General features: G+C 39.2%; 3 protein-coding genes and 1 long non-coding RNA gene across 6 annotated transcripts; 1 reads left to right on the top strand and 3 right to left on the bottom strand.

Annotated features, from left to right (window-relative positions):
* Window positions 1-72,870: 72,870 nt before the first annotated feature.
* On the top strand, window positions 72,871-78,367 carry LOC107814077 (sister chromatid cohesion 1 protein 1-like). Its single transcript, XM_016639407.2, has 20 exons — window positions 72,871-73,021; window positions 73,567-73,635; window positions 73,729-73,787; window positions 73,858-73,902; window positions 74,015-74,034; window positions 74,173-74,252; window positions 74,435-74,555; window positions 74,938-75,007; window positions 75,130-75,208; window positions 75,361-75,470; window positions 75,865-75,935; window positions 76,022-76,183; window positions 76,403-76,568; window positions 76,647-76,729; window positions 76,809-77,007; window positions 77,097-77,175; window positions 77,379-77,530; window positions 77,626-77,710; window positions 77,803-77,915; window positions 78,027-78,367. Exons 1-20 carry the CDS (start codon window positions 72,969-72,971, stop codon window positions 78,107-78,109), a joined length of 1,899 nt encoding a protein of 632 aa, XP_016494893.2. The 5' UTR covers window positions 72,871-72,968; the 3' UTR covers window positions 78,110-78,367.
* A 997-nt stretch (window positions 78,368-79,364) lies between these two features.
* LOC107814078 (T-complex protein 1 subunit beta-like) lies at window positions 79,365-87,923 on the bottom strand. 2 transcript variants are annotated; one of them, XM_016639408.2, is made up of 12 exons: window positions 87,766-87,923; window positions 87,073-87,126; window positions 86,937-86,993; window positions 86,354-86,419; window positions 86,148-86,259; window positions 85,276-85,404; window positions 84,299-84,370; window positions 83,963-84,078; window positions 82,079-82,155; window positions 80,615-81,100; window positions 79,913-80,228; window positions 79,365-79,694 (listed from the first exon to the last, which is right to left on the bottom strand). In XM_016639408.2, exons 2-12 carry the CDS (start codon window positions 87,076-87,078, stop codon window positions 79,551-79,553), a joined length of 1,581 nt encoding a protein of 526 aa, XP_016494894.1. In that variant the 5' UTR covers window positions 87,079-87,126; window positions 87,766-87,923; the 3' UTR covers window positions 79,365-79,550. The 2 variants fall into 2 exon arrangements, with proteins under 2 accessions (XP_016494894.1, XP_075075631.1); XM_075219530.1 differs by having other exon boundaries at window positions 87,073-87,145; window positions 87,767-87,904.
* A 32,535-nt stretch (window positions 87,924-120,458) lies between these two features.
* LOC107782613 (tonoplast dicarboxylate transporter) lies at window positions 120,459-125,992 on the bottom strand. The gene is made up of 3 exons (XM_016603511.2): window positions 125,738-125,992; window positions 123,611-124,115; window positions 120,459-120,932 (listed from the first exon to the last, which is right to left on the bottom strand). The coding sequence occupies exons 1-3, from the start codon at window positions 125,990-125,992 to the stop codon at window positions 120,868-120,870; spliced, it is 825 nt and encodes a 274-aa protein (XP_016458997.2). The 3' UTR covers window positions 120,459-120,867.
* Window positions 125,993-137,717: 11,725 nt separating this feature from the next.
* LOC107782614 (uncharacterized) lies at window positions 137,718-142,508 on the bottom strand. Of its 2 annotated transcripts, none has more exons than XR_012694167.1 (4): window positions 142,212-142,508; window positions 139,000-141,712; window positions 138,458-138,563; window positions 137,718-138,033 (listed from the first exon to the last, which is right to left on the bottom strand). It is a non-coding gene; the product is annotated as an uncharacterized LOC107782614 (long non-coding RNA). The 2 variants fall into 2 exon arrangements; XR_001647272.2 differs by having other exon boundaries at window positions 139,000-139,331; window positions 142,212-142,384.
* Between the last annotated feature and the right edge of the window lie 1,671 nt (window positions 142,509-144,179).

The following is a 144,179-nucleotide window of genomic DNA, read 5'->3' as shown; positions in this document are numbered from 1 at the left end:
GTTCAATACCCCAGAGTAACTAGGATTAATTTAATCACGCCTGAACTTGAGACGAGTTATTCCTGCCGGGCATCATATATAGGGGCATGCAGCACATTCTTAAGTTATCAAAATCCAAGTTAATTAGCATGTCGGCCTGTGATGGGATCTATAAAAGAAAAAGTAAGTTTCTACTAATTTAATTAGATGTGAAAATTTGTCTACATTTTACAACCATTGGTAGGATCATGGTCAGCTCTAAGAATGTTCTGGGGAAAAGAAATTAAAATATAAATATGGGGAAAAACGAAGAGAACTGTTTTATGTGGCTCAAGCATTACAAATTAGACACAGAACCAGTGCTCATTAGACTCTGCTTGCAGTAAATTTTCCAATTACGGGAAATATTTTGTCTCATTAAGCTACTATATTTGCTATTTGGTTCTTTTTACTGCAGACACATTTTGCCTTAAACATAGATTACTCGCAATATCTAGAGATAGAACTAGATGGAGATAGCTTACCAGCAAAATTTCCAGCTACTACAAAAGACAGATTATATTTTAAAAATTACAGTATACGCCAAGAAGAAACTTAAGCATGATAAAAGGTTGGAGACTTTCAATATCTCTCCAGTCAGTCGGAAAATCGAAGTCTTTAACAGTTTGAACCAGCATGACACCCTTAATTAAGAGTGATCTGAAATTGATATTATATTCTTGAACTAGTTCTTTTGACGGATTAATTTTATATACGTCGTTCGACTTTCATTTTAATATAATAAACAAACAACAACAACCCAGTAAAATCTCATCAGTAGGGTCCGGGGAGGGTAGAGTGAACGCAGATCTTACCCCTACCCCGGAGGGGGTAGAGAGGCTGTTTCCGGGAGACCCTCGACTCAGAGATAATAGATCTGTGACAACAAAACCCGAAAAATAATAACAGCAACGTGAGAGACAGCAAATAAATGGAAAAGCAGTAACACAAATATTATGCAAAAGTATAAACCACAACATAAATCGCTAACAGGGCTAGACAAAACCCGATCATACTCGTCGGTACAAAGAGGGAAACCGGAACAAAGAGGAAAATCGCTCGACTACCCCTTAACCTACAACCCTAATGCTCGACCTCCATACCTACCTATCAAGAGTCATGTCCTCGGAAATCTGGAGCCGCGCCATGTCCTGTCTGATCACCTCGACCCAGTACTTCTTAGGCCACCCTCTACCTCTTCTCGTACCTGCCAAAGTTAACCACTGAGACCTCCTAACCGGGGCATCTAAGCTTCTCCTCTGAACGTGTCCGAAACATCTAATACGCGCTTCTCGCATCTTGTCGTCCACTGGAGTCACACCCACCCTTTCCCGAATATCTTCATTCCTAATCTTATTCAGTCTAGTGTGCCCACACATCCATCTCAACATCCTCATTTCTGCTACTTTCATCTTCTGGATATGTGAATTCTTGACTGGCCAGCACTCAGCCCCATACAACATGGTCGGTTTAACCACCGCTCTATAGAACTTACCTTTGAGTTTAGGTGGCACATTCTTGTCACACAGGACTCCAACCGCTAACCTCCATTTCATCCACCCCACCCCACCCCAATACGGTACGCAACATCCCCGTCGGTCTCCCTATCTCCCTAGATAATTGACCCTAAGTACTTAAAACTTTCTCTCTTGAGGATGACCTGTGAGTCAAGCCTGACTTCCACATCCGATTTCCCCGTCACGTCTCTGAACTTACATTCCACATATTCCGTCTTAGTCCTACTTAACTTGAAACCTTTAGACTCCAGGGCCTGCCTCCACACCTCCAGTCTCCCATTAACGTTGCATCACATCTCATTAATTAGAACATATCATCAGTGAATAACATATATCACGGCACCTCTCCTTGGATATGGTGTGTCAGTGCGTCCATCGCCGGGGCAAATAAGAACGGGCTGAGCGCAGATCCTTGGTGTAACACCTAACCACCGAAAAAGGCTCTGAGTCACCTCACTCAGTCCTAACCTGAGTCATAGCTCCATCATACATATCCTTTATCGCCCTAATGTAAGCCACTGGCACACATTTCACCTCTAGACATCTCCAAAGGACGTCCCTAGGTACCTTATCATACGCCTTCTCTAGGTCAATAAACACCATATGCAAATCTCTCTTCCTATCCCTATATTATTCTGCCAAAATCCTGATAAGGTAGATAGCTTCCGTAGTAGAACGACCCGGCATGAACCCGATCTGGTTTTCCGATATAGATACCGCCCTCCTTATCCTCCCCTCCATCATCCTCTCCCAAACTTTCATGGTATGACTTAGTAACTTGATACCCCTATAGTTGTTACAATTCTGGATATCACTTTTGTTCTTGTACACCAGAACCATTGTACTCCACCGCCACTCATCAGGCATCCGCTTCATCCTGAAGATAACATTAAACAACCTAGTCAACCACTTCAAGCCTGTTCTACTCGCATATCTCCAAAACTCTACTGGAATCTCATCTGGTTCGGTCATTTGTCCCCGACACTCTTACCCATTTCACCCACGACCTCCTCAACCTTAATGCGCCTACAATACCTAAAGTCACGGTAGCTATCGAAGTGCCCCAATTGCTTTAACACGATGTTTCCATCTCCCTCTTCATTTAGAAGTTTATGAAAGTACGACTTCCATCTTTGCCTAATCTGGGCCTCTTCCACCAATACTCGATAGTTCTCGTCTTTGATGCACCTCACTTGATCCAGGTCGCGAGCCTTCTTCTCTCTCGCTTTGGCCAATTGAGATAACTTCTTGTCCCCACCTCTGCCCCCAAGTTCCTCATACAGCTGACCAAATGCAGCAGTCTTAGCCTCTGTGACCGCTAATTTAGCCTCCTTCCTTGCCTCCTTATATCTTTCTTTGTTCGCTCTCCCCTGATCCTCGTTGGTGCTCTCTACTTACTTAATGTAAGCCGCTTTCTTGGCTTTCGCTTTGGACCACATCATTCCACCACCAGTCGCTAAAATAGTTAAATGACTTTAATATAGTAATACATAAATAAAGTTGAGCGACTTTTTCGCTACAAAAATAGTTTAATGACTTTAATATAGTAATAAAACAAATTTGAATGACTATCCATATAATTTAGTGACTTTAATATATAATGTCGAATGACTTTTTTTCTTAACCTACTCAAGATGCATAAAGTTTGACGAGTTGGACCAGCGTTAGAATTAGGGATGAGTTAAAACTCAAACTGGACAAAACCCGCTAGGGATCCACAAAATAATAGGACTAGTAGATAAAAGGGAAAATACCTTAAAATTCCCCTAAACTTGACACGGATTATTAGTTACAACCTTAAACTATTTGTGGTCTTAATTCCCCCCCCCCAACTTTGTTAGCTTCAAGGTTTCACGTATTAATTTTGATGATAACAAACCAATATAATTATTAATCAAAGAATATTTACTTGTGGTAATCTTATTTTTGTATAGGTTTATTCAAGAAAGAAGATGCTGGTAAAGATCCGAACAAATATGGAAAAGAGAATATCATGTGAAGAATTTGTCAAGGAAGATTATTTTTAGAGATTTAATCTTCAAGCGTCATAGAAGGAATAATACAATATCAGAAGAAGAATCTACGGAAATTATGGATGGAAAGTCTTTTAACATCTTGAAAGGAAAGTTACTAATACCGTGGAGAAGATCTATTATTTTGTGTAAGGAGATACTATATGGAAGAGATACTACAAGACCAAGGAAGAATATATTTTTTATGGAAAGAAAATATATTAGGGGTATAGTATATTCTATTTTATGGAAAGAGCTTTGGACAACTAAAGAGAATATTAGTTTGTAAGGAAAGTAAATTCAAAAAGGATCATCTACTACATATTCACTGAAGTGCTAAGAAGCAAGGAAAGTGTTCAAGAATGAAAAAGGAAACAAATTGTCACAATCCTAAACCCGAACCCGGTCGTGATGGTGCCTCTCGTGAAGACAAGGCTAGTCGACACTTCCCATTTTCGTTTTAAGTAATCAAACAATACGAATTTAAGTCTAAAACATGATAATCCAAAAGTGAACAGTTAACAGTACAGTTGCGGAAGATAAACCCAACACAGCCCGATACCGGGGTGTCACTAGACATGAGCATCTATAAATCCTAATACAAGTCCAATAAGTCAATAAGTTATTACAAAATGTATGATAGAGATAGAATGATAAAGGGGGAGAAACACGGGACTACGGATGCAAAGCAACTACCTCGTGGACTCTGAAGTCTGTCGGGAGTTCTCAACTCGCACTGGCAGGATCAGCAACGCCTGAATCTACACACGAGGTGCAGGGAGTAAAGTGAGTACTCCAACTCAGTGAGTAATAATCATAAATAAAGACTGAAAGCAGGAGGTCACGTAAGGCACATTATAGGCTATAATGAAGCAGTAAAACAGGTAAGAACAGTGATTCAGTAAAGATATGTAAAATCATATAAGTTCAGTTTTAATCTTCGAGAAATGCATATTCAACAATTAAACAGGTAAATAACAGACAAATAAGACAGATAACCACGTAAAGGATTGCCCCTCGGGCACAATGTCAACAATACCAGCCCCTCGGGCTATATCTCACATCACAATGGGTACTCGCGCTCACTAGGGGTGTGCAGACTCCTGGAGGGGGCCCTTATGGCCCAAGCGCAATATCAAGCCATCTCGTGGCATCATCACTAGGCTCTTGGCCTCACATCAACAAGACACCTCGTGGCGCACATATCTCAGGCCCTCGGCCTCATTATCATAATCAGTGTTTCCTCACAACATAGGCCCTCGGCCTTACTCAGACAAATTCCTCACATGTCACTCGGGCAATAGCAAAACATGATTCTCAGCTCAACATATCATTTAAAAGATCATTTAAGTGTAAAAACAGAGTAAACATGGGTGAGTTATGAAAACAGTGGAATATAGCATGACTGAGTTCAAGTATAAAGTGAAAACGGTGAGGAAATATCAATAAAAATTCCCTAAAGGTTCAAATAGTTGGCACTAGGCCCAAATATGGCATTCAGCCCCAAACATGATGTTCACAAATAGATTTCAGTCAAATACGCGGTAAAATAGTCATTCGGGATGGAATAAGTCGCAATCCCCAACAGTGCATGACCCCACGCTCGTCATTAAGCGTGTACGTCACCTCAATATAGCACAACGATGTGCAAATCCGGGGTTTCATACCCTCAGGACATCATTTACAATCATTACTCACCTCAATCCGGTCCAAACTCTAGCCCACGACGCCTTTGCCCCTCGAATTTGCCTCCACTCGCGTCGAATCTATCCAAAATCAGAATCATGGTGTCAAAATATGCTAAGGGAACGAAGCCCGAGCGAAAATAATCAATTTACAACTTAAATCCCGAAATTACCAAAACCCGACTCCCAGGCCCACATCTCGAAATTCAATAAAATTCACATCAATAGATTTTTCATCTCCCCACAAGTTCATACATATCAAAAGTACCAAAATCCGACCACAAATGGTCCCTCAAATCCTCAAGTCTAGGTCTCAAATACCAAGCCCTAGTTTCCCCAATTTTTAACCTTTAATTCCATTAATTATAGCTCTAATCCGTGAAATAATATCATAGGAACGAGTTTTAGGTCCAAAATCCTTCTTCAAAATCTTCCAAAAAGCTCCAAAGCCGACTTAAAAATGGTGGAATAGCTTAAAAATCGCGAAGTAAACAATTTATACTTTCTGGCCCAGGTCAAGACCACCGCATCTGCGGTCCTCACTTAAGTCCCACTTGCCGCATCTGCGATGAATATTCTGCATCTGCGCCTTCGCAGGTGTGGTCCCACAACCGCATCTGCGATTCCTGCCTTCCCAGCCATTTTCCGCTTCTGCAGCCCCCTTCACGCATCTGCGGCATCGCACCTGCGGTCCCCAATCTGCAGGTGCGGAAATACCAGAAGCAGAAAATTTGCAACTCACCAAAATTTCCAAATTTCTCCGTCAACCATCCGAAATCACCCCGAGGCCCCCGGGACCTCAACCAAAAGTACAAACATATCCCATAAGCTTATTCAAACTTATACAAATCTTCAAAACACCTCAAACAACATCGAATCAATCAAAACACATAAGATTCAAACCTAAGTTTCCAAAATCTTCCGAATTCCACTTTTGATCAAAAACCCAACCAAACCACGTCCGAATGACCTGGAATTTTGCGCGCACATCCCAATTGACGCCACGGAACTACTGCAACTCTCGGAATTCCATTCCGACCCCTATATCAAAATCTCACCGACCAACCGGAAATCGCCAAAATATCAACTTCGCCAATTCAAGCCTAAATCTACTCCGAACCTCCAAAACTCATTCGGATCATGCTCCTAAATCCCAAATCACCTCCCGAAGCTATCCGAACCATCGGAACTCCCATCCGAGCTATCTAATACCTAAGTCAACATCCGGTTGACTTTTCCAACTTAAGCTTCCTCAAAAGAGACTAAGTGTCTCAAATCTTACCAAATCCTTTCCGAACCCGAGCCAACCAACCCGATCACATATAGAACCGATAGACAAAGCAATAACAAGCATCAATGGGGGAAACGGAGCGGTAATTCATGAGACGACTGGCTGCATCGTCACATCCTCCCCAACTTAAACAAACGTCCTCGAATGAGTCAAGAAACATACTTGAGCCTCAAATATTTGAGGATATCTGCTCCACATCTCCCGCTCGGTCTCCCAGGTAGCCTCCTCCACGGGCCGACCTCTCCACTGCACTTTTACTGAAGCTAATCCTTTGACCTCAACTTTCGAACCTAATGCTCCAAAATAGGTGATGCATCCACATCATAAGTCAAATCACCATCCAACTGAACCGGGCTGAAATCTAGAACATGGGATGAATCCCCAATATACTTCCGGAGCATAGAAACATGAATTACCAGATGCACACTCGACAATCTGGGTGGCAAAGCAAGCTCAAAAGGCACCTCCCCAATCCTCCAAAGCACCTCACAAGGCCAAATGAACCGAGGACTCAATTTACCTTTCTTCCCAAATCTCATAACACCCTTCATGGGCGAAACCTTCAACAGAACCTTCTCGCCAACCATGTAGGACACATCCCGAACCTTCATGTCTGCATAACTCTTCTGTCTCGACTGCGCTTTACGAAGCCTCTATTGAATCACTTTCACCTTTTCTAAATCATCCTGCACCAAGTCTGTCCCCTACAGCCTAGCCTCACCCGGCTCAAACCAACCAATTGGAGATCTACAGCGCCTCTTATACAAAGCCTTATATGAAGCCATCTGAATACTCGACTAGTAGTTGTTGTTATAATCAAACTCTGCAAGCAGTAGAAAATGATCGCATGACCCTCCGAAATCAATGACACAAGAACGCAACATGTCCTCCAATATCTAAATAGTGCACTCGGACTGCCCGTCCGTCTGAGGGTGAAAAGTTGTGCTCAACTCAACCTAAGAACCCAACTCTCGCTGCACAGACCTCCAAAACTGTAAAGTAAACTGAGTGCCCCTATCTAAAATGATGGAAATTGGGACACCATGCAAACGAACAATCTCCCAGATATAGATCTCTGCCAACTGCTCTGAAGAATAGGTAGTACACACAGGAAGGAAGTGTGCGGACTTGGTCAGCCGATCCACAATCATCCAAATAGCATCGAACTTCTTCAAAGTCCGTGGAAGTCCAACTACAAAGTCCATAGTGATTCGCTCCCACTTCCACTCTGGAATATCCATCCGCTAAAGCAAGCCACCCGATCTCTGATGCTCATATTTTACCTGCTAGAAATTGAGACACCGAGCTACAAATCCCACAATGTCTTCCTTCATTCTCCTCCACCAATAGTGCTACCTCAAATCCTGATATATCTTCGTGGCACCCGGATGAATGGAATACCGCGAGCTATGGACCTCCTCCAAAATCAACTCCCGAAGCCCATCTATATTGGGCACACATATCCTGCCATGCATCCTCAACACCCCATCATCACCAATAGTCACATCTCTGGCGCGTCGTGCTGAACCCTGTCCTTAAGGACAAACAAATGCGGATCACCATACTTGCACACTCTGATGCGATCATATAAGGAAGACCGAGAAAGCACACAAGCCAATACCCGACTGGGCTCCAAAATATCTAACCTCACGAACCGATTGGCCAAAGCCTAAACATCAACTACAAGAGGTCTCTCCCCAACTGGAATACATGCCAAACTCCCCACACTCACCGCCTTTCGGCTCAATGCATCGGCCACCACATTGGCCTTTCCCGAATGGTACAATATAGTGATATCATAATCCTTTATCAACTCCAACCATCTCCGATGCCTCAAATTAAGATCCTTATGCTTGAACAAGTGCTGGAGGCTATGAGGATCAGTAAACACCTCACAAGACACGCCATACAAGTAATGCCTCCAAATCTTCAACTCATGAACTATGGCAACCAACTCCAAATCATGAACGGGGTAGTTCTTCTCATGGGGCTTCAACTGACAAGAAGCATGAGCAATAACTCTGACCTGCTACATCAATACACAACCAATACCAACTCTCGAAGCATCACAATACACGGTATATGAACCTGAATCTGATGGCAAAACTAACACTGGAGCTGTGGTCAAGGCTGTCTTGAGCTTCTGAAAGCTCTCCTCACACTCATTCGACCATACAAATGAAGCACCCTTCTGAGTCAACTTGGTCAAGGGCGATGCGATAGACGAGAATACCTGAACAAACCGTCGATAATAACCCGCCAAACCAAGAAAGTTGCCAATCTATGTGGTTGAGGATGGTCTGGGCCAACTCTGAACCACCTCTATCTTCTTCAGATCAACCTGAATACCCTCGCTGGATGCCACGTGCCCCAAGAAAGCCACTGAACTGAGCCAAAACTCACACTTGGAGAATTTTGCATAAAGATTCTCCTCCCTCAATCTCTGCAACACAACTCTCAAATGCTCCGTGTTCTCCTCCTGACTACACGAATATACCAGAATATCATCAATGAATACTATGACAAACGAGTCGAGATAAGGCCGGAACATGTTGTTCATCAAATGCATGAATGTTGCTGGGGCATTAGTCATCCCAAAAGACATCACCAAGAACTCATAATGACCATATCGGGTCCTGAAAGCTAGCTTAAGAATATCCGAGTCCCTGATCTTCAACTAGTGATAACTTTAACGGAGATCAATCTTGGAGAATACCCTCGCTCCCTGAAGTTGGTCGAATAAATCATTAATACGAGGCAAAGGATACTTGTTCTTAACTGTTACTTTGTTCAATTGCATATAATCAATACACATCCTCATTGTGTCATCCTTCTTCTTCACAAAAAGAACCAGCGCACCTCAAGGTGACACACTAGGCCGAATGAACCCCTTATCAAGGAGTTCCTGAAGCTTCTCCTTTAACTCCTTCAACTCTGCAGGTGCCATACGATACGGTGGAAGAGAAATGGGCTGAGTGTCCGGCACCAGGTCAATACCAAAATCAATATCCCTGTCTGGCGGCATGCCCGGCAGGTCTGCAAGAAACACATCGGGAAATCCCTCACAACTGGACAAAATCAATATTGGGAGTCTCAACACCGACATCCCTCACAAAGGCTAGATACAAAAGACAACCCTTCCCAACCATATGTTGGGCCTTCAAGAATGAGATCACTCTACTAAAAACATAATCACTCACATCTCGCCACTCAATTCATGGCACACCTAGTATAGCCAATGTGACTGTCTTAACATGATAGTCTAGAATAGCACGACACGGAGATAGCCTATCTATGCCCAAAATGACACCAAAATCCACTATACATGACGAGCCAAATAGCATTCGGGACCTCCTAATCCTCTCTCTATCTATCGGAACATACCAAATAGCATGACGATCTAACTTGGAGAACCTCATCTAATACTGCGTCACAGTCATCTCTCCCTGACGCAACCACTCAAACTCCCTACGCAGCTCCTCTCTACGAGACTGCGACACATACTTCTCCAGAAAGAGAACGGAGAACTATTGCCAGAAGGGGTGCTGCACCAACAAGCCTATGCCTCTCAAAAGTCTCCCACCAAGTGAAGGCAGCTCTAGAAAACTAATATGTAGTGAAAGAGACCCCGTTAGTCTCCAAAATACCCGTTGTATGAAACATCCTCTAACACTTATTCAAGAAAGCCTGGGCATCCTCGCCTTCTGCACCACTAAAGATCGGAGGCTGAAGTCTACCAAACCTCTACAACCTACTATGCTCGTCCTATGGCATGGCAGGAACTACATAGTCTTGAGCAGCTACAATCGGCTGGGCTGGATGTGCCTCCAGCGTCTGAAGTCCCTGCACGACCTGCTAAGGTGTGCGAGCGGGGGGACTCTGATTGCCTCCCCCGGCCTAAGAAGTAGCTGCGACTGTAGTGTCTGAAACCGCCTGAGCTAGGACAGTGCAAACTGATAGAATCCGAGCCAAGGCCTCCTGAAGACCCGAAATCACAATAGGCAAAGCTAGTGCCTGAGTTGGTGCTGTAGGAGCGTCCATAACTAGGACCTGATCCTGAACTGGGGCGGCTGGTGGATCTATAAGTGCTGCCCTAGATACTGTACGGGCCATACCTCTGCCCCTATCGTGACCACGACCGCGTCCTCGGCCTCTAGTGACCACAGGTGGTGGCACTGGTGGTCGTCTATCCTGACCGGTAGTGTGTGTCCTCATCATCTGTGAAAGAATAGAATAACATAAGTTTAGTGCTCGGATCAACAAATTCGCACGACAAGAATCTCAAGAATATGAAGTTTTTCCTAAAGGTTCTGTAGCCTCTCGAGGATAAATACAAACATCTCCGTACCGATATGAGAGACTCTACTAAACCTGCTCATGACTCGTGAGACCTATGTAACCTAGGCTCTGATACCAACTTGTCATGACCCTAAACCCGAACCCAGTCGTGATGGCACCTCTCGTGAAGACAAAGCCAGCCGACACTTCCCATTTCCGTTTTAAGCAATCAAACAATACAAATTTAAGTTTAAAACATGATAATTAATCCAAAAGTGAACATTTAATAGTACAGTTGCAAAAGATAAACCCAACACAGCCCGATACCGGGGTGTCACTAGTCATGAGCATCTATCAATCCTAATACAAGTCTGATAAGTCTATAAGCTATTACAAAATGTTTGATAAAGAGATAGAATGATAAAGGGGGAGAAACACGGAACTGCAGATGCCAAGCAGCTACCTCATGGACTCCAAAGTCTGCCAGGAGCTCTCAACTCGTACTGGCAGGATCAGCAATGCCTGAATCTACACACGGGGTACAGGGAGTAAATTGAGTACTCCAACTCAGTGAGTAATAATCATAAATAAAGACTGAAAGCGGGAAATCACGTAAGGCACATTATAGGCTATAATGAAGTAGTAAAACAGGTAAGAACAATGATTCAATAAAGATATGTAAAATCATATAAGTTCAGTTTTAAACTTCAAGAAATGGCTATTCAACAATTAAACAGGTAAATGACAGACAAATAAGCCAGATAAGCACATAAAGGATTGCCCCTCGGGCACAATGTCAACAATACCAGCCCTTTGGGCTACATCTCATATCACAATGGGTACCCGCACTCACTAGGGGTGTGCAGACTCCTGGAGGGGCCCCTTACGGCCCCAGTGTAAAATCAAGCCATCTCGTGGCATCATTACAAGGCTCTCGAACTAACATCAACAAGCCAACTTGTGGCGCACATATCTCAGGACATCGGCCTCATAATCATAATCAGTGTTTCCTCAAAACATAGGCCCCTGGCCTTACTTAGTCAAAATCTTCACAAGCCACTCGGGCAATAGCAAAACATGATTCTCAACTCAACATATCATTTAAAAGATCATTTTAAGTGTTAAAACAGAGTAAACATGGCTGAGTTATGAAAATAGTGGAATATAACATGACTGAGTTCAAGTATAAAGTCAAAACGGTGAGGAAATATCAATAAAAATCCCCTAAGGGTTCAAATAGATGGCACTAGGCCCAAATATGACATTCAGCCCCAAACATGATGTTCACAAATAGATTTCAGTCAAATACACTGCAAAATAGTCATTCGGGACGGACTAAGTCACAATCCCCAACCGTGTACGACCCCACACTCGTCATCAAGTGTGTACATCACCTCAATATAGCACAACGATGTACAAATCTGGGGTTTTATACCCTCAGGATATCATTTACAACCATTACTCAACTCAATCCAGTCCAAACTCTAGCCGGCGATGCCTTTGCCCCTCGAATCGGCCTCCACTCATGTAGAATCTATCCAAAATCAGAATCACGATGTCAAAATATGCTAAGGGAACGAAGCCCAAGCGAAAATAATCAATTTACAACTTAAATCCCGAAATTACCAAAACCCGACCCCGGGCCCATACCTCGGAATTCGACAAAATTCATATCAATAGATTCCTCATCTCCCCATGAGTTTACACATATCAAAAGTACCAAAATCCGACCAAAAATGGTCCCTCAAATCCTCAAGCCTAGGTCTCCAATACCAAGCCCTAGTTTTCCCAATTTTTAACCCTTAATTCCATTAATTATAGCTCTAATCCGTAAAATAATACCATAAGAACGAGTTTTAGGTCCAAAATCCTTACCTCAATGAAGTTCCCTTGAAATCCTTCTTCAAAATCGTCCAAAAAGCTCCAAAACCGACTTAAAAAGGGTGGAATAGCTCAAAAAATCGCGAAGGAAACAATTTATACTTTCTGGCCCAGGAATTTCGCATGTGTGGCCCAATTCCCGCTTCTGCGGTATCGCATTTGCGGTCAAAACCACTGCATCTACGGTCCTTACTTAAGTCCCACTTTCCACATCTGCGATGAATATTCCACATCTGCGCCAATCGCAGGTGCGGAAATACCAGAAGCAGAAAATCTGCAACTCACCAAAATTTCCAAACTTCTCCGTCAACCATCTGAAATCACCCCGAGGCCCCCGGGACCTCAACCAAAAGTGCAAACATATCCCATAACCTTATTCAAACTTATACAAATCTTCAAAACACCTCAAACAACATCGAATCAACCAAAACACATCGGATTCAAGCCTAAGTTTCCAAAATCTTTCGAATTCCACTTTTGATCAAAAACCCAACCAAACCACGTTTGAATGACCTAAAATTTTGCACACGCATCCCAAATGACACCACGGAACTACTGCAACTCTTGGAATTCCATTCCAACCCCTATATCAAAATCTCACCTACCAACCAGAAATCACCAAAATATCAACTTCGCCAATTCAAGCCTAAATCTACTCTGAACCTCCAAAAAAAATTTTGATTACGTGCCTAAGTCCCAAATCACCTCCCGAAGCTATCCGAACCATCGGAACTCACATCCGATCCCTCTAACACCTAAGCTAACATCCGGTTGACTTTTCCAACTTAAGCTTCCTCAAAAGAGACTAAGTGTCTCAAACCTTACCAAATCCTTTCTGAACCTGAGCCAACTAACCAAATCACATATAGAACCAATAGACAAAGCAATAAGAAGTAGAAATAGGGGAAACAGAGCGGTAATTTATGAGATGACTGGCCGAGTCATCACATCTTCCCCAACTTAAACAAACGTTCGTCCTCGAATAAGTCAAGAAACATACCTGAAGCCTCAAATAGGTGAGGATATCTGCTCTGCATCTCCCGCTCGGTCTCCCAAGTAGCCTCCTCCACGGGCCGACCCTCCACTGCACTTTTACTGAAGCTATATCCTTTGACCTCAACTTTCGAACCTAACGCTCCAAAATAGTTGTTGGCTCCACATCATAAGTCATATCACCATCCAACTGAACCGTGCTGAAATCCAGAACATGAGACGGATCCCAATATACTTTCAGAGCATAGAAACATGAAATACTGGATGCACACTCGACAAGTTGGGTGGCAAAGCAAACTCATAATGTCACGACCCAAACCGAAGGGCCGCGACGGGCACCCGGTACCTTACTCAACCGAGTACCAACGTAACATATCTTTTTTATCATGTTATCATGAGTAAATGAGCTAGAAAACTCGTCCTGAGATAACAAGAATAAAACATAAGGGAATAGTCAACATATGAAGACCCAACATGATATACAAACTAATATATGTGACATACGGGCCTATAAGGCCGACATGACCATTAGTAAACTCGAAACATAGGCCGACAAGGCCATACAATTATCCATACACCTGACATATGTCTACAAGCCTCTAAGAGTACATAAAATCATAAAGGTCGGGACAGGGCCCCGCCATATCAATCAATACATATCCAAAGCATACTGACCAAATAGGCAACTCCGGAGCAAGTGGAGTGCACCAACACCTTCGCTGAGCTAATAGCCTACTAGGAGGACTGTCAACCTATCAATCGGGACCTGCGGGCATGAAATGCAGCATCCCCAGGCAAAAGGGACGTCAGTACAAATAAAGTACCGAGTATGTTAGGCAGGAAAGCATAAACAAGAACAGTAATGTAAAGAGAGAGATAAAGGAGATACAACCTGTAACATCAGAGTGCCTCTGGGGGTTACTGATATGAAATGCATAATACATATATATACATAAACTTTTTAAAACATTCGCCTCTGTGGGCATCATCATCATATCGTACCCGGCCTCAAAGAGGACTCGGTAAAAGCGTACCCGACCATCATAAGGTTCGGTAGAATCGTACCTGGCCACGTGGAGCTCGGTAAACCCAACTGATTAGTGGTTGCACAATAGGTGTCGTACTCGGCCGACTATAGCGCGGCTCGGTAGAGTAAAATAGATACTATATATAATGCATGCTAGACTCATGGAATCATCTTCTAAACCTTTTGGAGTGACTTAAGAACATTATGGACATCCCTACCATCAATATGAACCTTAGTAGGATTTAAGGATCATACACACTTGTTTAGAATAATTTTATAAGGAAAGAACAACATGGACAACCTTAGTTGCTAGGAGTAGAGTCATTATGAAATAGCGTATCGTTTATGTTCATTTCATTTTAGACCATGCCAAAAGAAAGAAGAAAGTGCCTTAACATACCTTAAACCCGTTGAGTCCTTAATCCCTTCCAAGCAACTCTTCAAACAAGTCAACTCAATCTATCATAGTATAAGGAGATTCAAAATCAGTGCTGAGCAAAGGCTAAGTCTATAACTTAAGCTAGTAGCTCGTTTACGTAAATTTGGGCAGCATCTCCATTGTAACAAGGGCCTCCTCCAATACCATATACCAACAACAATGACCAGAGCAATCCATCAATACATAATTATCAATATCAAGACACCATATAACCACAACAAGTCACAACTACATTACGACGAGCGGCAAACTCCGATTGGAATCCGTATACCCCTTATCAATCCTTATAGACTTCTTACTTCAACATAAAAGTATCATTAACTTGATAATGAAGTCATTAATCAATGATTCCAGCCTTATACCATATATTTATAACAACGAAAATAATCCACAACTTCAACTATCCCCAACTAGCAACTTTATTCACTAGTTCAGGTCTAGCCCATCCATTTCACTTAATCAATATCAAGATAACCTTAGGCACAAGCAAGAACATAATATACATACCTCCTACAGTAACTTCAAGTCAAAATCCAAGTTATATTCATTTTACAACAACCCTTAATAGCAATACAACACCATAGAAGTGACTTAAGCTAGTCCAAGTATTATCTTATAGTTTATCATCCTAACAACTTAACCAACATACAAGCAAGCTTAAGCACAATTAGTAGGTTGTTATAATCACCTTATAAAGCAGCAACAACTTGGAATTTCATCCAAATACAGCCCACAACAATCCTCAATGACAACACAACCTCAAAGAGGTGTTGTTCTTCACTAGAACTAAGTTTTGATGTTGAAATATGGTGTAATCACTTTGGAATCACTTCAAACCCTTGTGATATATGTTTAGGAGGGTTAGGAGAAGTTTGGAGACGAAATTTAGTTGAAAATGAGCAAAAATAGGCGTCCAAATCGTTTATAAATTGAAGTAGGTCAACCACCGCCTAAGTGGGTCCCATTGGGAGATGCTTGCGCGGTCTCGCGAAAATGCGAATATCTCTCTACTCCGATGTCGTATTGACAAACGGTTTAATGCGTTAGAAACTAGACTCGTAGACCTTCAATTTGGTAGGTAGAACACCCCATTAGGCCAAGTATATTTGGAGAAATTCTCAGATACATTTGACCTAAATTTCAGCAAATTTATGAATGTAACTTGTGATGACCTTTGCCAACTCTTGTTCCACAACTTGCTTGCCTTCAAAATGTAGAAAATGAATATCATACGACTAAAATAACTCATAGAATAACCTCCTTATCATGTTAATAACCCTAGTCTCACCCCAAAGTACATGTTATAACATTCGAAACTTGTCGACTTTCGACGAAACTTATTTTCTTCAATTGGTTTAGCTTCTAAGATTTCCAACCCTCTTGGTAATCGTTATTCATGATCTTAAATATTTGTAACCTCCAAGGTAACATTATTAACTTACTTTATTTGCTTCCAAATAGAATCTCATTTCTGAGCTTACATCAATGACTTACGATGTACTCTCACGTATGAAAACTTGGGGTGTAACATCATTCCCCCCTTTGGAACATTCGTCCTCGAATGTTGACTGATGCACTTATCAATTTCATAAACTATGGCTCTTACGAATACTTTAATGTTCATCTTGCCATCTAAGCAACAGTTTTGTGAATAAATCCAAACGCTTGGGCATTCCCCCTTTTAGGCCTCTTTGTCACGCCATGACATGTGGTCGGAATTTTTCCAACATCGTAACATTTGCTACCTTATATCATGCAGTATGTACGACTTTGTCCTTATATGAGTGCCTAGCGACTCGTCTTCCCTTTTTCCTCCATGTTTTAGCCAATCTATAAGCCTCACCGTATGAACATATACAGAATTATGAAAAGCTGTCCCTCTAGGCATCTATAGGTGTATTGATGTCTTTCGCTTGGTACTTTATCGAACTTAAGACTATTGCTATCTCTTGTTTCATAGCCTTGCATATCTATCCTTATGGATTTACTACATCTAGGCAGGTTATACTATACCATAAAACTTACTTCGTTTTATAATTACCGAGGCTTGCTACCCAACTCCAGGTTACTCTCTCGCTGCTTATCCTATATGTATAAATCTAAGTCCTTTAGTGCTTCCTCATTTTTATTCATCTTAAGAATAACAAACAAATCTCATCTCATACTTTGGAACTTGTACCCATCTATTGTTTATTCACCTTAATGTTGATCTATAATCTATCACTGATAACTTGTAACCTCTTACGTAATACACTGTCACTAGGGCTCACATCTTATTGGGGAACATCTGAAGTGATTTTCCTGATCCACCTAGGGATAATACTATACTTCAATAACCATATTTCATTGCATCCAAACGCGATTCATCTTATGGGGGTATTCTAATCCCGTGCAATTAATGAAATCCCTTTCTCGTTAAATCATTACTCAATCAAAGGCCTAAGAATCATCCTCTTATCTATCACAATTACACCCTTATTCTACCGCCAGGGCAACATTCCATCTCTTCTAAATGCACCTAGTCTTAGACTCCTCTGGGTTCATTCAGGCTGTATAGAGTTTTTTATTCATATGGAAATCATCAGCTCCCTTGTTTTGATGGGTTTAATCCCGAGGACATACATATTCTCGTCACCTTCTCACTCATCTTTTCATATCCTTACTCCTATCTACCTAAAACCTTGTTGCTCTACAATACTTTACCTTAGGACCTACACCGATCTATTTATACTACTCCCAACCTTCCTTTAACTTGATAGCACCATAAATTTCCTTTTGTGCCTTCTCAGTTGTCCTTAAATGTAAGCAATTACTTTTGATGGTCGTTCTATCACTTGTTGCATGAATACTTGGCTTGTCCTTTTTGCCCACGAATACTATAATTTCTTGTACCTTATATGATCTCAAACATCACCTTTGATAGCTTCTTTTTTACCATTCATTAGCCATGATAGGTGCCACTTTCTTATGGAGTGTATACAATATTGTAGTGAGACTGTTGTTACAGGATCATTTACTCTCTAGCTCACTATGCTTAGGTGGAAACCTTCTTCCTTATTTCCTCAACTAGTCTTTCATTGTAGTACTTAGGGAGACCTTCTGGCTCTTGTAAAGTTGCGAGCTTGATATATCGTACACCCGAAGGTAATTTTCGTTATTCTTACTTGCCTATAATAATCCTTAGTTACATAAATTTATGCCTTTGTGCTCGTAGGGTTACTTCTAAGCTCAAATTTTTATTGTCTCCTTAGTGACACTCTCTCTTATTTTCATAAACCTTTAAAAGTGGTACCTTTAATTGCCTCAACTCCTATCTGAATTTTTTTCAAATGATTGCGATCTTGTATCTGCGAGACTGAATTCATTATGCTGCAGTTCACTACATTTATCTTGCATGATCTATTGATTTATCCGTGACCTCTTGTCTAGCCATAACTGGGCTCTTCCTAAATCAACTACTAATTACTCGTTGGTCCATTCTCATATATATATATATATATATATATATATATATATATATATATATATATATATATATATTCTGCATAATCCCTCTTGGGATATATCCTTTGTCTTAACTTATCTCTCACCACTAGCTCCAGATGTATCAAATGTCCATTCATACTTATTTATCAATAACATCCTGGCCGGAAACTTTTACTGCCTCTCCCCAGTGTCGTGCTTGTATAATGTTCTGGATTCGCAACATATCTGCAGGAACTGAATAAATGCAACATCATCCCTTTCTCCTTTTTACCACATTCTTCCTTTACCATTCCATAGTTAACTGAACCGCTTAACTCCAACTTAATACCATATCACACCATATTCCCCCCTTCAGGGGAGTACTAAGATTTAGTACTACGACGATCTACCTATACTTGTTTTACCTTTTCATATTCGGCGTCTTTTCACATTATCAATGAACCTTAATCACCTTATGGTAACCTTCTGTACCAGGGATAACTAAATTTCTTACGCACGAAGGTGACACCTACGGTAACTGGCACATTTAGTCCCTTAAGATTAACTCTGCTCAGAGTGCTTGCTTTAGGTAAGCGACTTCCTAAATAACCTTTAAAGGTTATTCGTCTGTTGTCTATTCTATTATTGTTTGGAGCACGATCTTTGAAATTCTCACGATGTCGACCATTATCAAATCCTTCGGTCCCTAATTCATGTTCGGTTTTATCTTGTTCACCAGCCCATACTGATTTTTATTACTCTGGGGTCTAACCTTTCCTCCTGGTAATCACGTTGAAGTCACCAACTCATTTCTCGAAATAAAAATATGATTTTATGGCTTATACTCTTTTATTGCCTTAAGGCTTGTCACCTCTTGTATTTTCCTTCACTTTGACTATAGACTCTGTCATCGTGTCATATTTTGATTTACTGTTATCACCCCTATATCACATCTTACTCATGATGCTTCATTTATTTTCTTCTTATTCTCCGGATAATATTCTTTTTGTCTATCACTTTATTCTGAAAACTTCAACAAAAAGTTCTTTCCCTATAAGCTCCCCTAGCTTCATCTCATTAGAATGCCTAACATTCTTTTTTTTACTCAGGGCTAGAGTCATACTAAGGTAAATATTTGTCCCTTCTAGGATCCCACTGCCTATATTCTGAAATTTTTGAATATTCCAGTATTCGTATCTGATTGTACTACTCTAGAGTTCACCATCTGGGTGTCTTAGAAGGATATCTTTTACCACATTTGTACCATCTTTCGGAAACATTGGTTAATGATAACAACCTATCCACAATTTTTGGGTTACTCTAACTCCAACTGGATCCTGATATCCCATCTTTCTCTTAAATAATATCTGTTAGCTCCCATAGAACATAACTGAGATGGGTGTGGCCAATTGTACTTACCTCTGTCATTGATGAAGGTACCAAAATGCTTATATTTCTCTGCCTGATTTGAAAATATTGATAATCTTCATTATCTGGGTGCCTTGTACCCCTCTTCACCTTACTTCTTTTACTTGTTGAAACTTGTATCTAGCTTCTGAATCCCTCATAGATTTTCACCATATTCGTGAATAGATATCCTTGCCTTAAGGCTCCTTATTAAGAAGCATACACATCTTAGTACACACACGATCTGTTGAAGACCTCATATTTACTCATCATAAGTATGATGTGAAATCGAGTTCCTCTGACTCAACTCTTTCACATCCACATGTAATCTCTTACCAACTATCTTTGTGGAAGTAGGTATCGTTGTATTATGACTAAAGTCGAATTTAGGAGTTTGAATTCTTACAACTGAGCTCTACTGCACGATCTAGAGTAAGAAGAAAGAGTGACAAACCTAAATGCCCTGTAGCCTCCTGCTTATAAGTGTGGTGCACAACACACCCATAAACAAGACTCTACTAGACACGGCTTGTAGACTCCCTAGGACAGAACTGCTCTGATACCACTTCTGTCACGACCCAAACCGAAGGGCCGCGACGGGCACCCGGTGCCTTACTCAACCGAGTACCAACGTAACATATCTTTCTTATCATGTTATCATGAGTAAATGAGCTAGAAAACTCGTCCTGAGATAACAAGAATAAAACATAAGGGAATAGTCAACATATGAAGACCCAACATGATATACAAACTAATATATGTGACATACGGGCCTATAAGGCCGACATGACCATTAGTAAACTCGAAACATAGGCCGACAAGGCCATACAATTATCCATACACCTGACATATGTCTACAAGCCTCTAAGAGTACATAAAATCATAAAGGTCGGGACAGGGCCCCGCCATATCAATCAATACATATCCAAAGCATACTGACCAAATAGGCAACTCCGGAGCAAGTGGAGTGCACCAACACCTTCGCTGAGCTGATAGCCTACTAGGAGGACTGTCAACCTATCAATCGGGACCTGCGGGCATGAAATGCAGCGTCCCCAGGCAAAAGGGACGTCAGTACGAATAAAGTACCGAGTATGTTAGGCAGGAAAGCATAAACAAGAACAGTAATGTAAAGAGAGAGATAAAGGAGATACAACCTGTAACATCAGAGTGTCTCTGGGGGTTACTGATATGAAATTCATAATACATATATATACATAAACTTTTTAAAACATTCGCCTCTGTGGGCATCATCATCATATCGTACCCGGCCTCAAAGAGGACTCGGTAAAAGCGTACCCGACCATCATAAGGTTCGGTAGAATCGTACCCGGCCACGTGGAGCTCGGTAAACCCAACTGATCAGTGGTTGCACAATAGGTGCCGTACCCGGCCGACTATAGCGCGGCTCGGTAGAGTAAAATAGATACTATATATAATGCATGCTAGACTCATGGAATCATCTTCTAAACCTTTTGGAGTGACTTAAGAACATTATGGACATCCCTACCATCAATATGAACCTTAGTAGGATTTAAGGATCATACACACTTGTTTAGAATAATTTTATAAGGAAAGAACAACATGGACAACCTTAGTTGCTAGGAGTAGAGTCATTATGAAGTAGCGTATCGTTTATGTTCATTTCATTTTAGACCATGCCAAAAGAAAGAAGAAAGTGCCTTAACATACCTTAAACCCATTGAGTCCTTAATCCCTTCCAAGCAACTCTTCAAACAAGTCAACTCAATCTATCATAGTATAAGGAGATTCAAAATTAGTGCTGAGCAAAGGCTAAGTCTATAACTTAAGCTAGTAGCTCGTTTACGTAAATTTGGGCAGCATCTCCATTGTAACAAGGGCCTCCTCCAATACCATATACCAACAACAATGACCAGAGCAATCCATCAATACATAATTATCAATATCAAGACACCATATAACCACAACAAGTCACAACTACATTACGACGAGCGGCAAACTCCGATTGGAATCCGTATACCCCTTATCAATCCTTATAGACTTCTTACTTCAACATAAAAGTATCATTAACTTGATAATGAAGTCATTAATCAATGATTCCAGCCTTATACCATATATTTATAACAACGAAAATAATCCACAACTTCAACTATCCCCAACTAGCAACTTTATTCACTAGTTCAGGTCTAGCCCATCCATTTCACTTAATCAATATCAAGATAACCTTAGGCACAAGCAAGAACATAATATACATACCTCCTACAGTAACTTCAAGTCAAAATCCAAGTTATATTCATTTTACAACAACCCTTAATAGCAATACAACACCATAGAAGTGACTTAAGCTAGTCCAAGTATTATCTTATAGTTTATCATCCTAACAACTTAACCAACATACAAGCAAGCTTAAGCACAATTAGTAGGTTGTTATAATCACCCTATACAGCAGCAACAACTTGGAATTTCATCCAAATACAGCCCACAACAATCCTCAATGACAACACAACCTCAAAGAGGTGTGGTTCTTCACTAGAACTAAGTTTTGATGTTGAAATATGGTGTAATCACTTTGGAATCACTTCAAACCCTTGTGATATATGTTTAGGAGGGTTAGGAGAAGTTTGGAGACGAACTTTAGTTGAAAAATGAGCAAAAATAGGCGTCCAAATCGTTTATAAATTGAAGTAGGTCAACCACCGCCTAAGTGGGTCCCATTGGGAGCTGCTTGCGCGGTCTCGCGAAAATGCGAATATCTCTCTACTCCGATGTCGTATTGACAAACGGTTTAATGCGTTAGAAACTAGACTCGTAGACCTTCAATTTGGTAGGTAGAACACCCCATTATTCCAAGAATATTTGGAGAAATTCTCAGATACATTTGACCTAAATTTCAGCAAATTTATGAATGTAACTTGTGATGACCTTTGCCAACTCTTGTTCCACAACTTGCTTGCCTTCAAAATGTAGAAAATGAATATCATATGACTAAAATAACTCATAGAATAACCTCCTTATCATGTTAATAACCCTAGTCTCACCCCAAAGTACATGTTATAACATTCGAAACTTGTCGACTTTCGACGAAACTTATTTTCTTCAATTGGTTTAGCTTCTAAGATTTCCAACCCTCTTGGTAATCGTTATTCATGATCTTAAATATTTGTAACCTCCAAGGTAACATTATTAACTTACTTTATTTGCTTCCAAATAGAATCTCATTTCTGAGCTTACATCAATGACTTACGATGTACTCTCACGTATGAAAACTTGGGGTGTAACACATAAGCCACCTCCCCAATACTCCGAAGCCCCTCAAAAGGCCAAATGAACCGAGGACTCAATTTACCTTTCTTCCCAAATCTCATAACACCCTTCATGGGCGAAACCTTCAACAGAATCTTCTCGCCAACCATGTAGGACACATCCCGAATCTTCCTGTCAGCATAACTCTTCTATCTCGACTACACTGTACGAAGCCTCTCCTGAATCACCTTCACCTTTTATAAAGCATCCTGTGCCAAGTCTGTCCCCAATAGCCTAGCCTCACCCGACTCAAACCAACCAACTGGAGATCTACACCGCCTCCCATACAAAGCCTTATATGGAGCCATCTGTATACTCGATTGGTAGTTGTTGTTATAAGCAAACTCTGCAAGCAGTAGAAACTGAACCCATGACCCTCTAAAATCAATAACGCAAGCACGCAACATGTTCTCCAATATCTGAATAGTGCTCTCGGACTGCCTGTCCGATTGAGGGTGAAAAGTTGTGCTCAACTCAACCTAAGTACCCAACTCTCGCTGCACAGACCTCCAAAACTGCGAAGTAAACTGAGTGCCCCTATCTGAAAGGATGGAAACTGGGACACCATGCAAACGAACAATCCCCCGTATATAGATCTCCGCCAACCGCTCTGAAGAATAGGTAGTACACACAGGAAGGAACTGCGCGGACTTGGTCAGCCGATCCACAATCACCCAAATAGCATCGAACTTCTTCAAAGTCTGTGGAAGTCCAACTACAAAGTCCATAGTGATTTGTCTCCCACTTCCACTCTAGAATATCCATCCGTTGAAGCAAGCCACCCGGTCTCTGATGCTCATCTCATATTTCACCTGCTGGCAATTGAGACACAAAGCTACAAATCCCACAATGTTTTCCTTCATTCTCTGCCACCAATAGTGCTGCCTTAAATCCTGATACATCTTCGCGGCACCCGGATGAATGGAATACCGCGAGCTATGGGCCTCCTCCAAAATCAACTCCCGAAGCCCATCAACATTGGGCAAACATATCCAGCCCTACATTCTCAACACCCCATCATCTCCAATAATCACATCTCTGGCATCATCGTGTTGAACTCTATCCTTAAGGACAAGCAAATGCAAATCATCATACTGGCGCTCTCTGATGCGATCATATAAGGATAATCGAGAAACCACATAAGCCAATACCCGATTGGGCTCCGAAATATCTAACCTTACGAACCGATTGGCCAAGTCCTGAACATCAACTGCAAGAGGTCTCTCCCCAACTGGAATACATGCCAAACTCTCTATACTCACCGCCTTTTGGCTCAAAGCATCGGCCACCACATTGACCTTTCAAAGATGGTACAATATAGCAATATCATAATCCTTTAGCAACTCCAACCATCTCCGCTACCTCAAATTAAGATCCTTTTGCTTGAACAAGTGCTGGAGGCTATGATGATCAGTAAACACCTTACAAGACACACCATACAAGTAATGCCTCCAATTCTTCAACGCATGAACTATAGTAGCCATCTCCAAATCATGAACGGGGTATTTCTTCTCATGGGGCTTAACCTGACGAGAAGCATAAGCGATAACTCTACCCTCTTACATCAATACACAACCAATACCAACTCTCGAAGCATCACAATACATGATATATAAACCTGAAGCTGATGACAAAACTAACACTGGAGTTGTGGTCAAGGCTATCTTGAGCTTCTGAAAGCTCTCCTCACACTCATCCAACCATACAAATGAAGCACTCTTCTGAGTCAACTTGGACAAGGGTGATGGGATAAACGAGAATCCCTGAAAAAACTAGCGATAATAACCTGCCAAACCAAGAAAGTTGCAAATCTTTGTGGCTGAGGACGGTCTGGGCCAACTCTGAACCGCCAATATCTTCTTCGGATCAACCTGAATATCCTCGTTGGACACCACGTGCCCCAAGAAAGCCACTAAACTGAGCCAAAACTCACACTTGGAGAATTTTGCATAAAGATTCTCCTCCCTCAATCTCTGCAGCACAACTCGTAAATGCTCTGTGTGCTCCTCTTGACTACGTGAATATACCAGAATATCATCAATGAAGACTATGACAAACGAGTCAAGATAAGGCTGGAACATGATGTTCATCAAATTCATGAACGTTGTTGGGCCATTAGTCAGCCCAAAAGACATCACCAAGAACTCATAATGACCATATCGGATCCTAAAAGTTGTCTTAAGAATATTCGAGTCCCTAATCTTCAACTGGTGATAACCTGAATGGAGATCAATCTTGGAGAACACCCTCACTCCCTGAAGTTGGTCGAATAAATCATCAATGCGAGGCAAAGGATATTTGTTCTTAACTATTACTTTGTTCAATTGCCTATAATCAATGTACATCCTCATAGTGTCATCCTTCTTCTTCACAAATAGAACCGGCGCACCCCAAGTTGACTTACTAGGCCTAATGAACCCCTTATCAAGGAGTTCCTGAAGCTACTCCTTTAACTCCTTCAACTCCGCGGGTGCCATACAATACGGCGGAATAGAAATTGGCTGAGTGTCTGGCACCAGGTCAATACCAAAAACAATATCCCTGTCTGGTGGCATGCCCGACAGGTCTGCAGGAAACACATCGGGAAAATCCATCAAACCTGGAACAGAATCAATACTGGGAGTCTCAACACCAACATCCCTCACAAAGGCTAGATACGAAAGACAACCCTTCCCAACCATACGATGGGCCTTCAAGAATGTGATCACTCTACTGGGAACATAATCAGGCACACCTCGCCACTCAATCTGTGGCACAACCGGTATAGCCAATGTGACTATCTTAACATGACAGTCCAAAATAGCACGACACGGAAATAGACAATCCATGCCCAAAATGATATTGAAATCCACCATACACAATAATAAAAGATCCACTCGGGTTTCCAGACCTCCAATAGTCACCACACATGACCGATACACACGACCTACAACAACAATATTGCCTACTGGGGTGGATACATGAACAGGTGAAGCAAGAGACTCACGGGGCATACCCAAATAATGAGCAAAGTATGATAACACATAAGAAAAGGTGGAACCGGGATCAAATAATACAGAGGCATCTCTGTGGCAGACTGAAACAATACCTGTAATAACAGCATCTAAAGCAATAGCATCGGGTCTAACTGGAAGTGCATAGAAACAGGCCTGACCACCACCTAATCGACCTCCCCCTGGGGAGCGATCCCTAGCTGACTGACCTCTACCCCTAGCTTGTTACACGGATGGTGATGAAGTAACTATCGCTGAAGCCGATGACTTACCCCTCTGCTGAGATGAACTCGCAAGACAACGAGGGCACTACCTCCATATATGACCCATCTCTCCACACTCACAAAAACTCCCAGGTGCTGGAGAAGGGGACTAAAGGGAACCCCTCGCACCAGAGTTACTAGCTGATGCACCTAGCATAGAGGAGCCCTCAACTGATGGAGCACGGGACGAACTCTGAGTTGGAAGGGCACTAAGTGATGACTGGCCCTGATGAGAACTGTGAGAACCAAGACCCGATGACGTGCCACGATAACCTGGGCGAGCTAGCTAAGCATGCCTGAATGGACGGCCCTTGCCGTACTGAAACTGACCACTCGAAGAAACACCACTATAACTACCAGATCCTCGAGTCCTCTTGGCCTCCCTCTCCTCTCGCTCCTGGAGATGAACAGACTCAATCTCATGGGCGATATCCACAAGCTCCTCGAAAGTAGCACTAGTCACCCTCTCCCTGGTCATGAAAATACGAAGCTGATAAATGAGGCCATCAACAAACCTCCTAATCCTCTCTCTATCTGTCAGAACCAACCTAGCATGACGAGCTAACTCAGAGAACCTCATCTAATACAGCATCACAGTCATCTCTCCCTAACGCAACCACTCAAACTCCCTATGCAGCTCCTCTCTGCGAGACTGCGGCACATACTTCTCCAGAAAGAGAACGGAGAACTTCTGCTAGGTAAGGGGTGTTGCACCAACAAGTCTACACCTCTCAAAAGTCTCCCACCAAGTGAAGGCAGCTCCAAAAAATTGATATGTAGTGAAAGCGACCCCGCTGGTCTCCAGAATACCCGTTGTACGAAGCATCCTCTGACATCTATCCAAGAAACCCTGGGCATCCTTGCCCTCTACACAGCTGAAGGTCGGAGGCTGAAGTCTACCAAACCTCTCCAACCTACGATTCTCGTCCTCTAGCATGGTAGGAACTACATAGTCCTGAGCAGCTGAAACTGGCTGGGCTAGATGTGCCCCCAGCATCTGAAGTCCCTGCACAACCTGCTCAAGTGTGCGAGTAATGGGAGTCTGATTGCTCCCTTGACCTAAGAAGTAGCTCGACTGTAGTGACTGAAACTGCCCGAGCTAGGCCAGTACAAACTGATAGAATCTGAGCCAAGGCCTCCTGAAGACCCAAAATCACAATGGGCACAGCTGGTGTATGAGTTGGTGCTGCTGGAGCATCCATAACTGGGACCTGATCCAGAATTGGGGTGGCTAGTGGATCTGCAGGTGCTACCCTAGCTGCTGTGCAGGCCACACCTCTACGCCTATCGCGACCATGACCGTGTCCTCGGCCTCTAGTGGCCACAGCTAGAGGCACTGGTGGTCATCCATCCTAACCGGTAGCGCATGTCCTCACCATATGTGAGAGAATAGAACAACAGAAGTTTAGTGCTCGGATCAACAAATTCTCACGACAAGAATCTCAAGAATATGAAGTTTTTCCTAAAGGTTTTGCAGCCTCTCAAGGATAAATACAGACGTCTCTGTACCGATTCGCGAGACTCTACTAAACATGCTCATGACTCGTGAGACCTATGTAACCTAGGCTCTAATACCAACTTGTCACGACCCAAACCTGGAACTCGATGATGATGGCACCTCTCATGAAGACAAGGCCAGTCGACACTTCCTATTTCCATTTTAAGCAATCAAACAATATGAATTTAAGTCTAAAACATGATAGCTTATCCAAAAGTGAATAGTTAACAGTACAGTTGCGGAAGATAAACCCAATACTGCCCGATACCGGGGTGTCACTAGTCATGAGCATCTATCGATCTAATACAAGTCTAATAAGTCTAAAATCTATTACAAAATGTCAGATAAAGAGATAGAATGATAAAGGGGGAGAAACACAGGACTGCAGACGCCAAGCAGCTACCTCGTGGACTCTGAAGTCTGCCAGGAGCTCTCAACTCGTACTGGCAGGATCAACAACGCCTGAATCTGCACACGGGGTGCAGGGAGTAAAGTGAGTACTCCAACTCAGTGAGTAATAATCATAAATAAAGACTAAAAGAAGGAAATCACGTAAGGCACATTATAGGCCATAATGAAACAGTAAAACAGGTAAGAACAGTGATTCAGTAAAGATATGTAAAATCATATAAGTTCAGTTTTAAACTTTGAGAAATGCCTATTCAACAATTAAACTGGTAAATGACAGACAAATAAGACAGATAAGCACATAAAGGATTGCCCCTCGGGCACAATGTCAACAATACTATCCCCTCACGCTATATATCACATCACAATGGGTACCCGCGCTCACTGGAGGTGAGCAGACTCCTGGTGGGGCCCCTTACGGCCCAAGCGCAATATCAAGCCATCTCGTGGCATCATCACTAGGCTCTCGGCCTTACATCAACAAGACACCTCGTGGCGCACATATCTCAGGCCCTCGGCCTCATAATCATAATCAGTGTTTCCTCACAACATAGGCCCTCGGCCTTACTCAGTCAAAATCCTCACAAGCCACTTGGGCAATAGCAAAACATGATTCTCAGGTCAACATATCATTTAAAAGATCATTTAAGTGTTAAAATAGAGTAAACATGGCTGAGTTATGAAAACAGTGGAATATAACATGACTAAGTTCAAGTATAAAGTCAAAACGGTGAGGATATATCAATAAAAATCCCCTAAGGGTTCAAATAGTTGGTACTAGGCCCAAATATGGCATTCAGCCCCAAACATGATGTTCACAAATAGATTTCAGCCAAATACGCGGTAAAATAGTCATTCGGGACGGACTAAGTCACTATCCCCAACAGTGCATGACCCCACGCTCGTCATCAAGCATGTACGTCACCTCAATATAGCACAACGATGTGCAAATCCGGGGTTTCATACCCTCAGGATATCATTTACAATCATTACTCACCTCAATGCGGTCCAAACTCTAGGCCGCAATGCCTTTGCCCCTTGAATCAGCCTCCACTCGCGTCGAATCTATCCAAAATCATAATCACGATGTCAAAATATGCTAAGGGAATGAAGCCCGAGCCAAAATAATCAATTTACATCTTAAATCCCGAAATTACCAAAACCCGACCCCCGGGCCCACGTCTCGGAATTCGATAAAATTCACATTAATAGATTTCTCATCTCCCCACGAGTTCATACATATCAAAAGTACCAAAATCCGACCACAAATGGTCCTTAAAATCCTCAAATCTAGGTTTCCAATACCAAGCCCTAGTTTCCCCAATTTGTAACCCTTAATTCCATTAATTATAGCTCAAATCCGTGAAATAATATCATAGGAATGAGTTTTAGGTCCAAAATACTTACCTCAATGAAGTTCCCTTGAAATCCTTCTTCAAAATTATCCAAAAAGCTCCAAAGCCGACTTAAAAATGGTGGAATATCTCAAAAATCTCGAAGGAAACAATTTATACTTTCTGGCCCAGGGATTTCGCATCTGCGGCCCAAATCCCACTTCTGAGGTACCGCATTTGCGGTCAAGACCACCGCATCTGTTGTCTTCACTTAAGTCCCACTTTCCACATCTGCGATGAATATTCCGCATTTGCGCCTTCGCAGGTGCGGTCCCACAACCGCATCTGTGGTTCCTGCCTTCCCAGCCATTTTCTGCTTCTGCGGCCCCCTTCACGCGTCTATGGCATCGCACCTGTGGTCCTCAATCTGCAGGTGTGGAAATACCAGAAGTAGAAAATCTGCAACTTACCAAAATTTCCAAACTTCTCCGTCAACCATCCGAAATCACCCTAATTTCCCCGGGACCTCAACCAAAAGTACAAACATATCCAATAACCTTATTCAAACTTATACAAATCTTCAAAACACCTCAAACAACATTGAATCAACCAAAACACATTGGATTCAAGCCTAAGTTTCCAAAATCTTCTGAATTCTGCTTTTGATTAAAAAACCCAACCAAACCATGTCTGAATGACCTGAAATTTTGCACATACATCCCGAATGACACTACGGAACTATTGCAAATCTCGGAATTCCATTCCGACCGCTATATCAAAACCTCATCTACCAACCAAAAATCGCCAATATATCAACTTCGCCAATTCAAGCCTAAATCTACTCCGAACCTCCAAAAATCATTCCGATCACCTCCTAAGTCTCAAATCACCTCCCGAAGCTATCCGAACCATCGAAACTCACATCCGAGCTCTCTAATACCTAAGTCAACATTCGGTTGACTTTTCCAACTTAAGCTTCCTCAAAAGAGACTAAGTGTCTCAAACCTTACCAAATCCTTTCCGAACCCGAGCCAACCAACCCGATCATATATAGAACCGATAGACAAAGCAATAAGAAGCAGAAATGCGGGAAATAGAGTGGTAATTCATGAGACGACTGGCCGAGTCATCACACAAATCAAGGAATATCTATTTTCCATCTGTCAAGACACAAGGAGTGTGATTCTTATTCAAATCAAAGGTATCCATGATTAAGATATTATGATGAGTTGCTGGAATGTATTGGAAAATAGAATTAAGAAAGATTACCTATATAAGGTCCACGTAGAAGGTATACAAAGAAGACGCGATTCTCGATTTTACACAAGTAGCAGAATAAGATAAGCAATCAATTAGCCGTAAAGATTTAATATCTAATCAAGATTACAAGGAGCCTAGCCAAACTATCTAAGACTTTCAGAAGCTATTAAGGAAAGATTCTTACCTACAATTGTTAAGGAAAGTCTAGCAAAGCATAAAAGAATATCAATATTCAAGGACTTAGTGGCCATGTTTGGAAAGATCAGAAAGAAAAATTATCATGTCCTGCAATTAAGGAAAGACCCACAAGGAAAGGATTTCAAGCAAGACAAAGACTATATTCTGTCCAAGTTAATAAGAAGCAATTTAACCTTGGATAAAAAGCCACAAATCATATTTGTCCGAAGGAGGATCTCATGGCGTGACCAAATTTATATCAAGGCTAGATATGGAAACAAATATTTCTCCAAGCAAATATCAAGTGGCAGTCAATATCAATTGTAGAAGCAAATAATTTCAAGAAGAAATAAATCAAGGAGTTGACATTCAGTAATCAGAGAAGATTTACTCACAAGGGTCAAGAAAAAGATATTACTCCAAGATTCAAGGAAATAATGGATGCAACGAAGATTGAGAGAATATTCAAAATTCCCTTGGGTCAGGAAATAGCCAGAACAAGTTGAAAAGGATATAAATAGGCGCTTTTAATAAAGAAGAAAAGTACGCAACCTTCTATACAATTATCTATCCAACTACAAGTTCTTTATTCTACTCTTTACAAGCATTGTAATTCACTTTAGTAGATTTACTATGTACACAAAAGAGAGAAGAGAGACAGAAAAATATTGGAGAGGTAGTGTGTCCGGAGAGGTTGTGTCATTGTTCGTTTCTTTGGTGAGCGAGTGAAAACCAAAGGGTCGTTGTTGGTGAGCGAGTGAAAACCAACCCTGTAAACTTTGGTGGTGAACGTTGAAAATCACACAAGTTGTACTTAACACAAATTACAAAGAGCTCAAGAGATAACATCCTTGCAACTTAAGGAGACTGGATTAGGATACCACATTGGTTCCGAACCAGTATAAAATTTCTGGTATCATTTATTTTACTGCTCTCATATTTTATTATACACCTTATTATTTGTTGTGATTAGTATCTACTTAAATTGAAGTACTAACAGTTTTAGTGCAGGTTGTCTCCGCATAAGTCGACTAGGTCTGAAGAGTAGTCGACTAGAAAGTTAAAAAGGCTAGAATTCACCCCCCCCCCCCCCCTCTTGTACTTTCAATTGGTATCAGAGCAGGTCTCACATCTTTATTTTTTGCTTAACAACAAGTGAGAAAAGATCCATGGTAGGTCATCAAATTATTGGAACCGTACTTCAAGAGGGATACTCAACAAGAAGGCCATCGTACTTCAATAGTCAATACTATAGCCATTGGAAAGAAAGAATGAAGGTTTATGTCCAATCAATAGATTATCGAGCCTGGCTAGTTATTCAGAATGGACCAAGGCCTATTCCGAAGAACAGTGATGGAAAGAAGCTTGTAAAAAGGGAATCCATGTTTGACTACACAAAAGAACAGTTGGATATTATGCAAACAAATGCTAGAGCAATCAACATGCTCTATTGTGCGATTAGTGAAGAAGAATATAAAAGAATATCCACATGCGAGACTGCTAAAGATATATGGGACAGATTGGAAAATATCCACGGGGATGCCAACAAAGTTAAGGAAATTGAATCCACGTCAACTCTTGAAGAATCTGAAAATGGTGAAGATCGAGAAGACTTGGCCGTGATACCCAGGATGAGAAAAAGGAAGAGTAGAAAGAAACAGAATAGAAAATCTCAATCCATCTAGAATCATCAAAATAATTGGAAGAATGAGGTTCAACAACAAGAGAAAATATGCTGCTACAAATGTGGTAAACCTGGACATATTAAATTAGAATGTCCCAGCCTCAAGAAGAAAAATCATAGAATCTCAACTTGGAGCGATAAGGATGATCGAGAAGAAATGACAAACATATGTCTCAAGAAAAGAGGAGAAACTGATAAGGTGTGCTTTAATGCTATTCTAGATTGTGATCTCAAGAAAAAGAATCACAAATCTTGGAGCGACGAGGATGAATCTGAAGAAGAAAAAAATTACAAAAAAATAGAGAATCAATATTTCATGGCAATGGGAGAAATTAACAAGGTATGTCCCACTCCTATTATGTATTGCAATAAATGTTATGAATTGCAGGATGATATCGAATTGATTCGCAATGACCTTGAGAAAGTTTTAAATGAATATAATAAGTTGAGGAAGGAGAAGAAGAATTGGGAGATCCAACTTGAAGAATATAAGAAGTTGACACATGAGAAGAAAGATTGGGAGATCCAACTTGAAGAATATAACAAGTTGAGAAATAAAAAGAATGACTAGGATATTCAGCTTAAAGAATATCTGGTGGAGAACAACTTACTTCAAGAAGAAAATTTTGAGTTTCGCGAACAAATAAGCAGCTTGCACAAATCCCCCAGCCACTACTTTGATCGATCAAAGTCGTCTCCTTGGCTTAACAGCTATAAGTCGACTGAAAATGGATCTATTGGTAAATGTCCTACTTTGAACAAATTGACTGAGGAAAGTTCCAAGTCAACTAATAAGGTAGATGTAGGTAAACACTCTTCTTCTCATATTACATGTTATTATTGTGGCAATTCTGGACATAAAGTATTTGCATGCAATTATGTCAAAAGTTATGTTTGGAGACCTAAACAGTCACATACATCTCGAATTACACAATCCACTGACCATGAAGGACCCAACAAGATTTGGGTAACAAAAATACATTAATTTGTTTTGTAGGAATTCTAAATCCAGCCATAAAAAGGGATAAATGACATTTGCATAATGGTTGGTCAAGGCACATGTTTAAAGATGCTTCAAAGTTCATACATACTTTATAAATGACGAAGGAATTATTACACGTGATGGTAAAGCTTAAGTGATTGGTATCACTAAAGGTTATTCAAGTTCCTTCGGATGCTTTATAAGGTTATTCAAGTTCTTTGGTATCTAGTAATATTTTTTGGTTAAGTATAATATGATATGTACAACTACATATTGCCTGAGCCGACTAGCTGCAACATACTACTATTATGTTTGGTGTTAATCTTATCCTTGACTTAGAGATTTTGAATGAACGAATTTATATTTTGCATGAACCATACCTTTTGTATAAGCATTAGGATAAGCAAGCATTTATGCATGCATTCCTTTCATGTAGTTGTGAGCTTAAGATAATTTGTGAAGAGAATTACTTCTTATATCCATTCTCTTAGTGAAAGGTTCAATATTTCATTCAAATCTGAGAAGGGCGTGCATGCATGCATTCCTTTCATGTAGTTGTGAGCTAAAGATATTTTGTGAAGAGAATTACTTCTTATATCCATTCTCTTAGTGAAAGTTTCAATATTTCATTCAAATCTAAGAAAGTTGTTTAACCTTGAAAAGAAAGCATCATTTTTGCATAAATTGTCATCATTGGCTTATATGTGCTTTAATATTTTCATTGGATCTTATCTTGAATGAAATTCTGCCTGAGCTATGGATATCTTATTTCCTTTAGTTGCAACTATTTTGGTAAGACTCTTGACATATTCCTTATTCATTACTGCCTATGATTTTATTAAATTCAGAATATTAGTTGTAGAGAAATCTCAACATATACATTTTTCTTTACACTAATACTTTTCTAAGCAAAGTGTGAATAAATATGAAAACCTTGCAATGGATTGCTTGCAATAAATTGCTAGTGACACATTTATACTAGTTGAACTAGACAGAAATGAAGAAGCATTAAACGATGAATGCTGGATTCTAGCAATGCAAGATTTGCTGATGGAAGCTGAAAGAATCAAAAGTATGAAAATCCAGTACCAAGCAAAGGAGATGCAATCATGAATATCTAAAGCCTGATAAGATTGGTAAGGTTGTGAGAATTATGTGTAAACTTGTAGCCCAAGGTTTCACAACAAGAATGTTTATTTCTTCCTAGAGAGTTTTGTTAGAACATCTTTTTTCATCTGCATATTACAAGGTTTGTAAACTATTTTTGTATGGATATTGAAATATTTTTTAAATGGTTTGAAAACTGCATAATATTTTTCTCTAGTCTCTCTATGGAATTGAAGGTTTTTTTATCACATTCTCATGACCAAGACTATTTATCATTTGAAACAAATTCATGTTTATCATCTGACGATTATTCTTTTCAAAGAAGCATCTACAAGAGCATATTTTATTTGGTAATACTAACCAAAAGCATGTCAAGCATTTTTAAGCCTATCGAAGATGATTGGTTTGAAAATGAGTTTGATGGAGAATTAACCTTCATCTTCAATTAATGCGAAGCAAGAAGAATATTAGTAAGTCCAACGATCGAGTAAAGTACCAAGGTATGATCGACTCTCTATTGCATTTTTTATGACAAATATTTTGGTATACCTGATCCCATAATATCTCTTTATAGTGCCACAAAAGATCTTTGGTTGATTCTAAATTATGGATTATTGTATGGAAGAACTAATTGCTTTGATTTAGTAGGATATTTTTAGATGCAAACCTTGCAGGCAACAAAGTGGACTGAGATAAAAAATTGGGATAGATTTTTTTTAAAATTCTCATAAAAAAACAAAACTAGAGCACAAGGAATAATACATGTAATTAGACTGCTTGTGACATAAAGTATTTTGGAAATATGCATGGAGGACATTGACCATCATCTAACAAATATTTCCTCACATTTACGAAAGAAGCTGGTTTGGTAATGATGTCATCTCGTATCCTTTTGTGGCAGTAAGTTCGCAAGTCCTTGATCATATTTGAGTGAGTCACAAAAAATTCTAACAACTCAAAGTTTTTTTTCTGCTACTCTATATGTTTAGTAAGGCAAATAGTTTTCCTCTGTTGTTTAAAAACTTGTCTATTAGACCGTATAATTTCTTTAGCCTTAGGTTAATGCTTTTAATTTCATGATTGTTCATAACTCCCTGGATGATTATAAGTTATAGTTATACTTTTATTTGCACATTCCCTACAAGTTACTTCACCCTTTTGATGATGACAAAAGGGGGAGAAAATAATGTGTACAAAAGTTCGAAAAAGATAGAATATATGGAGACAGGGGGAGCAGAATTGAGGAATGCATAGAGTGAGGGGGAGTTCACACTTGATGTACTACATGCATTTCGAGAGGAAGACTTCAAGGAAGTAACCAGTTTATCTAGCTTATCACTGCCTGTAATTAAGTCTTTGATTAAAATTTATTATTTTGTACTCAATGGTTGGTAATCATCAAAAAGGGGGAGATTGTTAGCTTCAAGGTTTCACGTATAAATTTTTATGATAACAAACTAATATAATTATTAATCAAAGAATATTTACTTGTGCTAATCTTATTTTTGTACAGGTTTATTCAAGAAAAAAGATGTTGGTAAAGATCCAAACAAATATGGAAAAGAGAATATCATGTGAAGAATTTATCAAGGAAGATTATTTTCAGAAATTTAATCTTCAAGAGTCATAGAAGGAATAATACAATATCAGAAGAAGAATCTACGAAAATTATGGATGGAAAGTCTTTCAACCTCTTGAAAGGAAAGTTGCTAATTGTTACAACCCATATCCACAAACGTTAGTTCATGCCATATATTAGTTAACATAAATCCAAGAAGGAATTACCTTTGAGATGATAAGAAGTTAATCCTATTGGTCTTAAGTGATACAAGGGTGTATAAGGGTGATTAACAAGTATTAGAAGTTAAACGAATCAAGGATGTTGTAACTCGTATTTTCAGGTAAACATAGAGGTTCTTAATACACTCAAGAGGTCATGTATTAAGGTATTTGAATCATATAATATCCGTATCATAAGTCTTGAAGTCAACCGAGTTGTGAAACAAAAGTCGACAAATGTTGTCGCAACTTAGGTTCATACTTTTACTTAAACATTAGGTCAAATGTTTCTACGCTTTTCTCCCAATTTACAAGGAATTACGGGATGATCTACCCACCAAATTAAATATCTATGAGTCTAGTTTCCAACGCATTAAATCGTTTGTCAATACGATCTCGGAGTAAAGAGATATTCATATTTTTGCAAGTCTGCGCAGATTGGTAGATGACAAGTAGGTGCATCACCTACTTGCCAAAATGATAGGACAAAATTAAAAGACCTAAGTCGGCCAAGAGAGGACTTTTAAGGGGTTATGAACTCAATTATTTCATCCATATTTCAGACCCTCAAAACCAAAGTTAACCCCTGCAACTCCTCCCCAAAAATCCCACACAAACCCTAATCGGTTTTCCCTCTCTTTCAAGTTCTATTTGAAGGTAAAACCTAGAGTTTCAAGAACCAAGGGAAGGGCTAAGTTATCCAACAAGTAAGGTAATTTACTGCCATCTTTCATACATTTTTCTCTGCTGTGAATTCATGGTAATTCGTTCTATAAATGTAAGAACTCACGGGACGGTGATCGGAAGCCGTGAGTTCGAGTTATTCACTTGTAACGGACTGTTTTGTGGATTGTTTTGTGTTGCTGTTGGGATGCATGTTTTACTACTATTTTTTGGAGTTTTGGAGGTGGAAGGGTGTGGATAAACACCATATATATGTAGGGTTGTGGGCTGATAGTTATTCGTAACATTTCCGGGTCGTTTGACACGGCTACGGTGGTCGTCGTATGTATGAAGTGATTAGGTTGTGTGTAGACTATCTTGGGAGGCTCAATATGTTTATTATTGATGTTGTTTGGGATGTTTGGTGATTTTTTTGAATGGTGTGAAGTCATATATATAGGGGAGGTGCTATCCGTTTCAACGTAAAATAGGTTGTGATCGATACGTAATAGTTATGACGCTTAAATGATAACGATAGTATCGTTTCTCTTATTGTAGACTAAGGAGTTGTGACAATTGCATAGCTTGCGATTGGGGCAGTATATACAAGGTATGTGAGACTATCCCTTTTCTTCTTTTGCACGACTCCAATTGTACATAATGTAATGAACGAGCTTCCAAAGATACTCTACTCTTAGAAGCTAGCAGTACTTACATTGCTTTCCCTCTTATGGAACGATTGATGTTAATGTTGCTTCTCTTATTCTTATGTTATCAATGTTGTTGGTACTTCCTGATTCTTATAAGGTTCGTAATGAAGAGTTGGTCCTAATAACGTGTATAGAGGATACCGACCTTACGTCACTCCGAAAGGTTTAGAATGTGATTCCATGAGTCGAGCATGCATTATGTATATGTATCTATTTTACTCTACCGAGCCGCGCTATAGTCAGCCGGGTACGGAACATATTGTGCAACCACTAATCAGTTGGGTTTTACCGAGCTCCACGTGGCCGGGTACGATTCTACCGAGCCTTATGATGGCCGGGTACGTTTTTACCAAGCCTATTATAGCCGGGTACGATATGATGATGATGTTGCCCACAGAGGAGTATGTTTTAAAAGTTTATGTATACATACATATGTATCATGCATTGCATGTCAGTAGCCCTCAGAGGTACTCAGATGTTCCAGGTTCTATACTCGTTATCCCTGCTTACATTACTGTTCGTATTTATGGTTCCCTGCCTTACATACTCAGTACTTTATTCGTACTGACGTCCTTTTATTTGTGGACGCTGCATGTCGTGCTGCAGGTCCTGATAGACAGGCAGGTGCAACTCCCCCACCACAGTAGGTTGTCCAGTTCAGCGGTGATTGGCGAGATCCCTTCACCGGACTTGCCGCGGTCTTGGTATGCATTTTTTGTTATAGACATTATGGGTATGTCGGGGCCTTGTTCCGTCTATGTTGCAGCACTTATGTTCCTTTAGAGGTTCATAGACAGGTGTCGACTCATGTATAGTTTGGTATGCCTTGTCGGCTGGTTTTTGTTGTATAGTCTTTCATGGTAGCATGGTAGCTCGTACTATATATATATAGTTTATTGATTGTATGGTCATCCCATGTTATGTATGTTCATGCCATCATATTTTATGGTTGGTTGTCCATGATCCATGTCTACCATTTATATTAATCTCGTCATCCCTAAAAGATAATAAAGAAGGTTAGATGAAATGTATGTTGGTGCTCGTCAAGTATGGTCGGGTGCTAGTCATGGCCCTCCAGTTTGGGTCGTGACAAACTTGGTATCAGAGCAAGTCTGTCCTAGGGGTTGTCTATGAGCCGTGTCTAGTAGAGTCTTGATTATGGATGTGTAGCGTGCCACATTTATAATCAGGAGGCTACATGACATCTAGGGTTGTTACCTTCTTCCTGAATCTAGATCGTGCGTAGAGTTGAGTCGTAAGTGTTCGTCTCTAATATTCACCTTGTTTTCTTTCAGTGATGCCTTCGACTAGGAAGCAAATAATTAGTAGACGGCTTGATACAGCTGCGGGAGAGGGTACCAGTCAGGTGCCCCAAGCCAGAGCAGGCTAAAGTGAGGCTCAGAGTGAGATATCGTCTTATACCTCATCTACTCCGTCTCCTCCAGAGGATATTAGGAGGCACCCAGCACCTCCAGTTCCTCCGTCTGGCACTTCAGACCAGGATATACGGAGTGCTTTGCAGTTATTGACTAGCTTGGTAGCTGCTCAGGCTTAGAGGCAGAATACAGGTGCTGCTGATAAACCAGTTAGTATGAGAGTTTGTGATTTTATTAATTTAGACCCTCCAGTGTTTACCGGATCAAACCCCAAGGAGGACCCGCAGACTTTTATTGACCAGGTTCATCGTACACTACGGGTTATGCATGTTAGTGATACAGAGGCAGTAGAGTTGGCTTCTTATCGGCTACGGAATTTAGCGGTTCACTACTATGATAGTTGGGTAGAGATCCAGGGGTCTGAACGCTCCTCCAGCTATGTGGAAGGAATTTTCTAAGGCCTTTCTTCGTCACTACTTTCCAGTTGAGATACGACGAGCTAGAGCTGATAAGTTCTTGAACCTTAGATAAGGTAATATGAGTGTGCGAGAGTACATTCGTGAACGGATTGGGACCACATCTGATAAATGAGTGCATGACAGCCTCCTTGGTGGAGGGCATGGATATTTCCCGTATTCAGGCTTATGCCCAGACCCTAGAGGATCGTAAGCGCCAGCAAAGGGAAGATAGGGAGCAGGATAGGGGCCAGCATAAGAGGGCAAGATTTGCACAGTATTCTAATGACTTTAGAGGCAGCGTCAGGCCCCAATCTTCAAGGAGTTCGGCGCCACCTGTAGCTAGTGCTCCTCCACAGTTTCAGAGGCCTCGATATGATTGATTTACCTATTCTGGTCCAGGTCAGAGTTCGCAAGCATCAGGCTTGCAACATCACAGGGATACTAGTCAGACGAGACCCACAACACCACGTTGTGATCAGTGCGGCAAGGCCCACTTTGGACTGTATTCTTGCGGACAGCCTGGCCATATGATGCGGGATTGTCCTAACAGGGGAGGTGATGGTATGGCTTAGCCGACTGGATCTATGTCTGCTTCTTCCTCATCAGTTCGACCTCCAGCACGGGGTTTTCAGCAGTCGACAGGTCGTGGTAGAGGTAGAGGTGCAGTGCTGAGTTCGAGTGGTGGTCAAAATCGAACCTATGCTCTAGTAGGTCGATAGGATCTCGAGTCATCTCCAGATGTTGTTACAGGTATATTATCTGTGTTTTCTTATGATGTATATGCGCTGATTGATCCGAGATCTACATTATCATATGTTACACCCTTTGTGGCTAATAAGTTTGGCATTGAACCTGAATTAATAAGTAAACCCCTTGCGGTATCTACTCCGATAGGAGATTCTGTGATTGCTAGAAGGGTATATAGAGGTTGCAATGTGATGATTTGTAGTCGTCAAACCTCGGCAAATTTATTTGAGTTAGAAATGGTTGATTTTGATGTGATAATGGGAATGGACTGGTTGGCATCATGCTATGCAAATGTTGACTGTCGTACGAAGATGGTTAGGTTTAAATTTCCTGGTGAACCCATCATTGAATGGAAAGGGAACATTGCTACACCGAAAGGTAGGTTTATTTCCTATCTTAAGGCAAGGAAAATGATCTCAAAAGGTTACATTTATCATTTCGTTGGCGTTAGGGATGCGGAGGCGAAACCGCCTACTTTACAATTAATCCTCGTGGTCAACGAATTCCCAAATGTTTTCCCAGATGAACTCCCAGGCCTTCCTCCTGAAAGGGAGATTGAGTTTAGCATTGATGTGTTGCCTAACACTCAACCGATCTCTATCCATCCATACAGAATGGCCCTGGCACAGTTGCGAGAGTTGAAGGTGCAGTTGAAGGACTTGATGGATAAGGGTTTCATTAGACCTAGCACTTCACCTTGGGGTGCACCAGTCCTATTCGTGCGAAAGAAAGATGGGTCGTTATGGATGTGTATCGACTATCGACAGTTGAATAAGTTTACTATAAAGAACAAGTATCCACTTCCAAGAATTGATGACCTGTTTGACCAACACCAGGGTGCCAAGTATTTCTCCAAGATTGATTTACGTTCAGGGTATCATCAGGTGAGGGTTATGGAGAAGGATATTCCAAAGACGGCCTTCCGACAAGATACAGGCACTTTGAGTTCTTGGTAATGTCGTTCGGGCTAACAATGCCCCAGCAACTTTTATGGATCTCATGAATACTGTATTTAGGCCCTATCTTGATGTGTTCGTGATTGTATTCATTGATGACATTCTATTATATTCTCGTTCGAGGCGGAACATGCGGTCCACTTGCGGATAGTATTACAGACGCTTCAAGATCGTAAGTTATATGCTAAGCTCTCCAAATGTGAATTTTGGCTGAACTCAGTAGCATTCCTTGGCCATGTGATATTTGACGAGGGTATTAGTGTCGACACTCAGAAGATCGATGCAGTAAAGAATTGGCCGAGACCTACAACACCATCAGAAGTCCGCAGCTTCCTAGGGCTAGCAGGATATTATAGGCGGTTTGTAGAAGGGTTTTCCTCTATATCATCACCATTGACTAAGTTAACACAGAAAGCTACCAAGTTCCAGTGGTCTGACACTTGTGAATGTAGTTTTCAGGAGCTGAAGAATCGATTGACATCCGCACCAGTGCTCACTCTCCCTGAAGGAACAGAAGGTTATGTGGTATATTGTGATGCCTCAGGTATAGGTTTGGGGTGCGTATTGATGCAGCATGGGAAGGTGATTGCTTATGAATCAAGACAATTGAAGAAGCATGAAAAGAATTATCCAACCCATGATTTGGAATTGGCTGCAGTAATATATGCTTTGAAGATATGGCGGCACTACTTATACGGCGTCCATGTTGACATCTACACAGATCACAGGAGTTTACAATACATCTTCAAGCAGAAAGAGTTGAATTTGAGGCAGCGTAGGTGGCTTGAATTACTGAAAGACTACGACGTCGAGATATTGTATCATCCCGGTAAAGCCAATGTTGTGGCAGACGCTCTCAGCCGTAAATCAATGGGAAGCTTAGTACATATTGAGGCAGGTAGATGGGGTTGACTAAAGAGCTTTACTAGCTAGCCAATATGAGAATCAGATTGTTAGACTCTGATGACGGAGGTGTTACTGTACAGAATACATCAGAATCATATTTGGTAGCCGAGGTAAAAGCACGGCAATATGAAGATCCTATCTTAGTACGATTAAGAGAAAGTATTCAGCAGTGTAAAAGTATGGCTTTTGAGATCGGAAGAGATGGGGCACTGAGATACCAGGGCCGATTATGTGTGCCTAATGTGGCAGGGTTGCGAGAGAAGATTATGAATGAGATTCATCAATCCCGATATTCCATCCATCCCGGCTCGACAAAGATGTATCATGATGTCAAGGAGCAGTATTGGTGGGATAACATGAAGAAGTCTATTGCAGAATTTGTAGCCCAGTGTCCCAATTGTCAACAAGTAAAGATAGAACATCAGAAACCCGGTGGATTGCTTCAGAATATAGAGATTCCGACCTGGAAATGGGAGGTGATTAATATGGACTTCATTATTGGATTACCTCGCTCTTATCATAAGTTTGACTCCATCTGGGTGATAATTGATCGACTTACAAAATGTGCCCATTTTCTACCAGTTAAGACAACTTACACGGCTGAAGATTATGCGAAGTTGTATATCAAGGAGATTGTTAGGCTTTATGGTGTGCCGGTATCTATTATATCAGACCGAGGAGCTCAATTTATAGCTATCTTTTGGAGGTCTTTTTAGAAGGGTTTAGGCACACAAGTGAATCTCAGCACTGCATTTCATCCGCAGACTGACGGACAGGCTGAATGTACCATTCAGACACTGGAAGATATGCTACGAGCATGTGTTCTAGATTTTAAGGGAAATTGGGATAACCATCTTCAACTCATAGAATTCGCCTACAATAATAGCTACCATTCCAGTATTAAAATGGCCCCATATGAGGCACTATACGGGAGAAGATGTAGATCACCAGTTGGATGGTTCGAAATAGATGAAACGGAATTATATGGGCCAGATTTGATTCACCAAGCTATAGAGAAGGTGAAAGCGATACAGGAGCGATTGAGGACTGCACAAAGCAGGCAAAAATCTTATTCCGATGTCCGACGTCGTGATCTGGAGTTTGAGGTTGGTGATTGGGTTTTCCTAAGGATCTCACCAATGAAGGGTTTTGGGAATAAAGGTAAGCTGAGTCCAAGGTATATCAGGCCGTATAAAATTCTTCGACGGATTGGACAGGTTGCTTATGAGTTAGAATTGTCATCCGAATTGGAATTTGTCCACCCGGTATTCCATGTATCTATGTTGAGGAAATGTATTGGAGACCCTTCTCAAGTCGTCCTTATCAAAGATCTACAGGTTACAGAGGATCTATCATATGAAGAAGTTCCAGTTGCTATATTAGATCAACAAGTCTGCAAGCTGAGAACAAAAGATGTAGCTTCCATCAAAGTATTGTGGAGTAACAAGAATATGGAAGAAATAACATGGGAAGCAGAAGAGGAGATGAAGTCTAAATACCCGTACCTATTCCAGAATGAAGATAACAAGGATGCTGGTGGAACACATGATACATTGGAAGGTGAAATGACTCTATGAGGTAAGCAATAACTTGAGAATACTCTTCCTTAATACAAACTGGCGATATGCAGATAATGTACATGTCCATAAATCTTTGCATACTCTTGTAAGGCCATACGTTGAGTTAACCGCTTGCAAGTTTGTCCTCTATTTATGGGAGAAACTTGGCTGGAATCCACGATGATTTAAACTCCCCATGAGCCCTTACATTCGAGGACGAATGTTCCTAAGGGGGGAAGGGTGTTACAACCCATATCCACACGCGTTAGTTCATGCCATATATTAGTTAACATAAATCCAAGAAGGAATTACCTTTGAGATGATAAGAAGTTAATCCTATTGGTCTTAAGTGATACAAGGGTGTATAAGGGTGATTAACAAGTATTAGAAGTTAAACGAATCAAGTATGTTGTAACTAGTATTTTTAGGTAAACATAGAGGTTCTTAATACACTCAAGAGGTCATGTATTAAGGTATTTGAATCATATAATATCCGTATAATAAGTCTTGAAGTCAACCGAGTTGTGAAACAAAAGTCGACAAACGTTGTCGCAACTTAGGTTCATACTTTTACTTAAACATTAGGTCAAATGTTTCTACGCTTTTCTCCCAATTTACAAGGAATTACGGGGTGATCTACCCACCAAATTAAAGATCTATGAGTCTAGTTTCCAACTCATTAAATCATTTGTCAATACGATCTCAGAGTACAGAGATATTCATATTTACGCAAGCCTGCACAGATTGGTAGATGACAAGTAGGTGCATCACCTACTTGCCAAAATAATAGGACAAAATTAAAAGACCTAAGTCGGCCAAGAGAGGACTTTTAAGGGGTTATGAACTCAATTATTTCATCCATATTTCAGACCCTCAAAACCAAAGTTAACACCTGCAACTCCTCCCCAAAAATCCCACACAAACCCTAATCGATTTCCCCTCTCTTTCAAGTTCTATTTGAAGGTAAAACCTAGAGTTTCAAGAACCAAGGGAAGGGCTGAGTTATCCAACAAGTAAGGTAATTTACTGCCATCTTTCATACATTTTTCTCTGCTGTGAATTCATGGTAATTCGTTCTATAAATGTAAGAACTCACGGGACGGTGATCGGAAGCCGTGAGTTCGAGTTATTCACTTGTAACGGACTATTTTGTGGATTGTTTTGTGTTGCTGTTGGGCTGCGTGTTTTACTACTATTTTGTGAAGTTTTAGAGGTGGAAGGGTGTGGATAAACACCATATATATGTAGGGTTGTGGGCTGATAGTTATTCGTAACATTTCCGGGTCGTTTGACACGACTACGGTGGCCGTCGTATGTATGATATAATTAGGTTGTGCGTGGACTATTTTGGGAGGCTCAATATGTTTATTATTGATGTTGTTTGGGCTTTTTTGTGATTGTTTTGAATGGTGTGAAGTCATATATATAGGGGAGGTGCTATCCGTTTCAACATAAAATAGGTTGTGATCGATACGTAATAGTTATGACGCTTAAATGATAATGATAGTATCGTTTCTCTTATTGTAGACTATGGAGTTGTGACAATTGCATAGCTTGCGATTGGGGCAGTATATACAAGGTATGTGAGGCTATCCCTTTTCTTCTTTTGCACGACTCCGATTGTACATAATGTAATGAACGAGCTTCCAAAGATACTCTACTCTTAGAAGCTAGCAGTACTTACATTGCTTTCCCTCTTATGGAACGATTGATATTAATGTTGCTTCTCTTATTCTTATGTTATCAATGTTGTTGGTACTTCCTGATTCTTATAATGTTTGTAATGAAGAGTTGGTCCTAATAATGTGTATAGAGGATACCGACCTTACGTCACTCCGAAAGGTTTAGAATGTGATTCCATGAGTCGAGCATGCATTATGTATATGTATCTATTTTACTCTACCGAGCCGCGCTATAGTCGGCCGGGTATGGCACATATTGTGCAACCACTGATCAGTTGGGTTTTACTGAGCTCCACGTGGCCGGGTACGATTCTACCGAGCCTTATGATGGCCGGGTACGTTTTTACCAAGCCTATTATAGCCGGGTACGATATGATGATGATGATGCCCACAGAGGCATATGTTTTAAAAGTTTATGTATACATACATATGTATCATGCATTACATGTTAGTAGCCCTCAGAGGTACTCAGATGTTCCAGGTTGTATATTCTCTATCCTTGCTTACATTACTGTTCGTATTTATGGTTCCCTGCCTTACATACTCAGTACTTTATTCGTACTGACGTCATTTTGTTTGTGGACACTGCATGTCGTGTTGTAGGTCCTGATAGACAAGCAGGTGCAGCTCCCCCACCACAGTAGGTTGTCCAGATCAGCGGTGATTGGCGAGATCCCTTCATCGGACTTGCCGCGGTCTTGGGATGCATTTTTTGTTATAGACATTATGGGTATGTCGGGACCCTGTTCTGGCTATGTTGCAGCACTTATGTTCCTTTAGAGGCTCATAGACAGGTGTCGACTCATGTATAGTTTGGTATGCCTTGTCGGCTAGTTTTTGTTGTATAGTCTTTCATGGTAGCGTGGTAGCTCGTACCATATATATATAGTTTCTTGATTTTCTGGTCATCCCATGTTATGTATGTTCATGCCATTTTATTTTATGGTTGGTTGTCCATGATCCATATCTACCATTTATATTGATCTCGTCAGCCCTAAAATATAATAAAGAAGGTTAGATGAAATGTACGTTGGTGCTCGGCAAGTATGGTCGGGTGCTAGTCATGGCCCTCCAATTTGGGTCATGACACTAATATCGTGGAGAAGATCTATTATTTTGTGCAAGGAAGATACTATATGGAAAACATACTACAAGACCAAGAAAGAATATATTTTTTATGGAAAGAAAATATATTATGGGTAGAGTATATTCTATATTATGGAAAGAGCTTTGGACAACTAAAGAGAATATTACTTAGTAAGAAAAGTAAATTTAAAAAGGATCATCTACTACATATTTGCTGAAGTGCTAAGAAGCAAGGAAAGTGTTCAAGAATGAAAAAGGATATTCACCACAATTTGTAGAGGAAAACGAAGTCGTTGAAGATTTCAGAGAAGGAAACAAATCAAGGAATATCTATCTGCCACCTGTCAAGACACAAGGAGTGTGATTCATATTCAAATCAAAGGTATTCATGATTAAGATATTATGATGAGTTGCTGGAAAGTATTGGAAAATAGAATTAAGAAAGATTACTTATATAAGGTCCCCATAGAAGGTATACAAAGAAGCCGAGATTCTCGCTTTTACACAAGTAGCAGAACAAGATAAGAAATCAATTAGCCGTGAAGATTTGATATCTAATCGAGATTACAAGGAGCCTGGCCAAACTATCTAAGACTATCAAAAGCTATTCAAGAGATAACATCCTTGCAACCCAAGGAGACAGGATTAGGATATGTGACGACTCGGCCGGTCGTCTTAAGAATTAACGCCCCGGTCCCCTATTAACTGCTTTCCCCATATTTATTTCTGCTATTTTGATTTGCCAGGATGTTCGGTTTTGAGTTTTGGAGAGTTTTGGGACACTTAGTCCCTAAATTAGAGCTTAAGTTTTGAAAAATTAACCGTAGTCGGAACAGTGTGAAGATGGCTTTGGAATAGAATTCCGATGGTTCCGTTAGTTCCGTTGGGTGATTTCGGGCTTAGGGTGTGTTCGGATTGTGTTTGGAGGTACATAGCTAATTTAGGCTTGAAATGCCGAAAGTCGAATTTCGAAGTTTTCGGTTCGCTAGTGAGATTTTGATCCGAGGGTCAGAATGGAATTCTGGAAGTTGGAGTAGCTCTGTAGTGTTGAATGTGACGTGTGTGCAAAATTTCAGGTCATTCGGACGAGGTTTGATAGACTTTTTGATCGAAAGCGTAAATTTAGAGTTTTGGAAGTCCTTAGGCTAGAATCCGTGGTTGATTCGTTGTTTTGATGTTGTTTTAGGATTTCTAAGGATTGGTGTAAGTTTGGATAGTGGTATATGACTTGTTCATGCTTTTGGTTGAGATCTGGGGACCTCGGGATGATTTTGGATGTTTGACGGAAAGGTTTGGAGTTGAAAGTTGCAGCTGAAACTTTAAGTTTGTTGTCATAACCGCACCTATGGCTTGGGGACTGCAGGTGCGAGGCCGCAGAAATGGTCGAGCAACCACAGGAGTGGTTTAAGGCAAAAAGGGAGTTGACTGCGGATGCGGTCAGGGCACTACAGAAGCGACTCCGCATTTGCGGTAAGGTAGTCGCAGGTGCGGAAAGTCCTCCTTTAATGAAAAGTCACAGATGCGACCTTGGCTCCGTAGAAGCGGGGCTGCAGGTGCGGTCCCAGGACCACAGATGCGGTTTCACTGGTCAAAATATAGGGATTTCAAGGGTTTAGTTTCAAAACTTGGAAAAATCAAATTGGAGCTCGGGAGAGGGCGATTTTGGGAGGAAATTGAAGAGGAAATCATTGGGTAATAATTCTTTAACCCTTTCTAGTTACCATCAATCTATTGTTAGTTTTATCATTTAATTTCGGATTGGAGATGAAAATTTGGGAAAAGTTGGAAGAAAGTTCTTAGACCTAGAATTCGACTTTTGATTGGGAATCTGACCTTGGATTTTGGTACTTTTGGTATGACTGAACTTGTGGGAGTGTGAGGATTCTAAAAATGTAAATTTTACCTGATTCTGAGACGTGGGCCCGAGGGGCATTTTGGTCATTTTACCTAATTTTACGAGTTAGCTTAGAAATTTCTTGGTAGAATCAGTTACTTGAAGTGTTATTTACATTATGAAATTGAATTGAATATATTTGGGCCATTTAGAGTCGAGTACTCGTGGCAAGAGCGTGGTTTCGGATTGATTTGAGTTCGAGGTAAGTGGCTTACCTAACCTTGTTTGAGGGACATTCCCCTTAGGATTTGGTACTGTGGTAATTGAAATGTCTTGCACGTGAGGTAGCGAGTGCGTACTTGTGCTAATTGTTGAAAAACATGTTTTCACTAGAGTAGCTTTAATTGTGTTTTCCTTTCCTACTTACTCTACTTGAAATTTTAGCCTGCTGTTAACTTAGAGAAGCATGTTTAATTGACTTAATTGTTTTATTGCTTAAACTGCCTTAATTGTATTATGGGAAGCATGTTTAGGTTAGAATTACCTATTTTGCTTGGTACGAAATTGAGCTTAATTGAGTATTCCTTGTGTTGTTGCTATGTGTTTTTACTTTGGGACTACGGGACGGCATTCCGGAAGATCCCCTGCATGTATTTATGATTTGAGCTGAGGTGCGGGATACCAAGAGATCCCTAGCACTCATATTGAGGATACCAAGAGATCCTCAGGATACCAGGAGATCCCTAGAATATATTGAGGATACCAAGAGATCCTCGGGATGCCAAGAGATCCCTGGCACATATGGTACTAAGAGATCCTCGATCTACTAAGAGATCCCCGGTTATTATCTTTGTGAAGAGTAGTATTCCTTGTGATTGTTTATGCCTCTGTTTCAATTGTAGTTATCTTTATTATCATGTATTAATTCTTATCGTTATCTTTCAACTGTACTGCTTTATCTTAAACTGTCACACTATATATTTTATTTAATCTCAGTAGGGCCCTGACCTTCCTCATCACTACCCGACCGAGGTTAGGCTTGGCACTTACTGAGTACCGCTGTGGTGTACTCATGCCCTTTCTGTGCATGTTTTTCTTGTGCAGATCCAGGTACCTCTACCCAGACTTATCGCGCTTGAGACGAGGCGTACGTAGAGACTCTAAGGTATATTTGCCGCATCCGCAGACCAAAGAGTCCCTTTCTACTCTCCCTTTTAAGTATTAGCCCTAATGTATTTTCTTTCCTTGTTAGATATTCTAGAGTTAGATACTTGTATACATTTAAACGTTTGTGTTCATGAGATTCCAGGTTTTGGGAAATGTATTAGTTTTTGAGAGTTGATATTGTGTATGCCGAGTGGCATTTTTAAACCCTATTTTATTTCACTATTTTGGTTTTAATTGTTTCTTCCACAAATTGGTTTATTTTTCGCATTATTAGGCTTACCTAGTCGTATAGATTAGGTTCCGTCACGATGGTTCACGGAGGGTGAACCGGTGTCGTGACAAGTTGGTATCAGAGCTCTAGGTTCATAGGAGTCATGAATCACAAGCCGGTTTATTAGAGTCTCATGGATCAGTACGGAGACATCTGTACTTATCTGCGAGAGGCTATGTAACTGTTAGGAAAATTCCACTTCATTTGATTTCCTTGTCGTGCGAGTTTTGATGTCACAATTCTAAACTTCTGTCTTTTATTCTCTCATAGATGGAGTGGACATGCGCTACCCGAAATGATCAGGCACCCGCGCCCCTACTATAGTCGTCAGAGGCCGAGGCCGAGGTAGAGGCCGAGGACGTGCGTGTGGTGCAGCCAGAGCACCTGCGCAAGCTGCCACCGAGGTACCACCAGCAGTTCCAGCTGGAGTCCAGGCACCCAATAGGCCTACTGCTACTACTACTCCAGAACTTTAGGAGACTCTGGCACAGCTCATGAGCATGTACACCACTTTGGCTCAGGCAGGGTTGCTTCCCCTTGCTGCGGCTACATCTCAGGCCGGGGGAGGAGCACAGACTCCCGCCGCCCGCACTCTTGAGCAGCGAATGCATGTTGAGCAGGTTCCCGAGATTATTCCTATACCGCCTGCAGTCCGAGATCAGCCCAAGGATAGGGCAACAGTTTTCGAGGATGAGCAGCTGAGGCTTGAGAGGTTCAAGAAGTACAAGCCTCCTATATTCAGTGGTCTAGAATCGGATGATGCTCTGGGATTTCTAGATGAGTGCTACCGCATTCTCCGTACCATGGGTATATCAGGGTCGACTGGGGTTTCCTTCACTACCTTCCAGCTTCGAGGAGTCGCCTATGAGTGGTGGCGCACCTATGAGTTAGACAGTTCGGATGAGGCTGATTCACTGACTTGGACTCAGTTTTCAGATTTTTTCCTGAGATAGTATGTTCCTCATAGCCTCAAGGACGCATGGCGCGTAGAGTTTGAGCATTTGCGCCAGGGTGTTATGACTATCTCAGAGTATGTTGTCTGTTACACTAGTTTGGCTAGACATGAACCAGCCTTGGTTTCTACTGTTCGCGAGAGGGTTCGCCGGTTTATTGAGGGGCTTATTCCCAGCATCAGGTCTAGCATGGCTCATGAGTTGGAGATGGATATTTATTATCAGCAGGTGGTGAGCATTGCTAGGAGGATTGAGGGTATGCATGCTAGGGAGAGGGAGGCCAAGAGGTCTCGAGAGTCGAGCCATTATTCTGGTGCCCGTGCCCCAGTTGCAGGTCGTCATGGTAGGGGTTATATGAGTCGCTCTATTCATTCAGCTCTTCCAGCAGCCAGTGGTATTCCAGCTCCTTCTAGGCCTCAGGAGCCTTATTATGCACCTCTGGTATCTAGTGCGCCTCCTACGTGGGGTGCTTTCAGAGGTCATTCCAGCAGACCTGGCCCAAGCCAGTCATAGACGCCACGTCCTCTCAAATCTTGTTTTGAGTGTTGGGATACATGCCATGTAGGGAGGGATTGCCCTAGACTTGGGAGGAGTGCGCCTGTACAGACTTATCAGCCACAGCGCACCCCGTAGAGTTCTCAGTATATGGTTACAGCTCTAGTTGCTACCCCACCTGCTCAGCCAGCTAGAGGTGGAGGTCGGGGAGGTAGAGGTCACCCTAGAGGGGGAGGCCAGGCCCAATATTATGCCCTTCCTGCCCGTACCGAGGCTGTTGCCTCCAATTCTGTCATCACAGGTATTATACTGGTTTGTCACAGAGATACATCGGTTTTATTCGATCCAGGCTCCACTTACTCTTATGTGTCTTCTTATTTTGCTCCGCATTTGGGTGTACCTCAGGATTGTTTGAGTTCCCCTATTTATGTTTCTACTCCTGTGGGAGATTCTCTTGTTGTGGACCGTATTTATCAGTCGTGTTTGGTTGCTCTTAGTGGTTTTGAGACCAGAGCCGATTTATTGTTGCTCAGCATGATAGATTTTGATATTATCTTGGGCATGGACTGGTTGTCGCCCCATTATGTTATTCTTGATTATCACGCCAAAACTGTAATGCTGGCTATGCCAGGTGTATCGCGTGTTGAGTGGAGGGGTACTTTAGATCACACTCCCAGTAGAGTTATTTCTTTGCTTAAGGCTCCGTGAATGGTTGAGAAGGGGTGTGATGCGTATTTAGCTTATGTGAGAGATGTCAGTATTGGTACCCCTTCAGTTGATTTAGTCTCAGTAGTACGGGATTTTCCCGATGTGTTTCCAACTGATCTTCCGGGCATGCTGCCTGATAGAGATATTCATTTTGGCATTGATCTGTTGTCGGGCACTCAGCCCATTTATACTCCTTCGTATCGTATGGCTCCTTTTGAGTTGAAAGAGTTGAAGGATCAGCTACAAAAATTGCTTGATAAGGGTTTTATTCGGCCCAGTGTATCACCTTGGGGTGCTCCTATCTTGTTTGTGAAGAAAAAGAATGGTTCTATGCGTATGTGTATAGATTATCACTAGTTGAACAAAGTTACAGTGAAGAACCATTATCTTTTGCCTCATATTGATGATCTGTTTGACCAGCTTCAGGGTGCACGGGTGTTTTCTAAGATTGACTTGCGCTTAGGTTACCATCAGTTGAAGATTCGGGAGCTAGATATCCCAAACACTACTTTCAGGACTCGGTATGGTCATTACGAGTTCCTTGTTATGTCATTTGGGCTGACTAATGCCCCAGCAGCCTTTATGCATTTGATGCACAGGGTGTTCCGGTCATATCTTGACTTGTTCGTCATTGTCTTTATTGATGATATTCTGGTATATTCCCGGAGCCGGGAAGATCATGAGCAGCACCTGAGGACTGTGCTTCAGACTCTGAGAGAGAAGAAATTATATGCTAAGTTCTCGAAATGTGAGTTTTGGTTGGATTCCGTGGCATTCTTGGGTCACGTGGTTTCTAGTGAGGGGATAAAGGTGGATCCGAATAAAGTAGAAGCAGTGCAGAGTTGGCCTAGACTGTCCTCAGCTACAAAGATCCGTAGTTTTCTTGGCTTGGTAGGTTATTACCGTCATTTTATTGAGGGATTTTCATCGATTGCAGCCCCTATGACCAGACTGACCCAAAAGGGTGCTCCGTTCCAGTGGATGGAAAAGTGTGAGGCGAGCTTTCAGAAGCTCAAGACAGCTTTGACTACAGCCCCAATTTTGATACTACTTACAGGTTCGGGGTCTTACACTGTCTATTGTGATGCCTCGAGGATTGGCCTTAGAGCAGTTTTGATGCAAGATGGTATGGTTATTGCCTACGCGTCCAGACATTTGAAGGTTCACGAGAAGAATTATCTCGTCCACGACCTTGAGTTAGCTGCCATTGTTCACGCCCTGAAGATCTTGCGTCATTACTTGTACGGTGTCCCCTGTGAGATTTATACTGATCATCGAAGCTTGCAGCACCTGTTCAAGAAAAAGGATCTAAATTTGCGCCAAAGGAGATGGTTAGAGTTGCTAAAGGACTATGATATCACTATTTTGTATCATCCGGGCAAGGCCAATGTGGTGGTTGATGCCTTGAGTCACCGAGCAGAGAGTTTGGGAAGTTTGGCTTATTTACCAGCATTGGAGAGGCCTATGGCGATGGATGTTCAGGCCTTATCCAGCCAGTTTGTGAGATTGGATCTTTCGGAGCCCAATCGGGTTCTAACTTGCGTGGTTTCTCGGTCTTCCTTATTTGATCGTATCAGGGAGCGTCAATATGATGACCCTCATTTTCTCGTCCTCAAGGACAAAGTTCAGCATGGTGATGCTAGAGATATGACTATTGGTGATGATGGGGTGTTGAGGATGTAGGGCCGGATTTGTGTGCCCAATGTGGATGGGCTTCGGGAGTTGATTCTGGGGGAGGCTTATAGTTTGCGGTATTCCATTCATCCGGGTGCCACGAAGATGTATCAGGATTTGAGGCAGCACTATTGGTGGAGGCGGATGAAGAAAGATATAGTTGGATTTGTAGATCGGTGCCTCAACTGTCAGCAGGTGAAGTATGAGCACTAGAGACCGGGTAGGTTGCTTCAACAAATAGAGATTCCGTAGTGGAAGTGGGAGCGGATCACCATGGACTTTGAAGTTAGGCTCGCACGAACTTTGAGAAAGTTCGATGCTATTTGGGTGATTGTGGAACGGCTGACCAAGTTCGCGCACTTCATTCCTGTGTGTATGCCTATTTTTTGGAGCGTCTAGCAGAGATTTATATCCGGGAGATTGTTCGTCTGCATGGTATTCCAGTTTCCATCATTTCAGATAGAGGTACTCAGTTCACATCACGGTTCTGGAGGGCCATTGAGCATGAGGTGGGTACTCGTGTGGAGTTGAGTACAGCATTTCACCCTCAAACGGACGAATAGTCCGAGTGCACTATTCAGATTCTTGAGGATATGCTCTGTGCGTGTATGATTGAGTTTGGAGGGTCTTGGGATCAGTTCTTGCCATTGGCGGAGTTTTCCTACAACAACAGCTATCAGTCCAACATTCAGATGGCACCGTACAAAGCTTTATATGGTAGGCAGTGTAGATCCTCGGTGGATTGGTTTGAGCCGGGTGAGGCCAGATTATTGGGCACATACTTGGTTTAGGATGCTTTAGAGAAGGTTAAGGTGATTCAGGATAGACTCTGTATAGCCCAGTCCATACAGAAGAGTTACGCGGACCGGAAGGTTCGTGATATTTCCTATATGGTTGGATAGCGGGTTCTGCTTCGAGTATCGCCTATGAAAGGTGTTATGAGATTCGGGAAGAAAGGAAAGTTGAGTCCGAGGTTTATTGGCCCTTTTGAGATATTGAGGCATGTTGGGGAGGTTGCTTATGAGCTTGACCTACCTCCCAGCTTGGCAGGAGTTCATCTGGTATTTCATGTTTCGATGCTCCAAAGGTATCACGGTGATCCGTCGCACGTATTGGATTTCAGTTCAGTCCAGCTGGATAAGGATCTATCCTATGTTGAGGAGTCAGTGGCAATATTGGATAGGCAGGTTAGAAAGCTGAGGTAAAAGAACATTGCGTTAGAAAAGGTTCAGTGGCGGGGTCAGCCAATCGAGGAGGCAACCTGGGAGACCGAGCAAGATATGTGCAGCTGTTACCCTCATCTTTTCACTACTTCAGGTATGTCTCTATGCTTGTTCGAGGACGAATGAATGTTTAAGTGTAGGAGGATGTGATGACCCGGCCGGTCGTCTCAAGAATTAATGCCCCGATCCCCTATTAACTGCTTTCCCCATGTTTATTTCTACTATTTTCATTTGCTGGGATGTTCGGTTTTGAGTTTCGGAGAGTTTTGGGACACTTAGTCCCTAAATGAGAGCTTAAGTTTTGGAAAAATTGACCGTAGTCAGAATAGTGTGAAGACGGCCTCGGAAGGGAATTTTGATGATTCTGTTAGCTCCGTTGGGTGATTTCGGGCTTAGGGGCATGTTCGGATTGTGTATTGGAGGTCTGTAGCTAATTTAGGCTTGAAATGCCGAAAGTCGAATTTCCAAGTTTCCGGTTTGCTAGTGAGATTTTGATCCGAGGGTTGGAATAGAATTCCAGAAGTTGGAGTAGCTCCGTAGTGTTGAATGTGACGTGTGTGCAAAATTTCAGGTCATTCGGACGAGGTTTGATAGACTTTTTGACCAAAAGCGTAAATTTAGAGTTTTGGGAGTTCTTAGGCTTGAATCCGTGGTTGATTCATTGTTTTGATGTTGTTTTAGGAGTTCTAAGGATTGGTATAAGTTGTGATAGTGGTATATGACTTGTTCGTGCTTTTGGTTGAGGTCCTGGGATCCTCGGGATGATTTCGAATGTTTGACGAAAAGGTTTGGAGTTGAAAGTTGCAGCTGAAGCTTTAAGTCTGCTATCATAACCGCTCCCGCGGCATGGGGACTGCAGGTGCGAGGCCGCAGAAGTGGTCGAGCAACCGCAGAAACGGTTTAAGGCAAAAAGGGAGTTGACTGTAGATGCGGTCAGGGCATCGTAGAAGCGGCTCCGCATTTACGGTAAGCTAGTCGCAGGTGCGTAAAGTCCTCCTTTAACGAAAAGTCGCAGATGCGACCTTGGCTCCACAGAAGCGGGGCTGCAGGTGCAGTCCCAGGACCGTAGATGTGGTTTCACTGGTCAGAAAATAGGGATTTCGAGGATTTAGTTTCTAAACTTGGAAAAATCAAATTGGAGCTCGGGAGAGGGCGATTTTGGGAGGGAGTTGAAGAGAAAATCATTGGGTAACAATTCTTTAACCCTTTCTAGTTATATTCCATCAATCTATTGTTAGTTTTAACATTTAATTTCGGATTGGAGATGAAAATTGGGGGAAAGTTGGAAGAAAGTTCTTAGACTTAGAATTCGACTTTTGATTGGGAATCTGACCTTGGATTTTGGTACTTTTGGTATGACTGAACTCGTGGGAGTGTGAGGATTCTGAAAATGTAAATTTTACCCGATTCCAAGACGTGGGCCCGAGGGGCGTTTTGGTTATTTTACCTAATTTCGCGAGTTAGCTTAGAAATTTCTTTGTAGAATCAGCTACTTGAAGTGTTATTTACATTATGAAATTGAATTGAATAGATTTGGGCCATTTGGAGTCGAGTACTCGTGGCAAGAGCGTGGTTTCGGATTTATTTGAGCTAGTTCGAGGTAAGTGGCTTGCCTAACCTTGTGTGGGGGACATTCTACTTAGGATTTGGTATTATGGTAATTGAAATGTCTTGCACGTGAGATGACGAGTGCGTACTTGTGCTAATTGATGAAAAATATGTTTTCACTAAAGTAGCTTTAATTGTGTTTTCCTTTCCTGCTTACTCTACTTGAAATTTTAGCCGGTTGTTAGCTTAGAGAAGCATGTTTAATTGACTTAATTATTTTATTGCTTAAACTGTCTTAATTGTATTTTGTGAAGCATGTTAGGTTAGAATTACCTGTTTTACTTGGTACGAAATTGAGCTTAATTGAGTATTTCTTGTGTTGTTACTGTGTGTTTTTACTTTGGGACTACGTGACGGCATCCCAGGAGATCCCCTGTACGTATTTATGATTTGAGCTGAGGTGTGGGATATCGAGAGATCCCTAGCATGTATATTGAGGATACCAAGAGATCCTCGGGATACCAGGAGATCCCTAGCATATATTGAGGATACCAAGAGATCCTCGGGATACCAAGAGATCCCTGGCACATATTGAGGGTACTAAGAGATCCTTGGGATACTGAGAGATCCTGGTTATTATCTTTGTGAAGAGTAGTATTCTTTGTGATTGTTTTTGCCTCTGTTTCAATTGTAGTTATCTTTATTATCATGTATTAATTCTTATCGTTATCTTTCAACTGTACTGCTTTATCTTAAACTGTCACACTATATATTTTATTTAATCTCAGTAGGGCCCTGACCTTCCTCATCACTACCCGACCGAGGTTAGGCTTGGCACTTACTGAGTACCGCTGTGGTGTACTCATGCCCTTTCTGTGCATGTTTTTCTTGTGCAGATCCAGGTACCTCTACCCAGACTTATCGCGCTTGAGACGAGGCGTACGTAGAGACTCTAAGGTATATTTGCCGCATCCGCAGACCAAAGAGTCCCTTTCTACTCTCCCTTTTAAGTATTAGCCCTAATGTATTTTCTTTCCTTGTTAGATATTCTGGAGTTAGATACTTGTATACATTTAAACGTTTGTGTTCATGAGATTCCAGGTTTTGGGAAATGTATTAGTTTTTGAGAGTTGATATTGTGTATGCCGAGTGGCATTTTTAAATGTTGTTTTATTTTACTATTTCTGTTTTAATTGTTTCTTCCGCAAATTGGTTTATTTTTCGCATTGTTAGGCTTACCTAGTCGTAGAGACTAGGTTCCGTCACGATGGTTCACGGAGGGCGAATCGGGGTCGTGACAGGATACCACATTGGTTCCGAACTAGTATAAAATTTCTGGTATCATTTATTTTACTGCTCTCATATTTTATTATACACCTTATTATTTGTTGTGATTAGTATCTACTTAAATTGAAAGGACTAATAGTTCTGTGCAGACTGTCTCTGCATAAGTCGACTAGGTCTGAAGAGTAGTCGACTAGAAATTTAAAAAGGCTACAATTCACCCCCCCCTCCCCCTCCCCCTTTCTTGTACGTTCAAACTTGGTCTTTTGAGAACCATTACTCATGTGGACGCTGATGTGGCAAAGAGTGTGGGTGCACTCACCTACCACGTGGATTTTTCCTGTATATGTGGCATTTTATTGAAAAATAAATAGATTTTTACCTTTTTAAGTATGTTAATTTTTTAGATAATTTTTTTTCGAATACAATTTATAATAAAACTTGGATAGAACTACATTATTTAGGCCAAAAAATTTTATTTGGCTAAAAACTAATAAAGTTTTAGTTAATTTTTTTTTTTGAATTTGACCTAAAAATAAAGATTTATACATGTGAAATAAATAGTTAAGGCATCTAAAAAGTTATAAAAAATAAAACAACAACAACAACAACCCAGTAAAATCCGGGATGGTAGTGTGTACGCATATCTTAGCCCTACCCCGAAGGAGTAGAGAGGCTATTTTCGAAAGACTCTCGGCTCAAGAAAATAAAAAGACAAAAGAAGAGAGTATTAGTATCACCACAAAAATCATAGGAAAAATAGGAACAACATGAAATCCAGAAGAAAGATGCAAAGCAAAAGCGTTAGCTAGTAAATATGTCCTGCATTGCGAAATAGTAAGATACAACATTGTCACTAGCTATCTTACACAAAAATCCTACCAGACTAGTCTCACAAAGGTACGAAGCAAAGCAAGACTCGAATATCTCCTAACCTACAACCCTAATACTCGACCTCTACATCTTTTTATCAAGTGTCATGTCTTCGGAAATCTGAAGTCTCGCAATATCCTGCCTTATCACTTCTCCCCAATATTTCTTAGGCCGCCCTCTACCTCTTAGTGCCCTCCGCAACCAGCTTCTCACACCTCCTTACCGGAGCATCTGGGCTTCTCCGTTGAACATGCCCGAACCATCTAAGCCTCACTTCCCGCATCTTGTCATCAATGGGGGCCACGTACACCTTCTCCCAAATATTGTCATTCCTAATCTTATCAATCCTAGTGCACCTGCACATCCACCTTAATATCCTTATTTCTGCTACTTTCATCTTCTGGATATGTGAGTTCTTAATCGGCCAACACTCAGCCCCATACATCATGGTCGGTCTAACCACCGCTTTATAGAACTTACCTCTGAGTATCGGTGGCACTCTTTTGTCACACGGGACTCTAGATGCTAACATCCACTTCATCCATCCTACCCCAATACGGTATATGACATTCTCGTCGATCTCCCCTCCCCCCTGGATAACCGACCTAAGGTACTTGAAGCTGCCTCTGCTTGGGATAACCTGTGATTCAAGTCTTACGCCCACTTCCCCCGGCTTAGCGCTAAACTTACACTCCGGGTATTCCGTCTTCGTCCTGCTCAGTTTGAAACCCTTAGACTCAAGAGCATGTCTCCAATCCTCCAGCCTCTCTTTAACATCAGCTCGTGACTCATCATTCAGAACTATGTCATCGGCAAATAACATGTACCATGGCACCTCCCCTTGAATATGATGTGTTAACGCGTCTATCACCACGGCGAATAAGAACGGACTGAGCATAGAGCCTTGGTGTAACCCCATTACAACCGGAGAATGCTCAGAGTCGCCTCCTACTATCCTAACTCGAGTCTTATCCCCATCATACATGTCCTTAATCTCCATAATATAGGGAATCGGTACACATTTTGCTTCCAAGCATATCTAGAGAACTTCTCTAGGAACCTTGTCATACGTTTTCTCTAGGTCAATAAACACCATATGCAGATCCTTCTTCCTTTCTCTGTACAGTTCCACTAACCTCCTAACAAGGTGTATAGCTTCGGTAGTAGAACGACCCGGCATAAACCAGAATTGGTTGTCGGAACAGACACTGTCATCCTCACCCTCGCTTCAACCGCCCTCTCCCATACTTTCATGGTATAACTCAATAATTTGATACCCCTATAATTGTTACAACTCTGGATATCACCTTTGTTCTTATACAATGGAACCACTGTACTCCACCTCCACTCATCCGGCATCCTTTTCACCTTAAAAATAATATTAAACAACCCAGTCAACCACTCCAAACTTACTCTCTCCATACACTTCCAAAATTCTACCGGAATATCGTCTGGCCCGGTTGCTCTGCCCCTACTCATCTTACGCATAGCTCATATGACCTCCTCAACCTTGATACCCCTGTAGTACCCAAAGTCATGGTGGCTCTCGGACTACTCTAATTCGCCTAGCACAATATCCCGATCCCCTTCTTCATTCAGAATTTTATGAAAGTAAGTCTGCCATCTCCTCTTAATTTGTGCATCTTCCATCAATACTCTACCATCTTCGTCCTTGATGCATCTTACTTGGTCCAAATCCCGAGCCTTCCTCTCTCTCAACTTGGCCAGCCGAAATAACTTCTTTTCCCCGTATTTTCCCCCCAGTTCCTCATACATAGGACTATAGGTAGTAGTCTTAGCCTCAATGACCGCCAGCTTAGCTTCCTTCCTAGCTACCTTATACCTCTCCATGCACACTCGCCTCTCCTCCTCACCTATGCTCCCCTCTAACTTCAGGTACGCCGCCTTCTTCGCTTCCACTTTACCTTGGACCATTTGATTTCACCACCAGTTTCCTTTGTGCCCACCAGGGACGCCCGTCGAGACCCCTAACACCACTCTCACAGCCTCCCTCATATAGTCTATTATTGCTGACCACATAGTGCTCGCATCACCACTGCTCCTCAAAGCTCCCATAGCCGACAATCACCCTTCCAACTCTTTAGCTTTATCCTTAGTTAAGGCTCCCCACCTGATTCTCGGTCTTCCTCGAGCAGAACTTTTCCTCCTCTTTAACATAATACCAACGTCCATCACTAAGAGCTTATGCTGCATCCCGAGTATCTCACCCGGAATCACCTTGCAATCCTTGCACAACCCACAGTTTGAAATTAATTATTTTGGCTATAATTTTCTATATAGCTCTAAATTATGGTGCACTAAAAATATATTTTTTACAAATTTTACCTGAAAAGTAAAAATATATAGTTGAAATAAATAGTCATTGAATCAAAAAAAAAGAAATAAAAAGATTGTATAATGCAAGTGATTCATTTTATTTCTTGCAATTGTACACTCTTTTTATTTCTTCTTTTGATGTAATGACTATTTATTTTAACTGTGTATTTTTACTTTTTCAGGTAAAATCTGTAATATATATATATATATATTAGAGCACCATAATTATAAAAGATTATAGCCAAAAAATTCTATCCTAAATAATGTAGTTCTATCCAAGTTTTATTATAAATTGTATTCAAAAAAATTATCTAAAAAAGTAACATACTTAAAAAGGTAAAAATATATTATTTTTCAAGAAAATGCCACATATACAGGAAAAATCCACGTGGCAGACGAGTGCACCCACACTCTTTGCCACATCAGCATCCAGGGGTAATGGCTCTCAAAAGGTCATGTTGAGGGGGGTAATTAAGACCACGAATAGTTTAAGGCTGTAACTAATAATCTGAGTCAAGTTTAGGGGGGTTTTAAAGTATTTTGCCTAGATAAAATGGCTTGCTTATTGTCCTAACTTGGTAATCTGATGGGTATGTTTTTACCTACCTTGCTTACATCATTGTATGTGAGGTCACACATGTATTATTAACATCAAGGGAGGTAAAACAAATTCACTTGAACACTTAGAGATTTCACTAAAGCTCACTCACGTGACTGATCATCCAGCAAGCAACTCTCAAGTGCATCAAGAACAAAGAACCAAACAACTGCGGACCAGTGCCCACATCAAGTTATTGTTTGTCCTTAGTTGAGTTGTAACTTTATAATAGTTCTTCAAGTGTTTTCCTACTTAGCTTGTTTAGAAGTATTCTGTAGGAAACCCTTTTGTAAATCTTAAACCTTCGTGTTTGAGTCTTGGATAGAGTTAGTCGAGTTGTAAAGTCTTTATAATAGAGTTATTACAAAGTGGCTTGTAATAGAGTATTACAAGTTAGTGAGGGATTAAGAGGTTAATTCCTAGATTGCATAGGTTGTAATTTAAAAGTTTCTCAGTAGTGAAGTTGAAATCCTATAAGGGCCGGTCGTGGTTTTTAATCTCGTTGAGCTGGGAATTTTTTATGTAAAATTCCTCTTGTCATATACTTACTGCCGTGTGCATGTGTTATAGTAGAATTAATAGAGAACCCGGTTCTCTATAGAGTTTGGTAGACCCTTATATTCTATCAATTGGTATCAGAGCAGGTTCTTTCTATCAGGTTAACACCTAGAAAGGATCCTCATGGCTGCTCCTCCAAACTTTGAAGAAGGCCAGTCTACTTACAGACCTCCAAGGTTCAACGGTCAATACTATGGGTGGTGGAAAACTAGGATGCATGACTTCATCATAGCTGAAAATTCTAAGCTATGGGATGTCATATGTGATGGACCCTTTGTCCCTAACAAGAACCTTGGCGACCCATCTATAGCCATTCCCAAGACAAAGAAAGAATTTAATGATGCTAATAGAAAGGCCATAGAGAAGAATTTTCGTGCAAAGAAAATTCTAGTGTGTGGCATTGGTCCTGATGAATACAACAGGATATCAGCATGTCAGTCAGTTAAAGAAATCTAGGAAGCTCTTCAGACAGCTCATGAAGGAACAACGCAGGTTAAGCAATCCAAGATAGACATGCTCACAACTGAATACGAGCTCTTTAGGATGAAAGATGATGAATCTATTCAAAATATGCATACTCGGTTCACCTCCATCATTGATGAGCTCACTCTCTTGGTGAAATTATTCCAAGAAATAAGCTTGTCAGAAAAATCCTCAGTGTGTTGCCCAGCTTTTGGGAAAGCAAAGTGAAAGCCATTACAGAGGCTAAGGACTTGTAGGAGCTAACCATTGATGAGCTTGTCGGCAATCTGAAAATATATGAAATGAAGAAGAAGAAGGACAGTGAAAGAAGATAGCCCAAAAGAGAGAAGAACATGGTCCTCAAGACAGACAGCAATGGTACAAGTGATTAGGATAGTGATATGGCTTACTTGACAAGAAGATTCCAGAAGATAGTTCGCAGGAATAGAGGCATTCCAAAAAGGGGAAGTTCCAACAAGCCAAAACATTATGACATCTGTTATAAATGTGGTTAGCCAGAACACTTCATCAAGGATTGCCCTCTCCTAAAGCAAGATCAGTACAAAAATAACTTTGACTAAGCAGCCAAGAGGAACCCGGTTCCTAATAAATGCTTAAATAGGAAAAATCTCGTTGACAATATTTTAAAGCAAGCCCTTGCTGCATGGGGAGACTCTTCCAGCGAATCTAAAGAAGAGAATGATCATGGTGATAGTTCAATGATGGTAGTGGAAAGTGAAGCAACTGAGTATGATTCAATCTTTACCTTGATAGCTTAGTCTAATGATGATGAAGATAATGACGATGATAAGGTAAATTTTCTGGATGTTCAGAGAAATCTAAAATTTTATTCTCCAAAAAAACTCATATCATTAGCAAATGTATTAATTGATGCTTATCACAATCTTATAAATGATAAATATACTTTGACTATAGAGTTAGGAGAAACAGAATAGACCAGAGATGACCTAGTAGTTGTTGTAGTTGATCTAAAAGAAACAATTGAGAACCTGAAGAAAGATAAGGATGCCTTAGATGAAGAAATTACAAATATACAACAAAAAAGAGATGATCTAATGGTTGTTGTGGTAGACCTAAAAGAGACCGTTGAGAATGTAAGTAGGGAAAAAGATGTCTTAATCGAGAGAGTTGCTAGCATTGAGCATGAGAGATATGACCTACTAGTGGTGGTAATGGATTTGAAAGAAATAATTGGGGAACTTAAAATGGAGAGTAGGCATGAAAATTCTCAAAAAGGAAAGGAAGTTGCAGGCGAGTCACACATTAAGCTTAGAAGTGAGTTAAATTTAGTGAAGTCTAGTATGTGTGCTAAGCTTGAGAAAAACAAACAACTTCAGGAAGAACTAGTTAGAGTGAAGAGTGATCTTGAAAAATTACTCAAGTGGACCTGGTTCTCTGATGCTATCACTTCCATGTACACCAACAATGGGGTAACAGGCAGGGGATTGGGTTTTAAAGGGAAAAGATTCCCTACAATCCTCATCGCAAGTACGTTATTGTACCTGACAATTGGCTTTGCACTCACTGCGGTAACAATGGGCACCTTAAAGAAAACTGTAAGGCCAAATTTCAGTCACAGCAAAAAAACAAATCTTTTGCTGAAAAAGTAACTACCGGTAGAGAACCTGGTCCCTCATATAAAAAACACATGATGCCTGCATGGACCAAAAGATCCCTCATTCACCCTTTTCCTTATTACAAGGGACCCAAATTAGTTTGGGTTCCTAAAGCTAACTCCTGATTTTCTTATGCAGGGAATAGTGAAAGGAAGCAGCCTACAATGGTACATGGATAGTGGTTGCTCAAAGCATATGACTGGAAGTACAAATTATTTCCTTTCACTTAAGGCCTTGCAAGGAGGGAGTGTATCCTTTGGAAATGGCAAGAAAGGATACATTTTGGGAGTTGGAAGGATTGGGAAGTCTCTCTCTCACTCAATCGAAAATGTGTACTACGTGAATGGATTAAAGTACAGCTTGCTAAGTGTTTCCCAAATTTGTGACAAGGGAAACAAGGTGGAATTTGTGTCAAAAATATGTACAATCACAAACCTGGTGACTGCTAAGGTGGTGCTAGTGGCAAAAACATACAAGAATATCTATGTAGCTAATTTTGAGTCTCTGAAGAATGGTTATCTAAGTTGTCTAAGTGTTGTTGATGATGATGCTGAATTATGGCACAGGAGGCTGGGTCATGCAAGTTTCACGTTGCTGAACAAGTTAGTCAGGAAGGACCTGGTTCGTGGTTTGCCCAAGTCAAGCTTTAAGGATCACAAAGTATGTGATGCATGTTAAAAAGGGAAGCAAGGCAGATCCTCATTCAAGCCCAAAAAGGAAGTCAGTACCTCCAAGCCACTTGATCTTCTTCACATAGATCTATGTGGACCTATGAGGATGGCAAGCAGGGGAGGAAAGAAATACATCTTCGTTTTAGTAGACAACTACTCCAGATTCACCTGGACTCTGTTTCTCATAACCAAGGATGAAACCTTTGAAGTGTTTGTTGCCTTTGTCAAAATGATTCAAGTGAAGATGGGTAATAAAGTAGCCTGCATTAGATCTGATCATGGGACAGAGTTTGACAATGTCAAATTTGATGAGTTCTGCACTGAAAATGGAATCACTCACAACTTTTTATCTCCAAGAACACCTCAACAAAATGGTGTTGTGGAGAGGAAGAATACAACTCTTGAAGACATGGCAAGAACAATGCTAATTGACAGTGGGATCGCAAAGTATTTCTAGGCAGAAGCTGTCAATAGTGCTTGCTACTTGAACAGGTGCATGATCAGATCCCTTTTGAACAAAACACCATATAAATTGTTGAATGAAAGGAAGCCCAAGTTGACACACCTAAGGACTTTTGGGTGTAAATGCTTTATTCACAACAATGGAAAGGAAGCTCTTGGAAAATTCGATGCCAAAAGTGATGAAGGAATTTTTCTGGGATACTCATATCAAAGCAAAGCTTACAAAGTATACAACAAAATGACTCAATGTGTTGAGGAAAGTATACATGTGATCTTTGATGAAGCTCACCTCTCCGGTGAGAAGGACAGACATGTTGACCAAGATGGAGAGCCCTTATCTGTTCCAGGTGAAGTGATCGACATGACAAATGGAAAGGCAGATATGATGAGCCATATGAAGGAATCCAGTGAAGATGATGCAAATACATCTCCATCCATTAAAGAGGAACCTGGTCCCCCGATTACAACAATTAAAGCTGAAAATAAAATTGTTGATGCAGTCCAAGGTACTCCACTTGCTGAAGTAAGAAGCGCCCAAGAACCTCAGTCAGACATACCTGGGTCCTCTACCAATGAGATTCAGGTACCAAATTGGAATCACAAAAGCTCATATCCTCTTGACAACATAATCACCCCTCTCGACTTAGGAGTTCAAACCAGATCAAAAGTAATAAACTCACTTGCCATTTCAGCCTTTCTTTCCCAAATAGATCCCAAAAATATTAAAGAAGCATTGAAAGATATAGACTGGATCACAGTCATGCAAAACGATTTGCATCAATTTGAAAGAAACAATGTATGACACCTGGTTCCTCGACCTGCAGATAGAACTATCATCGGAACCAGGTGGGTATTCAGGAACAAACTTGATGAGCTTGGAAATACAACAATAAACAATGCAAGGCTTGTAGTTCAAGGCTACAATCAGGAAGAAGGGATCGATTGTGGTGAAACATTTGCTCCAGTAGCTCGAATAGAAGCCATTAGAATTCTTATTGCCTTTGCATCTCATATGAAGTTCACACTGTTCCAAATGGATGTCAAAAGTGAATTTCTAAATGGCTATCTGAAAGAAGAAGTCTATGTCAAGCAGCCTCCTGGTTTTGAGTATCACGGGCATCCTAAGCATGTGTTCAAATTGGAAAAGGCATTGTACGGGTTAAAGCAAGCTCTCAGGCTTGGTATGAAAGGTTTTCAAAGTTCCTTCTAGAAAACGGCTTTGCAAGAGGGAAAATTGAAAACACTCTTTTTCTGAAGAAATGAGGGAGGAACCTGTTCATTGTTCAGGCGTATGTTGATGATATCATCTTTGGAGCCACAGTTGACTCTCTTTGTGAAGAATGTGCAAAACTCATGGGAGTGAATTCGAGATGAGTATGATGGGAGAATTAAATTTCTTCTTAGGACTTCAAGTGAAACAATCTCAGAAGGGAACATTGATAAGTTAGCAGAAGTACATCAAAGGGCTGCTAAAAAGGTTCGACATGGAAGCATCAAAGGTTATCGACACCCCTATTTCCACAGCTACTCGTCTAGACATGGATAAACATGGTTCCCCTGTAAATCAGACCATGTATAGAGGGATCATAGGGTCACTCTTGTATCTCACCGCAAGCAAACCAGACATTGTTTTCAGCGTGGGTCTCTGTGCAAGGTTTCAATCCAATCCAAAGAAATCTCATCTGAAGGTTGCCAAGAGAATATTGAGATACCTAAAAGGAATGCAGGACCTGGTTCTCTACTATCTCGCAGGTTACCACTTTAATTTTATTGGGTATGCTGACGCTGATTATGCATGATATTTGGTGGATAGGAAAAACACGTCTAGAATGGCACATTTCATGGGTTCTTGCCTAGTCTCATGGGGTACAAGGAAGCAGAACTCAGTGGCACTCTCAATTGTAAAAGTAGAATATATAGCAGTTGCCTCTTGTTGTGCTCAACTACTGTGGATCAAGCAGCAGTTGGAAGACTTTAGAATGCTCTCAGATTGTGTGACTCTCTTATGTGATAACACAAGTGCACTCAACATGGCAAAAAATCCAGTTCAACATAATAGGACCAAGGACATTGATGTACGTCATCACTTCCTCAAAGACAATGTTGAAAAAGGGCTTATATGCATGAAATTCTGCAGCACTGAAGATCAAATTGTAGATATATTTAGCAAAGCCTTGAGCAGAGAACACTTTGAGAAAAATAGTCTAGCACTAGGGTTGATAAAATCCAACTGAGAACCTGGTCCCTCAATGATTGGCTATGAAAGAAATGTTCAGGAAATATTAGCTAAAAAGTGTTTTCTGACAAAGTCTAACTCATCTCTATATTGATACAGGTAGACACGCTTGATGAATACAAAGCAAATAAGCAGTTGAGGCGGTATACGCTGGTAAAAAGGGCAAAGCTTATAGATACAAGATTAGTCAAGGAACCTGGTTCTCCTGACACAGGTTAGTAGTTTCTCTGTTCTCTCATGCACAATTTTGAACGATTAAAACAAGTTCCATGTCATCAGTATGTCAGTTTTTAGCCTTGTGTCTTTTTGAACCCAAATGTCTCACCCGTTAATAATCGACCCAACTCCCTAAAAATTGGCGCCCTTTCCAACCAGTCTTTCATTCATCATAAATACATTTATCACTGTCATTATAGTCTTCACATCAACACTTCAAAAATTGTTTCCTTTTCTTTCTCTCTTTAGTCTACCAAATCATCCCTCTTCTTCTCACCATGGCTGAAAATCAAGTAACCTCTAGTGTTCCAAGAAACACCCCTACTGAGTCCTCACCAGTTGAAACACCAACACCAGACTCTCTTCTCCACACTACTGCTAGCCAAAAATCCTAGAACAGAGTCACCCCCACATTCTGTCTCCTCTCCTACCCAATCGTGTTTCGGTTCTCAAAGGAGTCGCAAAATATCGACTTACAAAAGATTTGTGTCCCAGAGCTCTTCTCCCACTTCACCGAAAAAAGGGGATGAAAAGAGTACTGCTGAGAATGATAAAAATCGGGAAATCTCAAGTTCTCCTATGGAAGTAAGGTCAAAGGTATATCAAACTGAGGGGTTTGAAATTGTTGACGCAACAAAGACTGCTCCTGATCTCGTGTCCACAGGTAACACTCCTACTTCTCTTGAGACTCCCACGAACTTACAAGAAAAGGAAGCTATAGAAAATATGTTGTCCATAGCTAATGAAAGGATTTTTGTCGAAGGAAGTTAAAACTCAGATAGAAGAGTCTGAGACTGTTGGAGAGGGTAATAAGGTTGTAGTTGTTGAACCATCGGCACAGGAAGGTGCTACTGAGGAACCTACTGGAGGACCTGATCCCCTTTCAGAGGATCTAACTCAGGGGTCCTCTCAGGAACCCCAGGACGGTACTGACCCTGCTCCCTCTCCTAATTTAGATGTTGAGCATCTGAATGTGGTTGTGCCTAAGATAAGACCTGTGTTTGAAGAACAAAGGGAGGATAGTGAAGGGGATTCAGATGATTTGCCAATTGCCAGTTTGCCTAGAATACATCAATTGTTGATGAAGGGCCAACTCCTAAGCGGCCCACTACAAGGTTGCAAACAAAGGAGGCTCTTGAGTCTGCGATTAAGAACAGTCAAGCTAAGTCAAGGAGAAAGAAATTAGTAAAAGATGGCAAAGTTGTGAATGAGAAGGTAGTGGGTGTTGTGAATGTGGATGAGGAAGAAGCTGAGGAACCTAGCTCCTTGACTAGAAAGCTCTCACAGAAGCAGGGTCTCCCCAAGCCTAAAAGGGGATATTCTGTGTCTGCTAAAAGTATGAATAAGTCCGATGATGCTACTACTAGTAAAAATGTGGTAACAGAATCTAGAAACAAATCTGTGGAAGTGTCTAATGCTATTGTGATGGAAGAATTGGGTGAAAAATCTGTGAAGTCAGGTGACAAAGGGAAGAATGTTCACAAGTCTGCTAAGAGAAAAGTTAATACTAATGAGGAACCTAGTTCCTCAAAGAAGGCCAGAGTTGATAATCCAAGGAGTGATGAGAAAGAGAGATTGAGAAGTCAAAAGGTGCTTTAGGGCCACACATTTGCCCCTGATATCTTGGAAGAGGCTGGTATGAGACAATTGGTTGATATCTGTGAGTTCCAACAGTGGACACACCTATTCACGAGTGATGCTACTAGGGTGTATGAGGATGAAGTTCAAAGTTTCTATGCCGACTTGTTCAAGGTTGAGGATGATCACAGTTGTGCCTTGGTGAATGGAGTTGACATGGTAATGGACTCTGCCTTGTTGGGGTCTATTCTTGGTGTGCTTGCTAAAGGGTTGTCTAGTGTTCCGGGCACATGTTCTCAAAACTTCAAAAATGCAATCTTGAAGGACAGAGCAGCTCAGCAGGGGGAACAGGTTCAGAAGAAGGTCATCCTTCCTGTATACAAACTGCTCCCAAAGTGAAGAGGTTGCTCGCCTGACAAAAGAGAATGATGATCTCAGGAAACAAGTGGAGGACCTAAAAGAGAGGTTGCTCAATGAATAAATGTCAGCAAATGCTCGAGTGATTTTAGTCCTCCAAACCCTTGCCTCTGCCTGGAATCCCTCTCCTTCCAATGCTCCCTAAATGGTGTTCCCTCAGTGTCAAGTTTATGATCTCATTTGTGGTCAAGTCCCTCTATGTCAGTTCTTATGATAATAATTTGTGGTACTTTTTTGTTGATTGTTCTAACTTGTGTATGTGGTAGTAACATTGACTCTGCTCCTGTTGAAAAATTTAAATTATGTTTCAAGTTTTTCCCTTTTTGCTATTTATACATTGTTTTTTATGCTCTGTTTTTAGTCATGGTTGTGTGCACATAAGTGGCACGAGATAACTTAAAGCTAGACTTCTTTATTGCTTAAAAGCCTGTTTCTGATCTTTTCATGATGCCAAAAGGGGGAAGATTTTTGCATAATTGTGCACTGATTAAGGGGAAATACAGATTCAGGGGGAACTCTCTGAAGTTCCTGGTGCACTATCTGGTCCTTTATGGTTCCTTGTACAATTTTCCATTATGAGTTTTTCATCATCAAAAAAGGGGGAATTGATAGGTTACAAGTAAGGGTGTTAAACGGGTAGGCCGGGCGGGGCTGGGTAGGGAAAAGTTGAAATCGTCCGGGTTTCAAACCGGGCCGATTACGGGTTAGGGGTTACCGGGCTTAACAGGTTCAGGTTCATCCGGGTAAAAAATGAATCGTAAGGGTTACGGGTACAAGGGGCCGGGCCGGGTTAGTGTAATTTTTAATTTTTTTTATATTTTGTATAACCATTGTAAGTTATATTAATATAAAGCAAAAATATAAAGAATACAATGAAGATGAAAAAAATTACCGCTTATAAATTGTAAGTGCTACATTTATTTCAAAATTCAAACTTACAAATTGAAAGGTTTACATTTAACAAGTAAATTAATGAAAAAAAAATAAATTCAAAGGTTTTGCATTGCCTTAAACTCTAAAATCTATTAAAAAATGAAATGTAGCCGTTAAACCGGGCCTGGCCGGTTAACCAGTTCTACAGGAATTTTGGTTGACCGGGTTTGACCGGTCCGATTAACCAGATGAATTAAAGTGAACGGACCAACCCCCATAACCCTAGAACCCAACCCACTCGGCCCCCTAAGTACCGGGCTGGGTTTCAACCGGTCTAGGCTGGGCCGGTCCCGGGTCAACCCGGCTCATTTGACACCTCTAGTTACAAGTATCCTGCTTTATGTTTTGATGATCTAACAAACTTACTATCAAGAACCAGATAAGGAACCTGTTACACATTATCAAGATCTCAAGATCGAAAGGTTACAGTTTGGGATATGGCTCAACTCTTCAGAATCGAAGGAACAGCTGAGGGAACAGGTCCCTACCAGTTCCCGAGGTGACTGTACCAAGTCAACTCTCCAGCTGGAAAAGTTGTTTCCTGCACACGCTACAGTACAGGAACAGTGCATTAACTTTCTGTGGAAGGCTTTTTACCTATCTTGCTTACATCATTGTATGTGAGGTCACACATGTATTATTAACATCAAGGGAGGTAAAACACATTCACTTAAACACTTAGAGATTTCACTAAAGCTCACTCACGTGACTGATCATCCAGCAAGCAATTCTCAAGTGCATCAAGAACAAAGAACAAAACAACTACGGACCAGTTCCCACATTAAGTTATTGTTTGTCCTTAGTTGAGTTGTAACTTTGTAATCGTTTTCAAGTGTCTTTCCTACTTAGCTTGTTTAGAATTATTCTGTAGGAAACCCTTTTATAAATCTTAAACCTTCGTATTTGAGTCTTGACAAGAGTTAGTCGAGTTGTAAAGTCTTTGTAATAGAGTTATTACAAAGTGTCTTGTAATAGAGTATTACAAGTTAGTGAGGGATTAAGAGGTTAATTCCTAGATTGCATAGGTTGTAATCTAAAAGTTGCTCAGTAGTGAAGCTGAAATCCTACAAGGGCAGGCCGTGGTTTTTAATCCCGTTGAGCTGGGAATTTTTTACGTAAAATTTCTCTTGTCATATACTTACTGCAGTGTGCGTGTGTTATAATAGAACTGATAGAGAACCTGATTCTCTATAGAGTTTGGTGGACCTTTATATTCTATCAATTTATGAAGGATGACTTTCTCATGCATCACTTTAACATTATTCATGGTAACGTTAAGTGAGTTATTGTATTCTCTTGTGGGGGGTTTTCTCAAAGATTCAGAGGTGGAGCTAGTATTTTAATTTTTTAAATTTTAGAGTAATGACTTCAAGTGTTAACAACTGAGTTCTAAATTTAATACTTATACCTTATAGCCCATTAGGTGAAGCACTTTATGCCAAAAGCTTCTTGATTTCAAGGCTCGGACATAAATCTCCCATAAAATGTGAAGCGATTCATCCATTAAAAATGATGTAAATACTGAGTAGGAATAAAAATTTAACCCGTTAAAGCGTTGAAGAAGAGGAGAGGAGCGCGTGGATAGGAATGATAGCACAGAAATTCCATCACTTGAGATGTGAGAGTGGAGTGGAGTCGAGTCGAGTCAATGAAAGAAACATTCATTCTTCTTCTGTAAGGGGGGACCACAAAGCGGTTCTGCAAAAAATGCAATCGAAATCGTAACAGATTATGGCGGGTATCCAGATAACCGCACAGGCACAAAACACACACACGCTTTCCCTTTCTCACTTTGCATGTGATCTCTTTCTCTCTCTCTCTCTCTCCGCCTATATATACAAAACCTTCTCACTTCAAATTCTCTCTGCAATTTCAGTGCCTGAACTCTCTTTCTCCACTACTACAATATGTTCTACTCTCACCAGCTCCTTGCTCGCAAAGCTCCGCTTGGCCAAATATGGTGATAATTTGTCAATTTATACTTCTCATTTCGATATTTTCTTTCTAATTTCGTTTAATTCACATACATAAGCGTCATGTTTTGAGTTTTTCTGTTTTCACTTTTCACTTCCATATATTGTAATTTCTGTAGCCTCTCATACGACTTTCATAATTTGAACTTCACTTTGATTTATATGTTAGCTGTCACAGTTTAAATTGGATCCGTTATTGTTTAACAAAATGCTTAAATTCGAGTTGTTTAAGAATTTAATAATCCAGCTTCTTACTCGCAAAGCTCCGCTTGGCCAAATATGATGAAAATCATTAGTTACTACTTGTCATTATGATGTTTCCTTTCTGAATTCGCTTCTCATACATAAGCTTTTTCATGTTTAGAGTTTCTGCGTATTTTACTTCCATATTTTGTAATTCTATGCTAGAATTCATTTCCTGTTTTAAGCTCCTTAATTCAATTTTTCATATATGTTTAAGTTATCACAATTAAAATTGGCTACGAAGAATGCTTAATTCGAATTGTTTATGAATTTTCTCTTTGCTGTGAAGGATGGCGGCCACTCTGCACTCAAAGATCAACCGGAAAAAGCTTAGTAAGCTCAACATTATTAAGATCTGGTCAGTCGTTTTTTATTTCTTCAATTACTACGTCAAACAACACTTTATTCCTCGTTGATTTCGAGAGTTCTTCTGTTTTTTCATTTAACGCAGTGAACAAATCTTAAATCCATCGGTCCCAATGGCTCTGCGACTTTCTGGAATTCTCATGGGTATGTTTTACGAATTGAGTAACTGAATTTTTCGTTTGAGAGATTTAATTGTCAGTTGTATATATCTCAGGTGGAGTCGTCATTGTTTACGAACGCAAAGTGAAACTCCTTTATGGTATGAATATCATCATCTTTATTTGAATTTCATGTTTGATTTTTTGGAAATTTACTCCTAATTTTCCTTCCTTGCTTCAACGTTTTTGTTTTCTGTTGTTTTTTTAATGCAGATGATGTGACTCGTCTCATGGTAGTAACACTGGTCTTCGATTCACCAATCAACTTAATCTCTCTCTTTGCTCTGTTTTTGTTAATTTCAGCATTTATTTGTCGTCCAATTGGTGATGATTTTTGTGATTACGTAATATGTGAGTTTGGTAATTTTCAGGTGCAAATCAATGAAGCTTGGAAGGTGAAATCAGCAGCTCCCGATCCTACGTTGCTTCCCAAGAGTAAAGTGCAAGCCAAGTGAGTACCTCATCTCCACTTCAACATCAGCGTATTTTTGCATCAGAAATTGAAATGGCGCATTTTAGCACCTAGCAGTTTTCATTTACCTTGATTAAATTTTGATTGCTAGCAAAACATTATGTTCTGCTTCGTTTTGTGGTTTTTCCCAGGGTTGATAGTTAACATTTCATCCCCCGCAGGTATGAAGCTGTTACTCTGCCGGAAAACCGGGAGGAAGAACTCCCGGAGATTGAACAGACAATGCGAAATTCGGACACTGTCACAATGATGGGTTTCGAACAGACCTCGTATTTCGCGATGGTAAATTAATGGAAAGCGCTATCACCTCCTCAGTCCCTGATATAACTTCACAACCAGAATTTTTTTAATAGGAAAAATAGGATGCAGATAAAAAATGGTATTTCAAATGTTTAGCAATATTGCAAGTTGAATCAGTAGAAAGTTAACATTAATGAAGCGATTTGATTTCCCTTCGTGTTCCTTCGTGTTCTTTGTTATTTCAACTCTTGAATTGCGTAAGCTTTTTGAGAGACTATCTAAAGTTATTTTGGATTTTGTCCTTGTTCATGACCTTGAAGAGCAAGCAATTGTCTGATGCCGAGTACATATAGCGAAAGCAACATAATCATTAGTAATTTCAACATAAAATTTGCAGCTAAACTCCTGGATATTGTATGTGCAGAGACTAGATAATGTAGACCTCTATGATAAACCCAATGCACAGGAAGAACCTGCCCAGGACTTTCATCAAGGTATACCTGTAGATCCCACTATCAGCCTACACTATGCTAACTATATCCTTGCATATACTATTATTTTCCAGTTTTCTCTTGTTGCTCCTATCTCTGAACACCCCTGAAAAACCTTGTTGCAGTTGATCTAGATAATATCACCCTGGCTGAACATTTTGATGCCCATCAGGCAGATTCAGATATGTTTAATCATTTTGAGAGGTATCCCGAGGAACAGTTAAAATGCTCTCTATTTAAAACTTTCACCATTTACCTTCTAAGTTTATTTTGTCAGTTAAAATAATGACTTCACGTGAAACCAAATTATACATTAACAAATCATGGGAGTTTATTGAGCATGAATTATTCCACAGGTTTGATATTGAAGGGGATGAAGAAACACAAATGAATTTTACCCAGCCAGAGGAAGCTCAAATCCCAAGTACTCTTGTGCCATCTCCACCCCGACAAGAAGCCCATCAACGTAAGAATGTGCTTATTAGACTTTCTTTTTAAAATAAAAATACTAGCTTCTACTTCAGATGGATGAAGTTTTTTGAGAAGTAAATAACAGATGGACCCAAGATGATTCACTTGGTGCTTTAAGAGAGGCTTTCAGATAGAAACATTATGGAAATAAACCTTGCTCTCCAATACGAATATGGATGCAAGTCGCACTTACCTACTATTAGATCAGCTAATATACTTGTGACTACCTGGTTGTTGAACCCTTAACTTTAAACTTACAGTTTACATGCATAGTTCATTCAAGCACAAAGCCAATTTGATTGAGTTGAGCTTGTAAAGTCCCTAGATTTCCTTATTAATGGAGTACTTAATTTAGCAAATAGATTGAATAGAGAGAAATTTTGTTGCAGCTGATGAGATCCCTGACAGACATCCAGAGGAGCAAGTGAAGCAACAATCTGAAGCTGAAGAAGTTTTTGAGGTAGAAATTCCACAAGCAACCGAGTTAGGAAATAATGTAATGGAATACCTTCAGTATTAATCCAACGTCTTAACATGATTCTGTAGAGACAGCAGGACCAACAAAGGCCAAAGCCAGCTCGACAAAGAGCAAGAAAATTAGCGCGTCTTGCAATTGACAATGAACAAACTATTATTCCTGGTCACATATATCATACCTGGCTTCAGGGTTCTTCAGATATTGTATCAAGAACAAGGAAAAAGAGAAAGGTGCAAATCTAGATCGTCCCCTCCTCAATTGCTTCCATTTTGTACACCTTGAGCAAGTAAAATTTGACTATGGGTCTTATCCTACGAACAAAGTATGTTTATCTCTGCCATCAATGGGTAGTGTTTGAATATCCTAAGAGTAACAAATGTCTCTCTCTTTTTAACTTCAGTAAGATGCAAAATCATTTATTAGTAACCTTAAGTTCTTGCTCTGCGCAGACTTTGAGTGCCTCATCTTCTATGAAGATAGGCAGACTCATGGAGGTGCCTCCTATTGCATTACTAGAAGGGTTGCTCACAAATGGAAATAGGGAAGTTCACTATCCAGCACCACTCTTAAAATTGTGGTTACGAAGTACCCAACCTCCCCATGATTCACCTTCTGGTCTGGTTTTTCATTCATGATTTTAGATTCTCTGTTCCAAAAACTACAAACAGATGGTAATTCCATTTTAACATGCAGGAAAGACCTCTCCGCCTTATCCTCCTGAACCATCCTACACATCTCCAGCTGAAAGGATGCACAATTTTGAACCTGTCAGATATGTAAGGAACTTCTGATTCTCAATTAGTTTTAAACGACAACTGGCTTCAAGTGTTTCTGATTGAGCATTTGAATGTGAAGCCTTTGGAAGAGTTCCAAACTGGTGTAGGTTCCCCATCAGTAGGGATCTCCATAGAGAAACAAAGGGCAAATGTCAATAATAACGTGATTCCACCTGATCTCATGGAGGACCTCAGGACCAATCTTACAAACCTCGGACTGCATCCAAAAGAGGTTAATGGAGTGAATGAGACCAATCACATGGCCACACCTGGCTCTGGTATGTAGAATTTACATGAATATTCCAATGCCCATCATATGTACGCAATTTGTAATGGTAGTATAGCTTTTATTTGTGTGAATCTATAGGTGATGAGCCTAGATCCATTCCAAGCTCAGGATCTGATCATGGTTACCTATCACAGAACTCCATAACCAATTCAAACCGGTTAGTACTACAAGTACATACTATATATTAAGCCGGTAATTGTTCAACGATAAACTACTCCAGTCATACTCACATTAACAGAAGGAAATAATGAATATCAAGGTCCCGGTTCCATAGGAAAGTTTAACCTTGAATTTTTTATTACCAAGGTTTCTCTGTATGTATAGCAGCTGGTTACACTGATCAAAATTGCAAACCTTCAGGTCCAACAAGAAAAGACCCCATTCTTCATCGAGGCACGGTGCAAGTGGCCTTGAACCAGTAGCAGAAGAGTACCAATGGCACCATCCTGATCCAACTTTCAAGATTGCTAGACTATCTGAACTATCAGAGAATGGTTATACACCAGACAATGGTTTGTGAACACTCAACAACTTCCCCATTTTAGTTCTGGTCATTTTCTTTAATGTGGTTTAGTTTGTCATAAACCTGCCTTTACTCCTTTTGCAGAGATGTTGATGGAAACTGGACCAACACAAACCCAACATCAATTCACTACTCAACCTCTTGACAAGATGACTGACACTATCAGGATGTAAATCCTTTTTCATTAGTTCCTAAAACTCCCTCCAGTTTCATCCTGAATCAGCTGATTTATTGACTTCTCACATGGTACATTGTCTACAGGCAGCTGAAGAGTCACTTTGACACTCCTGGATCAGCCAAAGCAGAATGTCTGAATGAACTAACTCTTGGGATGACAAAGAAACAAGCAGCGTGTCTCTTTTATCAGGCTTGTGGTATATATATTCCTTTCAATTCTTTTAGTCTGCATTGCAGCACAGAGAAATTTTTTGGTTTTCAGGTTTTGTTATTAAAGAGAGTTAAAGTTTGCTCCATTCTCTGTGCAGTTCTGGCCACTCGGGACTTTATAAAAGTCGAACAGGAGGCGCCATATGGGGACATTCTCATTTCAAGAGGTGCAAAGATGTGACAACTGATAAATTACGAAGATGCCAAGCTGTCTTATAGGTTTATCTTAGTGTTATAGCTGATGCAATTTTTTCTTTCGGTTAAGGTATTGGAGAGTCCAAGCACAGTTTTATAGCTCGTAGTATTAGGACAAATTATTCTTATTGCTAAGCTATTTAGTTGTTTAATGCTGTCCTTACCGTTATAATCATAGTAATCTCCAAGAATATAGAACTTATATGATTGGTGTATTTGGAGAACCACTAATTGCATACTCGTACTAGTATTTTGTGACAGTTATCGACTGTAAAAGTGAGAAAGTCTATTGTTAGTTCTCTTTATCGCGGCAAGGTTTAAAGTCCAACAACAACTCAGTAAATAGTGTGTACGGAGACCTTATCACTGCACTGGGTAGAGAGATTATTTCAGATAAATCCTTGGCAAGGTTTAAAGTCCAAGTATCAGAAAAAGTTCACCATTAGAAAAAATGAAATGGTCGCAGCGAGCTAGTCCGAAATTTATTTAATAAAATATGTATGAAGACGTCAATTTGAAGCTAAAATAAAAGAAAGAAAAATAACTTATATAAAGAATTCAAATTGTAAGACACTAGCTTTTCTTTTGGTTTGATGGAAGTGCCATGAACTTCCAGGGAAACAAAAATGTAATCAAAGAAATTTACTAAGTCATTGGATAACATTTCTGCAACGTATACAACGTTCCTTCCCGTTCTTTTGCTTTTCGTCGAACAGTGCAATCATGCAACAATGATAAATTGGATTAAGTCATAGTACATTGTCTCAGCTAGTTTTGAAGTGATATCTGAAATCTATTCATTAATAAAACCAATCATATAGGCCAACGATCCAATCCGTATGTATAACTATGAAATCTCTGTTCTACAGAGCGTAGTGCCCCTAACGGAAGTGATTTTATATGGATCTTGTATTTCTTCTCAACTTTGATATATTTTCATACTCCCAATAAATAGTGTATAGGTTCACACAAGATCCAAATTGTTATTCCATAGTTGCAAATGCATAATGATCACTGTGGTACAAGTAGGAAGCTTTCGCCTCATTTCATTACTTGGGAGTAGAAATTTAATCGGACACGTAAAATACAATTCTCATTAAATCTTTTAACACGCTCAAGAGTCTCTTGAAAACAATTCCATTTCAAGTTCGCCTCTGCTGACACAATGTCTGTTGACTACCACAGAAGCAGCGGCATAAAAGCTATCCGGTGCACAACATATTCGGTTATAGGCAAGTCTAGATCAAACCCATCAAAACTTAACAAAAACATAAACATAACAGTAACGTTTCTTCAAAACTTCTCAAGCAGTGTTTACACTGGCATGAAAGCGAACAACATTCGATAATTTGTACGCTAATCTACAGTTATACCTAAAATCTTAACCACAAGACCGAATACAAACACCTCAACAGATTAACCACATCTTAAATTCCTTCCCTCCTCCGTGGGGCACATGTGATGATTTCATCAACTCGTAGGATCATCTCAGCAGCCTCGGTTGCAGAGAGCAACACAGCCTGTTTGACTTTGAATGCCTCTGAAATTCCTAACTCTGCCATATCTCCAACCTGTCATAAATGCCAAAAAAATGATGGCTAAATCTAGCAAAGTACAAACTCCCAATAAGCAAGCAAGATTTGACCATTTGCATGGGATTTAACATCGCTTCTCAGAAAAACTGGAAAGGAAGAGAACAGAAAAATTTCAGAATTCTTCCTCCGGTTCTTTGAACTTATTGCAAAATAGCATAATTAATTAATCTGACATTCTGAGTGGGTTTACTCACATGTCCAGTGATGACATCTATCCCTGCATTGCTTTCCTCCTTGTGATGCTCTGCACGAAGCTGAGCGACCAGCTCAGCACTGTCCAGACCAGCATTGTCAGCAATGATGGTCGGAATTGCCAAAAGTGCCCGGGAAAAAGCCTCAATTGCGTGAGATCTTTTACCAGGTGTCTTTTTAGCCAGTTCATCCACTGCCTTCGCCATCACCATCTCAGGCCATCCACCTACAAGTAGAACTCTGCTGTCATTTACTGTCTGAGACAGTACACACAAGGCATCATGCAAAGACCTTTCAGCTTCATCCAGTACATGAGGGCTGCCGAAAAAATATGAGAAGGCGTTCACATGAAAAGATTGCACAAAATTAAACAGAATTCACTATCAAACCACAAAAGATTACTCTTTAATCAGCACATGCATGGGCCATGTCGCGACCAAAGAGATATTGATGTAAAACACGCCTTTATTGAATATTAACTTCCCAATGGACGGAAATCGCTTGAGGTGTTATAAATTTCAACAACAAAAGAGAAAAGATGCTGTGCAAGGACTTGTGAGCATCAAGTAGTTTACACTTCACCAAAATCAAACAGCTATTAAGCTGGAGACAAAATGACACCGTTCTTCCGACCCCTCCCTAACCCTCCTTCCTACAAAGAAATGGGAGTTAAAGACAGAAAGATTAAAGACGCTAAAACATACCTTGCACCTCTCAAGACAATCGTACACGCCTGACCCATTTCAACCCCAGAAAAGTGGATCAACTTATCCTCACCAATCATTATTTCTTCAATGAGTTTGCAGTGGCCAAGCTTGACAGACTCTGGGTTATCAAAGGTAGATGCAATCTCTCCACCAGTAACTAAAGCCAGGCGCTCAATACCATCAAAATCAGCATGCTCGATTGCAAGTATCCCTGCATCGGCAAATAGTTCCTCTGGGAAATTGTAAATCAGCTGTCTGTTAACAAAGCAGTTTATTCCATGAGAGATGATCTTTTGCACCTTCTCCCTCATTTTATCTTTTTCAGCAGCTTCTAGTTCAGCAACCTTGGCCATTGAGTCAACTCGGACACGTGCTCCATAGATTTTAACTTTATCAGTATCCATTGCAGTGTTGGACACCAAGATCTTAGCATTTTCAATACGTTTTGGTTGGCCAACCCCAATCTTTTTATCCAAAATAAACCTGCAGCAAAGAAATGATTTAGAGACAAGGGAACACAAGGAACTTATATTACAAGGAATTTAGTGGAATAAAAGGAAAAATGTGAAAAATCAAGAAGAGTCTGGCTTGAAGGTATTTGGACCAGCAATAGAAAGATTACAAGGAGGTTTATGAAAAGGACAACAAACAAAATATCCCCCATCAAGAATCCTACTAAAGAGTTGTATGGTTGATTTTGGGACAGAGGTAAACTGAGCATTGTTAACAGAAGGGTCCATCTTACCCTCTTTGTCCTTTTGCGTTTTTTGATTGAGTAATAAGTTATCGATGTTGTGGCCTTGTGGGGGAAAACCCTGTACACGAAAAGTAGAGAACCTAACCAACAATATGGTTCTCTATGAAAGACCTCCAGTCATATACTAACAGGAAGCTCAAGGGTGCACCAAAAGTTATTCACAAATAACGACATGCACCAAGCTGGCACAAAGTCGTAATCCACCCCTTCAAAAGCTCTCATATTCCTTTCCCTCCAAAGTAGCCACATAAGTTCCAACTGCCAAGAGAGCTACATTATAAGCTCTACATCTTGTTCTGAATGCCCAACTAGATCCAGCTAACCCCAAACACAGTCCTTATAACTATCAAGATGAGAAGCCTACAAGACAATAACTCTAGCCAACCATACACAAAAGGCTTGAAGAACACTCTTCAGAGATTTGCTCGATGCCGAGAAAAAATTTCCCAAGGAAGACATACGTTTCACCAGATGCGAAGCACACTCACAGTACACTGCACTAGGTAAACAGCCTACTTTCTCATTTCTTTTAACAAATAAGAGCACATACCCTCCGAATAGGTCCTAAAATAAAAGGATTTAAAAGCTTTGAGAATGAAAATCAAGTACAGCAACAAAAGAAAAGCTGGACATGCAAGAGGAATCCAATAATGTAACAGTAAAATGAAATTGGCCCAGAAAGACTTCACGAGTTTGTTACAAACCCTTCATCTAAAAATGAATCCTTCAGAGAACCTCCAGGCTTCTTAATAATTTGGATTGCCTCTAGATTGGTGCTGCCCTGTCATTCCAATTAGTTTAATCAACATTTTGAAAACACAGAAAAACAAACAACAGCGGAAAATTAATAGGTATGCATGGGAACAAATCAAAGATTCAACTGGCAACAGAATGAGAATGAGCACTGGAAGGGTTGCTTTTCTTTTCTCTTTCAAGAGTTTCTTCCCCGTGCTCTATATCCAGCTCCACGGATCATGTCCATCACAAGTTCTTCTACTGAGTATTGCTCTAATGTTCTCTCTTCTTCTGCATCTATCGTTATTTCTTCGTCTGCCCCTACCTCACTGCCAACTAGCACTACTTCCCTCCTACTTTTATGCTTTCTGCTCATTCAATATTGCATGCGCACTCAAAGTCTGGTATTTCTAAACCAAAACAAATATTTTCTTTGAACACTATGATTCAACAAATTGAACCCTCTTGTTTTTCTCAAGTAGTAAAAGGTATGAAGTGGCAGCAGACCATGTCAGATGAGTTTAATTCACTTTTAGCAAATAATATTTGGGTTCTGTTCCTTTTCAACTTCAAATGAACTTAGTTGGTTGTAAATGGGTTTATCGTATTAAATATAATTTGGATGGGTCAGTAGAGCGATACAAGGCATGACTTGTAGCACATGAATTTCATCAGCAGCCTGGCATTGATTATCATGACTTTTAGTCATGTTATCCGTGCTACCACTATTCATATTGTCCTCTCTCTTGCTATTTCTTTTTCTTGGCCTATTTGTCAACTTGATGTTAAAAATGCTTTTCTGTATGGTGCTTAATGAGGAAGTCTTTATGAAACAACCTCCAGGTTTTACTCATCCTGATTATCCTCGTCATGTTTGTAAGCTAACCAAAGCGCTCTATGGTTTGAAGCTGGCACCACGTGCTTGGTTTCATCGCTTTAGTTCATTTCTTCTGGCTCATAATTTTATTTACAGCAAGTCAGATACTTCCATGTTTATTCACCATTCATCATTTGATATTCTTATTTTATTACTTTATGTTGATGACATTATTCTTACTGGTAGTCATTCTTCTTCTTGTTGATCACTTCATTAGTCGTTCTCTAGATAATTTGCCATAAAAGAATTAGGTGATCTTCACTACTTTCTTGGTGTTAAGGCAGTTTGTACTTCTAATGGTCTTCATCTGTCACAACAAAAGTATATTTCTAATTTGCTTCTTATATTTCACATGTATACATGCAAACCGGTTCGCACCCCTATTGCTTCTCGCACTTCTCTTTCTATTACAGAGAGTGAGTTACTTTCAGATCCTAGTGAATATAGGAGTATGGTTGGCGCTCTTCAATACTTCATTTCTTTGTTAAACTCCGTGCCTAGTCAAAGAGGTTCACATAAATTGGAATGGAGGGAGTATATGAAGACACTTTTTTTAAAATTAAACCAAGATGGTGTCAAACATACGCATCAATTTGGATTTGAAACTGAACCACTATCTTCAAGGAATCCTCTATTTACACCCCCAAAAAGAAGGACTGATATCAGAAGGTCTACTTTTATCAAAAAACAAACTAAAAGTAAAGACAGATATCTTCAGGGGACACATCCCACATTAGCATTCATTTCAATGATCATGGCTACCATTTAATAAAATCATAGCTTATCCGGAACATGCTGTTTAAAACATCATCATCAAATTGTCAAGGCAGTCAACTACTGCAGTATAAGAGAAATAAAATAAAGAAAAAAGCAGATGCAGATAAACCTGAGATCAAAAGATTAAAATAGAACGAACCAAGAACAACCTAGATTATCCCCTAGTGATGGATAAGCTGTTAAATGTAAATGTACAGACCTTTAACCTCATAACTGCATCAACAGACAGTTTTGCAAAATGCTCCTTGTCCTGAGACAAGATTTTCGAGCTCAAAGTAGTCATCGCAATATTCATCAAGTCCGACCTAAACTTCTCTGCAGCATCACAAATTTATAAGAAACATGGACAAGGACCACATGGTTGTGAGTAAGAATTCTTGCCTCATCACGATTTATATTATCATTTACTGCTTTCCAGAGTTATTTACAGAGTGAGTTCTTTTAGATGACTCATACACCAGCATAAAGGAGAAGTTGTTGAAGATGTGAAATATCACTGCTCTGTTTCAAGTGAGACTAGCTCAAGCACAGATACCTGCATCCTGTTTATTATCAACAACCTTCTGCAGCAACACATTGCGTGCACATTCAGCTGCCATACGATAACCTGGTTTGGAGAAGCCATAAAATATACCAATTAAATGTACACTCAGTGCCAATACAAAATTAAAGTACCTCGAAAATTTTAACTATCATACATCAACAACTTGAAAGTAGCCATGATTCCCAGTTTCCCACAGATATACAGGCGAGATTTTAATGTCCTAAAGACTTCCCTGAGACTGATTCTTAGATACCCTACTACAGAAGCACATTGCCATGTGATATTTCTTTGGTTGCTGTCCCCCCACCCCCAAAGGATTATAAACAATGGTTAATAACCGAAAAGGACATTGGGGTTAAAGTAAACAAAGAAATGTCTTCATGAGCAGTATATGAAAGATGCAATGTCTCTAGACGACTTCCTTCACAGAAAGCTTGAGTTCCAAAATAAAACCATCCTTACAAGTCACAACACAGTTTAAATTACCAAATTCTTTTTTTGAAGGACAGCTCAATATCACCCAAGTGTTTTAATTTCAAGATACCCCATTGGAGGTCTCAATAATACCCAAGTGTTTCTTTCTTTAAAAAAAAGGATCACCCAAGCGTTAAAAAATATAAAAAAGTACGAAGATGAAATTCTAACTGATTATGTAAACCTTTCAGGTGAATACTGGCATCCAAAGATCAATACAAAGATAAAAAGAGCTTTGTTAAATTAGAAAGATCATCAAACGGTCATTTGACTACCAATAAACCACATAAAGCAGTCATTTACAGATTGAAAAAAGAGGAATGCCAATAAAAGATAAACTACCAACATGCACTTACGAACAGCATGCAAGCAGAGTACGCTGTTGAAGACACTAACATTCAAAGATTACAAACTTCAACAAAATTGAAGCAAAGCCCCAGAGATATACATCTCAATAAGCCAAAACTCGAGGGCATAAGATGAACAGAACAAACCTGAAATAATTGTCATTGGATGAATTTTCGAATTAACCAGCTTCTCTCCCTCCCTTAAAAGTTCTCCAGCCAAAACAACTACAGACGTTGTCCCATCACCAACTTCATCATCTTGTACTTTAGAGATGTCTAGTGAAAGGGTGAAGGTAGAACATTTATATGACACCGATCTTTTGCAGTTCTGTACCTTAGCTTTTCCCCGTAATAAAGTTTCCAGCAGAGTTTGAGGGTTCATTTTGCTCTCCGGAACACACTTACACAAGTCAATGCATCTATGATACCAAGTCTTACATGACCTTCCACAAAAGCCATGTCACCTCTAAGTAACCATTTTGTTGTTTCAAAATATTAAACAACAAATACCATCGCATACACTCAACACCTAACCAATTAAGTTCTACCCTCCGATATCCTGTTTGACAGCGATGAACTGCATCCTATCGAACCATCAACTGCTCCCAAAATCTGAATTGGAAAAACCTAAATCCCACCCCGGAGATACCTAGCATAGTTGCTAAACCATTGCATTATCTAATCTGCTGCATATCTTTCAGAAGCGTTCAATCAAAATGCCTTAACAGTTCCGTTTGTATCTATCTATTAATTGAAGTCCTTTTCAGCCAAGCAAAGACTTAGAATTTACTACAAAAAACTTATGTGCCCCGCTTCTACTAAAGTTCAATGATAATCTATGCTGTTGGAAATTGAAGACTTGTAAAAGTCTCAAGATTGACCTCTTCTTTTTCAGCAATCAATTAGTAACCTTTTCTAGGGAGAAAAAAAAACTAGATATTTTAGATGTCTACTGACCAAATCTCTTACACGACTATATACAATGGTCCACTGACCCCCAAAAAAGATAACAAGGATACCAACCAGGACCTTGGCAGCAGGATTGTCAATACGGAGGGACTTCAAAATTGTGGCGCCATCATTTGTAACTGTAACACTATGACCTCTGCCGGTTGATTGTAAAATTTTATCCTTAAAAACAACACATAAACAAGATATTATCAAACCACAATCTAACATTTTTTCAAACAAAGCTGCAAGCTACATACTCCAAGAATGAGCTTACCATTCCCTTAGGTCCTAATGTTGTCTTAACCAAGTCGGCAATTGCCATAGCCCCCACAAAGGATGCCTAAAATTAGAGACACTCATTTCTTTCAGTAAAAACGACAAATAATCGCCTCTAACAACATATTTCATTTTTCCTTCACAGAGAAGAAGATAGAAAGTCACAGTAACTTTATACACTACTATCTCCCTTCATATTACATGGCAGGTGTTTTACTGGACATGAGTTTAAAAAGTTGATCTGAACTATGTAATATTAGTGGTAGGTAAAAAATTAAATTTTTTTTATTTTGTTTTGAAAATACATGGTAGTTGAATAATATTAAAAAAGGATGAATATTCAGTTTGATAGAGAAAATAGCACATCAAACTTTATACTTGAGTAGTTTTGAATTCTTGAAAGTTGAGATACTATTTCGTTAAATTGCAACAAATATTTGTGACATCCACAATGGAAAGTGTTGTATAAATTGGGATAGAGAAATTACATACAAGATATCCTTCTTCATAAAAAAAAATACATACAAGATAGTCTTTTGTAAACTACCAGCTATATTTATTTCCAGATACATGAGACTTACCATTCTAGCTCGCTCTCCCTTTTCTTCCGTAGCTTCATCTTTAAGAATCCTGTCAATCTGGAAAACTAAAATATAAGTTCTGGAACCTACAAATTACAGGAAAAAAGAACGAAAACAAAAAATCCCACTAGCATACCGCCATTAGAAAGAAAACTGAGATGTGGAGCTGAACCCAATCGCTGAAGATTAACTAAAGAAATAAGCAGCACACTGTATCAGATAAAAGCAGAGACATTAAAGGGAAATGATGACAATTCTAAACCATAAAACTTCAAAAGCACCATTCATTAATGATAGAATATGAACGAAAGTAAATTTTTTCAGTGGGAAACAAGAGAGCACTAGTTTATTCACAAATTAAGTATCGGAAAATACTTGTGCGTTCCGATTTCTTAATTGAGAATACATATTATATAATCATGACAATGTAAAACAAATAGTCTATTTAAAAGATATATGTGATGCATTTATTGGTTTCGCAAATACAGGTAAGTTTATTTTCTCATATATCGAGTCATCAGCGGTGATCCATTACTACATCATCTCAGAAATGACTAAATCCTCAACAATTGAACCCTCACTTTTCTCCCTTATAAAAAGCCAATGCTAGGGCTTAACACAAATACAACTCAATCACTCCTCAGCTATACGAATTAATCATCTGTTTCATATACGTCATTTTCGTCATAATTTAATTAAGTTTTACATAGTTGTCCACCTAAGACGATCCTCCTCTTTTATTCGGGCTCGGGATCCAGTATACTTGTGAAACGCATGTAAACAGAGTTCATGAAAAGAGATAAGAGAGAAAATAGAGAGCAAGACGAACCTTCTAGAACTATGCTTTCCACGGCGGCGCCGGAGAAGTTACTGAGAGTAGTGGAGAGGTGTCAGTGGGAAAAGAAGAATCTGGAGGGAGGGGGAGGTTTGCGGTTTGCCACAATGGTGTTTTGGAGTTTGAAGTTTTAAATTGTTTCGACGGTATTTTATTAGTTTATTGAGGGAACTAGTGGGAAATGGCCCGGGCCCAAATTTCATAAGTTAGCAACTGATATCTTTTTGATGAAAATAATAAATAAATAACTTTACTATATTATAGTAAAATACAGATTTGAAAATCCCACTGACAACGTCTTCTTAGTTAGTAGAACTATTATCTAAGAACTTCAAAAGCAAGGATCTGGGTATAAAGACTATTGATGAATATGTAATCAATATTTATGCAGTAGAAGCAAGTAAAAATGAAATCCTTATGCACTTTTATTTGTATCATTTATCGCATTTTCTGGCAACGCATATTATCATTAATATAGTAGTAATATTGCAATCTCTTTTAAGTTATTGCGAATTAACTGCATTAAACTGATTGTTATCACTGTAAATTTTTTGTTTCTTATACCAGCGGGACAAATAACGACTCTGTTTCTATTTAGAAACTTAGATATATCATAAAAACGATGAAAACAAATTCAAGCCAAAAGGATCATATTTACTGGTGAGTCTTTAGCAAGCACTATTTACATAAGTTACAGGACCGTTATGTTTCACTGGCTAACCAAAAATGTAAATGTACATGCCAGTAAGTTGCGCAAAGTGAAGCGCATTGTCCATGTTTTCTGCAGTAGTGAAAAACAAAAGGATGTCAATAATGGCATGTGACAAAGTAATTAGGTAGATTAAAAAGGTAGTAGGTTGTATTTGCGGTACCTGTAGCACATAAGCTGGCGGGTTTGAAACACATATGTACATAGCTCAAAAAGACGTCTATACGCGCAGACTGTAAAGAAAAGGGTAAATGTAAGAGCGAAAGAAAAATATTTAAGTATTGGAATCTCATGGTAGAGAATGTTTTTACTGAAGTATACCAGTATTTTATATTGAAAAGCATATTGTGTAATAGGAGAAAATTCAGAACCTAATTGCCACATAGATTTTTTAGAATGGCATTATAAGCAACTGCTTGTTAAGTATAAAGGATGCAGCAGCAATTACTCTATATTAACTGAGCGGCTTAGCGAAGTCTTTTTCACGCATAATCAGTGGAATATTACTAGAACCTGCTGAAAGATGGTGTGCTCTAAATTTATCCAGAAGAGGGCCTTCCTTGGAAGAATCTTATAGTAAAATAATAATTTTACAGGCAGGTAAGCGAAAGTGTAGAGTCAAGTACTATCATTAAAACATATACACAACTTATGAGAGCTCTAACAACAAAATGAAATGCTAGAGATTCATAAAAAGTAATATCATTCCGATGAATTCTAATAGGAGAAAAAAAGAACTATGCCCCTTGCTTTTAGTGAGAAGAAAATAAAAGGATTGAGCTAATTGGACAACCATTTTCTGATTCTAAAGAGAACACAAAAGCCACATATCACGAAAAAAAGAAAACAGAAGAATCTGTCCTAGGTAACCAAGCGAGAAATTCACACAGTTCTGAATAGATAATATCATTATTTTAAAAAAGAAAAGAAAAGTTATACTATTTCAGACTCAAACTTTTCAACTTTCTTTAAGCCTATTTTACTTGACGAACACTAGGATGCTAAGTAATGGAGACAATGGAAGAATAAGCTGAGGTGACATGCTCTGTAATTGAATCTAAAGACGACTTATTTGATAAAATCTTAACTCATTTCCGCCAATTTGCATCCTCTTCTCACAACAGAAAGAAAAAAGGAAAAAACTAAGGCAATGATGAGAGAGGGATAATCAGACACTGTAGGGATATCAAGTTCCAAAATGTAAGAACTTTTTTGTTTATATTGACACTTGTTATTCCATGCATAGCCATACTTACCAACTTCACTCTGTTTCTTCTTACTATTCCCTTTATACTTTCAGTTTTCAGCTTGTAGATTTTCATTTGTCCTGTGCTATTGAGAACAGAAGTCGAGTAAATGGATGCAATTTTGAATTTTCAAACAGTACCGTTAGGAACTGCTGTTACAGTAGGTGGTCCAGCAGAGCAACTGCTGGGATTTCATTATGGTTCCTTAAAAAGTATGTTAATGATCAAAAGAGAAAATCTTCTAATTTTCCCTCACCTTTGCCAGGTGCTTCCATCATTGTTATGTCTATTTTTCTTTGAGTGTTGTTTGGGTTATTTATTCTGCATGTTAAAAGGAGTAATGAAAAAGTAGAGATAAAGTTTATTAACCTTCATTTTTTCTTGGGGAGGCTATCTAGTTCAGTTTGTTGCCTCTTGGTGGAAGAACTACCTTCTGTAGTTAACTCGTTCTTCAGCTCTTCTGTAGGTATAACTTCTTGCATATTCGACTGACTGTTTTCTCCTCTTTCTAACTTTTTCCCTATTGCAACATTTTCCAATTTAGTGTTACTGCTTTCTCCAATTTCTTTAGAGGCAACTGCTGCGGGCAACTGAAATAAATCTTCCTTGACAAAGTAGGACACAATGAACAACCGCATATCAGAAGTTCTAGAAAATGTTTTTCGCAGTTGTATCTTGAAGAGTCTATGAGTAAGACGTTGTCAAACATGTTCAAGAGGTAATGGTTATTTCTGCAAGAGAGAAAAACATGAATTTAACACATCAAGATGGTGGTCAAAAATAATATACTATTTTTTAGCCTATAAAGTACTTGGGATGCATAAGAAATTAAAAGACACCTTATACCCAAAGGCAGACATCAAGGAAGACATAATAGAAAGAACTAAGAGTACACTTGCTTTCACAGTATCCTAATTTTAACAAAGTTTCTCCAATTGCCATCAATAACATACCTTTACGGAGATTATTTCACAGATATACGCGGCGGTCATATCAAAAAATGTCTCTCCTAATTCACCTATTAATGTTGCTACAGCTGATCCATTGTTGTCTGTCATGACAACCTCAAAGCGTGCTCTAATAGCAACAAAAAAGAAAAAACACAATTACCACTAAGAACCCCACAGGAGAAAAAGTTGTTAGCAATAGTCGACTTGCCTGGTTTCTTAGAAAAGAATGTAAATGCTCTCCATAAACCCAAAAAAATGATGTTTTAGATACATGAAACTATTCAGTTCTCCCTTTTTTCTGTTCTGGAGTGTAACAAATCTTCAAAGGAATAAAGTTTTTTTTAACATGAAATAGCAAATCTAGCATATTGTTTCATGATGTACTGCCAACGCTAGTATATATATATAAGAGAATATGATTTAAGCATCAAGTAAATTAACTGATCTCTTTGATATACGTTATTTTATTTTCATGATGCCAATGACAAAAGATACTTTTTTTGTTTGAAGATGTCGGCTATAACCTTCTTTCAATTTGTACATGAAAATTCTAATTATTTATTTTCTTTCTACTCCACTATTTATTGACCAAAGAGTTATATGCTGATTCTCGTTTGAGTACAGAATTAGTGGTGATGGTTAATCCAGCGATAAGGTTTTAGGGTGACCGTCAGTTTGATATTGAAAGTAAAGCGAACTCCAACTTTCTAGAATAACTATTTGACTATCTTTGTACCTGGGTGTTAACATCGCACGTTATTTGCAGCTCGGACAATGAATAATTTTGGGAGAATGAGTTCTATACTGCTGCCCGCAGTGTGAACACAATAATTCATAAAAATCTTGGTTGTCATTTGGCAGTGATAATTTACCTTCCACTTCAAAACTTGTATCTGTTAACGAGGGAGATATAAGCAGATTTATTGAGTTGGGGTTAAAATACTAAAGTACTTTATATGTACACATATTAGCATGCATGAAATACACATACAGGAGATTGTGACAGGATATCAACAATTGGTACAATATCTGGCGCAAGCACACTTGACGAATCAGTTTGCTGACTGTATCTCATCAATGTGCGTCTGTTGTCTCTAACTTGTACGTGTATGGAGAATTTTAATGCCAACAAATGTCACGTAGATTTAAAATGATACAGAAAGGTTGTGGCAAGCTAAAAACGTAGAAAAAAGTAGGAATAGGTTGTTTCAATGAGAAATTATTGCGGCGGTTACACCAGTAACACGAAAAATTGACAGAAAAAATATATAAAAAATACATCATTCAGTTGACCACAATTGTAATGCAAATAAGATAATTTTTCAGTTGACTACTGCTCCAACATATAGCATATATGGTATTTAAACATATAGTGTAGACACTTTTTAAGAATACTGATAAGAAATTCTGGTTATTAGCAGAATAAGCTAATTTTTGCAGAAATTTCGCTAGCATTGAACAACAGTATCACCTTGTTTGTCAGATTGTAGAGCGATTGTCATAACAATCAACGTGGTGCAGTGCTATTTCATAGATGATCAATGGGATAACAGTACATACTGAAAGCTCATAGAAGTACTGCTTGGTCTTACCAATGTTACATATACCATACAAAAATGGTCAATGATTTACGGACAAAGTCACACATCCCCAAGAGTTGTTCAGTAAATTATTTTAATGAAAAAGTTTGCATATAAGCTTTAACATTTTAAACTCACAAAGCTATATTATAAAATGAGATGCAGTGTAGCTGAGGAGCATTTCAATAAAGATACATAGATACCAAATTGGTATAAACCTGTAATTGACTGAAAGAAATTTTTTTGATGTATAGCCCGCTAAGTATTTCCCTTTTTTTGGTAAGAAGGGAAACACGATGGTACGATAGAGAATTGTATATGCTGGATCATGTAGTTTTACCGCACATGTTTAGCTTGCATGAAATAAAGATCGAAGTATAAAATTTGGTTACATAAATATTTGTTTCATACCAGTTCAGAAGTCCCCCAACTTGAGGATATGGTAGATTTATCAGTATAACCGAGTTGTACCTTGTCGATAATAATAATCCTATATGATACATTATGTTAGTAAAGAATTCATAACAGACCCCTTGTAGTACCAAAAAAATGTAAGTTTTTCCATACCAGCATAGTTGGTTCGGGTAATTCGTTTTGCTAAAATTATTGGATATTCAGCAACATGTGCAGCTAGGATACTTCCATCAGTGTCGACAAATTCTTCCCACAGCGTAAGGATAGTAGGTCTCACACTACAATAGAAGGAATGGACAGTAAATGACACTATCCCCCCAAAAATACAATAGTAATAATGTCACCAAGAATAATAAAGAAGAGGATGTAAATTTAAAAATAACAGAGACAATTCGATAAGATCGTTATTCAAACAATGCGAAAAGAATTAAGTGAAATGTTCAGGCAGGAGAGTTAAGGTTGGCAAAAGGGTTTTATAAATGAGGCATCGTGGATGCCTAAGTAAACAAATGCAGCATGGCGTATACAGGTTTTCCAGTTTGGAATGAGTAATTGGATGTACTTATGATATTTTTTAGCTCTTTTCATGTTCTTCAGTTGATTTTATTTCAACTTTAGCTTATTAGGTATTAAGTATTTTCTATAGATTGTTTTGGTTTTAAACACTGGGTATGCTTGTGAGCTTCAAGAAATAATGTTTAGCTTTGATTTGTGTGTAGATTATTGGGTATTGAGTATTTTTTGTAAATTGTTATAATTATAAACACTTTATATTCTTTGAGCTTCAAGAAACAATTTTTAGCTTTGATTTTTGTGTTTAAATTATTTAGTATTAAGCATTTTATTAAAGTGTTATGGTTGCATTTTATAGCTTGAAGAAATAATTTTTAGCGTTGGTTTTTGTGGTTAGATCGGTCTGCTTATTGTCTTGTCCTTCTTGTACTAATTTCTTTGTCTTAAAATTGGTCACCAAATCAAAAAAAAATTAATAATCTTAAAGTTGGTCACATTTGCTAATTACTCAACTTTTGCTAATATTTATGTTGTTTGTCAGGATTCTGGCTATTGGAATGCAATTACAACATCCTTTTTTTGTATTTGGGTTATGTAGTATTCGTTAACATTGAAGCAACACCTGTGAATTTGGGTATTCAAAGCATAAAGCAAGTATTCTTGATATTTGGATATTTACAATGTATTTGATTTTACTGTGTTGATCCTCTTTGTAAACCAAATCATCTATTCGTCTTATAACCAATTTAGTGTGTCTAATAATATTGTGCTAAGAAAATCTTTCTCTGGGAAAATTTAGTTTTATGATGTAGCGAAAGTAGTAAGGTAAATAGAACGCCAACAGACTTACCTGGTATCCAGTACGGTGATTTCACGGCATTTGATATTGTTAGCTCCAACGTACTTTACCGAGCCACATTTTACCACAACGGCAATTATGTCTGTTTAATGGAAATTGCAAGTGGCTTATAAGTTAGACCAATGTGCACAGTCCCAGAATATAAGGATACAAATAAATTTAATTGTGAACGAGTACTATGCATAAAATAATGGTTACCAAATTCTGTATTTCGCTGTTGGTCGTGCAAATATGCAAAGGGTACAGTATTCAACGTCGTCGGAGGCGGGAGCGGTGGGTCTTGTAAGTTGTCATTTTTCACCTCTTCGACAACAGTAAATCTGTCGATAACCCATTCAAAACGGTTGATAGGTACACTGTATGGTAAAGGAAGCCTCACTTTTGCAGTAGATATCAAGTAAGTGAAAAACGGGATGAGCTTGTCTACATACTTTTCTATGTCTTCCCCGTACAAAACATCAGCCACTTTCTCTTCCTGTATTTTGATATCATGATGATTTAGTTACCAGATTTCACAAAAATGTGTGCATATAAACTTACAGAGACATAAAAATATAGAGTATTGAAGAGATGACAAGAAAATTGATCCATTTCTGGACAAATCTTTGCATGAGGATTCATGACAACAACAATATATGGATATAAGAAAGAACAATTTTCTTCATCTTTCCTTTTTTATTTCCATAAAATTTATTAAGGAACTATAGATGAACACAATAACAACCAAAAAAATTCAGAATTTAGACAGTTTAACATCGAGTGCTCCCTTGAAACTCATAGAAAATCAAATAACGTATCTAAAATCAATATCTGAAGCAAATCCATAAAAATTCCCAAAAAAAAGACGAAGAAAAGGACATCAGCGTGCACAAGTCACTGAAGTATTTAAACTTAAAATTTTTTATCAGTTGTCAGATCCTCTCTTTTATTTTCTTTCTATGAAATAACATAAAGTACAATCTGCTCAAAACCTCAACTAACTTTGACGAGGCAACCAATTATAGTGATGACTCATCTTAACTATAGATGTGTAATTGGGAGATGCCTTTGACCACTTTTTGGTTAATAATAGATCTTATGCGTTAGCATATTTATATTCATGTATTCATCATGTATACCTACAAAAACTTCACACTGTCTCGTCATTCGTATAACATCTTGAGAATCATTGGAGGAAGTTGCGAGAACATCTTCCCTTTCTATCTTCAACATTTGCAGTAAGCGAGACACACTACAATTAGCACAGGCAAAGACAATAATGCGTAGACGGGTGGAGTACTTAGTATTGGAACTGCTAGTAAGCCATACCATATAATCATCTGGAAATATGATAGTATCTAATTAGTTGATTTCTTTCATTAAAGAGGTTATTAGTCAAAATGAAGACGCATTAGAAAAATCAAAGGACGGCCTGCAACTACACTGGGAAGCTTCTAAAATAACTTTTCTCCTCTTTTGTTCTATTTGTTCTTACGTGAAAGCATGACCCTTTTTGAGTGAACTCAAGGGAATGCCTAGAAATTAAGGGAAACCAAAATTGAATTCCTCATACACCATGTGCAACCAACCTAGTAACAATATGATGTCTACAACAAAGAAATCAATAGGGATAAATTTGAAAGAGAGGAAAAAAAAAGCACCAACAACGTCCAACTGAACAAATCGAATCAGCAAAGAAGCAATCCCTAAGGCCACTCCTAAAGAAAAACAAAAATAACAGCAAAACTAACCTTTCAACAAGAATGTGTAAGGATAATGGTATATGCCAAATAGCTACAACAACATGAATACTTGATGACATTAGTAATGATTGTGCCCCAGTCGGGAATCATGAGCTAGTTATTTTTATATATATATATATATATATATATATATATATTAATGTTTGGCTTACCTAGTTTAGAGACTAGGTGCCATCACGACTCCTTCGGAGAGATTTTTGGGTCGTGACAACTCAACTGCTACTATTCTAGTTTCCTTTACCCAAAAAGTGTATGTTTCCAGAACCGAGCCAATATTTGTACAATGATACTACAAATCAAAATAAGTCCCATAAGAGATAATTATTGTTCAATATATTATGTGGCTACAACACAGCCGAAGAAGTGAGCATACAGATATGGAGCAGCTCTAATGATATTTTGTTAGACCTATTTTTTCGCTCGATATATTAATTGGTGCAAACTGCCTAACTATATTGTTTATACCAATATACGGAGAGATGGAAAAAACACACATGTAAAAAGTTCTAAGCATGAGTAAAATTCAAATGTTATGATGACATATGCAGTAATTATCTTCAAAAAGGCTTCCTAAAATCCAAACTGGTAGCTCCTAGAATGTATAAAATTCAGCAGAACTGGTTAGTAGGAAAAAAAATTATATGTAACTAAAAGAAAATTTCGACCAGGGCAAGTGCAAAAAGTAATGCGAAAATATACTTTTAGACAAACCAAGGGTTAAAAAGGCGGATGTAATTAATCCGAAACAGAAACCCAAAAGTTTGGTATCACATTTATTTATCCAAAGAGGCTGGGCAAGAAAATATCAAGCAGGAGCGAATGGTAGATGCGTAAAATCTGGCTTAAGAGAGATTTTCTAATATTTACTTCTTAATATAGTTTGCGCCAGGAGAAATAATTAACTGTATGATAACTTAAGCTGATAAGTTTCTTTCTTTTCTTTATATTAAAAAAATAATGGTGATTGAAATTATATGTCAGACAGTAGAGCAAGAAAAAGCATGGTAGAGAGAAAATTACATTTCCGTCTTGAACAACGGCAATCTGGAATCGGGTCTTGTAAGCACGTGATTTTTTCCCAATATGAGAATTACTCCCAAAAAATTCAAAAATAAAATAATTTTTTTGGTGTGCAATTTTGTGATATTTTGTGATATTTTTTGAATAATTATTTGTATTTGTCTGTGCATGTTTATTTGTTAAATTAATAAAAATACAAAAAATGTCGCATTTTGCATGTAAGATTTAATCCTACAATTGTTAGTAATTAAGTTTGTTTTACAAAAAATAAAATTACAAAAATAAGCATCGTTTGCATTTTTAGCATTTAATGTCCAAATATACAATTTTATGCTTAATTATTACTTAATTGTGCGTTAATTGTTATTGGGAGTTAATTTGCGCTTTTATAACTTAATTTAGTTCTTAATAATAATTTAAGTATTTTTATAATTTAGTTTTAGAAAAATAAAAGAAGAAAAGAGAGCAAAAAATAAAGAAAGTCGGAATTGGGTCTCTTCTTCAAATTCAAGCCACAAGCCTAAAAAATACTCAATCTTCCAAAAACAACCCAGTCCATTTCGAACTGGGTCGACCCAGTCCAGTACCAACAACCCAACTCCCCCTCTTCATTTTCATTTTTTCATTTTTACAAAACAAAAAAAAAAGAAGAAAACCCTAAAACTATACTAAGTCATCCGCCCCCCTCCCTATCTTCTTCTTCTTCAAGCTTCACCAAGCTCCATCCATGGCTGCCCTTGCATCGTCTTCTTCAAACACACACACACGCGTACAGCTCTTTCACCATCATCTTCATCCTCACGCGAGGTAGATCCAAATAAAAGCCAACGAATAGCTCGTCGTCATCGCTGCTCCATCGCCATCGCCATCGTTGCCATGGCAGCTCCATCGCGACCTGCTTCAGTTGCGTTGTTGCTGCCTTCATCGACCTCATCCCAGCTTCGCCTGCTGCATGACGAGCAGCTCCCCCCCCCCCCAACGTTGCTGCAGCTACTGCTTCATCGTCCAAACGGACCCAGCTACTTCTTCTTCGTGTTCGTCGTCAACCCGTCGCGCTGCTGCTCCGTTCTCCAAACGACCAAGCTGCTCCTGTTTCTGTTTTGCTGCTGCCTACCGTCGCTGTGTCGCCGCTGATGCTACTCCGTTTTTGCTGCTGCTCACGTTTCACGCTGCTGCCTCCTACTGCCTCTGCGTCGAGAAAATGGCCAGCTGCTACTGCCTCACCAACGTTGTTGTTTCTTCATCTTCTTCGTTTCTTCGTCGTTGTTTTGAACCGGTTAGTTGGTTTAAGTTTCAATTTTGTCCATATTTTTGTTTGATGTTTTTCGGATCCAAAATCGATAAATGATTCAATTCTTGTTTTGTTTGTTCGTCGTTGAAATAATTTTTTAGTTTGTTCATATGTTTTGTTGAATTAATTTTTAGATTTCAAATGGAAATTTAATTAGTTGTTTTTCATGTTTATTTCATGTTTTTTTTATTGTTTAGGTGAAAATTTGTTAGCTTAATGTTTGTTAGATTCAAATTGAAATTTAATTGATTATTTCTTCAATTTGTTTCATGTTGTTATGTATTTTTCAGAAATTATTAATGTTGTTTGAGTCATTTAATCCATCATGTTTGTTGTTTTAAAAATAGATTCATTCATGTTCATACTTTGTTTGGTTGATCTTGAATCCGAAATTCGTATAGTTTGATTTCTTGTTTATCATTTATGATTACTTCTTGAATTTGTCTCATAATCTTGTTTAAGTTTAATATAGGAATTGTTGGTTGTAATGTTGTTAGAGTTGATTTTAAGTTCAATGTTATTGAATTTAGAAATCTGAATATACTTGTTTGTTATTGTTGTTGTTGAATCTGAAAATAGATTTGTTTGTTGCTAAAAATATTGTTCAATCAAATTTTAGTTGTTCTTTGTTGTTCAATTTGTGTTCATGTGATTTGTTGTTGAAATGTTGAAGAAATCATGTTCATGTGATTTGTTGTTTAAATTTGTCATATTGGCTATATTTTGGTTGAGTGTGATTAATTGATTTGTTATAGCTGATGGGGTAGTTTGGTAATTTGTAGTACGTTCAGGGGTAGTTTTGTAATTTCAGTAAGGTCGGAGGGGTAGTTTAGGAATTGTACATTTTGTAATTTTTTATGTGAAGCATGAGGGACAAAATGTAATGGGGTGGGTTGTGATATAGTTGTTTAATATAAAGGGGGGACAAGACAAAATTTAGTGGGGAGGAATCTTGTATTTGTTTAGTGAAGCATGGGGGACAAAATATAATGGGGTGGTGATGATATATTTATTTAATATAATGGGGATGAGTGGGAAGATAATGAGTTTGGTAGAGGAAAGGGATTGATTTTAATTGATTAAAGGGTTGGTATTATATATAGGAAGTCTTGAACACAAAAGAAAAACACACAGACAGAAGAGGGGGAAAGAAGACGGACAGAGAATAGAGAGAGAACGAGAAAAAAGAACACAGAGAATAAGAAGGACAGATAGGATAGACAGAAAAAAGAACGGACAGAGAGAATAATAAGAGAGAGAAAAAAAAGAGCTGAATATTTAAGAGAGAAAGAAAAATTCCGAAAAATATTAAAGCTTTCAAATAAAAAAAAAACTAAAAAAATCTTCTGCTTTCTTTCATTGTTTGAAATCAGCATTAATTGTTGTTGTTTCATCAAAACTTGAAGCTTTTGTTTTTGGGATTACTACTCCACTGGTTTGCAAACTCTGTTCCTGGGTTGTTACTGTTGCTGGACTGTTGTTGCTGTGCTGTATTGTTATTACTGCTGCTGATTCTCATCTTCATTTTTCTTTTGCTTCTAATATTAGGTACGCAACTGACACGCTGGTTATTGTAAACTGAAACATGTAGCATGAATACGAAAATGAAGAGTTGAAGTTCCAGATTTATTTTAATTATATTCTAAATTTTATTTGTATATATAAATTGTTTAGCTTACTCTAATCAGAATCATGTAGCCGTTTAATATATATAGTGAAACATCGGATGATAGCTTAACGGACGAACTATCTATATAAAGTAAAATAAACAAATGGTGTAGTAACTTCGTCTAGTTAATTCACTATTGTTGGATGATTACCATGTCTCAAAAAGCACGTTAGTTTATCAAAATAGACCATTTGGAACCTGGAGGAATGTTGTTTAGTTAAATATTATTGGTTAATTTCAGCATGTAAATAAATTAAGATATTTTTTTATTTTATTTTGTAGAGACAAATTTAATAGAAAATAATGTAGGCATTTTAGGATTGTCTTTTAAAAATAAATGAGACGAGCCTCGCCGAATAAAAATACAAAATTGTGGGTCCCTCGATAAATGTTTAATTAAAATTAATTAGACTTTGGGATGAGCCGTTTAGCAAAATTCCACGGCCTTACCTAGAAATAATAATACGTTAATTGCTTTAGGCGCGCATTTTAATAAGCTTACCTTCTTAAACTCGGGTGTGCATTTCATGCGACCCAAATCCAAATCCCAAAACATTGAATAAAAATATGCTTCGGATTGCGGGTGCATTTCATGTGACGTAATCCAAAGACATGTTTAAACAATGTTCACATTCTTTTAAAATAATAATAATAAAGCGGTAAAAAGTTAAAATTGGCACATAAGTTCATATTTGTATTAAAATCAGATAAATAAGCCGAATATGACAGTTGAGCGACCGTGTTAGAACTACGGAATTCGGGAATGCCTAACACCTTCTCCCGGGTTAACAGAATTCCTTATCCGGATTTCTGGTACGCAGACTATAATATGGAGTCATTCTTTTCCTCGATTCGGGATTAAAATTGGTGACTTGGGACACCCTAAATCTCCCAAGTGGCGACTCTGAAATAAATAAATAAATCCCGTTTCGATTGTCCTTTAATTGGAAAAAACTCCCTTGTACCCTCTCGGGTATGTAAAAAGAAGGTGTGACAGCTCCGGTGACTCTGCTGGGGAATCGAACCCAGAATCTCTGGTTCAGGGTTCAGAATTCGAGCTTAGATAAATTGTTGTATTTAATTATATCTGATTTTCCTACATGTTTTATTCTGAATGTGCTAAATGTTACCGCTTTGATATTGTCTAAACTGTATATAAATTGTGAAGACACCCTTCTCTCTTCACCTCCGGGGATGTGCTTACTGGTTGAGACTCCCTATTCTGTTATTGTCATACCCTGAAATAAGAAAGAGGACGGACAAGTTACGAAGCCGGATGGCCTTTTGGTTCCCGGTAAGTTGCCCCCTCCTCAACTCGAGTTGTCCGCTCGAGTACACAGTCTAGTGCACTGACCCAGGTTTTGAATATAGAATAACGTGACTTCATGTCGGATCCCTAGTAGGAACGCTTATTTGCATCACGTTGCATTTGACTTAGGGGACTCAACACAGGGGTTGGGTCCGTCTAGGACTAGCAACCTGAAATGAAAAGACCATTCTGATGCATCTCTGTACATATATTTGTTTCGAACTTGCATGTTGACCGGTTTCTGAATCTCGGGAATGTTGGAAAATTGAAGGGAGAAAGAGAGAAAAAAGGGAGAAAAAAAAAATATATCAGTTAGGGAGTTAATTGATTATTTTAGGAAAAAATAAATGACCAATTACTGGCGAAACTCTGCCGAAATTTTGAGAAAGAAAATATTTTATTTTGTGTTAATAAAAAAAATAAAAAGGTCTTTTATTTTAGTTTGGAAAAATAGATTGTTCTATTATTTGTTGACAATGAAAAATCGTTATTTTGTCTTGTTTTCAAGAATATAAAAGGAAAATAGTTTGTCTTGCCATGAAAAATAAAAATGGAAAAGAGTCATGTTTTAAAATAGTTCGGTTAATTTGCCCGAACTACGCGGGTTTGATTCTCACCGGATGTGAGATACGTAGGCAACCCTCATCGGGTTCAACCCCACCTTTTGCTAAAATAGCCAAAAACAAACAAATAATAATAATAAAAAAAAACATGTCAAAATTTTAATTTTGTCATAAAGAAGTCGGGTGACGCTGTTTTGTCAAAACACAGCCGAATATTCCCGAAAGGGACGCCGGAAGGCTGACTTTGCATAAACAACCACCTTCGGGTCATTTTTTAAGATTTGGTCCAGTTGACCCACACAGCCTTAAAAATCTTCGTCCCCGAGACGTTGACAGGCCGTGTTTGCAATATTGAGTTTCCTATTTTTGAAAAACAATAAAAGAGTCATAACTAAGTCAGGTGATGCTGTTTTGTCAAAACATAGCCGAATGTTCCCGAAAGGGACGCCGGAAGGCTGACTTTGCATAAACAGCCACTTTTTGGGTCATGTTTAGAATTTTTGGTCCAGTTGACCCATACAGCCTTAAAAATCTTCGTCCCCGAGGCGCTGAAGGGCCGTGTTTGCAACACCACGTTTTATTGTAATTTGAAAAAAAAAACAAAGAGTCATCGGTCAGGTGAATACCGTTTGGATTTTTTGTCAAAAATAAGTCGAGCCAGCTTCGGCAGTGTCTTAAACCGTTCTTGCCGAAATAGCCTTAGAGTATCTTTCAATTGTCGAAAGGTTATTTTCGTAAAAGAATGGACAAGTTTGTAAATGGTCATCATATAATCCTCCCTATTCATGTGAAATTTGGGAGGGTCCACATTTGTAAAAATAACCGTTTGGTTGCATTTGTCGAACAGGGAAAGGAAGCTAGCCTTTTGTTTTTGAGTTTATAAATCTCTTTATTAGAATATATGGGTTGTTTGATTTTCGAGTTTGTAGGTCATCTTTAAACCTTTGAAACCCAGTTTGTTTTATTATGAAAATTGATAAGAAAAAAATGTTTATTATTGTTTATCTTTTATTGGTCCGAACTACGCAAGGTCTGATTCATGCGGGGTCATGATACGTAGGCAATCTCCATAAGATTCGACCATGACAAAAAAAATGATGAAAAAGAATGAAGAAAAAAAAAAGAAAAAAAAAGAAAAAAAAATCGAAAAAAAAATGAAAAAAAAATGAAAAAAAGATGTTGTTAGTAATGGGGACCGACTGAGTCCATTCTAACCTGTTTTGTTTTGAATCGCAAAGAAAGAAGGTGGTTGGTTTGTGGTAAGCCGGAAATACAAGACCCAGAAGCACACTTTGCGGGAATCAGGCCTAATAACAAAAGCACTCGAATCCTATTGGGGAATTGTTGACTAAGGATGATGATATCGAAGTTGGAAATGGTCTGGACAATACTGATGCAAAGCTTAGCGGCTAAGATGCCAATTTTGATAAAGTGGGAGGACGCTCCGTTCCTTGGTTAGCAAGAGAGAAGCTGTTGGTGGCTTATTTTGTTGTCATTTCTGTTGTCCGGATTATTCTTAGGGTTGTAATCCGAATATTGTCTTGTGTCAAACCTTCTTATCTTTCCAGTTTGTCATATCAGTTTGTTTAAGTTTTGTCGAGGCTGTGTTAGGATTTTATTCTGGTTGTTTTGTTTGTTTTATTATTCAAACCATTTCGCCGGTAGTCTAATACAAAAGCCGGTCTTTTATTGTTTCCATTCATCTTTTTGTTTAGTCCTTTTATCATTTTTGTTCAGCGCCGATTCTCGTGACATGACATGCGCACACAGTTTGGGCCTAATCTTAAAAGTTAATCATAAACCCCCGAAAAGGTGATCAGACCATTTAAAGGAAATAAGGACGGTTGAGATTATTCAGAGCTCGAGTCATATGGAACTGGGGCAAGTTAAACACAAAGAAAACCGTTAAAAAGCAAAGATTCGCCAAATTGGCATGAGGGTTGTTCATAATAATGAGAATGAGAGTGTCGCCCAACGGTGCTTTAGAAGTGACAAATGAACAAACAGATGTTGAATATAATTGTCAAGTCCAGCACCATCAGAAGAGGCTACAAATTTAAATTGTGTTGTTTGCACTTGGCATGTTTGAAGACTGGAATGACGAAGGCATTTTGCTTTGCTACCTAAACACTTTATCCTTCGTTAACCCCTTTTCAGCCTTATTGTTTTTCTTTCGTACCCCTCGTTCGGAATCAGTAAAAACAACTAGAAAACGCAAGCATGGCATGAAAACAAAAGAAGAAAAAAACAACAAAACGAAAAAAGAAAAGAGAAAAAAAAAAAGCAGAAAGGAGAAATGAAAAAGAAAAGGAAAATGATAACAAAGAAAAGTCAATTGAAAAAAGAGGAATTGGGAACTACGTTTGACCTGATTCCTCAAAGAGGATACGTAGGCGCTTCACGGCTCGGTCATAGGGTACATAGTGTGCATAGTGTGCATGGTGTGCATGGTGTTAAAAAATTTAAAAAATATATATAAATAAATAATCCCCAAGCAAGAAACTGGGGCAAGGGTTGCGCTTATTGCAAACAAAATATGATTTCGAAGGTTGTAATTTTGAACCCCGAATTTATTTTGTTTTTGAGCCTTTAATACCCTTTCTTTCTAGCCCTATCCAAAAATTCACATTACGGTCCAAAGAAAGACCTTATGATCAGTCTTCAAAAGATGCCAAGTCGGACAAATGAGAGTCTTACTAGTGAACATAACACTCTGCTCCACAGCAGAAAGGACTCTAATCTCCAGCAGAGAGAGTCATACCGACAACACTCCAAATCCCCAGCTGGAAAGTGATACAAATGAGAGAGTCTTATCGGTGAAAAACCTTCACAGGCACCATAAGGCGATGAAAGCTGAGAGAAAAACCAAAAATGAGAGAGACTTGATAGTGAAAACCCTTCGGGCACTACAAGTCAAATAAGATTGAGAATCGGATGGGGAATTGCCAATTGAAGATCTTGAAAGATGATTGACGGCGGAGGATAGGCCACATATGCATGTCATGACCATTAGAATCGGTATCTGCATTTGATAGGTTTTTATTTATAGTTTCTTTTGTTAAAGAGTCATTTTTCTCCTTTGTCTTTTTATTCTGTTCCCTTTTATCTTTTTCCTTTCATAGAAAAATCCCCAATAGAGTCTGTTTAGTCAGAACAAGTGTGAATTGACTTCAAAATATGCCATCAGCTTTCCAATTATACAAGATGAGATCTGACTAGTACATCCAAGTGGTATAGTCAGCAAGGAACAAGCGCGAGACCAGTGTCAAAAAGATATCCCCAGCAAAAGGGAATTGACAAAAGGATTGACGAGTGTCAAGAGGGATATCCTTGCCGAAATCAAAGGTTATAAACCTCAAGGCCAAGGCCAACGAACAAAGCAAGGAGAGCAGTGAGCATGATTTGGGAAATTCATACTAGACTAAAAGGTCGGGGAAATGCCAGTTTCCGAGCTATGCCACAAAAGAAGAAGGATATCCCCAGCAGAAAGGGATTATCCCCAGCAAATAATATCATCCCCAATAAGTTGTGGAACGCAGAGCAAGGAAGGAGAAAGGGAAAGCCATCCCCAGTAGGAGTATCACAACCAACCACCGCGTTTTAAACTAACAAATTTTGTTTGATTTGAAACAGGTAAAGGAAATTGCATTGATGACAGAAATGCATGCCACAAAGGATATTGTCAAACTGGGGCAGAAAATTTTCCTTTCATTTAGAAAATTTTCTAGAAGTCAGGTACCCATTCAGAGAAGAATAAAGATAACGCCAGTCTCAAGGGAAGTGGTCTTAGAACCAGTGTTACCCCCAACATAATAAGTTTCAATGGAGGAAGTTGTTCCCCAGCAAAGGGATGAAACTTGAGCTCAGAAAAAGCAAGAGGCCAACATCATTCCCAACAGCCTTTCGAAGAGTGAAGCACTAGTTCTGAAAGAATCAAAATCCCCCAGCGGTGTTATCCTCGATAGTGTTATCCCCAGCTGATAACATTTTATCCCCCAACAGGTAAATAAATAATTCCCCAACAGTGTTATCCCCAGCAGTTTCGAGGAGTCCAACACAAGTTTGGTGAAAATCGGTATCCTCAGCGGTTCCTTTCGGGGAAAGGCAAAACGAGTCTTAAGGGAGGTAATCTTCGAAGGAAGAAGCTATGCAAAAAAAAAATACAAAAGAATAAAAAAAAGAAAAAAAAGAATAAAAAAAAAGGGAAGCAGTTTGCAGAGTAATGAAACATCCTACTTAAAAGGGAGTACTTTTGGAAGGAGTAAGATAACATATTTACTTAGCAGAGTTATCCTCAGCAGTGTTATCCCCAGCGGATCATCGAGATGTAGAAGCATCCTCGACAGAGTTTCGGGCAACCCAGAGTGGGTAAGGAAGAAAAGGAAAAGTCATCCCCATCAAAATAATCCCCAGCAGTTTCGAGGGAAGACAACACAGGTAAGTAAATAATTCAGGAAGAAGGAAATGGTTCACCCATAGGAGATGCATTTCCTCCTAAGTTTAGTTTCACCCATAGGAGATGCATTTCCTCCTAAGTTTACTTTTACCCATAGGAGACGCATTTCCTCCTAAGTTTAGTTTTACCCATAGGAGATGCATTTCCTCCTAAGTTTGTTTTAGTTTCACCCAAGGAGATGCATTTCCTCCTAAGTTTGTTTTACCCATAGGAGAGGCATTTCCTCCTAAGTTGTTGTTGAACCAATAGGAGAGGCATTTCCTCCTAAGTTTAGCTTCACCCATAGGAGATGCATTTCCTTCTAAGTTTAGTTTCACCCATAGGAGATGCATTTTCTCCTAAGTTTACTTTTACCCCATAGGAGATGCATTTCCTCCTAAGTTTAGTCTTACCCATAGGAGAGGCATTTCCTCCTAAGTTGTTGTTTAACTAATAGGAGAGGCATTTCCTCCTAAGTTTAGTTTCACCCATAGGACACGCATTTTCCCCTAAGTTTGTTTTTACTCATAGGAGAGGCATTTCCTCCTAAGTTGTTTGTTGAAATCAGGAGCCCGTCTGAAGAGAGGAAAGGCGTTTTATTTTAAAGTTGTTTAAATCTCGCCAACCTAAAAGGAATGGTGTTTTGTTTTCATTTTCAGTTGTTGAAGTTGGGAGCCCGCCCATAGAACAGAGGCATACATTTCAGTCTTTTCATTTTCAGTTGTTGAAGTTGGGAGCCCGCCCATAGAACAGAGGCATACATTTTAGTCTTTTCATTTCAAGTGTTGAAGTTGGGAGCCCGCCCATAGAACAGAGGCATACATTTCGGTCTTTTCATTTTCAGTTGTTGAAGTTGGGAGCCTGCCCATAGAACAGAGACACACATTTCAGTCTTTTCATTTCAAGTGTTGAAGTTGGGAGCCCGCCCATAGAACAGAGGCATACATTTCGCAGAGGAATACATTCAGTCTTTTCATTTCAAGTGTTGAAGTTGGGAGCCCGCCCATAGAACAGAGGAATACATTCAGTCTATTCATTTCAAGCGTTGAAGTTGGGATCCCGCCCATAGAACAGAGGAATACATTCAGTCTTTTCATTTCAAGTATTGAAGTTGGGAGCCCGCCCATATAACAGAGGAATACATTCAGCATTAATTTTCAAGTATTGAAGTTGGGAGCCCGCCCATACAACAGAGGCATACATTTCAAGATCAAGTCAGAGGACAATAAAACAGAGGGTTACAATAGGAATCCCCAGCAGGAAACAATAAAATTCCCCGGCACCGGGAAGCAGAAGGTTGCAACAAGAGGTCCCAGCACAAACTCAAGTGCATGTGTCAAAAAGAAGAAAAGCACCGGAAAAAATGCAAGCAGACAAGAAAGCAAGGCAACAAGAAAAATTGCAGTCTAGCCTAGCTTCTTGTTTTCTTTTAAGCACGGTGTAACAAGGAGATCGGTAAGCAGTGGTAATAGCATGCAACAACAGTAACATTGCAGTCCTACGGTAGTCCCAGCTACCAAAATTTCCCGAACTACATTGACCTGATTCCTGTTTAGCCCAGGATATGTAGGAAACCTGTGAAGCAAAGGTTCGGTCAAATCTTTTTCAAAAAATGCTTCATACGGAGTACTCGGATGGGCAAAAATCGCTCGCTTCATCTTTGCACGAAAACCCTTCGTGTCTTCGGGCAAAGAGGGGCAGCTGTAAGCACGTGATTTTTGCCCTATATGAGAATTACTTCCAAAAAATTCAAAAATAAAATAATTTTCTTTGGTGTGCAATTTTGTGATATTTTGTGATATTTTTTGAATAATTATTTGTATTTGTCTGTGCATGTTTATTTGTTAAATTAATAAAAATACAAAAAATGTCGCATTTTGCATGTAGGATTTAATCCTACAATTGTTAGTAATTAAGTTTGTTTTACAAAAAAATAAAAATTACAAAAATAAGCATCGTTCACATTTTTAGCATTTAATGTCCAAATATACAATTTTATGCTTAGTTATTACTTAATTGTGCGTTAATTGTTATTGGGAGTTAATTTGCGCTTTTATAACTTAATTTAGTTCTTAATAATAATTTAAGTATTTTTATAATTTAGTTTTAGAAAAATAAAAGAAGAAAAGAGAGCAAAAAATAAAGAAAGTCGGAATTGGGCCTCTTCTTCAAATTCAAGCCACAAGCCCAAAAAATACCCAATCTTCCAAAAATGACCCAGTCCATTTCGAACTGGGTCGACCCAGTCCAGTACCAACAACCCAACTCCCCCTCTTCATTTTCATTTTTTCATTTTTACAAAAAAAAAAAAAAAACCCTAAAACTATACTAAGTCATCCGCCCCCCTATCTTCTTCTTCTCCAAGCTTCACCAAGCTCCATCCATGGCTGCCCTTACATCGTCTTCTTCAAACACACACACACGCGTACAACTCTTTCACCATCATCTTTAACCTCACGCGAGGTAGATCCAAATAAAAGCCAACGAATAGCTCGTCGTCATCGCTGCTCCATCGCCATCGCCATCGTTGCCATGGCAGCTCCATCGCGACCTGCTTCAGTTGCGTTGTTGCTGCCTTCATCGACCTCGTCCCAGCTTCGCCTGCTGCATGACGAGCAGCTCCCCCCCCCCCCAACGTTGCTGCAGCTACTGCTTCATCGTCCAAACGGACCCAGCTACTTCTTCTTCGTGTTCGTCGTCAACCCGTCGCGCTGCTGCTCCGTTCTCCAAACGACCAAGCTGCTCCTGTTTCTGTTTTGCTGCTGCCTACCGTCGCTATGTCGCCGCTGATGCTACTCCGTTTTTGCTGCTGCTCACGTTTCACGCTGCTGCCTCCTACTGCCTCTGCGTCGAGAAAATGGCCAGCTGCTACTGCCTCACCAACGTTGTTGTTTCTTCATCTTCTTCGTTTCTTCGTCGTTGTTTTGAACCGGTTAGTTGGTTTAAGTTTCAATTTTGTCCATATTTTTGTTTGATGTTTTTCGGATCCAAAATCGATAAATGATTCAATTCTTGTTTTGTTTGTTCGTCGTTGAAATAATTTTTTAGTTTGTTCATATGTTTTGTTGAATTAATTTTTAGATTTCAAATGGAAATTTAATTAGTTGTTTTTCATGTTTATTTCATGTTTTTTTTATTGTTTAGGTGAAAATTTGTTAGCTTAATGTTTGTTAGATTCAAATTGAAATTTAATTGATTATTTCTTCAATTTGTTTCATGTTGTTATGTATTTTTCAGAAATTATTAATGTTGTTTGAGTCATTTAATCCATCATGTTTGTTGTTTTAAAAATAGATTCATTCATGTTCATACTTTGTTTGGTTGATCTTGAATCCGAAATTCGTATAGTTTGATTTCTTGTTTATCATTTATGATTACTTCTTGAATTTGTCTCATAATCTTGTTTAAGTTTAATATAGGAATTGTTGGTTGTAATGTTGTTAGAGTTGATTTTAAGTTCAATGTTATTGAATTTAGAAATCTGAATATACTTGTTTGTTATTGTTGTTGTTGAATCTGAAAATAGATTTGTTTGTTGCTAAAAATATTGTTCAATCAAATTTTAGTTGTTCTTTGTTGTTCAATTTGTGTTCATGTGATTTGTTGTTGAAATGTTGAAGAAATCATGTTCATGTGATTTGTTGTTTAAATTTGTCATATTGGCTATATTTTGGTTGAGTGTGATTAATTGATTTGTTATAGCTGATGGGGTAGTTTGGTAATTTGTAGTACGTTCAGGGGTAGTTTTGTAATTTCAGTAAGGTCGGAGGGGTAGTTTAGGAATTGTACATTTTGTAATTTTTTATGTGAAGCATGAGGGACAAAATGTAATGGGGTGGGTTGTGATATAGTTGTTTAATATAAAGGGCGGACAAGACAAAATTTAGTGGGGAGGAATCTTGTATTTGTTTAGTGAAGCATGGGGGACAAAATATAATGGGGTGGTGATGATATATTTATTTAATGTAATGGGGATGAGTGAGAAGATAATGGGTTTGGTAGAGGAAAGGGATTGATTTTAATTGATTAAAGGGTTGAGATTATATATAGGAAGTCTTGAACACAAAAGAAAAACACACAGACAGAAGAGGGGGAAAGAAGACGGACAGAGAATAGAGAGAGAACGAGAAAAAAGAACACAGAGAATAAGAAGGACAGATAGGATAGACAGAAAAAAGAACGGACAGAGAGAATAATAAGAGAGAGAAAAAAAAGAGCTGAATATTTAAGAGAGAAAGAAAAATTCCGAAAAATATTAAAGCTTTCAAATAAAAAAAAAACTAAAAAAATCTTCTGCTTTCTTTCATTGTTTGAAATCAGCATTAATTGTTGTTGTTTCATCAAAACTTGAAGCTTTTGTTTTTGGGATTACTACTCCAATGGTTTGCAAACTCTGTTCCTGGGTTGTTACTGTTGCTGGACTGTTGTTGCTGTGCTGTATTGTTATTACTGCTGTTGATTCTCATCTTCATTTTTCTTTTGCTTCCAATATCAGGTACACAACTGACACGCTGGTTATTGTAAACTGAAACATGTAGCATGAATACGAAAATGAAGAGTTGAAGTTCCAGATTTATTTTAATTATATTCTAAATTTTATTTGTATATATAAATTGTTTAGCTTACTCTAATCAGAATCATGTAGCCGTTTAATATATATAGTGAAACATCGGATGATAACTTAACGGACGAACTATTTATATAAAGTAAAATAAACAAATGGTGTAGTAACTTCGTCTAGTTAATTCGCTATTGTTGGATGATTACCATGTCTCAAAAAACACGTTAGTTTATCAAAATAGACCATTTTGGAACCTGGAGGAATGTTGTTTAGTTAAATATTATTGGTTAATTTCAGCATGTAAATAAATTAAGACATTTTTTTATTTTATTTTGTAGAGACAAATTTAATAGAAAATAATGTAGGCATTTTAGGATTGTCTTTTAAAAATAAATGAGACGAGCCTCGCCGAATAAAAATACAAAATTGTGGGTCCCTCGATAAATGTTTAATTAAAATAATTAGACTTTGGGATGAGCCGTTTAGCAAAATTCCACGGCCTTACCCAGAAATAATAATACGTTAATTGCTTTAGGCGCGCATTTTAATAAGCTTACCTTCTTAAACTCGGGTGTGCATTTCATGCGACCCAAATCCAAATCCCAAAACATTGAATAAAAATGTGCTTCGGATTGCGGGTGCATTTCATGTGACGTAATCCAAAGACATGTTTAAACAATGTTCACATTCTTTTAAAATAATAATAATAAAGCGGTAAAAAGTTAAAATTGGCACATAAGCTCATATTTGTATTAAAATCAGATAAATAAGCCGAATATGACAGTTGAGCGACCGTGCTAGAACCACGAAATTCGGGAATGCCTAACACCTTCTCCCGAGTTAACAGAATTCCTTATCCGGATTTCTGGTACGCAGACTATAATATGGAGTCATTCTTTTCCTCGATTCGGGATTAAAATTGGTGACTTGGGACACCCTAAATCTCCCAAGTGGCGACTCTGAAATAAATAAATAAATCCCGTTTCGATTGTCCTTTAATTGGAAAAAACTCCCTTGTACCCTCTCGGGTATGTAAAAAGGAGGTGTGACAGGTTTTTCCATCTTTACTTTTCCTTGGCCGAGGTTTCTCAATCACTTGTACTTTTGAGATCCACTCTTTTGTTTGTGGAGTGATCTTGTCAATGGTTAGTCTGTACTCCATTTATTCTATACAATCTGCAGTGGAAAAGAAGAACAAAAATAATAAATCATCATTTACTGAAAGATAAACTATAGACACCGACAGATAATTAAATAGAGGAACTGAGGACGCTATTTGGGTATAAACTACACATCACGACAATTAGCACACAAATCTAGCACTACAGTAGTCTTACTGTAGCAAACACCCACGTTGTGTAGATATTTATGTTTTTTAAAAATATAAGATTATTGCTTGTCTAAAAACTTTCTGGGATCTTCCTACACTGCTAAAATTACATATAGGTATCATTTTCTACCAGGATGTGCGTATGTTTCTTAGCTGTTGTCCCCTACATAGAAGTGTCAATTTTGCGGATATTACCTATTAGTATTAGGAACATGTACCAGACCTACAGCCAAGTGTCTCTCTATGACCATGTTAGCCAATATTGTAGGTTATTGTTGTTTTGTCTTGGGTCAAAACAATCATGTACAAAGAAGATATCCTCTCTGGTCTGCATCACTTCAATGAATGCATTCTGATTGCTACGCACCAGATTGTGTACCAACAGTATGTTGTATCGACTTCTTCATAGGTTTTTTAGCTAAGATACTATGTGCTCTAGTTGCAATATCCTCATAAAATAGCCTTTTCAATATTTTCATTGTACACAATATTTTCTGTGCAGCGATCAACCTCAAGCCGATTCTGACTGCACCGTACTAGGCTAATAACCTTTCAAGGGTCTATAATAACCCCTTTTTTCCCATAACTCACAAGAACAACCCTCATATCTAGAGCAAACCTCCACAGTCCACAACCCAATAAACCGAGTGCCCTCCAGGAATAAATTCTTAAATTAGGGATATTACCACAATCTTCACACTTGGTTTAAATCTTCAATCAATCAAGTGACTACATGTCACACTTGTACAATCTTCCTGTGAGATACGCTCTCATGACCTTTCACACTAGGTAACAAGTTTGCACATCCATACCACCGGTCACACTAATGTTGTAAAGCATATCAAGAATCCGTAACCCAGATACAAAGCCTCCGATACAAAAATGCCAATCTCAGGTGACACTGAAGACAATACCAACTTACTCCAAACATTCAAATCCCCTTCCTACTCATCCAAGCTCGTGACATCCTTGTCAACACCGAACCGTAACCTTGATCCTCACTTTCAAATTTCATATCGCTCACTGCACCTAACATGCCAATATGTGATAGTACAAGAATTTCATCATAACTCCTGAACCACTAATAGGGTAAACACTTCGTCACACAGAAACATTATACTTAACTCATTCCGAGAGGACCATAGAAACACGCGAGTGAATTCTCATAACCTTAGAACATTCAAATCCTCAAGTAGCGGTCTAAACCACCATATCCCTTTTGGGATCCACCTACACATAACAAGCCGTAATACTTGAATACTTCCAAATGAAGTTAATTACGGCGGCCGTCAAGCCTCGACGTACTACACAAATCACATGCATAACTTAATTACGCTGAAGGAACTAATCACCGCAACCATTATGCCAATTCAACCATGGCTAACCAATCTAACTTCTTCTTCTAATTCATCCTTAACTTGCCTTAGAGATAATAATAGCTCCATTCCTTACATCACAAACCTAAACCCGCACTCATCTTGAATGACCCCATTCCACGAGACCACGTTGTCTCCAAACCCATGAACCATTTCATACCCTTCTTGCACGCACATTCACATCTTCAACTGGTGCACCCATTATGATAATTTCCATACGAATCCGAAGTCATTTTCTCTTTTTCCTCCAAATGCTACTCTGCAAGTCAAAAATATCATAGATTATTCCATGCCTCTTATCATAATCCGCTCCAAAAGCTCAATTTTTAACCATATCGCGGGTTTGAAATCCTTAGGCATCGCATTTTGTTTTTCTTTGAATTTACTAGGACCGTTATCGAGAGTCACCCACTCTGGCTTGGTCCCGAATGTACTCAACTCCAAGGCTCCGCTGGCATATGAACACCCATCTTAATGAAGAACCCGACTAAATCACTTCCCTTGTAAATCACCTCTGTGCGAAGCATAAATCATGAATTTTCCTAAATCCCGAACATGAGTCAATAAGGCCAACTATAGCACACCTTTATCAATTCTTTTGCCCAAATTACCACTTATGTTCTTTTACCTTAGCTGTAATAGCTCACCAATATGCTGATAATCCCGAAACCTTACATGTAGATAACCATGCAACCCAATTGCAGGCGATAGGACTCTCCCACTTAGCTTGAAGCTACTATTACACAAACTCTAGGACCAACCAAGATTCTTTCTCCATTGTTGACATGATCTTGCACAACCAACCCACCAAATTCCTCGAAATCCTTTTGTTAGCATTTCATGAACACTTTGAATCTCTAGAAACATTCACATATTCGACCTCTTACTAGATAGTAAGTAAAATCCATTCGCGGAAGCTTCGCCAACCACGCGAATGCTGACCTGCTCACAGGAGATATTCCACCTGTGAAAATTACATGCTGACATCTTCCAACGTCGCTGCACGGGGTACAATCACTATGACATCAATAACCCATCCTGAGCCCGTTCTCATTCACCAACTGCATTAGTCCGCTCGCTCCTTATGGACATCAACTAAATGTGCGACAATATCTTCAAATTTCAAGTTGTATTGCATCCTTCTTCATATCAAGCAACTCCTTTCTGTTGCATCCAATCTCCCGCCGTATAATAGCCAATATTTCAAATTAAGCTCGTGGACCCAATCACCATTCACTAAATTCTCAAATCACTCTAAATTCTTCCTCAAGGTGTGTAGTTATCCTGCCACTGAACCCATATGCTACTCAGCCACTCTCCCACTTTGGTCAAACTCACTCCTTTAAGCAACTACTCGAATTTTTTTAACTTTTTACGCCTGACCTTCTAGAAATTTAACCACCGCCAGACACTTCCCATATGTCCTTCCTCATCTTTTACTGCCTAGTTGTTGCCTTAAATCAATATCTATCTCTGTAGCACTTGAACCGATAGATCGCTACTAACTTTAACCCTTTCCGAAGATCTACCTTCTCTAGCCGTCAGCATTAGAAGTACCCATTCAATCCTGAACCATCGCACCCCGTTATCTCTGACAGCCGCTCCTCCAATACTATCTCACAGTATCCTGCCCCAAAGGCGAATTGTAGAAGATCATAACACCGGCGAACTTAACACATTCAATCGAGGATGACGATACAACGTCGCAGATAAAAATTCCACCATACTTGAAAATACCAAGTCTCGTTACTCTATCAACCCAAACCTAGACATTTATAGCCCGATTGCCTTTCCTTCACCGGAAATAAAATATTGAATCTCTAAATCGTGCTCTGAGTGGACCTCCTTTCAAGTCATTCACTGCCCCAACATAGGGGCAAACACCTTACCATCACATCAATACCGCGCGATAACCGTTCATGAGCATCATAGCAACCTGTGCATAGACTCAAAGCTCTCAGAAGTACAGCTACTGAGCTGAAATGACAGAATATCCTTCCGCAAGGCGACGACAATAGCCCAAACAACTATGCAGGGAAAAACATCCCGCACCGCATCTGTAGTACCATTACAATTCCTTAAATTCCTGATTTATAACAAGCGATTCGCCTCGCATGAGATTGAATGGAAAGGAAATGAAAACATAAGTCTCAAAGGAATCAAACTGCACGGTGAGGAATCAAGAAGGAAAGTGCTCCTAAAACCCCTGTAGCCTCTCGAAGATAAGTACAGACGTTTCTGTATCGATCCGTAAGACTCTATAGACTTGCTCATGACTCGTGAGACCTAAGGGAACCTAATGCTCTGATACCATGTTGTCACGACCCAAAATCCATCAAAGGTCGTGATGGCGTCGAACACCACTATCAGGCAAGCCAACACCAAGAAGTTAATTAAATTCTCATTTTAGTATTTTTAAAATCATTTCTTTTCCTTACATCAAACAATATATAATGAACTTCACTGACTAAATAATGATGTCTTTAACAAATTTGAATACTGAAGAATCCCATAGTCATCCTAGAACCCGGTGTAACAAATGCATGAGCATCAACTAAGAAATATACATAAAATACAACATCTTTCCGGAATACAAATTTGGACAGAAAAGGAAATATAATAATCTGAAGGGACTCTGCTGGCTGTAGGTCATCTCGAGAGATGCAGCTCACCTAAGTCTCTGTATCCACCATGCTGCTGTGTCCAACTAGGCCACTAGACATACATGTGCATGTGCAACAAAAATGCATAGTTAAGTGTAGTATGCGTACGAAAACAACGCGTACCCAGCAAGTATCTAGTCTAACCTCGAAGAAGTAGTGACGAGAGATCGACTTCGACACTTACTAGTGGTCTAATAATATAATCAGTTGTGGATTATTAAAAACAGTAGTAAACTAAAGGGAATCATGTAGCAAGTAAACAATCTATCTGATAATAAGAGATTTCCAAGTACATATTTCCTAAATTGTCAATATATCTCAGGCCAGGAAGGCAATATCATTATTTATAATTTCAAGGCAAGCAATACAAGCATGCACAAATCATGTCAAGGTCGTACGACCCGATCCAATATATATTTAAACTATGCACTGCGAGAGGGTCGAATGACGCGAACCATAGATGCATTTATTTAATCTACCGAGGCTTCGACCCGTTCCACAAAAGATAAACACATTCAAACAAATAATCAAAAATTCATCAAAGGGAAATTATCCAAGAAAATGGCAATTCCTCTCTTAACAGTCAAGAAAATGTTATTTAGCTTTTTAGAAGTTTATTTACCAAGTTCAATATTATTTAAGCATTTTAAATTGATAAATAATTTCCAAATATTAAAAGTAAAGCATACTTTTGGGTCCTACACTACCCGGACTTAAGCATAATAGTAACTACGCACGGACTCTCGTCACATTGTGCATACGTAACCCCCACAAATAGGAGCACACATTAAATTATTTCACCTATGGGGTTAATTCCCTCTTACAAGGTTAGAAAGGAAACTTACCTTACTCCGAAGTTCCATAACCGGCTTTCAAGTCCTTCCGACGACTCAAATCGATGCACAATGCTCCAAGACTAGCCAATAATTATGCAAACCCATTAATTTATGCTCAATTACTCATTATAATCTAATTTATTACAATTTCTAACCCCGATCGAAAAGTCGATAAAAATCACCCTCGGGCGCACGTGCCCGAATTTCGAAATTTTTCGAAGATAAACTTTACCCATAATTGCACGAACTCAAATATATAATTTACTCTCAATTTCATGCCCAAATTCATGGTAGCAATCCAAAAATACAAATTCTAGGTTTTTCCACCAAAACCCCAAATTTCTACTAATTTCCATGTTAAAATCTATACATAATCAATGTACTTAACTCGTAATAGGTGGGGATAGCTTACCTTGCCATTGATGATGAAACCTCCCTCTTGAAACCCTCCAAGAATTGCCCAAGCCAAGAGAAAATGAAAGAAAATGGGCCAAATCCCGTCTTTAAAACAACTCACTGCCCAGCACCGCCCTTCTTCGCGAATGCAACAATACCCTCGCGTTCGCGAAGCACCCTGCTTCTGCCCTAGAATTCCTTCTTCGTGTTTGCAGTCTGCAGATCGCGTTCGCGAAGGCCAGCTATCCAGACCCTTCGCATTCGCGTAGGCCAACGACCTCAGGCCAAGTCCTCTCCTCCTTCTACGTGTTCGCGACCGACCCTCTGTGTTCGCGTAGTTTCCTTAGGCGACCCCTCCGCGTTCGCGACCTGAACCTCGCGTTCGCGAAGGCAAAAAACCAACAGCCTCAAAATTCCTCTTCGCGAACGCGGGACTCTCTTCGCGTTCGCGAAGAAGAAAACCAGATACCAGATATTAGCAGTTCCAAAACAGCCCGAAATGATCCGAAACCACCCCGAAACACACCTAAGGCCCTCGGGACCCAGTCCAATCATACAAACCAGTCCCACAACATAACACGGACCTGCTCGAGGCCTCAAATCACATCAAACAACATTGAATTCATGGATTGCACCTCATCTGAAGCTTAATGAACTTTAGAATTTTCCACTTCTATATTCGATGCCGAAACCTATCAAATCACGCCCGATTGACCTCAAATTTTACACACAAGTCATATTTGACATTACGGACCTACTCCAACTTTCGGAATCGGAATCCGACCCCGATATCAAAAAGTACACTTCCGATCAAACTTCTCAAAAACCTTCAAATTTCTAACTTTAGCCAAATGACTTCAAACTGACTTACGGACCTCCGAATCCACTTCCGGACCCGCCCCCAATACCAGAATTAGCATACAAAGCTATTCTTAGGCTCGGAATCCCAAATGGATACCGATAACACTGAGATGCACTTCAACCCAAATTTATGAAATTCTTCCAAAATGCTAACTTCCACAATAGGCGCCGGAACACTTCCGGGTCAACCTAAACCCGATCCGGACATACGCCTAAGTCTGAAATCATCATACGAACCTGTTGGAACCTTCAAATCCTGATTCCGAGATCGTTTACTAAAATATCAAACCTTAGCCAATTCTTTCAGCTTTAAGCTTCCGAAATGAGATTTTTCTTTCTAAATCAACTCCGAATATCCCGAAATTTAATTCCGACCGCGCGAACAAGTCATAAAACCTAAAATGAAGCTGCTCATGGCTTCAAACCCCTGAACGACGCGCTAGAGCTCAAAACGACCGGTCGAGTTGTTACACTAACCCACCTCTCCCACCCCATCTCTCCAAAAAGGTTTTTTTTTTCTTTTCAAATTTCAGTTTTTTTTCCGTCACCACCCACCCTACACCCCCGGCCCCCCCCATACACACACAAAAAAAAAATTATTATATTTACTTTTTTTGTATTTTTAAATTTCTATTTTTTTTTATTTTTCTACACCACCCACCCTGCCCAACCCCATTGCCCCCCACCCCGCAAAAAAAAGTTTTTTTTTACTTTTTTTTTTTTGTAATTTCAAATTTCTATTTTTTCATTTTTCCGCACCACCCACCACCCACTCCGCCAAGCCCCACCCTCCACTGCCACCACCGCGCACAAAAAAATGTTTTATTTACTTTTTTTTTTTGTAATTTTAAAATTTCTATATTTTTTGTTTTCCTGCACCATCTATCCCCTCTCCCACCCCTACCCTTACCCCCACACAACTGCCGCCCACCCCACACAAAAAAAGTTTTTTTTTGTAATTTTAAATTTCTATTTTTTCGTTTTTCTGCACACCTCTTCCCCCCTCCCCGAAATTTTTGCTTTTTTCTTTATATATTTTCAGTTTTTATTTTTTCATCTTTCGGTTTATAATTTTTTCTTAATTTACTTATCAAACACCAAAAAATGAGTAAGATTAATACTTGTTTTCCAAGAAAATATTTCCACGGAAAATATTTTTCGTTATACCAAATACACCCTTAATTTTCTATTATTTAGAAATCTTCATTTAATTAACTATTTTACTAATATATTAGACTTGCAATCAACTAAAATTTTGATTCTTAAATCTTTACTTATATGAGTTATATAAAAATCCCTAATATTTAGGAACTTAATTTACCCTAGACTTTATATAGCTACAGTTTGCATAATAGCGTATTGTATTTTGACGTATATTGTTTATCACAAGAAGTTACCATTTTCTGATATAGTAGATTCAACTGATTCTTCCAATTCCTTAGAATTTCTTGTGCAAGTTGTGCAACCATGTCACAACAAATACCAACATTTCACATATATAGTCATCACAACAAACATTAAAATTTACTGTAAAATTCAACAAACTTTCGAACAATACCATGCTTGCTTAGTATTTGAGTGATTGTCAATACCAAGCTGGTGGCAATTACCTGATAGGCTTATCAGTTGAGTAACAAAGTTCTATATATATTTTTCTTGATCAACTGAGGGCAGGTAGCATTGGATGACTTCAGGAAAATGCTTGTAGTCTTTGCAGAACCCAAGGGCGAACCAATACAGACCTCTTTGTTTCGATTCCCCTTTCTCATTTATGTTTAATTTGACTCTCTTATTTCATTCTCTAATGCATTTCTTTTCTATGAGTGAAGTGGAGTTACCATTACTCATCTTCTTGCTGTTTGGCCAAGTAAAAAATTTATAATACTACTAATTATTAATCAATAAGATGTTAGTAACCACAAGCTCACCAACAAATACATAATCATAAGAGCAAAGGAAATCTTGTGGGAGTAGCTGTAATAGCCTTATTTGGTATAGAAAATATCAGTTGTAAAGCTTCATTCTCATCATTCTTAAGGAAAGTGCATATGCTGCTTTATCTCCAAGGCTCTATCAAAGCTAGTGATTAATGATAAATAGGTAATGACTACTGTAATACATATTGGCCTCTCTTTCAGAATTTGGGAGTTCTATTTTAAGCTAGAACCACAAAGACAAGTTTCCATAAGCTTTCTCAAACTCCAAGATCAGTTGAAAACTTGTTGTGACAGAATAATGGCACTATTAGTCAAAGATAGCTTAAATTTCTTCTACTTCAGTTACTTCTTCTTTAATACCATCTTATCCAACAGATACATTCAAATGTGTGCTCATGGGAGGTTCAGTTTTGACATTTTATATGATAAGTGAGAATCCTGATTCAGCTTGGCATATGACATGGGAAGATGAACTTTTAGAAGGCAATTTCACAAACACATAGTAGGCAAATTGAAAGAAAAGCTGCGAAAGAAAGAAAAATTGAGATCTAGCAACAATTGGTGATTCCTTAGACTTATTAAACCCAGAAGCAACGCATGAAAAAACCAGAGTGGGGGAAGATCAAGAAATTCCGCTCAAATCAATGCACCAGGTTTCCTACACAAAGACCTTCAATAATCGGTGATGTCGGAAGTAGCAGCAAAATCCGTAAACTTAACATAAAAAGAAATCTATAGATGAAGTGGAGAAAGAAAGAAGATGAACAGAAGCAGACTGAAGGCAGGTTAATTGCTGGTATGCACGTACCGAGGAGTTCTTATATTGCACCACTGGTCAAGTTGCTCTAGCTTTCAGTAAACTTTTGGAGAAGGCCAAAGTAGTCCTTGTATAATATTCAGCTGAACATAAACATTAATTTGTATATCTTAACAAACTGTATAAAAAGGTTGCCTAACCATTATAATTTATTGCTTTTGCAATTAACACAAGAAGCAAAGAGCAACACCAAACCACCAATACTAGCTTGAGCAATAACCAAATGATAATCAAAAGGCTTCGGAGGAGCTCCAATAGGCGGGAAAAATGGAGCTTTTATATGTAATAATGATAAAAAAAAGAAGAAAAAGGAAGTAAAAAGCTGCACAAAGTACTCATCTAAGCTAGTGACTCATTTTACATGTCAGAGATAACAGAAACAGTACGAAAAATTTGGTGAACTTTACAATTTTTCTGTCTCTAACATCATATGGTAAAAGAAAAAATCCACATACTTTTGACATTCATACCTCTGAGTTCTCTAACAAAATTCTAGATAGCACTGTAACAAGTTTAACTTATTTGAGAACTTTTAAATAATAAGGAGGTTGTTTACTATCCTTAGCACAGCTAAGAAACTCTAGTAAGTCAAAAATAGTACATGCCAACATTAGGACAAAAGTGATTTTCCTGGGATGCAGCAAAAATATGTCACACCTATATTTTATCAACAGAAAAACTTAGATTTCCAACGTGCCGTGAATAGTATTTTACTTAAAAAATTCTGGAAGTATGGGCTAAGCAAGAATCGACTTGACAAAAAGAAGTATCAGTAAGCACCAAGTTTTCTAATCACATCAACATCAACAAGCAAATAACCTCATCCTCATGCATCTTAGGACCATTGTAGTCAAGCAAGATAAGTCTACTATTTGTCCGGTTATAAGCAAAGCCAACGTGTTACATTGAAAGCTTCCTGAAATTAGGACACAGGGCAACAAGTATTTCTTGGAGCTATCTCTTTATAGAATTAATTCATTTCAAGATTCCCAAGTAAGTTTAAGTGGATTAACTTAATCCCTTAGTAGCATAATGCTAAATTTGTCACGAATTGGCGGGGAACAAAACAAGTTGTTCTTCCTCTTGGAAGTCTCATCTTTTAGTAAATTTTCCCTTTCACGTGAAGCAAAGGTTTCAATTTCTTCCAGTAGTACCTTCATTGACTCTGGCTTCACTAATGACTAATTGGCCATGTATATAGCTAAATGTCTGTTACTTTACTGACCAAGCAGTCCATCCAAGGGAAGACAGGAAAAACTTAATCCATATAATGATATAAACCATTTGGAAAAAGATAGTTCAATAAGAAGATCAGAAGATAATTAAGGCACCTGTAGAATACCAGTAACAACAAAATGTAATTCTTTTAATGAAAACAAACTCTTCCCTTGACCCTATTAGATTTGTTATTATGTTAACGTGTGTGAATGTGCAATAACCAACAAAAGTGTTCATCATAATAAGCCAATTTTCCCATTCAGTCTTGAAAATGATTGCAAGAGCTTCATTATTTAAAACTTCAATTTAGAGGTTTGTCGAATGCAGTGCATTACCACTAACATTGAAAAGATTATGCGAAAAATCAAAAATAGAAGCACACTGTTTTGATGCAAATACCAGAAAATCTTCAGAACACAGTCATAAGAACGTAACTAAGCCCCTACCCGCCACAAAGAATAATAAAAATAATTTTTATATACCAACTGTCACAATAAAATTCCCGTAAAAATTCATTTTTCACAATAAATTCCCACGAAAATTCTAAAATTCAATTCAGACACCATTGTAAAATTTCCCCCTTTCTTCTTCCAACGAAGCAGCAAAAACTCATTCAGCCAGAGGTTCAGCAACTATGTAAATTCAAAATAGGGCAAAGTCAGACATAATTTTTCTCTAAGATGCAAACGCCTACCAAATCTAGAGCGGAGATGAAGCTTCGTGGCATAGACAGTCAATTAAATTGATTCGAATATGACCTTATTAAGTGTATACATTTTAAATATTTTTAGAACCCGTTTGACTGTGAAAGTTTTTACACTTTTTTTCGAAAAAAATTCATTTATTTCGAAATCAGTGTTTGGCTATAGAATTTTTAATTTTTACATGAAGATCAATTTTTTTTTTCCGAAAATTTAGAAAACTCCAAAAGCTATTTTTTATAATTTGCACTCATATCACTCACAAAAATTAGAAAACAACTAAATTTTTTATTCATGTCCAAACATCACTCTAATTTTCAAATACCATTTTCACTTGAAAAAAAATGTTCACTTTTTTTAAAAAATTTACAATTCTTATGTCCAAACGCCCACTTAGCACATGTATACATAGTTATTCAAGATTGAAAAAAAATAAGTTCAATTCAGCCCACAGAACTCGTCCTCGATTCGCATCCATCTATTTTTTGAGGGAAGAATTGGGAACTAATGACTCGTTTCGTTGGAAAGAAGTTATCCCAGGATTAATTATTTCAGGATTAATTATACCGAGATTAATTATTCCATCCTTCCATGAGGATTAAAAAATACTACAATCCCAGATAACTAATCACCGGATTAATTATACCGCATTTTTATCCAAATCAGATATGAGATAAATTCTTCTTAAATTTAATCCCGAAATTAATTATTCCTTATCCCTCGTACCAAACGAACCCTAAGGAAAAAATTATATACAAAAACTGAGAATATATAAGAAATTAAATTAAGGATGAAATTGGGTGTAAAAAAATTAAATAAATATGAGGGTTTAGAAGAAGTACCTAATAAATCAAGCTCCCTTTTCAAATGAGATTTGTCCAAATAAGCAGAAAGAGATCTACTTGATCCTTTCCTACAATACAATAAGCAAAGAGTAGCCCACAAAGCAAAGAAAATCACCAAAGCCAAAGGAAAACCAAAGAAGAACCAAGTGCTGAAACTTATAGGCTTTTCTTGAGGAAAATAACTCTTCCACAATCCCACCAATATCAAATTGACACCTGTCCCAGTTAATGTACTCATTCCTCCAATTGATGCGGAATATATAACCCCTAAAATAACTGCTTTACAGAAGTTGGTTACAAGCTGATCGGAATATTCCGGCTGGCTCCGGTTAACCGACGGCAACCGTTGCAAGATTCCGGTGGCCACCGGCATCATCATCACGGTGGCTGCCACGTTGTGCATCCACACGCTGACGAAGAAAGTGGTGCCACAGATCCCGAGAAGAAGAAGTGGTGGATTCAATGGATTCCCACAGAATAAGAGGTCGTTTGGTAGAGTGCGTTAGAGAAAAAAATGCATGCATTGACTTTGTGTATTAGTAATGCTTTGTTTGGTACACTTTTTCAACCTATGTATAACTAATACAAGTATTAGTTATACACCCTACTTGGTATTAGCCTATGTATAAGTAATGCATAGAAAACCATGGCATTAGCTATACAAGGGCTATTAATGCATGCATTAGCATGGTTAAAGACAAAATTATCCTTAAAGTCTCTTAAGTTAAAGAATATGGAGGGCATTTTTGTAAACAATTAAATTTCTTAAAAATTATGCAATGCATTTTAATTTTTAATACACCACACCAAACAATGCATAAGAAATAATCTCTGTATAACTAATGTTTGCATTACTAACCCCTGCATTACTAATACACCTTATTTAGCATTATTCTTATACGCCCTACCAAACGACCCCTAATAGTGTTATCTGCAGTGACAGAGCCAGAATTTTCATCGAGAGATGTCAAAATATAAAAAATTAGAGACACCAAAAAATTATGGGGAATTAATGTATAGTATATATGCATAAAATAAAAAAAGTTATCTCGCAATACAGTGTTTTTTCAGCGGAGAGGTATCAAATTGATACACCTTCGTTGAATGTGGCTCCGCCACTGGTTATCTGCATGACCCATGCACGTCAATTTTTGTCAACAATAATTCAACTATACTACTAGCTAGAAAAGTGTCATCATTCACCATATTCATTAAACTCGGTATTTTATGTGGACAATATTAAAAGTTATATGTACATATTTAATTAGGAACGCATAATTTAAAAAAAATATAATATGTTTAGAATAAAAATTTAAAGGTTGAAGTTAACAAATAAAACTCGCCTCTGCTTATAGTAGCGTACATAGTTAATCTTTATATAAAGAAAATAATAGGCCAAATTAGATATTGACATCGAAAATGATTAATAAAGGTAAAATGTCAAAAAGAGAAAAACCAACAACAGATAATTGCTGAAATCTAGTAAAGATAGCTATATCATTTATATTCATATATTGGAATAATAAATAGGAAGAAATCGGTTAAAGAGGAATTAATTTGATGGTAAGAAGTACTCCTAAATGTTAATTTCTTTAACAATTTTTTGTAGCAGTTGAATAAATAAATAACTAAATATAAGGACCGAAACTAGCTTGAACAATAAGTGTGTGACATATATTTTTTAAGGCTTATTAATTAATACCTTAATTTATAATATATACTTTATTTTAATTTATCACTCGACTATAGTGAATTAGTATAATTTGGTGTATAGGATTCGGATAAATTTCTTCCATATTCCAATTTCGCGACACCCAAAATTCAGTGACGGAGGCAGAATTTTCAATACGGGATTAAAAAAAAAGATTATAGTTAGTGGGAATTGAACATATGACCTTACAAATATTTTGGACCTCCTTGACCACTAAGCTATGCTTTTGGGCTATGTCAACAAGTTTCAAAACATAATATATAGAAGTAAAAAATAGATTTGTCCTTATATATACAATGTAATTTTTCGACGAAGAAAGTTCGGGTAGCCCCTTCCGCCCTCCTAAATCCGCCCCTGCAGCCACAAATAAAACAACAAAATTTAACAAGGAATAGAAGAATATTATTACTCACATTTAAGGCCAATCTTCTGTGTATATTATAATGTTCAACAGCAAGAGCAAGTATAAAACTCCCAAGACCTAGAGCAATAACATCATCCATATAAGAATGAGCAACGTCGTCGGCCGACGAAATTCCGAACAACGGGAAAAGAAACAACGGCGACATGGAAGTTATCGGCATCGGCACCGCCTCCGACAACCACCACGTGAAAACCCAAGCAAGAATTCCGAGCATATTTGTGCTAGTCGCCGGAGCATCATTCATTTTCACAAATAAGCAAATAATTATACATGATAAAGGTCCTAAAATTGTGAAGAAATTCATAAGTGAAAAAATTGAGTGAATAAATGTATTCATACTTTGTGACCTGTGAATTGGAAGAAGAGTTTCTTTTTGGTCATTATTAGTCTCATCTCCATTCATTTTGGAAGACTAGAATAATATAATAAAAGAGGAAAGAAGAAAGAGAAAAAAAGAGAAAAGTAAGAGAAGTTTACAATGAAAATTCTAATGAAGTACGATGTATATATAGTTGCACATGTTTTGTCTTTTAATATTGGAAAAATAGGATCAGATTTTTTTTGGGGGTTATTTGTTCATTGTTAGTGTATATATATATAAAATTTTCAGATAATTTTAAGGATAACCATAGCAACTGGTATTTTTTTAATATATAATTACAATTTACAACTAAAAAAACATTAAAAGGGCAAGCTCATTCCTAATAGTACTCTAATCAAAATTATTTTCTATAGTTCTACAATTAACCAAAATTGTTATACAGTCAAACCTCTCTATAACAGCCTCGTTTGTTCCGATGTTTTTTGGCTGCTATAGTGAAGTGCTGTTATAGAGAACATATATTATAACATAATACTAAAATTGGTTTCGATTTTTTTTGGTTTTTATAGTGAATAGTTATTATATAGGGATGTTGTTATAGAGAGGTCTGACTGTATCATTTTTCTTGGTGCATATCCTCAAAGGTATGAGGAGGAACTTCTGTTGATGCCGTCATCATCGACTGTCATTGTTATGTAAATGTCACGACCCATTTCCATAACAGATCGTGATGGCGCCCAACACCGTTATCAGGCAAGCCAACGTGGAAGTATTAGTAAATTCTTATTTTTCTTACCCAAAACAGTTATAACATTTTCTTAATTTGCAATTAAAAATAGGTGATAATATGCAACATTCGATAAAAATTATACAACCCAAAAGAAACGTCTAAAATGTGTGTGCCAAGACCTGGTGTTACAAGTTATGAGCAACTAGTAGAATATACAAAAGAATAAATCCATCATACTGTCCGAAATAGAATAGACAACCAAAAATAAATAAAGAGAGACTACATCAAACTGCTGAACGACATAGGAAGGGGCAGCTCACCGTGGAAGTCTCGGACTATGAATCAGGGGCGCGCACCAGACTGATAGCCAAATATACCTACCTCAGATCCTGTACAATTAAGTACAGAAGTGTAATATGAGTACATAAATAATATGTACCCCGTAAGTATCCCGTCTAATCTCGAAGAAGTAGAGACGAGAGGTCGACTTGATACTTACTAAGGTCAAATAATATAATAAAGTGTTATGCTAAGCATGGGAGTCACAAATAATCAACAGTTTGTAGCAAGAGGTAATAAATCATGTTCTTAACAATTTTACAGTTAGCCATTTACATTTCAAATATTTAGCAGAACAAGCCATGGATGAGATTTCACGTAGATATCATGCGCACATTATGCCGAGGTCGATGAACCGATCCAACAGAAAATAAACTGTGCACTGCCAGAGGGTCGAATGGCGCAAACCATTGATGCATCTATCTCTACCGAGGCGATCGACCCGATTCACAAATATCAATTAATATCAAGAAAACACATGAATGCGCATTTATTTCCAAGTAAATTCATACAAGTGTCCAACAAGTGTATACATTCGCTTATATTCCTTTCCAAGTCTCTAGCATATCCTAAGTGATCACATTAGCAAGAAAATATAGAGACATTCACGAAAATAGCATGATACGGGTCCTAGACTACCTGGACAATTAACATAATAGTAGCTACGCACGGACTCTTGTCACCTGGTGCGTACGTGGCCCCCACATTTAGTAGCAAATTACTCAATTATTACACCTATGAGGACAATTCTCTCTTGCAAGATTAGAAAGGAGACTCACCTTGCTCCAAAGTGCACTTCCAATACTGAGAACGAGCCCAAACCCTCAATTTGAAGCTGAACGATCCAAAACTAGTTAAATGAGATAGGAACTAGTCAATATAAGCTCACAAGATCGTATTCTAGCTATTTAAGCAATTTCCAACCTTAAACACAAGTTTCCTAAAATCCGACCCCGGGCCCACGTGCCGACTTCCGAAATTTTTTGAAGGAAGTTGTTCTCTATAACCTAAGGGTCAATAATATAATTTGTAATTCATTTCATAACAAATTTCGTGGTTAAATCTAACTTTTATTAAAACCCTAGGTTTTGCTCTAACCCCTTGATTTTACCTAAATTCTAGTGTTTAATCTACCTAAGACACAAGTATTAAACTAAGATGTTAGGTGGAAGTCTTCTCTCAAAAGCTCCCAAAATCGCCAATGGAGGAGTGAAAAGTGGTAAAAATGACTTAGAACTCGTATTACATGAAGCTCACTGCTTCAGCGATTTCCGCATCTGCGGTCAAGGGACCGTATCTACGGTCCCGCTTCTGCGAGGAAGAGACCGCATCTGCGAAAATGGGCCAAGCGGGCTGGGACCGCTTCTGCGGTCTTGGAGCCGTTTCTGCGGCTTGGGAGCCGCTTCTGCGGTTCATGGTCTGACCTGTCTTGGCCGCATCTGTGATAGGAGTACCGCTTCTGCGGTCCCGCACCTGCGGTCAACCAACCGCAGGTGCGGTTATGATAGAAGCAGATGCTCCAGCACTTCTTAAAAATTCCAACTTCACTTGAGCTTCGTCCGATTGACGCTCGGGGCTCCCGGGCCCCGCCTGAACATACTGAAAAGTCTGAAATCATGAAACGGACCTACTCGAACCTTCGGAACGCCCAAAACAACGCTAAATCTAAGAATCACCCCTTAAAACCAATTGAATCAAACTTATGAACTTCAAGTTCTTAATTTTCCTCTAACGAGCCGATACACCTTTAAACTACTCGGATTGACACCAAATTTTGCCGGCAAGTCTTAAATGTTATATCGGACCTGTACCGAGCTCCGGAACCAACATGTGAGCCCGATACCCATGGGATCAATCATTAATTAGTTTCTTTAAATTTTTAAAACTTCAGATTAACAATTTCTAATAAAAATTCATTACTCGGGCTAGGGACCTCGGAATTCAATTTCGGGCATACGCCTAGGTCGCATATTTTCTTACGGATCCTCCGGGACCGTCAAATCATGAATCCGGGTCCGATTACTCAAAATGTTGATCAAAGTCAAATTTAGTCTTTTAAGAAAATCTTAAGGAATCAAATGGACATATTTCACTCCAAACTCTTCCAAATCCCGAACCAACCATCCCCACAAGTCGTAAATTAGTTAAAGCAAGTGCGGGAAGTTTTATTTAAGGGAAGGGGGTTCTAAAAGGCAAAACGACTAGTCGGGTCGTTACATTCTCCACCTCTTAAACAAACGTTCATCCTCAAACGGACATAGAAAAGTACTTGAGTTGCTGAATAAATGTGGATATCTGCTCCGCATGTCCTCCTCGGACTCCCTGTCGCCTCCTCGACTGGTTGGCCCATCCACTGGACCCTCACCGTAGAAATTCTCTTGGACCTCAACTGGCGATCTTGTCTATCAATAATGGCAACTGGCTCCTCCTCATAACCCAAACTCTCATCCAGCTGAATAGTACCGAAGTCTAACACATGGGACAGGTCAGCATGATACTTCTGAAGCATCGATACATGAAAAACTGGATGAACTCCCGATAAGATGGGGGGCAAAGCAAGCTCATAAGCAACCTTCCCAACTCGCCTCAACACCTCTAATGGGCCAATAAACCTTGGGCTCAGCTTGCCCTTCTTCCCGAATCTCATAACACCCTTAATTGGTGATACTTTCAAGAGGACCTTCTCACCAACCATAAATGATACATCACGCACTTTCTGATCCGTGTAACTCTTCTGCCTGGACTGAGCTATGCGAAGCCTCTTCTGGATCAACTTTACCTTGTCCAAGGTATACTGTACCAAATTTGTACCGTATAACTTAGCCTCACCAGGCTCAAACCACCCGATAGGAGAACGAAAACGTCGACCATATAAAGCCTCATATGGAGCCATCTCTATGCTGGACTGATAGTTGTTGTTGTTGTACGCAAACTCCGCCAAGGGCAAGAACTGATCCCACTGTCCTCCAAAGTCAATCACATATGCTCTGAGCATGTCCTCCAAAATTTGAACTGTCCGCTCGGATTGCCCGTCGGTCTGAGAATGGAATGTTGTGCTAAGCTCTATACGGGTCCCCAACTCACTCTGAACGGCTCTCCAGAAATGGGAAGTGAACTGAGGGCCTCTGTCTGATATGATGGAAACAGGCACAACGTGCAATCGGACTATCTCCCGAATGTAGATATGAGCATACCTCTCTGCTGTATAAGTAGTCGCTACTAGAATAAAGTGGGCCGACTTGGTCAATTTGTCAACAATGACTCACACTGAATCGAACTTACGCAAAGTCCGTGACAACCCAACTACGAAATCCATGGTAATACGCTCCCACTTCCACTCTGGTATAAGCATCTGCTGAAGTAGGCCACCCGGCCTCTGGTGTTCATACTTGATCTGCTGGCAATTCAAACACCTAGACACATACTCCACTATGTCTTTCTTCATCATCCGCCACCAATAATGTTGTCTCAAGTCACGATACATCTTCGTAGATCCCGAATGAATGGAATACCGTGAACTGTGTGCCTCCTCTAGAATCCTCTCCCTCAGAACATCAACATTAGGAACACATAGATGACCTCGAAGTCGCAAAACACCATCCTCGCCAATAGAAACCTCCTTGGCACCTCCCTAAATCACCGTCTCTCTGAGAACTGCCAAATGTGGATCATCGAACTGTCGGGCCTTGATCTGCCCCAATAATGAAGACTGAGCAACAATACACGCAAGAACTCGGCTGGGCTCCAAAATATCCAACCTCACAAGTCTGTTAGCCAAGGATTGAATGTCCAAACCTAGTGGTCTCTCCTCTCCTAGAATGAATGCCAAACTACCCATACTTTCTGCCTTTCTGCTTAAGGCATCCGCGACCACATTTACCTTGCCCAGATGATAAAGAATGGCGATGTAATAATCCTTCAGTAACTCAAGCCACCTGCGCTGCCTCAAATTAAGATCCCTCTATTTGAACAAATGTTGTAAGCTGCGATGATTCGTATAAACCTCACATGACACCCCATACAGATAATACCTCCATATCTTAAGAGCATGAATGATCACGGCCAACTCTAGATCATGCACAGGATAATTCTTCTCATGAACCTTCAGCTGGCGCGAAGCATATGCAATAACTCGCCCCTCCTGCATCAATACACACCCTAATCCAACGCGCGAAGCATCGTAATATACCGTATACATCCCTGAACCGGAAGGAAACACAAGAACTAGTGTTGTAGTCAAGGCTGTCTTGAGCTTCTGAAAGCTCGCCTCACAATCATCGGACCAATGGAAAGGAACACCCTTCTGGGTCAATCTCGTCAGAGGTGATGCAATAGATGAAAAACCCTGCACGAATCGTCTGTAATACCCTGCTAACCCCAGGAAACTCCTAATCTCAGTCACCGAAGTAGGACGTGGCCAACTCTGAACTATCTCAATCTTCTTGGGGTCCACCTTAATACCCTCTCCTGACACAACATGCCCCAAGAATGCCACTGACTCCAGCCAAAACTCACACTTGGAGAACTTAGCATATAGCTTCTGCTCTAGCAAGGTCTGAAGCACTACCCTTAAATGCTGCTCGTGCTCCCCCAGGCTACGAGAGTATATCAAGATGTCGTCAATGAAGGCGACGACAAATGAATCAATGTAAGGCCTGAATACCTTGTTCATCAAGTCCATGAATGCTGCTGGGACATTAGTCAAGCCAAAGGATATCACTAGGAACTCATAATGGCTATATCTAGCCCAGAATGCAGTCTTCAGAACATCCGAGCCCTGAATCTTTAGCTGATGATACCCTGACCTCAAGTCAATCTTGGAGAACACCCTAGCACCCTGCAACTGGTCAAACAAGTCATCGATACGAGGCAACGGATACTTGTTCTTGATGGTGACTTTGTTCAACTGGTGGTAATCAATGCACATTCACATAGTCCCATCCTTCTCCTTCACAAATAACACTAGTGCATCCTAAGGCGATACACTAGGTATAACAAACACCTTCGCTAAAAACTCCTCAAGCTGCTCCTTCAACTCCTTCGGAGCCATACGGTACAGTGGGGTTGATACAGGCTGGGTGCCTGGAGCCAAATCAATACAGAACTCAATATCACGATCCGATGTCATGCTAGGAAGATCAGAAGGAAACACATCGGCGAACTCTTGAACTACCGGAACTAAATCAATCGTCGGAGACTCTGCAGTGGTGTCCCAAACATAAGTCAAATAAGCCAAACACCCCTTCTCGACCATTTGCCGAGCCTTCAGGAAAGAGATAACCCAGCTAGACGTATCAACCATGGAACCCTTCCACTCCAACCCTGGCGACCATGGCATCACTAAAGTAACAGTCTTGGCATGGCAATCTGGGACGGCGTGATATAGAGATAACCAATCCATGCCCAGGATGACCTCAAAGTCAATCATGTTAAGCAACATGAGATCCGCTCTAGTCTCAAAACCACAGAAGGTGACCACACAGGACCGGTAGATCCGATCTACAACCACAGAATCGCCCACAGGAGTGGACACATGAACAGGAGTGCCCAAAGACTCAGGAGAAATAACCAGGAAACGAGCAAACAGAGATGATATATATGAATAAGTAGACCCCGAATCAAATAATACCGAAGCATCTCTACTGCCGACGAAAATAATACCTGTGATGACGGCATCTGAGGCTAATGCATCTGGCCTAGCCGGAAGGGCATAGAATCTGGCCGGAGCGCTGGTAGGCTGGCCTCCACCTGACTGAGTAGTAGCTGGCTGACCTCTCCCTGCCTGGCCTCCACCTATAGGACGACCCCTACCAGTCTACCCTCCACCTCTAGGTGGTGGGGCAGCCGATGCTGAAATCATAGGCTGCTGACCCTGCTGTACTGCCTTGCCCCAAAGCCTGGGGCAGTATCTCCTCTTATGACCATGGTCTCCGCACTCAAAACAACCCCATGGTACGACGACCTGCTGCCCTGATGACTGACCCTGATGGCCTGTAGACCCACTGGAAGAAGCCTGGATAGTCGGCGGACGGTATGAACTCTCCAACATAGCACTGAAATAAGAATCAGAAGAACCTTGTGGACCTGAATAACCGTTGGAGGAAACCTGATTAGCTGGTGGGTGGTAAGAACTCTCTGACATCGCACTGAAATATGGTCTCACTGGAGCACCTCGGGGAGGTAGTGGTGGTGCCGAATACGGGGGTCTGTTGGGCTGACCTCTCCCGAAGTGACCTCTACCCCTAGCTGGGGCGCCTCTAAACTCTCCCGAAAAATGGGCCCTCTTGTCCCGCTGAATCTGCTCTCTACCCTTTTGGCGATATCCCTCAATCCTGCGAGCAATCTCTACCACTAGCTAATACTCGATACCCATCTCCACCTCTCGGGCCATGCTAGCTCGAATACAGGGGTGCAATCCCGCAACAAATCTCCACACTCTCTCTGCATCAGTGCAAAGTATCATGAGTTCATGACAAGACAACTCAGAAAACCTCGCCTCATAATCGGTCACGGACATCTAACCCTACTCCAGATGCTCAAACTGATACCGCAACTCTTCCCTCTCAGAGGGTGGAATGTACCTATCCAAGAATAACTGTGTGAACTGACCCCAAGTGAGGGGAGGGGAACCTGCTGTCCTGCCAAGAACATAAGACTGCCACCATCTACGGGCCCTGCTCTCTAGCTAAAAAGTAGTGAAGTCAACCCCATGCGACTCCAATATCCTCATATTGTGCAGTCTGTCCCTGCACCTGTCTATGAAGTCCTGGGCATCCTCATGACGCTCACCCCCGAAGACAAGAGGGAGAAGTCTGGTCCATCTATCCAATAACTTCTGCGGGTCGCCATCCGCAGCTAGTCTGGGCTGGGGCGCCACTACAGCCACTGGCTGGGCCCCATTTGCAGGTAGTGCACCCGGAGTCTGATACACTGCAGCTGCATGTCCAGGAGCCTAAGCAGTAGGGGTTTGTGCTCCCCCTCCTGCATGTGATGTAGCTAGATCTGCTGGAAATAAACCAGTTTGAGTCATAGAATTCATGAACTGCAGTATACGGCCCATGACCTCTTAGAATCCTGGTGCTATCATAAAGTCTTCCAGGGTAGGCTCAGCTGCGGGCACCTCGCCCTGCTCCTCGATGATAGGATCTCCCGCGGGATCTGCTGGTGGTACTACTGGGATAACTCTGGGACGCCCTCGTCCCCTACCTCGGGCGGGTGCCCTCCCCCGGCCTCTGCCTCGGCCTCTAGCAACGGGGGGAGCAGCCCCGCCAGGGTCTGGAGCATCAGCCGTGCGTGTCCTCACCATCTGTGAGAGAATAGAAGAGGAAAATTTAGCATAACAACCACTGCACGATAAGAAATGAACAAAGAGTAATTTTTTCCTAACACCCTATAGCCTCTCGAAGATAAATACAGACGTCTCCGTACCGATCCGCAAGACTATATTAGATTTTCCCATGACTTGTGAGACCTACGTGAACCTAATACTCTGATACCATATTGTCACGACCCATTTCCATAACAGATCATGATGACGCCCAACACTGTTGTTAGGCAAGCCAACGGAGAAGTATTAGTAAATTTTTATTTTTCTTACCCAAAACAGTTAAAACATTTTCTTAATTTGCAATTAAAAACAGGTGATAATATGCAACATCCGATAAAAATTATACAACCCAAAAAAAACGTCTACTAATGTGTGTGCCAAGACCTAGTGTCACAAGTTATGGGCAACTAGTAGAATATATAAAAGAATAAATCCATCCTACTATCCGAAATAGAATAGACAGCCAAAAATAAATAAATAAAAACTCCATCAAGCTGCTGAACGGCACAGGAAGGGGCAACTCACCGTGGAAGTCTCGGACTATGAATTAGGGGTGCGCACCAGACTGATAGCCAGATGTACCTGCCTTAGGTCCTGTACAATTAAGTACAGAAGTGTAGTATGAGTACATAAACAACATGTACCCTGTAAGTATCCCGTCTAATCTCGAAGAAGTAGAGACGAGAGGTCGACTTGATACTTAATAAGGTCAAATAATATAATAAAGTGTTATGCTAAGCATGAGAGTCACAAATAATCAACAGTTTGTAGCAAGAGGTAATAAGTCATGTTCTTAACAATTTTACAGTTAGCCATTTACATTTCATAGTAGAGCAAGCCATGGATGAGATTTCACGTAGATATCATGCGCACATTGTGCCGAGGTTGACGGCCCGATCCGACAGAAAATAAATTGTGCACTGCCAGAGGGTCGAATGGCGCGAACCATAGATGTATCTATCTCTACCGAGGCGATCGGCCCGATCCACAAATATCAATTAATATCAAGAAAACACAATGCGCATTTATTTCCAAGTAAATTCATAGAAGTGTCCAACAAGTGTATACATTCACTTATATTCCTTTCCAAGACTTTAGCATATCCTAAGTGATCATATTAGCAAGAAAATATAGAGACATCCACGAATATAGCATGATACGAGTGCTAGACTACCCAGACAATTAACATAATAGTAGCTACGCACGGACTCTCATTACCTGGTGCATACGTAGCCCCCCATTTAGTAGCAAATTACTCAATTATTACACTTATGGGGACAATTCCCTCTTACAAGGTTAGAAAGGAGACTCACCTCGCTCCAAAGTGCACTTCCAATACTGAGAACGAGCCCAAACCCTCAATTTGAAGCCGAACGATCCAAAACTAGTTAAATAAGGTAGGAACCAGTCAATATAAGTTCACAAGATCATACTCTAGCTATTTAAGCAATTCCCCATTCTCAACCCAAGTTTCCTAAAATCCGACCCCGGGCCCACGTGCCCGGATTCCGAAATTTTTCGAAGGAAGTTGTTCTCTATAACCTAAGGATCAATAATATATGATTTCTAATTCATTTCATAACAAATTTCGTGGTTAAATCTAACTTTTGTTAAAAACCTAGGTTTTGCTCTAACCCCTAGTGTTTAATCTACCTAAGACACAATTATTAAACTAAGAATATGTGGGATAAACTTACCTCAAGATGCTAGGTGGAAGTTTTCTCTCAAAAGCTCCCAAAATCGCCAATGGAGGAGTGAAAAGTGGTAAAAATGACTTAGAACCCGTATTAAATGAAGCTCACTGCTTCAGCAATTTCCACATGTGCGTTCAGGGGACTGCATCTGCGGTCCCGCTTCTGCGAGGAAGAGACCGCATCCAATGGGCCAAGCGGGCTGGGACCGCTTCTGCGGTCTTGGAGCCGCTTCTGCGGCTTGGGAGCCACTTCTGCGGTTCCTGGCCTAGCCTGCCTTGGCCGCATCTGCGATAGGAAGACCACTTCTGCGGTCCCGCACCTGCGGTCAACCAACCGCAGGTGCGATTATGACAGAAGCAGATGCTTCAGCACTTCTCAAAAATTCCAACTTTACTCGAGCCTCGTCCGATTGACGCTCGGGGCTCCCAGGCCCCGCCTGAACATACCGACAAGTCTGAAATCATGAAACGGACCTACTCGAACCTTTGAAACGCCCGAAACAATGCTAAATCTAAGAATCACCTCTTAAAACCAATTGAATTATACTTATGAACTTCAAGTTGTTCATTTTTCTCTAACGAGCCGAAACGCCCTTAAACTACTCGGATTGACACCAAATTTTGCGGGCAAGTCTTAAATGTTATATCGGACCTGTAACGGGCTCCGGAACCAACATGCGAGCCCGATACCCATGAGGTCAATCATTAATTAGTTTCTTTAAATCTTTAAAACTTCAGATTACCACTTTCTAATAAAAATTCATTACTCGGGCTACAGACCTCGGAATTCGATTCCAGGCATACGCCCAGGTCCCATATTTTCCGACGGACCCTCCGGGACTGTCAAATCATGAATCCGGATTCGTTTGTTTAAAATGTTGATCAAAGTCAAACTTAGCCTTTTAAGAAAATCCTAAGGAATCAAATGAACATATTTCACTCCAAACTCTTCCAAATCCCGAACCAACCATCCTCGCAAATTATAAATTAGTTAAAGCAAGCGCAAGAAGTTTTATTTAAGGGAACGTGGTTCTAAAAAGCAAAACGACTAGTCGGGTCATTACAGTAAATCAATCGTCAGTTATGATCGTCGTTAATCTGAGTTCACCTTGAATCAGATTCTATTTTAATTCTTTATTTTCATGGGAATTTCATCCGAACCATTTTGAAGATCATCAAGAGCTCTCTCGAATGAATTCTACTCTTTCTGCTTTCCAGTAATTTATTCATGGCACGCCCTTCTATCCCATATTGTTGTTGCTCTTGTATAGTACAAGTATGTTTTTTTCAGAATTCTCAATTTTTTTTCCTCTCCACCACTTGTGTTTTCAAATCATTCATCTGACAAAAGTCCCTAACAAATACATAGGAGAAAAACAACCCAAAGATAGAGAGAAAGAATAGAGGATTTCAAGGAGAAAGAGAGGTAGAGAAAGGGTAGAAGAAGCGAAAGAGGAAAAATGGATGGATAATTGGAGAATACTAAAAACGACGGAGGGTAAAAAACAATGTTTTAATTTTATAAAAGGAAAAATTGGAAATAAAGTTGACAACATACTCGGGCCCAACACATTAAGCATTCTATTTTTTTTTTTCAAGTATTCCAATGCCAATGAAATAATTCTCCATCTGTAGATAAGAAATTGGACTATCAAAACCAGTAGGCTTTTCGATACATCATACAAAATGGTAGGATGGTACAATTAAAAAGTTATTCTAAGAGATAAAGTGCTGCAAGATCCTATAGACGTTATTCTGAGGATCATAAAATTCAATGTTATTGCTGTATAAAAGAGGATTGTATGAAGCAGCATCCTATAATTGAGGATTACAGGTTGTCTCTTAACCATTTTAGTGCACCATTCAGGACAGACCTGCGATCACAAACGTTTAATTAGGAGCAAGATATATTGGCAACAAGAAAAACAAAATTACAACACTTGAAGTTTAAGGGAAACTAAACCAAAATGTAGATAGATCAATTATTGCAGAATTAAGACGATGCCAATGGAGCAAAATTTATTTTTAAACCAAAGTACAACACCGAGCTAAAATATACACGTACAAGTAAGTTGTCATTCTACCATGGCTCGGTAAATGTAAGTAATGTCTATTTTCTGGCACGTTTGCTCAATTCATAAAGCAAAATCACTTATATGGTTAATGATAATGGGCTCTACCCATGGGTTTAAATGGAAAGTAGGTGAATTCCATGGTTCTAACAATATAAGCATCTAACCAAGAACTAAATACTTTTCAAGAAAAATCCTAATTAAAGAGTAATGTCAAGAAATTTACCTAGAAAAATTTGTTAACTTCTTCAACGGATCATCTTGATCTTCTGATGACTCATTGGTTTTTGATGTACTTGAATCTGAATCCACTGGAGTTTCTGTTGTATTAGCTGCGATGCAGAAAAGATGTGTCAACTTTTATGCTAGAGGAATCGACTGACTATAAATGGGATATTTATTTTGACACCCAAGTGCCATGGCTTTTGAGTGAGGAGAATTTCTAGCCTTTGATATTGAGAGTGAATTCAGAACGTGATTTTCTTATCCTCTGAGTGAAAATACTTCTTCTTTGGAACAATTGTCCAGAGGAGGGGTTCTAACACGTGACTATAGTTTCTAAAAAAGAATATCTATAAGAATGGTGCAATAATTAGGCGAGACAATACCAAAGTGGTAAGTTTAATTATCTAGAGATACGATCTTTTTTATTTCACAAGGATATGAATTAGTATGAAATTGCTAGGTTCAACTGAATTTTCAAGCAAGAATTAAGTGATAAAGAAATTAAAACTTGCACATTACAAGCATAACACCAAAGGGAAATACCTCTCGATGTCTCTGTTTCACGCTATTAGGCACAATGACTTCATTGAAGCTTGAGTTTCATGCATTGAAGCACAAAGTTACCATGAAACATGGAGCACTGGTTTGTCCAATACTGTCTATTATTTTTTTCCATCATTGCAATGCTATTTCAGTATTAGAATAGACAAATTCCATACACTTGTACTGAATTTTGTTGGGGGCTGGTTATTTTTCGCCCACAGTTTGATTATTGGACTCCACAATGCGATCAAAAGAGGGAAAACAAAAATTTCGAAAATACTTTGCAAAACCCACGTTTGAGCGTGCCCCGGGTTAACTAACTTCATTTTGACCTGTAAAATCAAAAGCTTCTTAGTGATATTGATAAACAAAAATACTTGGGCTGAAGTTAAATGGATGATATAGCTAACTAAAAATTGGTTATCTCTGATTGCAGTATATCGTCAAGGAATCTGAAGAGAAATGAACAATATCTTATGATGTTCACTAAATCAAACAATGGTTATTTCAGATGCCAAAATAAAGGGAAAGAAAAAGTTACATCCTGCCTAGGCAAATATGTTGCAGGAAGATCATCAACATAGGTAGTGAAGATCAGACTACCTGTTGTGCATGAGTAGAAAGTTGTCTAATATACAAGTTTAAGATTTTGCTTGAATCATCACCTAACCACATCTTTCCTGTTTAGGAAAGAGGAACTCTACCTCGATAGGGAATATTTTGAATGCGAATTGAGTTCTTCAAGTATAAAATGGTTAGTTCACAACCGAATTCAAACTTGACAAATTCGCAAAGGGAAAAAAATACAAAAGGAGATTCAAAACACTCATACAAACACACAAAGGAACACAAAGATTATCCGACATAGATTTGGAATGCCACATATCAGTCCCATATTGCTGGAAGCTCCTACGCTGCTCCTCATTGTAGACTTTAAAAATCACTTTTACATGTCCCTATACAGATAAGTCACCTAAAGGCTAAAGGCATATATATAACTTTGCTAGGCAGGACTAAGCCATGTATATACAGATGACCACATATGCTCAGATGACACCAATATTCAAGACTTTTAAGTTATTTTCCCATAAATGCATAATGAAGTTTACTGAGATTAGTAATATCCAGAGAAAGTAACTAAATACTAAGAGTATGAAAAATAGAAAATGTGATTAGCTCAAACGTCTCCAAGATACCAGGGCAGTAGGGGTATTCATAAAACCCCGAAAAACCGAACCAAACCGAACCAAGCAAAAAAACCGATACTTTTTGGTTTGGTTTGGTTTTGGTTTTGAATTTTAAAAACCGATCAAATTTGGTTTGGTTTTGGTTTTAATCAGAAAAAAACCGAACCAAACCGACTATTGAAGTAGCTATTCCAAATTTATTATTACACCTATATATATGTATATTGTTATACAAAGTTTCAAAAAATTTATGGTAAATGTTAATAGTTTGCACTTTTAATATAGTTCTTTATCTTTACATTCTAGTTTGATTGGTAGTTTTCTTTTGTTTAGTGTAAGAATCCATTTCGTGTTAAAAATAACATATTTTTAATTGAGTCCTTAAATTATTCATCACTATTTGATTCAATTATCATCAATATATTTTGGTAAATAATAGATTTCTCAAAGGGCAATTGATTTGATACTGTTACATTGAAAATGTAATCGCCCAAATATGTGTTTGGTAGTGTATGTCATATATTTAAGAAAAAACCGATAAATAACCGAAAAAACCGAAAAACCGACATAAACCGAATCAAGAAAAACCGACTTAATTGGTTTGGTTTGGTTCTAATGTTTGAAAAACCGACTTAATTGGTTTGGTTTCTTTTTAGGAAAAAACCGATCCAAACCGAACCATGAACACCCCTACAGGGCAACATGTGCCTACAAGAGCAATTTGTAAAGCTGATGATAATCTTTAAGGATGAAACATAAATCAGCTTCAGGGCCCGTGTTTCAAAAAGACTACGGATTTGTGAATTGAATATTTTTGGTTTTTTCATTTGATAACCAATTGGCTTAACTTCTCAGTCCCATCACCACCTTTGAACAATTTACCAGCCCATATAAGGTTGAATGTTTGAAGATGTGATCTATTTGCAACTTCTTCTCTTATGCTACTGAGGAAATAGGAAGCAAAGTAAATAAAAAGAATAGCCGGTACAATGATGGAGTGAGTTTCACCCGAAGTATTGATGTTGACAAAAAACAATAACCATCCAGAGAAATCGAGAAGCAAAGGAGAAGATACGGAAGTTAGTACAAGTATTGATATTAACAGAAGTACTGATATTCATAGAGCAGAATAAAAGGCAGATGAAATTCCATGAAAAGCAATGAGAAATATCTGTAGGTGGATTGTTATATCACAGCTGGCCTACTCAGCAAAGTTTAGCGTACTTGTATACGAAAAGTCAAGAGGTAGCAAAATGCTTTTAATTGACATTCCTCCGTAACAAAAGATTATGCAGATTAATATACTTATGCTTATAGTCATTCAACAAACAAAGATAACTTGGTGTCGCACTCTCTTAACTTTCTTTGTGCAACTCTGCACAAATATAAGTATTTCTTACAAAGGCATAAAAGAAAATCTAACCTGCTGTAGACTATACTTTGAAAACAGCATAAGTAGCACTTGCACTATACTAAGATGTCGTTGTGTTTGATCATGTTGAGAAGGTATTTTCGCCCAAATAAAGCTTCATTATTCAAAACATAGATATAAAGGTTTGCCCAAGGCAGTGCATTACCACTAAAGTTGAAAAAGTTGTACCAAAAATTAGAGATTCAAACACATTATTTCGATGCAAATACCAGAAAATCTTCAACACACCGAATCTTTAGAACGTAACTACCCCCTCCCTCCTGCCACGAAGAATAATAAAAACAATTTCTACATACCAATTTCCAGAATAAATTTTCCGTAAAAATTCTTAAATCCACACCAATTTTCACAATAAATTCCCGTAAAAAAACCCTAAAATTCAAAGTAAGCACTGTTGAAAATTTCTCCCCTTTCTTCAGTTCCAAAGAAGCAGCAAAAACCCATTCACTTAGAGCTTCGGCAACTATGTAAATTCGAAATAGGGAAAGTCAAACAGATTTTTTCTCTAAAATGCAAATTCCTACCAGATGAAGAGCGGAGATGAAGCCTCGTAGTACACAGATCAGGAAAGTAAATTAATACGAAATGATTACCTTGATGCGACAAAGTTAGAGCAGGGAATAAGTCCAAACCCCAATTTATCTTATGAAGAAGATGGTGGAGCTCCATAAAATGGAAGTTGATTTAATTTAAGCTATGAATTGCAAAAGTATTTCAAAATCCATGGAGGAACGGGTATATGCAGAGAATAAAGTTGAGAATACTGAAGAGAGAGAATCACATAATATAAAGCTGTAGGTATAAAATGACTATGTAACCCTCGCTAATTTAAGGAGCGTGCGTCATCAGATACAAGGACATAATAGAGAATTTAACACAAAATTAGACTGAAATGACCAACGTAGCCTTTGGTCGGCAAGCAGGGATGTCGACCGAGAGCAGCTAGTAAGAATTCTATATTCTATATAGTATAAGAATAGTTGAAACTTATTATTTGCTAGAAATTTGGGATGGCAATTATAATTAAGACAAATAAGGAAACCAGACAACTTGTAGCCATGAAATAACTTGAGCGGGTAGACGTTAGGTTTGTGCACGTTATTTCATTCTTTCTTACTACTAATTTTTTTAATAATAATCTATATCTATCTATCTATCTATCTATATCTTATCTATCTATATTATTATAAAAGCATGAATGTTAGAACGCTAAATATTGAAAGATAAAAATATCCTTAAAATATTGACCGATTTTTATACCCTTCACAATTGAATTATTTCTTCAAAAAAAAGTGGGATAAAATCATAATATTTAGTGTCTAAAATATAGGAGTCTGAAACCAATTAATACTAGAAAATGTTAAAATCATAAAATAACGTGAATCAAGTTATAGTGCCTAAAATATAGGAGTTTCTCACCAACTAAAAATAGAACTTCTTATGTAACAACCTGATCGGTCGTTTTTAGTTCTAGCGCCTCGTTCGGCAATTTGAGACCATGAGTAGCTTCACTTTAGGTATAATGACTTGTATGTGTGGTCAGAACAGAGTTTCGGGAAGTTCGGAGTTGATTTGGAAAGAAAATTCTCATTTCGGAAGCTTTAAGTTGAAAGAATTGACTAAGATAGGATTTTTGAGTAAATGACCTCGGAATCGGAATCCGAAGGTTCCAGTAGGTTCGTATGATGATTTCGGACTTGGCTGTACGTCCGGATCGGGTTTTAAAAGACCCGGGAACATTTCAGCACCTATTGTGGAAGTTAGCATTTTTGGAAGGATTTTATAAGATTGGGTTGAAGCGCATTTCAGTGTTATCGATGTCCGTTTGGGATTTCGAGTTTGGGAATAGCTTTGTATGGTAATTTTGGTGTTGGGAGCGCGATCGGAAGTGAATTCAGAGGTCCGTAGGTCATTTTGGAGTCATTTGGCTAAAGATAGAAATTTGAGGGTTTTTGAGAAGTTTGACAGGAAGTGGACTTTTTGATATCGGAGTCGGATTTCGATTCCGAAAGTTGGAGTAGGTCCGTAATGTCAAATATGACTTGTGCGCAAAATTTGAGGTCAATCGGACGTGATTTGATATGTTTAAGCAATGAAAGTATAAGTTTGAAATTTTAAAGTTCATTAAGCTTGAATTGGAGTGCGATTAATGATTTCGACATTGTTTGATGTGATTTGAGGCCTCGAGCGAGTTCGGATCATGTTTTGGGATATGTTGGTATAACTGGTTAAGATCCTGAGGGCCTCAGGTGAGTTTCGGACGTGCGGGAGGGGTTGGAAACACTCTAGATTTTCTGGTGTTCCTGGCAGCAGTTGCAGGTCTCGCAAATGCGAGAAATAGTTCGCATTTGCGAACTCACATTTGCGAGTGAGGCTTCGCATTTGCGATTCTTACGACCCGAATTTCCCACCCTCGGGAGTCGTGATGACGCCTACTAATGAAAGTTAGGCAAGCCAACGGTGTGAATAAATTATCTTTTCCCAATTTTAAATCCTTTAATAGTTAGGAACAATATCTTACAAACATCGAAATTTTTAAACAAGCGGAAGAAACGATAAAA

This window comes from Nicotiana tabacum, chromosome 8, assembly GCF_000715075.1.
Source record: "Nicotiana tabacum cultivar K326 chromosome 8, ASM71507v2, whole genome shotgun sequence".
Taxonomy (NCBI): domain Eukaryota; kingdom Viridiplantae; phylum Streptophyta; class Magnoliopsida; order Solanales; family Solanaceae; genus Nicotiana; species Nicotiana tabacum.
The sequence above is the reverse complement of the archived record's forward strand: the minus strand, read 5'-3'. Positions and strand labels throughout refer to the sequence as shown.

Bases quoted from the DNA above. Each gene is read 5' to 3' on its own strand.
- LOC107782613 (XM_016603511.2), bottom strand. From the start codon at position 125,992: ATGAATGATGCTCCGGCGACTAGCACAAATATGCTCGGAATTCTTGCT. The intron at 124,116-125,737 runs GTGAGTAATAAT...TTTTTTCTCTAA, and splicing joins ACAGAAGATTGGCCTTAAAT to CGCACTCTACCAAACGACCT. The intron at 120,933-123,610 runs GTACTTCTTCTA...GTTTATGTTCAG, and splicing joins AAGGGAGCTTGATTTATTAG to CTGAATATTATACAAGGACT.
- LOC107814077 (XM_016639407.2), top strand. From the start codon at position 72,969: ATGTTCTACTCTCACCAGCTCCTTGCTCGCAAAGCTCCGCTTGGCCAA. The intron at 74,556-74,937 runs GTAAATTAATGG...TTGTATGTGCAG, and splicing joins AGACCTCGTATTTCGCGATG to AGACTAGATAATGTAGACCT. The intron at 77,176-77,378 runs GTTAGTACTACA...GCAAACCTTCAG, and splicing joins TCCATAACCAATTCAAACCG to GTCCAACAAGAAAAGACCCC.
- LOC107814078 (XM_016639408.2), bottom strand. The intron at 86,260-86,353 runs GTAAGCTCATTC...GTTGTTTTTAAG, and splicing joins CATTAGGACCTAAGGGAATG to GATAAAATTTTACAATCAAC. The intron at 84,371-85,275 runs GTTTGTTCTGTT...TCTCCAAACCAG, and splicing joins TCCAATGACAATTATTTCAG to GTTATCGTATGGCAGCTGAA.